General features: G+C 50.3%; 1 protein-coding gene, 1 long non-coding RNA gene and 1 pseudogene across 15 annotated transcripts; 2 read left to right on the top strand and 1 right to left on the bottom strand.

The window, feature by feature from the left end:
- The first annotated feature begins 43,981 nt into the window (after positions 1 to 43,981).
- Positions 43,982 to 93,247, top strand: LOC102453899 (uncharacterized; annotated as a pseudogene).
- LOC112545674 (uncharacterized) lies at positions 68,695 to 71,641 on the bottom strand. 3 transcript variants are annotated; one of them, XR_012898475.1, is made up of 4 exons: positions 71,547 to 71,641; positions 70,958 to 71,079; positions 70,547 to 70,679; positions 68,695 to 69,209 (listed from the first exon to the last, which is right to left on the bottom strand). It is a non-coding gene; the product is annotated as an uncharacterized LOC112545674 (long non-coding RNA). The 3 variants fall into 3 exon arrangements; XR_012898474.1 differs by lacking the exon at positions 71,547 to 71,641 and adding an exon at positions 71,324 to 71,530; XR_003089208.2 differs by lacking the exon at positions 71,547 to 71,641 and having other exon boundaries at positions 70,958 to 71,314.
- A 9,567-nt stretch (positions 93,248 to 102,814) lies between the features above and the next one.
- Positions 102,815 to 140,635, top strand: LOC112545673 (uncharacterized). 12 transcript variants are annotated; one of them, XR_012898462.1, is made up of 5 exons: positions 103,008 to 104,176; positions 122,641 to 122,792; positions 123,410 to 123,557; positions 125,065 to 127,551; positions 127,857 to 128,413. XR_012898462.1 is itself a non-coding variant. In XM_075913684.1 (3 exons), exons 2-3 carry the CDS (start codon positions 104,038 to 104,040, stop codon positions 116,585 to 116,587), a joined length of 1,269 nt encoding a protein of 422 aa, XP_075769799.1. In that variant the 5' UTR covers positions 102,815 to 102,989; positions 103,976 to 104,037; the 3' UTR covers positions 116,588 to 122,634. The 12 variants fall into 12 exon arrangements, 4 of the variants coding, with proteins under 4 accessions (XP_075769799.1, XP_075769801.1, XP_075769800.1 ...); XR_012898463.1 differs by lacking the exon at positions 122,641 to 122,792 and having other exon boundaries at positions 103,010 to 104,176; positions 125,065 to 125,124; positions 127,411 to 127,551; positions 127,857 to 128,663; XR_012898460.1 differs by lacking the exon at positions 122,641 to 122,792.
- The last annotated feature ends 2,200 nt before the right edge of the window (positions 140,636 to 142,835 follow it).

Below are 142,835 nucleotides of genomic sequence, written 5' to 3'. Positions count from 1 at the left end.
GCCCACTGCCCATGCCCTATGCCCCCTCCGCACCTAACAAGTCATTCCGCACCTGGACGTAACAACTGAGAGGGAACGTGGCCCCATAGAGCCGCCCCGAGACGGGGTTTCACCAATGGACCGATGGGCCAGCAACACAAACTCAGGAACGTGCCGTGATTAGAGCGTGCCATGTCCCCAGCGACTAGACAAACTCTCAGCTGTTACCCAGTTAGGCTGGCAAGTTGTCAGTCCGATGGGGGGCAGATGTCCCCGGCAGAGTGTCCCATCTGGAAATGGGTCATAGGACCTCTCTGAGGACTCCTCTGCCCACCCTCCACCAGTCATGGTGGCCCCTGCCCTTAGGACCATCGAGGGAGGGGACTGCACCAAATGGGGGAAGTGTCGTGTTGCGGGGTCCAGCCCACAAGGGGGTTCTGTGACCCCTCCCAGGAATCTCCCCACCATCCCCCTCAGGCCAGCTCACAAGGGAAACGTGCACCAGTCAGAGCAGGTGCAGCCCGAAGGGCCAGGCACTGAGTTCTGGGAACAAGACGGGCTCCTTCCCGCAGTGGTGCGCTGGGACGTCCAGGGCGATGGTGCCAGCCGGCTGCTCAGCTCCAGAGATGGGGTCTTCTGGCCTAGGCCTTCGGGCACTAGCTGCTCTGACTGGTGAATGTTTCCCTTCTCAGCTGGCCTTGGGGGGGGGGGGTGACCCTCCCTGGTTGGGAGAGGACGGAGGGGAAACTCCTTGGAGGGGTCCCAGGACCCTCTTGAGGGAAGATCCTCACACCACGGCACTTCCCCTATTTGGTGCGGCTCCCCCTGTCCTCATTGGTCCTGAGGGCAGGGGCCACCGTTACTGGTGGGGGGCGGGCAGAGGAGTCCTCAGAGGGGTCCCGTTACCCAATTCCACATGCGTCCTGGCCTGCAACTTTCTCCAATGGGTGAAATCCATTCCCGAGGCAGATCCATGGGGATAAAACCTGCAAGAGGGTCCCAGGATGCCTACAAGAAGTCCCCACACAGCCTCTGCCAATTGCCTCGGGTTTCAGCACCTTCGTCATCTAGAAGGGACACGGGCACCAATCCGAGGCGGCGCAGCCCAAAGGCCTCAGCCAGAGTTCCTGAAAAACACCTTATTGGAGCGAGACCACCTCTTCCTCGCAGCGTCGCTGTGGGATCGCCGGGATGATGCTGCCAGCCGGCCAGTTGTTCGGCTCCAGAGATCGAGGGTTTCTGGTCTATGGCTCCGGGCCTGGCCTGCTCTGATTGGTGCCCGTGTCTATTCTGAGATGGCCCGAAGGGGGAGTGAAACCCGGGCCTGCGGGCAGAGGGCTCTGTGGGGGTTTCTTGCAGGGGTCACAGGAGTCAGAACACCTGACCACAGCACTTCTAGTGCTTGGGCAAGTCCCCTCTCTCCAGGGCCACTACCCCGACTGGTAGAGCAGCGGGAGCCGTGGGCAGTGAGAGAACAGCTCACATGGGACGGCAAACCCCAGCCCCGCCCCTGCTTCCTGAGGCTCCACCCCCCCCATGCCCACCAGGCTGCTGGCCCTGCCCTGCCCTCTCCTCCCCAAACTATTGGCTGCCCAGCCCCAGATTTCTACCCTCCCACCCCAGCCCCCAGGCTGCCTGGGTCCCTGGCATCCCCACAAGCCCCAGAGCAGCCAGACAGCCTCAGCTTCCCCACCCCAGTCCCAGAGCGCTGGGCAGCCCCAGCCCCTCCCCCCACCGCGGACCCAACAGTGTACTCAACCCTTCCCCCTCCCCCCACCGCGGACCCCAGAGCGCGCGCAGTCCCAGTTCCCCCAAGAGCGTGGTCCCACACTGGTGTTTGTGGGAAGGCCGATGGGCAACGAGAAGAACCCACCCAGATGGGCAGAGGCCGGTGGGAAGGGCCCGGAGATGGGTGGGTCTTATGGTGACTCGTGAGCTGTGTCCTGGGGTGATGGGCCAGACAAACGTTGGAGACCAGATCAAAGTCCGTGACAGCTGCAGGGCTCAGAGCCAGGAGCAGCATCCTCTGTTTTTGTGGGACGCGCCTCAGGGCTGGGGAGGGGCTCGGCTTCCTCTGGCCTGGGGGCGGAACAGCTCCTGGCCCCATGCACGGCTGGTTCCCCGTCACGTGCAGCTCTGCCTCTTCCACATCCTCCTGGTGTCCCAGCTGCTTGGTCTTCTGGCCAGGTTAGGCTCGTGGTGGGCTCAGCCGGTGTCTGTCAGAGGAGAAAGGGCAGGAGTACAGATGAGAAGAGCACAATTGTCAAGGAGGAGACTCTGAAGCAGGGCAAGTTCCCCCCAACCCCCTCGCTCCCCTCGTGGCTAATGCTGTGGAGTGCACTTGGCCCCGTGCAGGGAAGGCCCCAGGCTCTATTAGGGCCTTGTCAAGCCGGCCACAGCAGGACCTGGTTTCCTCAGATGTGAGGGTGAATCTGTCGCCCAGCTCCGAGGGGCCGACTCCTCCCTGAACTGAAGCCTGAGGAAGCCCCACGCTGGGCTGAGTTGTCCTGAGTCAGGTTCCAGCCTATGCAGGAGGCAGGAGCTGGGCTGGTGAGTCTCAGAAAAGGCATCGGCACCTCCAAGGAGAACCAGCAACTCAGTCTGCTCAGTGTCGCTTCATGGCTTGGCCCTCTCCTCTGCCTGAGAGTGGTGCCAGGCCGCCCAGGCCTCAGCCTGCTCCAGCCCTGCTCCTGCTCCGGCCTCGTCCCTAGTACTAGCGCAGCCCGGCTCTCAGTCCAGCTAAGCTCCCAGCCCTGCTCCTAGACGGTTCCAGACCCGCACTTGACTCCTGGCTCTGGCTCCTGCTCTTAGCTCCTCTAGGCTCGACTGCCACCACTCCAACTACTAGGCCCCACTGCCACTACTCCAACAACTAAGCCTCCCCCCCCGCCCACCCACATCTCAGAGAGACAGGAATAATTCACATTTCTGCTTTCCATGTGTCTGACCCTGTTACCTGTATGTCGAACAGAATGAGGAAATGTCAAGGGTGTTTAAGGACATTTCCCAGAGAGATAATTTAATATCCCGACCAATCCGCTTGGGGATGGTATTTCAGGATGGGACCCTCTTTTCCGTATCTAATCACCGGTTAGAGTACATGTGGCACGTTGAAATAAAAACTTGAGTCTGGGTTTTAAACTGATAACCACAAGACTATATTATGCAAAGTTAAATTTACAAGCAATACCTCCATTTAACATCGGGGGCAGTCCCCGTTTACACTACAAATAGACCAGAAGGGGAAGTCCCTTAAGGTCCCTATACCTACGACAGAGTCTTTCGACGCAGGGCGATTGATGATTGGAGCTGGTGACCTACTAGCCTCTGGCTGATTTAGAGCCTTGGGCGAGGAACAGCCAGGTGATCCCTCATCGGCTGGTCCGGTGCTGGCGACCTACTAGCCTCTGGCTGGTTTAGAGCCTCAGGCGAGGAACAGCCAGGTGATCCCTCGAAGCAGGAGTTGGGTTCGACGACCGACGATTCACCTTGCGCTGAATCTCTGCTCGCAGGCTTCCCTTCTCGCGCTTCGGTGGCGACCGGAACAGACAATGGATGACTCTGTGCCCTACCTATCCTTAATCCTATCCTAAAAATAAAACCCTACACTAATCTCGACGCGCCCGACGGACACACTCGATGACGGCCGACATGCGTGGACCGACGCGACCTGCCGCACAGACACGATGACGAGATCTAACTATCTAATACTACTTAACTAACTAAATAACCTAAGTAGGAGAACTGACCTTCCGTCAGAGTCCCCGAAGGGAAAGGTAACTAGAGTACCATTAGAAACTATACACGACCTCTTTCACTCTCTTTCGCTCCAATCTAAGCCTACTCCTAAGACCCGACGGACAAGCGACGCCCTGATCCCGGGTTAAGCCCGATGACCAGAACGAACCATCGTTTGATCAGAACCTTTATAGCTTGATCTCATGCATATTCATCACCTTGATAGTTCAAACTGATTGGATATTACAAGGATGCACTTTACACATGGTTCAAAGTAATTGGCTGGTAGGAATGCTACTGAATATTAATGGATTATGCAAATGGCAACTGGCAGGTGAATGATGTTTTAAATCTCAACAGTCACCTGCGGACGTGACAGAACCTATGGCTAATATGGATGGTATCAGAAGCTTCTAAATCCAAGATGGAGTTTCAGACTCCATCTTGAAATATGGCAAATCTTGGCATATTCTAAACATACAGACATTTATGATAAAAGTTCACATTGACAAATATATTATACAGTCCTTTGCACTGTTTACATATTTTACAGGGTGACATATATCAGACCTTTACATTTACATTCAAATAGATCACATTTTGACATTTCTGCCTTACATTTCCCCTCCTTGATGGATGTCTGATGGGAAACGAAGATATTCATCACATTATTTAGGCAGCATTAAATGCAAATATTTCTTCCTTTGATCTTCTCCGCGGACAACAGATATAACAAGTTAATATGGTGTACATAGTTAGGATGGTGATATATATAACGACCAGGCTTAATGGGTTGGTAACAATAGACCTTAAACTAATGGAGGATATGTCTCCAAGCACATCTCCAAATATTCTGGTCCACAACGTTTCTTTTATGTGGATCTTTTTACCAAATTGTACAATTTTTGCTGCTGAGTGTTGGACAACCACATGTACCTTTTCGCTAATATTTTTGATGTCTGCAATGATCTGTTTCAGATTAGGATGGTTCATCATAGCTTTAATAGATTCTACATTTGGCCCTACTGACACCGATGTAATGGTATCAATAACGGCGTACCGTACTGTTATATCCTCGTAATCAGCATTGATCAATTTGACAGTAATGTCACACCCCTGTATTTCAAAAACTTTACACAGACACAGATTACTTAACTTGGGCATGACCACTTTGTAAAATTTATTCACTGTGAACGAGGGACATAAACTTCGTATGCAGATACAATGTTGGTTAATCTGCACGACTACAGACTGGTTATTACCGAAAGGGGTTAGATGTAACTCGTAATTACACTCGCCTTCTGCCTCATTTAAGCAGAGGTGACCTTGGGTCCACAGACTAGATGTGCATACATAGCCTAAATGATCTTGCGACATGCACACTTGCATGTTAACTATTTCGAAATTGCCTTCAGAGTTTTGATGTACCCAAGCTTGATTTATAATCGGCATCATCACTGAACCCTTTACGTTCAGTCCAAGCGTGGCTTTAGGGTACACTAGATCTTTTTGTGCACTTAAGACTGTTAATATTACAATGTGGAGCACATCATATCTTGGATCATATTCAGAGTATAATACGTTCCAAAGGTCTAGGTTTTCTCTTTCAAAAGGTGTTGACACTTTTTAAAGCAAGGTGGCAATTTCCACAGGAAGATGGCCTACTAATGCATCACGAATAATACTTCGTGATAAATCAAACAACATATTTTGTACTTGAATGCAAGCCAAAGCTAGCGCTGTGTCATTTATTATCACTTGCATACCAGTTAACATTTTCAAGTGATCGTCTTCCTGCGAGTTTGCCCATTTTGGCAATAGATCTGTCACTTTTAACTGCACCTTGTCTAACCCTAATAGGGATTCTTCTAAGGGGTGTACCAAATCTTCGGTACCTGATGTCAGTCTGGCTAAACTTTTTGATAGGCGTGCATTATCGATGGCTGAGGCAATGCCCATGCCAGCACCAACTCCACCCAAAACCTTAGCAACAATATCCCTTTTGGTACGTTGTGGCGAGTCAGAGATAGTAATCAACTGCAACCACTTATGCCAGCCTTGTACTAGCGGCTCTACAAAAGGTTCATATCGATTGTTTATGTCAGCCGTGTTTGATGAAAGCGGTACGTGTACCCATTTTACGTGATATTCAGGTTCGATCAATACCTGACGAGCCATGTTGGTTTTAACTACATATGGACCAATTTCGTATTTTTCGGGCTCTTCAGCCACTAGGATTTTAACCGGGAATTTTGCACCGAAAATTCCTAATACGTTCCAAGTGCCGGATTCAGTTATGTTATCAATAAATATGCCTGTGCAGACATATCTAGCGGGTTGCGGATCTGATTTGCAACTTGGCGAGGCTTTAAAGGAACTTACTCGCTGTGGTGATTTATTTTCCACACACGTCATAGGCACAGATTGTACTATCTTTTCAGGGGACACGACCGTTGCGGGTGCCGTTTCTGTGGCAAAATGATCATGATAGAATTTGATCACCCACATTATTTGTCCAGGTTTTACTATTGGACGGTATAACACATCCAAGTACACACAGGTAGATCCGGTCCACTCAGGGACTAGTACCTTACAATTAGTGAGGCACCGTCTCTCTCCTTCATAAGCTGGTTGTGCCATAGATGCATTGAGGCATAGGTGAGGATTATCGAATGTCCACCTGCATTCCTTACGAAGAGGGCTAGTGTACACAGTCATGTTTAACCACCCAGGGATATTAAAGGAGTTTTTCCTTGTGTCATCCTTACTCATTACGAAATATAATAAAATATTTCCTTCTAGTTCATTTCTTACAGTAAGGTGACAATACCCCTGATGCTGCTCTAAATGGATGGTAACCAACTGACTGCGAAACACTGGTAACTTAATTTCCCACCGCTGGCTGTTTGAAAGCAGTGGTTTATAAGTTTTTGCTGATATTATTTCCCTATGATACACCAGATCTTTAGATTGAAAGTGTGTCCAGGCAAATTGTTGTGGCACCATTGTTTAATAGGTGTTTAGCACCGGTCATGGAATACTCCATTCCCCTAAAGGGCGGTCACCAGCACGACATCTCCACAGTTCATTCTGCGTGAACGTTAACCCTCGGAGATACGCCCCTATGGTCGATCCATTCTTTTGTTTAAATACATGTCCGCCCATGTCTACCCATTCTAGAGCATGGTCACCTTCTACTAGCTTTTGTACAGTGCCATGTCTTAATTTCGTTGTTACAGGACTGGAAATATTTTCTATAACACAATCGGCAAGGATTAAACCTAATAAATAGAATAGTATCCTCATTGTGGTGTGGTACTCCTACTGGAGACAAAATAACAGATATTGATTAAGAATCATTTCTTTGGACTCTCTCTCTCTCAGATGTTTCTCGCCCTCCTAACTAACTATCCCCTGTCCAAGTCTTTTCTTTAGTTTCCTTTCCACTCTTTTAGTTGGCTTGAGTGGAACCACTTGATGATTTTTCGGTTCTTTTTCGTGGTTATCTCTATCTGATAAACAGTTGGGCCAGCTTTGTTAACAATGTAGCATGACTTTTCTCACTGAAGTGTCGGTATAAAACTTTATCACCGACGTCCCATTCATGGAACTTCAGCTCGTCAGCTAGTCTCTTGTCCATTTTCCGAATGTTGCTCCTTAGGTTGATGGCTACTGATTTTTGAATTTCGCTCATCGTTTTCGCTGATCCTCGTGGAATGAGGTGTACAGCTAGTTCGGATTAGGAAGGCTAATCCGAACTAGCTACTCTGTGCCGCGTGTAGCCGCGCGGCACGGGGTTCGAACTGCCGGCATTTAAAAATGGCGCCGGCTGGCTTCATGCAAATGAAGCCCGGGAAATTCAAATCCCGGGCTTCATTTGCAAGTGCGGTATGCCTACATTACTCTCCTAGTTCGAATTAGGAGGGTAGTGTAGACATACCCTAGGAGGGGCTGCCTCTGATGTCCCTGCCTGACGAGCGGGGTGGAGAACCCCCTGGGTGCTCGGGGTGTGAGGCTAGAAAGGTCTCCCTGAGCTCCCCACTCACTGCTCTGCGGGCCCAAAGAATACACCTACCAGGCACTTCCCGACGCACGGCAAGAGCTGCGAGGAGCCGTCCCAGGCCAGGCTGCAGAAGAGACTCTTCAGATTGGCCCAGCCGAGGAACACGGTGCAGCAGAAGAGGGTCACTTTGCAGCTCTGCAGCACAAGGGAAGAGCGAGGGGCCTGGCTGAGAGAGGGAGCGTCTGGGACACGTCCCCTCCTCCCTGCTCCTTGGGCTCCTGCTCTCCCTGCCAGGGGAGGTTCCTGCCCCTTGTTCTCAATGGCTGCACAGGGGAGGGGCAGAGAACTGGCTGGCGAGAGCCGGACAGGATCTCCACAGCTCAGCCCTTCTGCGCAGAGACGGCACGGCAGCGCCAGGCCGCTCTGAGATTCCAAAGGGGCTGAGCCCAGGGGCCCTCCCCTGTGGCCCCTGCACGTCACCAGCGGCCATGACTCTGGCGCTTTGCTCTCTGGAAATACCGAGCGTGGCACTTACCAGGATCACTCTCTGCTCCTCATCTGCCAGGTGGAGCAGCAATGGGAGCAGGCAGCTGGTGAATTCCTGCTGCACGGCCGGTTTGCCTGGGTCCTTCACCTCGCTCAGCATGGTGCCCAGCAGGGAAATGGCGGCTGAGCGGACACTACCCCTCTCCTGGCAAGGACACCCTCCCGGGGCCCTGGGGCCTGGCGCTCACACCTGCCCCCTTGGGGAGCAGCAGCAGGCGGGGGAGGATCTGGGGACAGGAGATTTGGGGGGAGGCTGCAGCAGGGCTGGGAGCTTGGTGCTCAGGTTGGCCCAGAATGGCTCTGCCAGGGAGGGGGCTGAGTCAGAGACTCCCCACCCATGGCAGGGACCCCCTTGGGTGCTGCGTGGCCGGCCTGAGGGGGGAGGGGGCTGGGCAGGGACATACCAGGGCAGCAGGGAGAGGAGGAAGGGGGAATGTGCTTCTCCGGGGTTCCCAGCCTTATGTCGTCAATGAGCGGGCGCAGGCTGACTGCCATGTCCTGGGAGATGGAGCCAAGCCCCTCCCCGGCGAGCAGGTAGATGACGTCTGCCGCCTCCTTCATGGCCTCCAGGACAGTCCTTGCGTCCGTGGTGCAGAACATGGCGATGGTCCCTGGCACCTGGGCCCGTAACAACTGCCCTTGTGGGAATGCAGAAGGCAGCTCACCACTGTCCTGGGACGCAGCCTGGGGTAGGGGCTGGACCCTCCCTACCCATCGGCCAGACCCCAGGGATGGCCCAGCCCCCCAGCAGGGGAGAAAGTCCTTCTCCTGCCGCTCCGCCAGGTGCTTTGCACCCTGGTCCTTGTGCAGAGCCTGCCCTGTCGCCTGCTGAGAGCCGCTCCAGGCCCCGCCCACCGAGCTCTGACCCTGCCCCCGTCTTCTCTGCCCTTGCCAAATTTGGGCTTTGTTGCCCGCCTCCCCTCCCCCCACTGCCCTGAGCGAGGACCTGAGTCTCCTTCCCCTCCCCACTGCCTCCACTGACCATGCTCTGCCAACGCGCGGGAGCAGGGACACCCCCTCTCGCCTGGTTTGCTCAGTAATGCACCCAAGGATCTGGGAGCACCACAGGCTTCCTCAGTCGCCTCTCAGTGGTGCCCCATGGTGCCCGATCTGACACCAGAGAAGTCAAAGGCAAACTCCTCAGAGACAGGGCGACTTACAGCCCACAACTGGGGCCCTCCCTCTGAGGCACCAAACCAGCCACACAGAGCACTGCTGTTCCCCACACTGGCTAGCCAGCAGTCACCCCAGCAAGCCGAGACGCGCCCTCTGAAGTACAAGTAGAGCGCCGATACCATCACTTCCGATACAAACCTCAGACCTGCCTGGCAGCTGTAGAAACAGCATCAGCCAATCCGAAACTTTGCACAGACATCTTACGTGGTCCACTTGCGCCAAGATTTGGTGCAAACATAAACCAGGGCTTGCAACAGTGATGTGTCGGTTATCTCCCAGCCGGGCAAGCCAGGCCCCTCACATTCCCTGGCCAGAAGAGAACACTGGCCAGGCCTCGCAGACAGAGCCTCCGTATTGCAGGGTTGTTGTCTCGGGTCCATTCCATCAGGTGTTCCTGGACGTCTGATTTGGTGACAGTGCTGAGGATGGAAGGACTCTGGAGAAACTGGAAAGAGAAAATCAATGTCAGGCTAAGGAGCAGAAATCTGCCTTTGGTCTGTGCCTGCCCCATCATCTTTGCCAACTGGCCACTTTCTGCGGCACAAAATCTCTGGAGTTAAGGAACCAGTGGCTGGTGTTTGAAATGATCCATTCCTAGAAGGGCAACTAATCCATAAGCCCCTAATGAACTCCTGGGAAAGAGGACTCTCTGGGGACCGATAAGCATTCTGGGCAGAGCGCTGTGGCAGAGGAAAAAGAAACCCAAAGGGAAGGCGAGGAGAGAGGTGCGGGCTTGGGGTGCTGGAGAAACATCTCCTCTTGTCACATGGTCCCAGGGAGGTGCATCCAGCCAGGAGCAATCTCACCCTGCCCCCCTCCACTCTGCCCAGTCCCGCTAGTATCTGCGTGGGCAGAGGAGCTGGATGGCTGTGAGATTGCTGAACCGCTGGCCATGGGCCCCAGCACTTATTGGCCCAGGAGGGGTCTGAGCTGCTCTGCACAAGCCCACGTGTGCCAGGCCGCTCCGGACTCTCACCTCGGTGCAGAAAGTCAGGGCGATTTCTCTCAGCACCTCCTCCTCCTCCCGACTCTGCACGATGGCGATAGCCTCTCTGAGAACCACAGGGACCTGTGGGTTCTGGTGCTCGACCATGGTTCTGGAAGAGTAAAGGGAAAGTCCCCGGGATTACCAAAGGGAGAGACAGTCCCTCCCCCATTGCGGGGCTGAGAGGGCCGGCTGGGGCAGAGGAGGATCTCCCGCCGAACTCCCATTGCCTAGACAGGCCTCAGGAAGAGGAAACTTGAGACTCCTACCTTGCGATCAAGCTCACCCCTCGGGAGAAGTGATGGCGGGAGGCGATCATTTCCCAGCCCTGCTGTAACTGGATACTGGCAAATTCCTTCCAGTATCTGGGCATGGAAAAGAGGGTCTTCACGGCCTCCAGGGACGTGCTAAACGCAAAAAAAAAAAAAAAAAAAAAATCCTGGTGTCAGAAATTTACTGCAGCCCCAGGCAGGGCAAACCAGCTCAAAGCCTGTGGCACAAGGCATGGTCAGCAGTAGCCGGCTTCCCCCAGGATGGACCCAGCACCCTGTTGGGGCTCACTGAGGTTTTGGCAGGTGGCGACACTGCAGCTTCTGCAGATGCTCAGTGCCCTCGCTCCTAATGGTCCAACACCTGACTCTTCACTGGGGCAGGTACCAGGTGACTGGGCACATGGGCCAGATCCTTAGTTGGTGAGAGGGAGCAAAACTCTGCCCGTTTGCAGCAGCTGAGGTGCCTTCGGGCTCCCCAGCTCTCCCCAGGGGAGTCCACACGGAATCAGCTTCATGGTCCCCCTTGCTCCTGCCTGCCAGTGACACGGCCCCCCTGCCGGGCCGGGCCCGAGTGCTGCCGGCCTTGCTGTCTCTGAGTGTGCTCTGGCGATGCTGCCCTGGGCTGGGGCATTGTGGGGCTGAGGCCCTAACACTTCGGCAGGTGGCACATGGGGAGGTACCGACGTGGTCCCTGCCCGTGCTGGGAAGGAGCCGGCCTGTGGTCGGGTCAGAGGAGCAAGCGTGACTCACAAGCACACAGGTGCCCAGCACCGCTCCCCCCAGACAGACCTGCCCAGAACTGCGCCTGGGCTCTGCAGGGGCCTTGTGTGACCTATGGGTGCAGCAGATCAAATCTGTTCTTCCCCTTCCTTTCTGCTGTTACCTCAAGGGGCTGAGGCGGCTGGATCCCTCAGGGCTGGATTTCTGGCTAGCCATCCAGGTCCCTGGCAGGCGCAGGTCCAGCACACGCTGCACCTGCCTGACGCAGAGGAGGAGCAAGTGGGGAAACATTTGCAAGATGGCTTCTCGGTATCCCCACAGGAAAAAGATCTCATAGAGCGTGTCCATAGCCTGGAGTCAGACGAGACAGAAAAGTCACTGAACTGTCCCCACCTCCCATCCGCTCCCATGGCATTTTGCTGTCATGCTGGTGCCGTTTCCCACATCCTTGTGGCTTATGAGGAAGGAGGGTTAGTTCCTCAGGGGGGAGGGGAGATGTGATGGCCCCCAACCCGTCTTCCATTGCTAGAATGGGCGCAGAAGGGAACCTCTTGGAAAGATCAGAAGAGTCTGGCTGACATTATTCCCCATTCTCTAACTCCAGTGCCACAAGCAGCAGGGAGCCAGTGTGATGCCGGGAGGTCGATGCAGTTTCAGTCCAGACCCCAAGTTGCTCCTGGCGACTGGCTTTCCAGCAGCTCCCGGTTTGCAGGTCCTTGTTTTCACTTCCCCATCGTGCAGGGCTGCTTGTGTGTTCTAGGCCCAAGGTAGCAACTTATCCTTGTGTCAAGGATCATCTTCCATGAACTTCCACAGCATTGTTTTGTGTCTCTCGTTGAATCTCTCTTCTCACCCACCTGTCTGTGGGGGGCAGACTGAGGTTCTAGGGGTGTGAATGTTCAAGAAGCAGCATAGCTCTGCCATGACTTTTCAGGTCACATTAGGCCCTTGGTCCATTAAACATCTCTCACAGCAGCCCGACCCTCGCAAGCACCTTCACAAGTTCATTGGCAATAGCAGCTCATGTGGAGGACTGCGTGGGGAACCGGGCAGCGTTGTTAGGATTGAAACACGCTTTTTATATTTCTTATTTTAGGTATAGTAATGTAGCAGTAATATAGCAATACAAGGCATATATATATATTAACATATATTTAATTTTAGGTATAGTAATGTAGCAGTAATATAGCAATACAAGGCATATATATATTAACATATATTTAATATTTGACAAATCAAGTCCTTTCAGTTGAAGGTCTGTTTTCTTTGTTCTGAAGTAGAAAAATAGTTCTGGGTATTTTGTCTGTGTTAGTAAGATTAGAGGAATTCTGTGAATGTTGAAGGCCAAGCCTTAATTGTTTAATTTACAATGCTTTTGCTTTGCCATGCAGATCTGTAACCCCGGAGACTTGTGTATGTGAGGAGTGTGAATGTGTTGAGATAAGATGCAAAGTTATATGGCTTTAGAACCAGATGGTCAAAGGAGAGGGTTGAGCGAGTGCGAGCGAAGTCCAGAGGATGAGACAACCTGACTGCAGAGGAGTCATCTATAACCATCAATGCATACCTCTACTCATGAGAAGATGGGATAATTGGCAGATTGACGAGCCTTAGAGCGGAGCAAGCCCCCCGAAAGGACGATTGACTACAGGATGAACCTTCCAGAGATGTTCTGGGAACACTCACATCAAAAGATAACATTCCGGTCAGAAGCTGACAGAGCGAGATCCATGGATTTTAACAAGAAGGAGGAATATATAAAGCAGGGTGCTTTGCTATGGAACTTTGGGTTCGTCTGCCACACTATCTGGAGAGGAGTATCGGATCGATCGACCGACAAGGCCCTGCTCCCCGCTGTGCTCAATCTACCTAGATGGACACAGACTCTTGACTGGTAACTATATCATCTGGCAGAACTGCGCATGCATGGTGTTTTGTGTGTGTTTGAAAAGCATATGCAACTGTTGTATTCTCAATCAATGCGGCGTACTGCCTTCCCCCCCATAAAAGATCTCGTTGCTTCGTTTAAGCATAACAGCGTAGCCCACTAGCAGACTAATGGCCCGTGCTGCTCTTCTAGAAGGGTCCCACCAGATCTAAGGTCCTTGCTGATCTCAAACTGGGATCCCAGGGGCCAGCACTGAGGTTGACCATCTCCCTGGCTTGTGTCTGCTCCTTGCTGCCAGGCCTTGGAGGGTTGGGTCACTCCTTTGCTCTTGAAGGAAATCCCCCCAAGATCCCAAACTACTTCACCAGGGTCAATGGGAACTTCTGCCAGGTCGGGTTCGAATCCTCCTGCCCCAGTTAGAGGGACCCCGACTGTGCTGCTTGTTTCACTCCCTCAGATGCCCCTGCTTGGGGTCTGGCTTCCCTGGCTCCTCTGAGGCCAAGTAGTCCTCAAGCAGGGAGACAGTTTCAGCGAGGGGCACCGGGCGGTGTCGCTGCGCCCATTCCTGCCTGCCCCCGGCAGGATCTGTGTCACGGGCACGATCACAGAAGACTCCTCGGGGGCGTTTCCCAGAGCGCTGGCAAAGCCGCTGACACTCGCTTCTTGGCACTCAAGAGCTTCTTGCTACACTGTCCTGCTGGGCCAGGTCTCCTGGTCTCCCCCTGCCGAGGCACAGAGCAGAGACCCTCCCCCGCCCCCAGAGCTATACAGACATTGAGTCTATTCTGGTCTGAGGTCACAACTGTTTACACAACGCTTGATAGTGTAACCCCCTTTTTCCTCCCTGGGTTACTGGGGAGCAGGTCACACTCACAGGTGTGCCTGGGCGCCTGGTGTTTTAACCCAAAAGAGATCCTGAGCACCCCAGGTGATGGTGTTTAGTTGGGGAAAGCCCTATCCACCCCCTTGCTGCAGTCCCTTGCTGGCAATGAATGTAAAATGGCGGGGCCTCCACCGGGCTGGCTTTGTACACATACTGGTGTGCCTTGAGAGCCTCCAGGAATATACTCATTCCTACATAAATCTGGATCTAATTCCAGAATAACTACAAATCATATACATCTAATAGAACACTTTAAAATAAACAATCTTTACTTAACTTAATAAGGGATTAACAGAATTAGAAGTGAATAGCATTTACAAAACACGTAATAATTGATACTTATATAGCTACACAACAGTGACCCCACCCCAGAGTGCACACACCCCTAGACTCAGTCCCAGACACTTGCTTGCGTTGGCGCACTTATGTTACAGCTGTGGTGAGGATTTGGTCCAGGCTAAACAGCAGCTCTGTCCCAGGCAGCACTTTTCCAACAAGGCCCAAACTTACTGCCTCATGCTGTGCCTATAGGAAGCAGCCTGCTAACTCCCAGTTCCAACAAGCATCTAGTAGCTGCACTTCAACAGCCCCTGCACTGGGTCAGTGTCCTTGGCAGCAGCCTGGCTCCCTCCTGGTTCCAAACTGCAAGGCAGAGTCCCAGACTGCTAGGCCTCTTTCTTCAAGCACATGGAGAGAGAGCCCTCTCCCCCACCAGAGTCCTTCCATCCTGTTTTTTCCCCAAGGGCTCATGGGAATTGTAGTCTGGATTGTAGCACACAGGATCTTTTCAGAATAAAACAGAGGCCCCTTTAGTAAGGGGACTACAATAATAAACAAAAATGATTTTATTAAGCACAAGCTGTGGGATTTATATGGGTGCAAGAGAGAAAGGGCAGAGCAAAGTGAATTACAAATGTCAGATAAGAAGAAACGCATCCGTAGTTTTAACACACACTTGAGCCTCTTACAAACTCACCGTCCAACTGTTCTTATTTGGGTTAAACCTCCCAGCAAGGGCAGGTCTTTTCCCTGGGGTCTCTGGCTCTCTCTCTGGGGAGTGCTATGCCTGGCACAGACACAGGGGCAGCTCACTTCTCCGGGGTTCATAAAAATCACTGTGGATGGAAACTTGGAACACTCTCCCCACCTTCTATAGAAAATTACCTGCTCAGATGCTACCCTTTGCACTTTGGGTATAGAAGTGAACTGAAGTAAGAAAAGATCATGAGTAAATAAAGGGGGAAAGGGAATCTAGTGGTCAGGTGGGTATTTTTCTTTATTTTTTGGCTGGTTTGAATTGCTCTGTGTGAATCTATGCTTCCCCTCCAACATGCACCATCTACACATTGTTCCCAGAGATTGTTTCTGTTTGAATTTGTTTTCCTTAGTTGCTCTGTCACAGCTAGCAGCCACGTATGTTTTATCAAATAGAGCTTTTGTTTTGTAATGAAAATCACTTTTTGAAGGTGATGATTCGATTCTTGTGCCCTGGAAGGTCAGCGGGTCTGTCTGCATCTGTCTGCAGGCCTCAGACTAAAAGGTCAGCTATGAGAGACTGCAGTTTATTTTTCTCTTCTCTTGTTTTCCAAGCGCTCTCGTGCTAAAAGAGCTTCGGGTACCCCCGGGGAGAATTCAAGTGCCCTCCCCTGTGTTTAGGGATAAATCATTTGATGGTGGAAGTTCCCCCCCGAAGTTAGTAAATCTGTGACCCTGGGGAGTGTTGTAAGCAGCGACTGTAAAGACCAGGCATTTTTTTTCTTGCAGATCCCCACGTTCTGTGCTCAGAGTGCAGATCAGCCCTGTGACGTGGTGTCCCATCCCTGCACTGGGTCTGCAGAGGTGAAGCCAGGCTGCCTGGCAGAGAAGGTCGCACCCCCACAGGCGTGCTGGGTGGGCTCCAGCTGGAGGTAGCTAGAAAGGCCGGTGGAGCAGCTCAGACAGGGCTGAGGCCTACAGGGCAGAGGTGCCGCTGGGGCTCCCGAGGAGAAGCGCATCTGCACCCAGATGCCATCACCAGTCAGCAGAGAACTGCAGCAGAAGCCTCGGTTTGGAGATGGAGCACAGGATGGGAGAGAAGCTGGCAGGAAGCAGCCCAGGGCGGGTAGTTGAACCCTGGGTGCTCGGCGTCTTTCGGCTGGATTCCCCAGCCAGCTAGTGGTGCCCCACTCCAGCGCTGACAGGGTGCACTGGGACCCGGTGGAGAGGGTGGCCTGGGTCTTCCTGCCCCTCCACACCAATCCCACCAGGAGTTCTAACACACCTCTGGCTGCTAGGCCTGTGTGAAGGGAGCTGCAGGGTTGATTTGGAGCATTGGGACGCACACGGGGTTGAGCTCCAACTGAGGGGCCTCCGTGTTCGATGGCGAGTTCACTACGTGACAGCTCCAGACTCACTTACGGCCAGAGACATGCTGCGGCTCCTCTCCTCCCGGTGGCTCTTCTGGAGCTTGTCCAGCAGCTGGTGCAGCACATGCCGGGAGAGCTGTGCTTCTTCCCCCAAGGCCTTCCACAGCTCCCTGGCACCTCTGCAAGGTCACAAACCGAAATCAGAGCGTCCCTGCTTGCCCCCCTTGTCTCCCCAGGGAGAGGCTGGGAAGGCCGGCGGGAAAGGGGGCCCTTAGAGGAGACGCCCGGGGGCTGGGAGGCTGAGGCAGGTGAGTCCCTTCCGCGAGCTCTTCATTTATTCCCTTCTCCAGAGGCCTCATTGCTCCTGCAGCCTGTGCCGCTGCTTCCAGTAACTGCCCTGGGGCTGTGCACAGCGTGACACCACCCAGCCCAGCCTGCACCAAAGGCTGCTCGGTGACACCAGGCTCAGAGGAATCTGCCTGACGCCAGTGGAGTCCCTCTGCCTGGATGGGCTGGGACTGAGACCCAGCTTGGGCCCAGTGTCTTGTAGCAGCTCAGTGCTGAGGCTCTGCTCCTCCTGCAGTGCGGGGAGCGGGTAAGACACCGAATGTGACCAAAGCGGGAGGTTCAGGAGCTTGGCCCTGGAGATAGCGCTGCCCAGGGTGGGGGAGGTGGAAGGTTTGACACCTGGTGAGGGCTCCGTTGGGTTCCCAGCCCCTGGCGTGTGAGGTTCGTGCTACAAACGCCTCAGCTGGACGGCTCTCCCCAGTGCTCAGTAATACCCAGCTGGACGCAGAGTTAACAGCTCAGTGAGATGACAAGAGGCGCTCGCTCTGCTCAGAGCTCCTATTGACGGCTGGCTGCAGACTCAGGCGGGCTGCACTGCATTTACACTGGAGTCATGGCCCAGGGATGCTCCCCATAGCCTGGTCCTGCCCCTCTGGTGGAGCTGGCGGGAAGGGGGGTGACCCACAGAAATCAGGAGCCTGTTGGAACTCTCCAGGGACCTGTCATGTCTGCACTCTGGGCAGGGAAGGGGGAGGGGCTGGTTTCCCAGGGGCTGGGCCTGGGCATCTCCTCTCAGGAGGCAGGGACAGCCCCGTGCCCAGCAGAGAGCTGGCTCCATCCCTGTGGCCTGCCAGGCCTTTCCCGCGCTCTGCCCTGGAGAAGGAGGAGGGGAGAGAAATCAGGGGCTGAGGTGATAACAGCCTCTCCCTACCTGTCCCATGGCAGCACGTGGGCCACACAGGCTGGAACCACGTCCCGGGGGTGGGCGCGAGCCAGCAGGGCGATGGTTCCCAGCGCGGCTCTTCTGGCTCTGGGGTCCTCGACGTCGTCCAGCCAGGTGAAAATCTCTCCCACGACATCTCCCACCTGGAGGCAGCCAGAAAGCTGAGGGGGGGGGGGGGATTGCTCAAGAGTGGCCTCCTGCCAGGTCACCCCTCCTGGCAGACGGCGCTTGGAAAAGGGCAGGAACGTCACCAAGTCAACGAGCCGCTCTTGGTCCCAGTTCCCCATGTGTCACGCGGGTAGAATTCCTGCCTCCCCACAGGGCGATGGAGCTCAATTGATCAGGGGAGTGACTGATGCTCACACCTCCTAGGAAAGTGATAGAAATGTAGCCGTGTTAGTCTGGGGTAGCTGAAGCAAAATGAGGACAATGTAGCACTTTAAAGACTAACAAGATGGTTTATTAGATGATGAGCTTTCGTGGGCCAGACCCACTTCCTCAGATCAAATAGTGGAAGAAAATAGTCACAACCATATATACCAAAGGATACAATTAAAAAAAATGAACACATATGAAAAGGACAAATCACATTTCAGAACAGGAGGGGGATGCAGGGGGGGGGGGGAAGGAAGGAAGGTAAGTGTCTGTGAATTGATGATATTAGAGGTGGGGAGAGTGGGATGTCTGTGAGCTAATGGTATTAGAGGTGATAATTGGGGAAGCTATCTTGGTAATGGGTAAGATAGTTTGAGTGTTTGTTCATTCCTTCCCGGAGAATGTCGAATTTTAACATGAATGACAGTTCAGAGGATTCCCTTTCAAGTGCAGATGTAAAAGGTCTTTGTAGCAGAATGCAGGTGGTTAAGTCATTGAGAGAGTGTCCTTTCTGGTTAAAATGGCAAGAAACTGTTTTTTCTTTGTGATCTTGTCTGATATCTGTTTTGTGGGCATTAATCCTTTGGCGAAGTGTCTGAGATGTTTGTCCAATGTACATAGCAGACGGACACTTTCGGCACATGATAGCATAAAATATATTTCTGGATGCGCAGGAATATGTGTTCTTGATCTTATAACTCACTTGGTTAGGTCCAATAATGGTATCAGCAGAATGAATATGTGGACAAAGCTGGCAACGGGGTTTGTTGCAAGGGAAGGTACCAGGGTTGGTATTAGTGTGGTATGTCCTGTGGTTGTTGGTAACCTCTCCAGCTACAAACTCAATCCAGCAGAAGAGTCTGTCTTGTCCCGGGGTCTCTCTTTCTGCCCCACGTCCCCCACAAACTAGATACAATTTTGTGGTGACCTTGAGGCTTTTTTTCGCCGCCTCCGCCTCCGAGAATATTTCCAAACCACCAATGAACATCAATCTGACCTACCAGATCCCCCCTATCAACACCAAAGGAAAAATAATTCTATATGGACTCCCCCTGACGGTCGGAATTACAATCTGGATTTCTATATACAAAGCTTCCGCAACAACGCACAGACTGACATTATTCGCAAACGACAACAAGCGACAGGGCTGTGGGCTGGGCTGAGGCAGGGGGCTCCCCAAGGGTCTGCAATGAACAGGGGCAGAGCCTGTAGGGACTGAACATTTCCACTGGGCAGCTGCCCTGGGACACTCACTCCCTGGGGGTTGGCAGGGCCTAGTGAGCATGGAGGAGCCTGCTGAGACCTTTGATTGAGCAGCCTCACCCGGTGCCAGGCAAGGGTTTGGAGTGCTCTTGCAGAGCCCTGCTTCCACCCTCGGCGTGGTGCTCCCACAAAGCCCCCATATTACAAGGCTTTGCTCCAGGGAGCTGGTCACACGTAGGAGTGTTTCCTTTTGGTCCCTGAGCCGGGGGGGAGGGGGAGGTGTTCTCCTCTGAGAGACACCGGCTCCGGCACATAGTCACGCACCCCGCAGGGGATGCTTCCCATTGGCTCAGTCACAAGCCTCATTACCATAGTCATGTGGGAGCTGCTCTGTGCTAATGGGATGGGCCGGCGGTCTGGCTCCTCCTCCTCTTTGCTCCTTTCTGCCCTATTGGACGTCTTCTGGGAGAGCTCGTTCTCCACCCCTGGAGCAGAGGAGACGCGCTGGTTTGAATGTGTTACCCCTGGGCGACAGCAGGACACTGGGCCCAGAGCCCTGACGTGACTTGCCCAGGGTCACACAGCAAGGTGCTTGCAGGGCCGAGCAGAGAGCGCCGCTCCCATGACTCCCAGCTGGGGGCTCTCCCCACTGGGCTTCCTCTCACCTAGGGACAGAGTCTCTCCCACGGTGCGTTCTCCTCTCCCCGGCCCTCGCCCCCTTCCTGCAGTGATGGGAACAGGCCTCATTTCCCGTGTGACACCCTAGGAAGTGATGACCCAGCCCAGCCCAGTTCCCAGTTGAGAGCTGCTGCGACCTTTGGACAGGGTGACCCCCGGTCCCTTTTTAACGGTTCTGTCCCTTATTTATGCCCTGTTGCTGGTGTCCACACTCAATACCCAGCACCCCCAGGATGAAGCCTCGATCCCCAGCACGGTCTGAAGCCCCAAGGCTGGGAAGCCCTCGGGGCTGAAAGCAGGAGCTGAGGGCGGAAGCCAAACTGAAGCTGGGATTGGCAGGGCTGAATCCCGGATCCCCAGCGCTCCCCGTGCAGCAGGAGCCGCCTGAGCCCATGGACAGAGCTGGGGGCACTGGGGATGTTACCCCCAAACGTATGTGGAAGTGCAGGGCAGTGGCAGGGACAGACCCGCCCTCCTTTCTCTTTGCCCCTGGCCACTTTGGAGGCAGGAAGTCAGAGCCGGGCAGGGCAGGGCAGCTGCTTCTCTGGCTGGTGCCATGGTGCAGGCAGCCGGGCTGTTCCCTCCTCTCCAGCAGCTGCTGTTGCCGCATTCAGTTCTGTTTATTCTCTGCATGCTCCTTTGTCCCTGCTCTCCCTAATTCGCACCTAATATATTTTCTTCCCACGGACTATTGAAAACACATATTTATACCGACGGGTTTGGGTTGTACTGGTGCTGCATGGCCACACACCACCGCGATATTGGTGTTGCACATGAGAAAATTCAGTCAGCCCAAGGATGGAAAATCTTAGCAGGAACACTGCTCCTACCCCCTTGTCTGACAGCCGGTGAGAGGGGACCTGGCTCCATGGCCACCAGAGCCCTCCGGGAACAGAGGCTGCAGGGGAGCCCTCCTGGCACAGCACGTAGTTACCCCCTGTTCACACACAGCCCCACGCTGCTCCTCTTTCTACACCCTGAGCTACCCCCTGCCTGCCCGAGTTCCTGTTTTCAAACTTTTGTAGCTGAGCAGCCCCCTCTCTTGTTTGAGTCAAAATTTTTATTGTGACTCCCCAGGCCATTTCTAGCAGAGGCTGGGTGGCCTGCTGGAGAGAATCGAAGGGGGGTGGGGACTGGCTTGAGCCTGCTGGGCCCGGCTCCCAAAACAGAGTATCCAGGCAGAGAAAGATGACTGGAGCTATAACACGGGGGCAGGGGAGGTATATAATCAGTAAGAAAGGAAACATTATTAATCAAAATCAAAATAATTAAGCACATTAAGTGCGTTAACTTTCTCCTGTTAATCACCAAACTTCATTTTAAATAAAGTAAAATATTTATTTATGTCCAAAACTAACGGTTTCAATGTTCTCTTTATTTATGGCAGGGGCGGGAAAACCTTTTGGGGGTGGGGAAACTTTTTGGAGCCGGAGGACATTGAGCTATAGAAAAATCAGTCAGGGACCAGAAAACAGTGAGAGGGAAAAAACCTCCAAACAACAGCCAACCCCCTACTCATGTGGCCCCTCACTGAGACACTTCACCCTTCAGCTGCTCTAGCCCCATTGGGAGTGGGGGGAGACAAGAGAGGGCCAGAGTTCAAGGATTCCTATGGGCCAGATTACCTCTTTTCCATACCTGCGACAGTAGATTTGTATGACCTGCCCTAGCTTTTGAGGTGAGGCCAAAATGAGGGGTTCGGTGTGCAGGAGGTGGCTGCCAGGGCATGGGATAAACATAGTGGCACAAGAGGGAGTAAGGGTGGAATGTGTGGGTGGGGGTAGGGTGCTGGACTGCCCTGGGACTTTGGGTGCTGGAGGTGGTGAGGTCTGAACAGGAGGGAGGTTGCAGGAACCGGCTGGGGTAGGGTATCTGGAAGGGAGGGAGGGTGCTGGACTAGGCTGGGGATGCCAGACCCCCAGAAAGCCGTGCCCTGCCATTGTCTGTTCTTCCCACTTCAGGGAGGGACCTGCCCCCCTGTACCAGAGCGTCTGGCGCTCGATGGATTCCAGCCTCTGAGGAGCCCATCGCTGTCCCATGAGAAGGCCCTAACGCTCAAGGCTTGTACACTGACTGGGGTCAGTGTCCCTCACACGCTCCCCTCTCACCGGGTGGGTTGTATCCTCACCTGTGAGATCCAGTTGCTCTTTGTCTGGGCTCTCCGGTGGCTTCTCCTCCTCTGGCTCCTCCTGCTTCTCCGCTGAGTTCTTCTTCCTCTTCTTCCTCTTCTTTAGGGAGAAGAGTGTCCACCGCGTGGGAGAGGAAGCTCTTCTCTCCTCCTCAGCCTCTGCCAAGGAGCTGCCACACTGGCTACAGGCACAGAGTCTTCTTATGCCTGACAGGATCTTCCAGGAGCCTCTGGTTCTCTTGGGCTCCTCTGGCAAGGCCTGCTCCTGCGGGCTGAGGCCGGCGCATGCCTCAGTTGCTGCAGGTTGGACCACCACCCGGAGCACTCGGCTGTGTCTGTGCTCCCTTGAGGTGAGTCTTTCAAAGAAGAAACGCAGCCTGGAATAAAAAGAAGGAGCCAATGGGTTTTTCTGTCCTGGAAAGGCAAGACATTAATCTGCCCAGGATTCAGATACAAGAGCGCTCTATTGAAACCATCCGCTTCTCTAAGAGCCAGAACTGTTCCACAGAACCCAGTCAAAGGTGAAGACACATGGGGCTGTGGGTGACACAGGAATTCTTGTGGGGAATTTCTAGGGCCTCTGTTGTGCAGGAGCTCAGACTCGGTGAGCAGGGCTGTGCCTTCTGGCCTTATAGCCTGGGACTCTAGGGGCTGATGACCTTCAAGTTATAGAAGTGGCTGAAGTTCATCCTCCATGTGCTTTTAAGAAATAGACAAGAACTGGTTGAAATTTGAAAATGGAAGGCAGATTGGGTGATAGTGCTCATGAAATCATAAAGTTCTTGATTCTAATGAATGGTAGAAGGGAAAACAGCAAGATAGAGACAATGGATTTCAGGAAGGCAGATTTTAGTAATCTCAGAGAGCTGGGAGGTAAGGTTCCCTGGGAAGCAAGTTTAAGAGGAAAAACAGCTGAAGACAACTGGTAATTTTTCAAAGGGACATTATTAAGGGCCCTAATGCAAACTATTCCACTGAGTAGGAAAGATGGAAAGTATAGCAAGGGACCATCTTGCTTAACCAGGAGATTTTACATGATCTAAAAATCAAAAAGGAGTCGTATCAAAAGTGGAAACTAGGTCAAATGACAAAGGAAGAATATAAGCAAACAACACAACTCTACAGGGGTAAGATGAGACAGGCAAAGGCACAAAACTAACTCAGTCTAGCTAGAGACAAAAAGGGTAACAAAAAGAGATTTTGCAAAGATGTGAGAAGCAAGAGGAAGACAAAGTACAGGGTAGGACCATTGCTCAGTGCAGAGGGAGAAACAATAACAGGAAACTTGCTAATGGCAGAGTTGCTTAATGACTGTTCTAGGACCAGTTTTGTTCAACGTTTTTATTAATGACCTGGATGAGGGGATGGATTAAACCCTCAGCAAGGTTGCAGGTGACACTAAACTAGGGGGAGAGGTAGATACATTGGAGGGCAGGGATAGGATCCAGAGTGACCTAGACAGATTAGAAGATTGGGCCAAAAGAAATCTGATGAGATTCAACAAGGACAATTGTAGAATCCTGCACTTGGGACAGAAGAATCCCAAGCATGTTACAGGCTGGGGACCGAATGGCTAAGTAGCAGTTCTGAAGAAGAGGACCTGGGGATTAAAGTGGATGAGAAGCTGGATATGAGTCAACAGTGTGCCCTTGTAGCCAAGAAGGCTAATGGCATATTAGAATGCATGAGGAGGAGCATTGCCAGTAGATCCAGAGAAGTGATTATTACACTTTGTTCGGCACTGGTGAGGCCACACCTGGAATATTGTGTCCAGTTCTGGGCCCCACACTAGAGAAAGGATGTGGATGCTTTGGAGAGGGTCCAGTGGAGGGCAAAATTATCCGGGGGCTGGAGCATGTGACCTATGAGGAGAGACTGAGGGATTTGGGTTTGTTTACTCTGCAGAAGCGAACAGTGAGGAGGGATTTGATAGCAGCCTTCAACTTCCTGAAGGAAAGTTCCAAAGAGGATGGAGAGTGACTATTCACAGTAGTGAGGGATGGCAGAACAAGGAGGGGGAAGTCTAGGTTGAATATTAGGAAAAACTATTTCACTAGGAGGCTGATGAAGCACTGCAATGGGTTACCTAGGGAGGTGATAGAATCTCCATCCTTAGAGGTTTTTAAGTCTCAACTTGACAAAGCCCTGGCTGGGCTGATTTGGTTGAGACTGGTCTTGTCTTGGGCAGGGGGCAGGACATGATGACCTCCTGAGGTCCCTTCCAGCTCTATGATTTCTTTGATTCTATGACTTCTTTGTTTTGGTTTCACTAAGATGTTTGATGGGAGGTGGAGGTGATGGGATGCCTAATGTAGTGAATGCTAGTGGAAATGGGGAAGGTTTAGAAGTTAAAATAAAAAAACAGAACAAAGAAAAAATTACTTAGAACAATGAAATGTCTTCAACTCACCAGGGCCTGATGAAACACATCCTAGAATATTCATGGAGCTGATAGAGGAGGTATCTGAGGCTTTAGTTATCATTTCTGAAAAGTCATGGAGGTCAGAAGAGATACCAGAAGACTAAAAAAGGGCAAATACAGTGCCCATCTATAAAAGGGGATATAGGAACAACCCAAGAAAGTAGAGACCATCAGCTTAACTTCTGTGCCAGGAAATATAATGGAACAAATTATCAAGGAATTAATCTGCAAACATCTACAGGATAATAAGGTGATAGGTAACAGCCAGCATGGATTTGTAGAGAACAAATCATATCACACCACTCTGATAGCTTTCTCTGATAGGATAACATGTCTTTTTAGATAAGGGAGAAGCCGTGTCTCTGGGGGTATGTCTACACTACAAAGTTAATTCGAACTAACGGACGTTAGTTCGAATTAACTTTGATAGGCGCTACACAAGAGCTCCGCTAGTTCGAACTTAATTCGAACTAGCGGAGCGCTTAGTTCGAACTAGGTAAACCTCATTCTACGAGGACTAAGCCTAGTTCGAACTTACTAGTTCGAATTAAGGGGTGTGTAGCCCCTTAATTCGAACTAGTGGGAGGCTAGCCCTCCCCAGATTTCCCTGGTGGCCACTCTGGCCAACACCAGGGAAACTCATATGCCCGCCTCCCGGCCCCGGGCCCCTTAAAGGGGCACGGGCTGGCTACGGTGCCCGTGCCAGGTGCAAGCCTGCCAGCACTCAGCCAGCAGACCCTGCACCTGGCATGGCTCGAGCCAGCCACCCGATGCCCCCCAGCCCTCCCCCTCTTCCCGGGACCAGGCTGGTGGCTCCCGGGAGCTTGCCCAGGACCGCAAGAGGCGGGCACCCACCTGGTCTAGTGCGGACATCGTGGACCTCGTCCACGACCTCCGCACTAGGCACAGGAAAGTGGCCGTCTAGGGCAGGAGAGCTGCCAGCCTGGCCACCCAGGAGCAGGTTTGCATGAAAATCAAGGTGGTCCACTGAGACCCCCGACCCTGATCCCTGAGCTTACAATGGCCATACTGGGTCAGACCAAAGGTCCATCTAGCCCAGTAGCCTGTCTGCTGACAGCAGCCAACCCTAGGGACCCTGGAGGGGATGGACCGAAGACAGTAACCAAGCCATTTGTCTTGTGCCATTCCTCTCCAGCCTGCCACAAACTTTGGGCAGGGACACCACTCCTACCCCCTGGCTAATACCACTCCATGGACCCAACCTCTATGACTTGATCTCACTTCTCTTTAAACTCTGTTCTAGTTCTAGCCTTCACAGCCTCCTGCAGCAAGGAGTTCCACAGGTTGACTCTTTGCTTTGTGAAGAACAACTTTCTGTTACTAGTTTGAAGCCTGCTACCCATTCCTTTCCTTTGGTGTCCTCTAGTCCTTCTATTATGGGAACTAATGGAGAACTTTTCTTGATGCACCCTCTCCACCCCACTCCTGCTTTTATAGACCTCTATCATATCCCCCCTCCATCTCCTCTTTTCTAAGCTGAAAAGTCCCAGTCTCTTTAGCCTCTCTTCATATGGGACCTGTTCCAAACCCCTCATCATTGTAGTTGCCCTCCCCTCTCCCACCCTCTCTCTTCCCCTCTCCCACCTCCTTTTCCCAGTCTCCCGCAGTTTTGTTCAATAAAGAGAGATTCTATTTTTGAACACAATTGTCCTTTATTTAGTACATCAGGAAGGGGGGCTAGGGAAGGGTAAGTGGAAGGAGGTGAGGGAGGAATGGGGTAAGAGCCCCCGATGGGGAGGACTGGGCTGGCTTTGCGGGCTTCTGGGGGTAGAAGCTCTCCTGCAGCCCCCCAATGGCCCCCTCTCACCAGATGGCAGCCTGCGGCAAGTGCAGCCGGTCTGATGGCCGAGTGCTGTGATGTGTCCAGTGTGGGTACTCCGGGCAATCCAAGCCAGGACTGCTTTGCAAGCGGGGCACCCCTGAGAACTGTCTGTCCGGGGTGGGGGTCGGGTCTCTTTAAGCACAGCCCTCGGCTAGCCTGAGGCAGCAGCTCCACGCTCTAAGTCCTCCTCTGATGCCCTGCCGGCACTGCTTCCGGCCATCCTTAACCCCGGTTCAGGGTCCACTTAATGTGGACATGCTAGTTTGAATTAGCAAAACGCTAATTCGAACTAGTTTTTTAGTCTGGATGTGTTAGTTCGAATTAGCTTAGTTCGAATTAACTAATACGAACTAAGTTAGTTCGAATTAGCGCTGTAGTGTAGACATACCCTGGTATACCTAGACTTTAGTAAACCATTTGATAAGGTATTGCATAACTTGTCTATCAAAAAACTAGGGAAATACAACCTAGATGGGGCTACTATAGAAAAGATGAAATACAACCCAGGTGGCTGCATAACTGGCTGGATAACTGTTCTCAGAGAGAAGTTATTAATGATTCACTAGTCATGCTGGAAGGGCATAACAAGTGGGATTCCACAGGGGTCTGTTTTGGGACCAGTTCCGTTCAATATTTTCAGCAGCAATTTAGATAATGGCATAAAGAGTACGCTTCTTAAGTTTGCAGGTGATACCAAGCTGGGAGGGGTTGCAAGTGCTTTGAAGGACAGTTTCAGCATTCAAAATGATCTGGACAAACTGGATAAATGGTCTGAGGATGAAGGTCAGTAGGATGAAGTTCAATAAGGAAAAAAGCAAAGTGCTCCACTTAGGAAAGAACAATCAGTTTCACACACAGAGAATGGGAAGCAACTGTCTAAGAAAGAGCACTGCAGAAACAGATCTAGGGGGCATACTGGACCACCAGTTGAACAGTGTGATACTGTTGCAAAAAAAAAAAAAGATTCTGGGATAAATTAACAGGAGTGTTGTGAGCAAGACACGATAAGTCATTCTTCTACTCTATGCTGCACTGATTAGGCCTCAGCTGGAGTATTGTGCCCAGTTCTGGGCACCACATTTCAAGAAAGATGCGGAGAAATTGAAGAAGGTCCAGAGAAGAACAACAGAAATGACTGAAGTCTAGAAAACTTGACCCATGAGGGAAGACTGAAAGAACTAGGCTCTTTTAGTTGAGAAAAGGGTAGACTGAGGGGACATGATGGCAGTTTTCAGGTATCTAAAAGGGTGTTACCTGGAGAAGGAGGGAGAAAGATTATTCTCCTGGGCCTCTGATGATAGGAGAAGAAGCAATGGACTTAAATTGCAGCAAAGGAGATTTAGGTTGGACATTAGGGAAACCTTCCTAACCATCTGGGTGGTTAAACACTGGAATAAATTGTTGAGGGAGGCTATGAACTCGCTATCACTGGGGATATTGGAGAGCAGGTTGGATAGACATCTATCCGGGATGATCTAGATAGTGCTTGGTCCTGCCGTGAGCGCAGGGGATGGGACTTGATGATCTCCTGAGGTCACTTCCAGTTCTAATATTCTATGATTCTTATTATTTCCTGTAACAGAGTTAGTTATTACAGCACAATTCTATCAGGCAGACTCCTTTTTAACACAAGCTGTATATATCTCATGGGCTCCATTATTTTTTATTAAGAGCAGGTTACATAAGATTGCATAACCCCCAGCCCTTCTGCACCTTTTAACAGTCATGTGTAAATGAAGGCAAAGAGCATCAACCTACACAGGAGCAAATCCTAAGAAGAAATGCTGCCCCACAGTCAAAGGAGAATGGCTGAATGAAAGAGTTGAAGCAAAATCTCAACAATCTGAAGGCAAGATTTATGTACAAACAAGGGACATATTCCAGTACAGTGCTCATGTGGGCTTGACCTGCTAAATTTTTACTCAGGCTAGACTATCCAGTGACTTCTGTGCAGGCCACAAATGGGAAGGGGGATGGCCATTGGACTACATGAAGAGGATTTATCAAGCAAAAGTAGTAGATTGTGCTGTACATATTCTTAGGAGCAGAAATTCTCATCCCCTGGGATTTGACCTGTGAAGTATGCTCTTAGAAACCATGAATGAGAAACAGAAGAGACTGGAACTGAAGGAAAGAAAACATTTAAAATCAGAAGAAATAAAAATTCTCATAGATAACTTTCTGCTTCCAGTACAAATGAACAGCTCCATAATATAAATGTGAAAAATATAAATGACCACAGGGGAAAACACCAGCATGTACAAGCTGGCATAGAAAAAACTCTGCTTTTGAGGTTTTGGAGTAAATCAACAGCATTGTCCATTCAGAAATCATGTCAGCTATTTACCTGTCTTCCTACCATACGCTTATTACTGACTGAAAGCACAGCTATTTCTGTCACCAACTTGCTTGTCATTTACGTTAAGTTCAGAGGTGTAGCATGGGCAGGGCAGAAGACTGTGTTTGGTGGAATTATTCAATGATCTGCTTGTAATGCACAAGCTGTTACAGCTGCTCTCAAAGCGTTTGACACTGAATAAGCAGGATCTGATGAAAACGGTGATATTTACTTTAGACGGTGCTTCAGTTGTGCTAGGGAAAAACAATGGTGTTGCCACACAACTCAAGCAGTGCATCTCACATTTAACAGCACAACCCTGCATGGCCCATTGAGAAGACCTGGGTTTAGCGGATGCGTGGAACCAAGTGCCAATGCTGAAGACCAGAGAGACCCTTTTCAAGACCGTTTATAGAGTGTTTTGCAGATCCTCAGTCTGAAGAGGACAATTTGGGAAATAGCAAATGTCACAGAAAATGAGACTGTATCATTGAAACCTGTAACGGAAGTAAGGTGGCCATATTGCTGCAAGTGCTTTGCTGTGTAATTATGTAAATATTTGGAACAGGAAATCTCAGAAAATAATGACCCAATAGCAAAGTGCTGCCTGATTAAGCTCTCTGACACTAATTGCCATGTCACTGCAGCTGGATTAAATAAGATCTCACATGAATTAGCAGAACTGACCAAATGCTCGCAGAATGGCTCTTTAACAACTAGTGAAGCTGTGCAGTTAGCAAGGGCCCAGAGCCACAGGATGAGAGGGACAATCTCTTGGAGCAACAGTGTGAAAAATGGAATCAAATCAAGCATAACTGATGACCAATTCATCAGGGAACCTATTCTATGTTTCATCTCCCTGCTATGTGAGCCTCTGAATAAAAGGTTTCCAGAGAATGAATTAAATGATTGGGCAGCTTTTAATTTTGCCTAACTTCCCTCACGTGAACTCAGGGATGAATTTGGCACTGAAAACATTAGCAAGCTAGTTGACAAATACAGAAACATTTCAGACTGTAGTCAAGTGAAGTCATCAGCCTAAAGACCATGGAGGAGAAGGAGTTTGTTACGAACCAGTACAAGGGCTACAAATACATAATTGCAGAGAAACATGAAGGAAAGGTGATGACCAATTTGCAGGAAAGGTGACTTTCACATGAAAGAATGCAGGACAATGCAGTGTAGTGGCACAACTGGTGTATGCATGTGCAACATTTCAAGCTTCCAGTGCTGACTGTGTGCCTGGCTTTAGTCTTATGGGGTATGTCTACACTACCACCCTAGTTCGAACTAGGGTGGTTAATGTAGTCACACAAACTTGCAAATGAAGCCCAGGATTTGAATTTCCCGGGCTTCATTTGCATGTTGCTGGGCGCCACCATTTTTAAATGCCGGCTAGTTCGGACTCCGTGCCCGCGGCTACACGCGGCACGGACTAGGTAGTTCGGATTAGGCTTCCTATTCCGAACTACCTGTACGCCTCGTGGGAAACACTGGGAAAATTATAAAGGCAGAAAGGAAAAGGTTCATCATGCTGACCAGCAGTGAGTAGCTGCCCATCATCTAGCCTGGCAGTGTCAGCTAGTGGCGATGGGTTTCATTCCAGTAACAGTGATTAGTGGTCTTCTAAATACTGCAAATAAAGTATGCAATTTCTTGTGTCAAAGCCAAGTGTTTAATTTTATGTTTCACAAGTCACACCAACAGAGACTCTCTATAATATACTTTTACCCATAGAAAGGTGCTAAAGTTTTTTTCATGTGTGTCAAGCCAAGAGACATAATCTTTAATTTCAAGCATAAACTGTAAAAGCTTTTTTCATTTCACTTCATGTGTCAAATCTAATGACAACAGATTTTGTTTACTATGTCAAGAAAATGGTTAATTTTGTGTTATGCCTCAAAGGAACAGGACACCTGTAAGATACCAAATGGCTACTGAAAAATTTGCAGTATTAATTCTCTTTGTATTTGATTTCATATTAAACAAACTTTTAAAGTCACCATTTATTTTCTATGAGTCTCACCTGGGCCTGCTCTTAAACCCCACAGCTTTGTGCTCAGAATATTAGGACTCTGAACTCAGATAGGGGCCAAGCTGAAACTGAGTAACGCTCTATTCCCATGGAACCAGTAAAAGACTGTTAAGTAGCAATAAAAGAAATAAAAGATTATTAAGTAGCAGGTTTGAAGCACTGGAAGGACAGATTATCAGCTGCAAATATGTTTAATTCCTGTCAATATTTTAAAAATCTGGAACTTATTAGCATTGGGGAAAGAACCAGTGAACATTCAATGAAGAGTTTTACACACTATTTAGAATATCTGAGACTCATGACAAAATGAGGTAGCAGTTTATTTCAACCCGTTACCTGGAATGAAATGTCAGAGGGTATTTACACAAATATTTATAGTCTGGAGGGGGACAGAGAAGAATTTCTATGGAGTTTTGAATTTCTGAGAGAACCACCCACATGAAAGCCTGGGACTGGCAGTGAAGCTGTATCATTTTCACTATAATAAGATTTGTTTCTGGCACTATGTTATTTCAGTTCTGTAAATTCGGAGCTGGATATTGTCCGAACACACGGGTATTAGAAAATCATTACGTGAGATAAAACATTTCTCTACCCATCCTGAAGGCAGGGGATGCCTTAGGGGCACCTCCAAAATGAATAAGCTCCATGGAGACATAAACCCAAAAGTTTTGTTACATTCCTTCAGGTAACAAACATGAAAATTTGCCCCCACTAGTCAGCAGCAAGAGAAAATCATCCCCATCTGCCTCAGGAGCATGGGAAAGGCTGAAGCAGAAGGAGAAGGGAAGATGCCCCGAGTCAAATCAAAACGGAGTGTTGGGAACTGACTGTTGCAGCCTCTGCCCCCACCCGTCCTAGGCCGAGGAGGCTCCAATCTCCAAGGTGGGCTCTAGGGGGCAGGGAAAGACTCCGGGAATTACCTTCTATACAGACTCATCTTCTCTCACGCCCGCAGGGACAGCGGCTTCCTGAGGTTCTTGACAGAGGCTCAGTTCACGTCTCTCAGATCCTTGGGCACCAGCCGTTGCCAACCAGTTGGACTGGAGGCAGGACAAGAATGCTGCAGCCACATTCTTTGTTGTTGTCACACATGACATCACAATACACTCAGGCCTCCATACAGAGACACCCCCCCGCCCAGGTAACTCATCCCATCGCACGGCCAGGCAGGGGGAAGTGCTAACACCCACAGCCCTTCTGCTGCAGATGTCCCACAACTTGTTGGAATCTGTTCTTGCTCAGCTCCTCCTCCTGCTACCTGCTTGCCCTACACTGGCTGCAGCTCCACCAGCAGCCACAGGGTGCATCTACACAGCAGCGCTTAACTCGAAATAAGCTACACAAATTGAGCAACTCAATTACATAGCTTATTTCGAAATAGAGAGGATCAACACAGCACTGATTTCAAAATAGAGCACTCTTCCCCCGAGTTCCCTTACTCCTCGTGCAGGCAGGGTTACAGGAGCAGGAGTAAGAAGTCCTCTAGCTTGACAGTATTTCCACATTATTTCAAAGTAACTGCCTGCTGAGTGGATGTACCCACAGTGGGTTTTCACCATCCATGACATCACCCCAAGCAGGCTGATCAATGCCATGGGATTGGTGGAGCCTGAAACTGGGGGAAGGCTCAGAACATTCCCTGCACAGGAATGGAAGTTTGCTGACAACGTCACCCAGGTGTATCAGGATCTGAGGGGGGCAGTGCAGGGGCAGGAGCATGTCATGGGGGAACAACATCCGAGAGTGCAGCGGTAGATCCATGCCATGAAGGAGCCTCATCTTTGAAGGGGCGATGGCAGGGGATATGTCTACACTACAAAGTTAATTCGAACTAACAAACATTAGTTCGAATTAACTTTGATAGGCGCTACACATACAAACCGCTAGTTTGAAATTAATTCGAACTAGCGGAGCACTTAATTTGAACTAGGTAAACCTCATTCTACGAGGACTAACGCCTAGTTTGAATTAACTAGTTCGAATTAAGGGCTTTGTAGCCACTTAATTCGAACTAGTGGGAGGCTAGCCTTTCCCAGGTTCCCCCTGGTGGCCACTCTGGGCCAAACCAGGAAAACTCCTCTCCTCTCCCCCAGCCCCGGGCCCTTAAAGGGGTAGACTCTGGCCGGACGGCACTTGCCATAGCCAGCCCTGCCAGCAGTCTCTGCCCCCAACCAGTGGCCCCACGATAAGCCAGGGAGCCAGTGCCAGCGAGCCGTCCCCTGCCCAGTCCTCCAGCAGCCAGGGGCCATCCAGTGGCCGTAGATGGCGTGCACCCTCCTGGTCTAGTGAGGAGGTCATAGACCTCATTGAGGTTTGGGGGCAGGCCCCCAACCTCCATGATCTCTGTACTAGGAGGAGGAACGTGGCCGTCTACGGCCGCATAGCGGCTGCCATGGCCCGAAAGGGACACAGGCGCACCCAGGAGCAGGTGCGCCTGAAAGTAAAACAGCTGCGGCAGGCGTACACCAGGGCCACCAGGGGCGGTGCCGCAGCAGGGGCTGCCACCTGCCCCTACTTCCCTGCCCTCGACCGACTCTTGGGGGGCGGGGCGGTCCGTGCCAGCCCGGGAGGCAGCGAGCCGGGACCGGAGGGCCCTGACCCGGGCACACCGGAGGGGCCACCACAAGATGTTCCAGCACTGGAGTCGGCAGGGTCGTCCAGGCAGACTGTACTGGGTAAGTAGTTCTAATTAAGTAGTTTTGGGGTGGGGAGGCGGGATGGAGACCAGGGACCGCGCGCGTGGGCCATGCCTACCATGGATCACGAAGACTCCTGTGCACGTGCGAGCACATGTCATGCCAACCTTGGGCAGGTGGTTCCAGCTGCGTGACACCCAGGGGCCGTGGCCCAATAGGCACATGCATGTGTGAAGAGACCTGACATGCTCCCAATCCTGGGGTGGGACCCAGCAGGATGCTTTCCCTTCACATGTCCCCTCTACACGGAGGCAGGGGACATCTCCCCCCCCCGCCCGCCACCCCAGCCACACTATACACGGCACAGGGACATGGGTGCGGTCGTGGGGCAGCTCCCAGTCCCGGGGAGAGCCAGACATCCTGACCATGGCCTCTGTACAAGCACAACGGCTCTGATGGTGCAGGGCACGGTCACCCTCACGTCGTGGGGGGGGAGGGGGCTGGGCATCATCTACTGTGTCCCCAGGGAGAACTGACCACTTCTCTTCTTTCTCTACAGCTGCACCAGCTGCTCGTGCAGGACGCACCACCCAGCCCGGGACATGCTCCCGCACCCGTGGCCTGCTCCGGGCCACCACCACAGAGCAGGAGTACTGGGACCAGCACCTGGGGTCCTTGCGAGCCCTGCACCGCACAGTGGAGGCCTGGATGCGGGCAGACCTGCAGCTCTGCCAGGAGCAGCTGGCTGAGGACCGAGCGCTGAACTCAAACCGGCAGGCCCTGCTGCAGAGCATGGTGCCCCGTGCCGGTCCTGCGCCTGCTGCCCCCCCAACTACTGTCCCTCCTCCCACTCCTGTCCCCCTCCCACCTCTTCCTCCTCAACCCCCACACCCTCTTCCTCAATGTCCACACCCCCCACCTCCGCACCCTCCACCCCATCCCCCCAGGGACGCCGAGGCCCCCTCCCTCGCCGTGCTCGGAGGCGGTTGGCCTGGCAAGACCCCCACCCCAATCCCTGAGTTTCCTCTCCCCCTCCTTCCCCTTGCTTCCCCCTTCCAGCTCCCTCCTCTCAGTTTTCCCCCTCCCCTCTCCCACACTCTCTCCTGCCCTTTCCCGCCTCCTTTCCCCCGTCTCCCTACAGTTTTATTTCTCCCCCCCCCCCCAGTTTTGTTAAATAAAGAGAGTTTCTATTTTTGAACACACGTGTCCTTTATTTTGTACATCAGGAAGGGGGGCTAGGGAGGGGTAAGTGGAAGGAGGTGAGGGAGGAATGGGGCACAAGCCCCCAATGGGGAGGACTGGGGTGGCTCTGCGGGTTTCTCAGGGTGGAAGCTCTCCTGCAGGGCCTCCTGGATCCTGACAGTCCCCCGATTGACCCCCCCGGAATGCAGCCTGCGGCAAGTGCAGCCGGGCTGATGGCCGAGTGCTGTGATGTGCCGAGTGTGGGCACTCAGGGCACTCCAAGCCAGGACTGCTTTGCTGTCCCTCATCGAGGTAGACAAGCAAGCGGGGAACCCTGAGAACTGTCTGTCTGGGGTGGGGGTCGGGTCCCTTTAAGCACAGCCCTCGGCTAGCCTGAGGCAGAAGCTCCACGCTCTAAGTCCTAACCTGATGCCCTGCCGGCACTGCTTCCGGCCATCCTTAACCTCGGTTCAGGGTCCACTCAATTTGAATATGCTAGTTCAAATTAGCAAAATGCTAATTCGAACTAGTTTTTAGGTCTAGATGCACTAGTTCGAATTAGCTTAGTTCGAATTAACTAATTCAAATTAAGTTAGTTCGAATTAGTGCTGTAGTCTAGACATACCCATAGGGTCTAGTGTAGTCTAAGTGGCTTAATGGACAAGTCTTTAGCCTCCTAAACCACAAATTATGAGTTCTACTCCTAGCTTGGGTAAAGATTTTCTCTTCTATTTGTGGTGAATGGTGTTATTGTGCAGTTTATCTGACACTCATCTCTGGATAGTATCAGCTCTCAAGATGGTTGAACAGTGGCTCTGCCTGGCTTGGTGGAGGCTGGCCAAATGCCCAGCAAAGGAACATGCTTTTGGGTTAAATGGGGTGTCTCCTGCTGGTTGCCTTAGGAAATGGCTTGTTCAGCTGGAGCAGCCTCTCCTGGGGGTGCTGGTCTATCAGCCAACCCAGCAAAGAAAAGCAGTTTTCTTTGTAACAGAGAGTCACAATCTGAGTGCCCCTTCTGAGGGAAGGGAGAAAGTATCCCAGAACCACCTTCGCCTAGGCAGGGCCTGCTTGATTGTGAACACAGTCTCTCAGGGAATCCACTCCTGGTTTATCTGATTCCACTGAGCGGCCCCGTTCTGCTTGGAGAAAGAGCATTGAATCCAGTGACTCTGGGGAAATACCGATCAACACAGACAGGTCAGTCATGGGCTGGAGGCTCCTCGTCCCTGCTTCCAGAGGTGACTGGCCCAACTCTTCTGGCTAACGCAGGATCCCGCCAAGGGGCTTCTGTCAACCTCTGTGGTGCCAGGGCCAAGCAGCGAATCCCTGACATAGGCCAGTGATAGAGTGATGACATCAGCCCAGAGAGGCCTGGGGCTCAGGCTGATCCTCCAGCCCCAGGACAAAAGCCTTAGTCCAGCCACTGCAGGTCCCTTCTGTCTCCCAGGAGAAGGAAGGGGAGAGGGGAAGAGCCACTGTAGCCCCTCACCCACTTCCCAGGGCCGGCCCACAACATTTTGTCTCCTGAGGCAGGGAGCTCAAATGACACCCCCATGCCCCCTTGCTTGGGCCAAAACTTCTACATTCTGGGTCCTAGTGGCGTTCCCCCCCCCCCTACATTCTGCCTCAGTTCGCCTCATGGTAAGGCCAGCCCTGCCACTTCCCCACTGGCTGCGCCCAGCTCTGGGCCCATCCTACACCCTCCCCAGGCAGGGTGACCCCCGGCAGGAATGCAGCAGGAAGCGAGTCAAGCTGAGGGAAGCAGGCAAAACTCATCTTGCCTCACAGGGCCTCTTGAAACAGCTTCCTCCTTGTGTGCTACGGCGGAGACTCTCCCCGGTCATCTGTGGTGGTGACCAAAGCACCTGGGCAGCTGCTGCTGAGGTAGCTCATTGGGTGCATTTTAGACTGAAGGTCCCTGCTTTAATCCCAGGGCCTGGCCACACCTAGAGTAACACTGGTCACCCTTGAAAGTGCCCTAGGAACATAAATTCTCTCCCCCAAGTGCAGCCAGCTCACATTTGCTTGAAATTCTAGTGCCCTGTCCCCTGCACCTCACAGCCCCTCTTGACTGGACAGGCCGCTGACAGAGCTGAGCCCCACCCTTTCCCCACATGTGTAGAGAAAGCCCCATCCTAGAGTCACACCTCCTCCCTTCAGCACCTCCAGGCCTCTGGCTCTGGGTGGCATGAGGACAATTTGGGGCAAATCCAGAGCTGGGCGGGTGCTAAGGGCAGCCTGCAAGAGTGACCAGGCTGGGCACACCCAGGGTGAGGCTCATGGGTCTGGGTGGGTGGTGGGGGTCAGAGCTCCAGCTGAAAGCTGCGCAGCCACAGGATACCCCGTATACAAAGCAGACAGAGAGTGAAACCTTTACTGGCCTGGGGGAGCTCCAAACTGTTGCAGTGACACACACAGCATGTCCTGGGCACAAAGGCTCCTCAGCTGCGATACACTTTGCACGCGTCTCTACCAGGCTGAGGCGCAGCCCTACAATGGGCCCTTGGGAAGCTGTGGGCAACTCTTTCACCTTTCCTGTGCCCTATGATGGGCCCTCTCCTGCGTCTGTGATTTGTTCTTGAAGGAGTCACCCCAGAGCGCCCCATGAAATCACCCCTCCCAGCTGTATGGCCATACCCTGTTCTTGGAGCTGCCTGGCTGCGTGGGAGGTTTTGCTGGGCTATTCCTGCTCCACTGCTTAAATCCTCCCCAGAACCTTTGCACGTCTTCAGCCTCCAGCTTCCCCTCAGCCTCAGCGCCAGTCTTAAGGCCCTGCTCTACTCTAGGGCTTTATTTCAAAATCCCCTCCCCCACGAGGTTGAATTAGTAAGTGGAGCATCCACACTATCAAGCCGATTACTTTGAAATAATGGGCTGCTTATTGCAAAATCTGTCCTCCTGCTTTCCTCAGGGAATAGCACTAATTTCCAAATAGTTATTTCCAAATAGTGGTAGTAGGGCTCTTTAACAACAAGTGAAGCTGTGCAGTTAGCAAGGGCTGCAGGATGCAAGGGAAGGATCTCAGAGAAATAGTCTCTTGGAGCAACAGTGTGAAAAATTGAACCAAATCAAGCACAACTGATGACCCGTTCCGCAGTTAACCTATTCTATGTTTCATCGCCCTGCTGTGTGAGCCTCTGAATAAGAGGTTTCCAGAGAATTAACCAAATGAATAGGAAGCTTTAGACTTTGCCTCACTTCCCTCACATAAACTCAGGGATGAATTTGGCACTGAAAACATTAGCAAGCTAGTTTACAAATACAGAAAAATTTGGGACTGTAGTCAAGTGAAGTCATCAGCCAAAAGACCATGGAGGAGGAGAAGGAGTTCATTGCGAACCAGTACAAGGGCTACAAATAAATAATTGCAGAGAAACATGAAGTAAAGGTCATGACAAATTTTCAGGCAATGGGGACTTTAATGTGACAGAATGTAGGACAATGCAATGTAGTGTTACAACTAGTCGATACACGTGCAACATTTCAAGCTCCCAGTGCTGTCTGTGAGCCTGACTTTAGTCTTGTGGAGAATATCAAAACTAATATATATATATATATGTGACCCTTCCACCAGGTAGGGCCGGCAGCAACTAGGGCCAGGTTCAATATCTAGGGGTCCATCTCACACAGAACCGGCTTGAGCCCCCACCCAGTGGCCTGGGAAATTCACACTCTCCTGGGCGCCTCTGAGATGCAATGCTTCCCCACTCACAAGCACAGAGTCTGAGTGTAGAAAATAAACTTTTCATGAAAGAGGGAGAAAGAAGTGACATGGCATTAACTTGGGAAAATACAATGAACAGAGTTCATAACTCCCCTCAAGTAACTGTCCCAGCTCAAATGGACTGAGCAATGTCTTTTGCCTCTCAGGCTCACTAGTCCGACGAGGTAAGGGTTCCATTCACTTACCCAAACTTTCCCCTTACCCCACTTCAAACGCCCCACTTACAGCTCTGTCCAGTCAGTGCAGACCCAGACAAATCACACTGATGACTTCCATCATAGAGCCTGATGTAATGCCACCCGTGTGATGCCCCTGCTGCCTGCCGGTCGTTCCTGCCAACCACTCCACTGGCCGCCTGCCGCTGCTCTTACTGGCCGCCTGCCAGTCATTCCTGCCAGCCGCTCCACCGGCTGCCCTCCAGTCATTCCCTCCAGCCACTCTGCCGGCTGCCTGCCGCCACTCCAGTCGGCCGCCCGCCACTTGTTCCCACCAGCTGCAATGGGTCTGGTTCCAGGCCAAACCAGTGACTTCAGCTCTTAGTGATTTCAACTCTTCAGCCATCACCTAGGCTGGCAAAAGATTCCAGTTTCCACTGGAATAGAAAAAAGGACTCCTGATGGAATCTGCTTTAGGTCTTTTCTTAAAGCAAGGGGGAAAGAGGCAGATTGACCCAGTCTTACAGCTCACACTTAGCAGCCATAACACAGGCTGGCACAAGCCCTTCCCTTCAAGCTCAGTACACCCAACTCTGTAGGGGGATGCTTGTTCATCTGAGACCTCTTACAATGATGGTGTCTCTCCTGCAAGCACTGGTGTCATATTTTACAGTTCCCACATTTAGGGGTTGCATGATTTGTGATCCCCACAACAGCCCAAATTAGTTACAATACGTCACATTCCATTCCAACACTGATCCTCCATCAATGCTGGCTGAATTGGATTTACATAACCACACCTTAGATTCCTTCCCCATCCTGGCATAAGCTGTATTTACATATCAACAGTTAACAGGTCAGTATCTTGCAGAGCTAAACAATTTGAGTGAGCACACCCACCTCCAGGGCAGCTCTCTCTTTTTAGCTGGCTGATAGCAAGCAGTAGTTTAGCTTCTGCTTATATATATATATATATATTTATATATACACACACATACACAGGGCTCAGCAAATCAGTGTATCTACTCGCCCATGGGGAGTAAATTTCAGCCGGTCACCCCGTTCATTGGCGGCACGACCATGTGCAATGCAGGTCTGGTGCATGCGTGGTGCAGGGCTGGCGAGTGGATTTTGCCGCCAATCCCCTGTATATATATATCTGTGTGTGTGTGTGTGGCTAAAATGGCCATCAGAGCTCTCTTGCACAAGAGACCATCCACGCTGCCATAGACGCTCTTGCGCAAAAGCACATGCCAGAGTAGACGTACTCTTGTGGAAGACTTTTTGTGCAAGAACTCTTCTGCAAAATAGTTCTTGCACAAGAAGCTGCCAGTGTAGACGTAGCCTGATAGTCTAATTACGAAACAGATTGAAAGAAGATGACCTGGATATTCTAATGAGGATCAATTTTCACACTGCAAGTGAGGGAGACATAAACCGTGACACTGTGTATGAACAATGGAAGAATTGCAAAGGAAGAAAGGAAAAGGTTCATCATGATGACCAGCAGCAAGTAACTGCCCCATCATCTAGCCTGGCAGTGTTAGCTAGTGGCTGCGATTAGTGGTTTTCTAAATACAGAAATAAATGAAGTAATTTTTTAGTTAAAATTTCATATTTTGTTTTATACTTCATAAGTCACAACAACAGCAGAAACTCTCTACACACTTTTGCCCATAGAAAGTTTTTTTCATGTGTGTCAAGCCAAGAGGCATAATCTTTAATTTCAAGCATAAACGGTAACAAATTTTTCATTTCATATGTCAATACAAATGTCAAGAAAATGGTTAATTTTGTGTTATGCCTCAAAGGATCAGGACAACTGTAAGACACCAAATGGCTACTGAAAACAACGTATTTGATTTCATAGTAAACAAACATTTAAAGTCAGGCACCTTGCCAACGATCCCTTGTCGTAATATTCTTTCTTCCATAACATTTTAAATATATCTAAGAGAAGAGACTAAGCTGAGTACTGGGAGTTCAGGGGCCTGTGAACCCCTACCCCAAGGGGTCTGGGGCTCCCTGCCCCCTTACTCCGATGCCCCCATTGAACCCGGGTTGTGCTGTATCTTGGAGAAGCAATAAACCCTCTCTATTCTACTGGCTGGCGGAGTCTCATCTTGCTGTAGATGCGGTGCAGGATCGGGGATACCCAACGTGCCACCACAGAAGTATAAACAAATGAGCAGAAAATACAACATTTGTATATGCAGCACATAAAGTAATAGAAGAGTAAGGTGCATACTTCAGTGTTGGTGGGATGGGGAATTACTTACAGAAAGAAGGGTTTTTAATAAGTTTTCAATTACAAATGGATTTTCTAAAGTACTTTCACATTTACAAATCTGGTCTATAATGAGTATTTGAGAACCAAGATCTACCCAAGTGGTGACTTGTGACAAAGCACTAAGGTGCTGGGTAGAGAATCAAAACAGCTGACAAAGGCTGCCCCCATTGGAGGATAAAAGGAAACTGAAGGAGTTTTGACACAGTCCCAGGAAATCTGTCAGCCTGGATATCACATGGACCCAAAGAACAAAAATCTGAAGCTGCAGTACAGACAAAAAGTGCTAGATTAGAAACACTGGACTAGGGGACTGCGGAAACTGCCAGCTACAGAGTGTTTCTAATGATTTCTTGATAGTAACAATACACACAAGGATGCCTAACAACAGCTCTGTGCACGCTGTTACTGTAAATCAATGTTGTGGTGCTCGAAGTAATAAAAAGAATAGTTTTTAAAGTAAATGGCTTAAAGGAGCAAAACACCACTGAAGAGCAAGGCCAGGCAGTCTGGGCAATGACAACAGCAGGTAGGACACATTTGCAAACTCCTTTGAAACTTTGTGCATACACAGAAGCGGATCAGGGGTTCTTTTTAGACCCTAAAACCAAGGTCTGGCCATGGCACTGTGCGGCAGGGGCTGTATCTAAACCATTTTCCCGGCATCCAGCCCCTTTAGCAGGCGACTCCACTTTACCCGGCAGGGAAGCGCTGCCTTGGCCAGTCCCACGGGCACGTTGTGCCAGTCAGATCCCAGCTCTGGGAAGCGGCCCTCAGATGCCCCATCCTGGAAATAGGAAACACCCCACACCTGTCCCTCTGGCCGGTTTTGCAAACACCGCAGATGCCTCCTTCCCTTCATCCCCCGTCACGTCTCTCCCCGAACGCGGAACCCGGTGTCTGGTACCAGCTGCACCCAGCGTTCCAGCCCCGCCTGCCTGCGCCTGCGCGCAGAGTGAGGGCATCAGCCTCAGCCGCGGCTACTGCGCAAACTCCGCTCGGGGACGCCTGCGCAGCGCGCCCTAAGAAGCGAACTCTGAGACCAGCTGTTCGTGTCGCTGGAGCCCGGTGTGTGCGGGGCGGGGGCCGTTGTTCAGGGGCTAAAGTGACCGCGCGGGTGTGGAGGGGTGACACGGAGCGGAGGGAGGATGGAAGTGACGCCGGGGGGTGGGGAGGGAAGGAGGCATCTGCAGTGTTTGCAAAACCGGCCCGTGGGGCAGGTGTGGGGTGTTTCCTATTTCCAGGATGGGGCATCTGAGGCCGCTTCCCAGAGCTGGGATCTGACTGGCACAATGTGCCCCAGGGACTAGCCAAGGCAGCGGTTCCCTGCCGGGTCAGGAGCCACGGCCAGACGTGGTTTTAGAGTCTAAAGAATCCTGGATCCGCTTCTGTGTCTGCTTAAAGCTGACTGGCTCACACTACTATAAAGCAGGAGTGAGGACCCGCAGGCCTGAGGGCTGAATGTGGCCCCTGTCTTACCTTGATCCAGCCCCCGAAGGCTCAGGGACACACACACGCGCGCGCCTGCACTGGCTTTCTGGTCCCCCTGCCACTGCCCAGGGGCTAGGACATACAAAAATCTACTAGGCTGAGCCCCCCCCCCCCCAGGCTCTGGTGTGTGGAGAAAGTGAGGAGTGTCTTTCTGCTCAGTCAGGGGCCTGTCACTGTCAATGAGGGTTTTTGTTTGTTTGCTTGTTATTTCTCACTTGTGTGTGGTCCCCGGCTAACTTTTCTGTGGGTCAGTGGCCACCAACTCAAAAAAGGATCCCCACACCTAAGTTTGTTCATGTTGGCAAATTGATTCATGAAAAAGCAGGGGGAGGAGGGCAAAGTCTGTGCAGGGGCCAAACTGGCCACATGGGTGGGCGGATCACACAGCTGGCTACAGGGCCAGGAGAGGGGCCAAAGGGCAAAATTGGGGCAGGCAGCAGGGTTAAGAACAGAATCTGGGCACTGTCAAAAAATACCTCAGTGGGGGGAGCATTTGCAGTGTTCATAAAAATACAGGACAGGGGGACAGAGGGTTTTCCCCACTTCCAGTATGGGGTATTGCAGCACCCACTTCCCAGGGCTATGAGGCACCTGTCTGCTAGCTGAGAGCCGCTGCCCAGGGGGGTGAGATTCAGTGTCTGGGGGCTGCCTGTGTGAGCTGCTGTTTTGCCTCTTGCCCAGCACTTAGTTAGGGTGTGCAGACATCCTGGATTAAAAGGACAGGGCTGAATTTAAGCCCTGCTGCAGGTGTCCTGACTTTTCCTTACAAACGGGCAAATTATCCCGTATTTTTTGTCACCCTCCCTACCAGTGCTGGTGGGTCCTGTTGCCAGATCCTTGCTCACCAGCTGCCTGCCCATCAGCATGAAGTGGGGGGTCCAGTAGCTGCTTCCCCAGCTGGTCCAGCAGTGCAGCCTGTGCTGTGTGTCAGCATCAGCCAGCAGGGCTCCCCCCCCCCCCCATCCCATTTCCCTCTGGCACTGACTGGGCTGCCAGGAGCAATGACTGGTCAGTGTGAGCTAGGGATGGTAAAATGAGATTAATTGGGTAATCAAATAATTGATGCAATTTGTATCAACTATTTGATTAGTCAACAAAGGCGCCTTTGACTTTTAAGTGTAGCTACATTTCAAAGGCAAAAGTGCTGCAGGGAGCACAGGGCCAGAGGGGGACTCAAGCAGTCCCCAGCTGGCTCTGGGCTCCCTGTGGCATTTCAAAGTTGCAGTGCTGCATGGAGCCCAGGGTCTGGCCCCAAGCTCCACAAGGCACTGCCTCTTTGAAGCACCCCCTTCTCTCCTCCTCCTCCTCCCTCCCCACTCGTGCTGCCTCTGTGTGATAGAGGCAGCAAAAGAGGGGAAAGCGGATAGTCAACTCATTGACTTGTTCACATCTCTAGTGTGAGCAGGTGGCAGCTGGTGACTTGTTCCCTCTGCTGCCCCCCATCAGTCCTTTCCATCCTCCCCCTCTTGCTGTCCTCTCCCTGCTCTGCCTCTTCATGCCCCATAGCCCCCTGCTCCTCCATATCCCCCTGCAGAGTGTTGCCCTGCCCATGCACTGTCTCAGGGAGATGTGATTCCAGGTACCAAGAGAGGGCAGTGTGTCCTCCCTCCTTGCCAGACTGGGTTCAGAGGAGAGCACCAGGGCCAGGTCGATCAGACACCCCAGTCATGTGAGACAGGTGTGTGGGGGTGTCCCCCTCTCCCTTTTGAAACCTAAAGCCTTAAAGATAAGAAGGCTCCAACTTCTCAGTAATTATGTTTAACAGGGATTTGATGTTAATTTGAACCCTTGTACTGCTCAGTTCTGATTAAGGATGTTAAATATCGGTTAATTTAATAGTCGAGTAGTCAATGGAATTTCCATCGACTACTTGACTAGTAGGTAGGCACTTCCCCATTCCTCCTTTGAAAGTCCTGCTTTGATTCCAGGCTGCATGTGGGCGTGCCAGCTTTGAAATGTGCAAGAGTCCCCAGCAGGGGCTCTTGTGCATTTCAAAGTGGAAGCACCCTCATGCAGCCCTGGGTCAGCGGAGGACTCAGATTCCCCTGCTGGCCCCTGGCTCCATGCTGCGCTGCTGCTTTGAAATGCCACGCAGAGCCTGAGTTCAGCTGGGGACTCCCCAGCTGATCCTGGACTCCATGTGGCATTTCCTCAGAACCTGGGATCAGCCTGGGAGTCTCCAGCTGACTGCGGGTTCCGTGAAGAATTTCCCCAAAATCCAGGGTCCCCGTTCAAAGGGCCAGTGTTGCACAGCTGATCCCTGGCTCAGCTGTATGGTGCTTCCCCTTTGAATGCTGCCTCAGCGTTTCAAAGCAGCAGCGCTGCACGGAGCCCCCATACAGGCTCCCTGCAGCGCTGCTGCTTTGAAGTACCCGCTCTTCCACTTCTTTTGCTACTCTGTCTGATAAAGGCAGCAAGTGGGAGGGGGACTGACTAGTTGACTGGACTATCTGATAAGCATTTGCATATCGGATAGTCAACTAGTCCTTAACATCCTTAGTTCTGATGGATTGCCATTGAGCTCACTTGAATATGAATATTTTTACCAGGTGTCTGGTATTCAACTTAGAGAAATACGATCACCCTAGCCTTAATGCTTTTTCACATCACCGGCAACTTGGGTAGATTTTGCTTCCTGAATGTTCACTACAGGCCAGATGATTAAATGTGAAAGCAACGAGATACTTTTGAAAATAATTTTGTACTTGAAACACAGGAGCTTACACATAAGACACCTTCATCCATATTCAGACAGCAGAATAAGTGGCTTGTTTAATGGACACACTGGACACACTAAGAACCGAATCCCATTGATGCAGGTGCAATAATGTTGAAACTCAAGCCAGGTATTGAGCAAAGTGAATATGGATTTAGGATTTAACTTGTATGTGTTGTTTATTGACTACATGAATGAAAACTAATGGTTTTAACTGAAGGAGCCTACATTTATACACTTACCTCTGTGTTCAGACAGGTGAATATGCAGCTTGTTTATCAGAAAAACTGGGTGCTCAGAACCAAATTCTGTTGTTGCAGATGCAGGAATATAGAAAACTCAGGCCAGGTATTGAGAGAAATTAATATGGATTTGGGATCTAACTGGTGTGCGCTGTTTATGGACTATCCAGACTCAGCATTTGCCCAGAACAACAGAGCCTAGGCCCTTGGAAGTGTGTGAACAGGGTCAGAGTCTGGGGAGAATGGGGGTGTGGAAAGGATTAAAGCCCTTTCTGAAATGTCTCCAATTGCCCTTCTCCCCCGACAGGCTGCAGAACACCCGTGTCTGTCTCTAGCTCAGCCCCTGGCCTGCAGAGCCAGGGACAGGAAATGGCTATGGTGGAGCCAGTGTCCTTCGAGGAGGTGGCTGTGTATTTCTCTGAGGAGGAATGGGCTCTGCTGGACCTGGGTCAGAGAGCCCTCTACTGGGCTGTGATGCAGGAGAATTATGAGGCTGTGAGCTGGCTGGGTAAGGATTCCTGTCCCTGCGGGTATAAGAAGCTGGGAGGGATCTGGAGCAGCTGGGTTGTGTTTGGTTCAGGGTCCCTCATTGCTCCCACCCCCAATGTCAGGAGTATCTGCCCCAATAATCCTGGTTCCTGTGTGAGAGACTGGCCCCTCCATGGCCCCTCCCAGGGGAAGCAGGTTTAGGGACATAACAATGGTGCTGCTCTTCCCACAGTCAAGGTCTCAGTTTGCTTCCCCACCATCTTGCCCCTGTTCTGCCTTGGCCGGAGGTGTGAGTGAAGGGCCCAGGCAGGAACAGCAGTTACCAGAGTTGTGGGTCTGGGTCTTGCTGCTCTTAGTGCCTGCAGGGTACCCCTTGGCAGGGTCTGAGGAAGCCAGCCAAGGATTCATTTAGCTGCTCAGGAAACTCCCTCCTGGTTCTGGTAGATCATCTGAGCCAAAGAGCAGGGCGAGCTGAGGCCCCCCTCCCCCCCCCCAACCAGGAGCTTTGTGGGCAGAGCCCTTGGGGCTCTAGAGCTCTGCTGGGTCCTTTCCCTCCAAGTCCTAGTGACCTGCCATGTGGCAGCTGCCATCTGAGCCCTACCTGGCTCCCCTTCTGAGCAGTGTGTTCCTGTCCTGCCCTGGGATGGGGAGATGGAACAGGCCCTGAGGGAGACTTAGCTGAATGCTAGAGAGTGCAGCAGAGCACTTAGCTCCCCTGGGAAATAAGCTGGGCCATTCCCAAGGCAGGTGAGTGTGTCCTGGGATCTTGTACCAGAGCCCAGTCTCTGCAAGGTGGGGATGGAGCTTCTCTGGGTGGGTGACTCTGATCCTGGCTCGGGAAGCAGTAATGGCCCAGACCTTAATGACTTGATCAGCACTTGATTAATTGCTCCCTGAGCAGGATTTCCAGTTTCTACAGCTCATGTGATCTCCTGGGTGGAGCGAGGGGAGGAGCTGCGGGTCCCAGTTCTCCAGGGCTGTGAAGAAGGGAAGATCATCAGCAACACCCACACAGGTGAGCAATCTGCTTAACCAACTCAGAAACCAATTTCTGTCGTCTCATAGCAGGTGTCACTTGTGCATTTTCATCAAGTCACCCTGACCCTTCAGCCTGTCTTCAACTCCAGTCGGGGGTGTGTGTGTGTGGGGGGGGTGTTATTTGGGGTTCCTTTAATCCAAAAATCTCAGTAGCTTTACTCTGTGTGTCAGAAATAAATCCAGGGAGACGTGGCCATCTGACCGATAGCTGGCTGGCACAAACAGGACCACACAAGAGCTTTCATCTACACCAGCGGTTTTCAAACTTTTTGGGCTCCAGAGCCCTTTACATGCGTAAAAATATATGCGGCGCCCCAGCGGTCCACTGATTGTATGTGCTGTACCTATCAATGTTTCCAGTTTGTCAACCTCACGGAGCCCCTGGAGATGTATCATGGAGCCCTGGGGCTCCGCAGAGCACAGTTTGAGAATTACTGATCTAAACCTACATGTTACTTAATCTCCAGCACTTACACTCGTCTATAACAGGTTAGTAAAATGCCCCCAAACTTCAATAATTCCCGAAGCCGGGTAAGGTTTTTGAGCTGGGGTAATCCGGCCCACCAAGCTATTTGACCCGGCTCAAGACCAGTTTTCTTGAGACCCCGAAGCTGTTCAAAATGGCTGGCGACTCCCCACTGTCAGGGGTGCGCGGTGCTTAGAGGGAGCTGCCAGCCTTTTTCAACAACGAACACGCCCTGCTGCCTGCCATAAGCCAAGTCTCCTTTTCCCCCTCACCAGGGGCGAGTGGGGTGTAGAGGGAGCCTTCGGCTGTTTATAATGGTTGCTGGTTCCCTTTAGGTGCCGTATGACCCTGGCAGGGGATGAGAGAGTTTGTGTCTTCCCTCGTCCCGAGACCCCGCTCCCAGCTGCGATGATTAGCCTGTGACAGAGGAGTGTGCAAAGTCTCTTCCCTCCGCCCCTCCCAGGGCTGCACGAGGGAACCTCCTTGAGCAGTTTGGGGCTGCTACAGGAGGGAGCCTGCCTTGGGGACTCTGTTGGGCTGCTGGCTAGGAGCAGACTAAGTTAAGTGACTCCTGGTCAGAGCCTGCCTCCAGCACCCCAGTCCCTCCCATTTCCAAACTCTCTGCCCCAGGCCAACACGCAAATGCTCTGCACTCACATCCCGCCTCAGGTCACAATTCCCTCCCAGACTCTGCAGCCCTCTCCACCAGATCAGAATTCACTCCTGCACCACTACTCCCTCCAGGACCCTGCACCCTAATCCCTGGCCCCAGGTCACAACCCCTCCTTCACCCACACTGCCTTTCTGACCCCATGCCCTGTCCTGCACCCCAGTTCCCTCCCCCGAGCTCGCTTGTGCACCCCACACTCCTTATATAGATATATGTGGCCCTTGACCACTTTCTAAAATCTTAGAGTGCCTCCCCATCAAAAATGATTGCCCACCTCTGCTCTTGAGTGGCCCAGCGGTAGTTTTCAACGAGACAATCTTCCTCCTGCTGGTGGAGACCACAAGATATATCCAGGGGGTAGACCCTGGCAAGCCCCTCCTGAAGAGTCCAACCATCCCTAACTTGTCATCCCTGTTTATTTGTTAGTATTACAATAATACGTCATTTCGGGGAAACTTCCTAAGCAAGCAACAATAAAGGTTAGGCAGGAGGTTACCTTCCAACCATCTGCCAGCCAGACACGATTTTTCAGAGTCTGCCAGCCTAATAGACACACCCTGAGGGCACATAGATGAGCTTCTCAGCAATTGCTGCAGAGGTCTCTGCAGGAAGGATGTGGGTTTTTTTCTGTGGCAACCAGCTCCTTGCCCCCCTCCCCATCTTGGTTGGATGCTAAAGCCCATTTGTGGCCTGCTAGCAGCAATAAGCAGAAGGCTTCACACACGTCACTGCTTTGCCAATGTTTCCCCGCAGAGAAGGATGGATTCTCTCCTCTGGGGAAGGTTTTGTGAGGAAGGAGGGTGAAATCAGTTAATGATGTTTCTGTGATGGGTTAGATCCCAGAAATCCATTTGGGGTTGTCCCCGGTGGGGTGATCAAGCCATCGACACCCCCCTTCCTGCCTTCAGGGGCGCCACACCACCCTGTCCTTCTGAGCCAGAAGCTTTGGTCTGCCCCAGCCAACTAGAGAATTGGGGTACCGCCCCCAGCGGAGCAACATACACATTGAACCAGTTCAGCTCCAGTGGGGCTCAGCTATAAGGCTTCAGCACCCAGGAAACCAACCCACAAAAGTAACCAAACCCCCAAATTAATCAGTCACACCCTGTGTAAAAGTGTTACACAGAGAAAGCTCATAAGTTCACCCCTTTTCAATGAAAGCAATAAGAACATAACATTCGAACAAAAGAACAACCATAGTGGGTCAGACAAAAGGTCCATCTAACCCAGTATCCTGTCTGCCAATACTGTCTAATGCCAGATGCCCCAGAGGGAGTGAACAGAACAGGTAATCATTAAGTGATCCCTCTCTTGTCATCCAGCATCCATTCCCTGACAAACAGAGGTTAGGAACACCATCCCTACCCATCCTGGCTAATAGCCATTGATGGGCCTAACCTCCATGAATTTATCTAGCTCTTTTCTGAACCCTGTTAAGTCCTGGTCTTCACAACATCCTCTGGCAAGAAGTTCCACAGGCTGACTCTGTATTGTGTAGAATAAATACTTCCTTTTGTTTGTTTTAAACCTGTTACCTATTAATTTCATTTGGTGACCCCTAGTTCTTATATTACTAGCCAATTAGCCCGTCATAAAACGGGATTTTCAGGTCTCTCTTCCACGTCGGTCTTCTCTCCTGAGCCTCCGGTCTCTCTCTCTCTCTCTCTCTCTCTCTCTCCTCCTACTACCTCCCTCCCCCTTCCCCAGCTCTCCTCCGCCTCCTGCCTCTCTCTCTGTCTCTCTCTTTCTCTTCTCCTCCCCCTCCCCCTTCTGCCTCTCACTCAGGAGACCATGGAGCCCAAACGGCCCGTGCTGCATGAGGAGCGTGGAGCCCAAACGGTCGCTTGAGCCGCTTGCTCCCACACGGAGGCCTGGCTCAGCGGCGCAGAAGTCAGCCGAGCTCCATGGCGGGAGGGGAAGGGGGCGGGGTGGTGATGTTCACAGCTAGTGGGTGGGGCCTGGAGCCGCTGTCACGCTGCACGTCACCGCCCCGCCCCCCTTCGCTTCCCATTGTGGCACTCGGCTGACTTCTGTGCTACTCAGCCGGGCTGCCGCGGGGGAGCAAGCGGTGGAAGCGGCCGTTTGGGCCCTGCACTCTGCATGCAGCACAGGCCGCCCAGAGGGAACAGCCAGCATTTTGGCGTTACAGACTTACAGACACTGGGCTAATATATATATGATGGGATCAAGTAAATAGCTTTTCCTTATTCATTTTCTCCATATCTGTCATGATTTTATAGACCTCTATCACATCCCCCCTTAGTCTCTTCTTTTCTAAACCTAAAAGTCCCAAGTCTGTTTAATCTCTCTTCATATGGGATCCCTTCCAAGCCCCTGATCATTTTTGATTCCCATTTGTGAACTTTTTCCGATTCCAATGTATTTTTTTTAGATGAGACAACCACATCTGTATGAAGTATATTCAAGATGTGGGCATACCATGGATTTATATAGAGGCAATAAGATATTGTCTGTCTTTTTCTCTATCCCTTTTTTAATTATTCCAAACATTCTGTTTGCTTTTTTGACTGCTGCTGCACATTGGGTGGATGTTTTCAGAGAACTATCCATAATGACTCCAAGATCCCTCTCTGGAGTGGATATAGCTAAATTAGACCCCATCATTTTGTATGTGTAATTGGGATTATTTCTTCCAATGTGCATTACTTTGCATTTATCAACATTAACATTCTTTTTGCCATTTTGATGTCCAATTACATAGTTTGTAAGATCCTTTTGAAGTTCTTCACAGTCTGCTTTGGTCTTAACTATCTTGAGCAGTTTAGTATCATCTGCGAATTTTGCCATCTCACTGTTTACCACTTTCTCCAGATCATTTATAACCTGTTGACTAGGATTGGTCCCAGTACAGACCCCTTAGGGATACCGCTAGTTACCTCTCTCCATTCTGAAAACTGACCATTTATTTCTAACCTTTGTTTCCTGTTTTTTAACCAGCTATTAGTCCATGAGAGGACCTTCCCTCTTATCCCATGACAACTTACTTTACTTAAGTGCTTTTGGTAAGGGACCTTGTCATAGGCTTTTTGAACATTTAAATACACTGTAGCTACTAGATCTTCCGTGCCCACATGTTTGTTGACCTCCTCAAAGATCTCTAGTAGATTTCCCTTTACCGAAACCATGTTGACTTTTCCCCAACAAATTATGTTAATCTATGTGTCTGACAATTCTATTCTTAACTAATTTCCCCATCACTGACTGTAGATATGCGTAGTGGTTGCTCCCTAGATATCAAGCCCAGTGTAAATAATTGTTAATAAACAAAAGTGGTTTCATTAAGTATAAAAATAGGATTTAAGTGATTGCACATGAAAACAGTCAGGTCAAAGTAAATTACTAATTTTAAACAATATACACTAGCTAATTCCAGTACCAGGTGGCATAGTCATGAAACTGTCTAGGATCAACCACTGTTTGGGATCACAGGAAAAATGGAAACATTATTAGTGGTTGGTTTGAGACTGTGTCATTCAGAATATGTCTACACAGCAGGGCTAAAGTCAAATTAAGTTACGCAACTCATCTACATCAATTGTGTAGCTTACACTGAAATAGCTTTAATTCAGTTTTCAGCACTGTCTACGCAGCAGGAAGTCAAAGGAAAAACACTCTTCCTTTGACTTCCTTTACTCCTCATGAAATAAGGGTTACCAGGAGTCAGAGTAAGAAGTCCTCCAGCTCGACATTATTTCAAAATAAAGACTTGTTTTGTAGATGCACATGATGTCATTTCGGCATAACATCAGTTATTCTGGAATAATGCTGCTGTGTAGATGTACCCTAAGTTCCTAACATATCACTAATGTCCCTCATTACCACATTTACCTCATTACCACATAAACAAGTCTACACTTCATATGTCTAATTTCACATACAAGAATGATACATGCACAAAAATAGCACATACAGATTCAGCAGATTATAGCCTTAAAAATTGTATGTTACATATCCTGTAACATAGAAAATTGAATACCAATTTTCATAAAGCATCTTTGAGATAGGCTCATCTCAAAGATGCTTTATGAAAATTGGTATTAATAAGCCAATTTTCCTGAAGCTGTGACAGCAGTTGTTTGGGTGTTATCTCCCCATTTTCCTGTTGCCCTTTCAGCTCAGCACAGAGAATGACTCTTGTCTGGTTTCTGTCTCTGTCCCAGCAGGTGATGGAATGGTGAGTGAGAACAATGAGGAGAGTCTTCATGAGGAAAGTCCGGAACAAGTGGCTCCACATGGGATGTTACTGGGAAGATCTAAAGGGCATGTTTCTCAGAGTCCTGAGCAGGGAGAGACCTGTGAGAGTCAGCCTACTCCAGAAAGGCAGCAGGGAAACCATGTGGTGGAGGGACAGGATAAATCCAGGGACAGGAGCAGAGGGGTAAAAAGGAACAAAGAAACTGTTCTACAGAAAATCCCCCATCGAGAAGGACCCTACACTTGCAGTGATTGTAGGAACAGTTTCCAATGTAGACAGGTCCTCATTTTACATCAGAGAATCCACACAAGTGGGAACCCTTTCAACTTGTCTGACTGTAAGAATAATTTCAGTCAGAATTCAAAGCTTATTTCCCATGAGGGAATGCATCCAGCTGAGAAAATCTGTGACTGCACTGCCTGTGGGAAAAGCTTACATTCCCAATCAAGTGTTACTGAACACCAGAGAAACGACAGAGTAGAGAAACCCTTCATTTGCTCTGACTGTGGGAAAAGCTTCAGTCGGCGCTCAAGTCTTGTTAGACATAAGAGAATACACACAGGAGAGAAACCCTTTAACTGCTCTGCCTGTGGGAAAAGCTTCACGCAGAGCTCAAGTCTGAACATTCATCAGAGAAGCCACACAGGAGAGAGACCCTTTCAGTGCTCTACCTGTGGGAAAAGATTCAGTCGGCGCTCATTCCTTATTCAACATCAGGTAATACATACCAGTGAGATGCCCTATAACTGTTCTGACTGTGGGAAAAGCTTCCAGCAGCGCTCAAGTCTTATTAGTCATCAGAGAACCCACACAGGCGAGAAGCCCTTCAGCTGCTCTGACTGTGGGAAAACCTTCAGTGAGAACACAAACCTCATTCAGCATCAGAGAATCCACACAGGGGAGAAACCCTTTAGCTGCTCTGACTGTGGGAAAAGCTTCAGTCGGCGCTCAAGTCTTCTTCATCATCAGAGAACCCACACAGGTGAGAAACCCTTCAACTGCTCTGAGTGTGGGAAAACCTTCAGTCAGAACACAAACCTCATTCAACATCAGAGAATCCACACAGGGGAGAAACCCTTTAGCTGCTCTGACTGTGGAAAAAGCTTCAGTCGGCGCCCATGTCTTCCTCATCAGAGAATCCACACAGGGGAGAAACCCTACAACTGCTCTGACTGTGGAAAAAGTTTCAGTCAGCACTCAAATCTTATTAATCATCAGAGAACCCACACAGGGGAGAAACCCTACAACTGCTGTGACTGTGGGGAAAGCTTCAGTCAGGTCTCAAGCCTTATTATTCATCAGAGAACCCACACAGGAGAAAAGCCCTTCAGGTGTTCTGATTGTGGGAAAAACTTCAGTCAGAGGTCACACCTTGTTAGACATAGGAAAACCCACACAGGAGAGAAATCTTATAACTGCTCTGACTGAGGAAAAAGGTTCAATCTGAGCTGATAGGCTTTTGAACATCAGAGAACCCACATGGGTGAGAAGCCTTTTAATGGTGCTGTCCTTAGGAAAATGGGCTTAATTTGCTGCAAGGATGCTTTAGGTTGGATATTAGGAAAAACCTCCTAACTGTCAGGGTGGTTACGCACTGGAATAAATTGCCTAAGGCGGTTGTGGAATCTCTATAATTGGAGATATTTAAGAGCTGGTTAGAGAAATATCTCTGTGATGATTTAGATGGTGTTTGGTCCTGCTGTGAGGGCAGGAGGCTGGACTTAATGACCTTTCGAGGTCCCTTCCACTTCTAGTGTTCTGTGATGCAATGAAAAAGACATTTATTTCAAATGGTATAAAAGGAAAGTGCTAGAAATGGGAAAAGTAGTCCAGCTTTCCAATTGCCACAGGTTGGGGAAAATTCTTCTAAACACAAACTGGAATGGGTGACAGAGTTTGCACATGACCCCATTGTAATGAAAACTGACTTGGTGTTGATTTCAACTGCCTGCTTCCTCAGCCTGGGGAAGCACCCAAGCCCCTGGGCTCAAAGCTGGGAAGGAATCATCTCCCTCCACCCTCTCCCAGGCTGTTTTGTGTAGTGGGAAGCACCCTCTGGTTGAGCCTGCCAGATTGGGCCCTTGCCTGCCTTCCCCTGACTTGTGAATTGCACTGGGGGCTAGGGGATAGCCAAGAGCCTGGGTGCCTACAGTGAACTTCTGACTGTGATATGGAGCCTGTCCTTTACGTTTCTGTAACAGCTGACTCGAGGATGGCTAATGTGATGCCAATTTTTTTGAAAAAGGATCCAGAGGCAATCTCAATCATTCCTTGTGGGGAAGTCTGCCTTCAGTACCAAGGATATTGGTTGAAGTAATAGTAAAGAACAGCAATGCTTTCTGTAAAGAGAAATCATGCCTCACTGATCTATTAGAATTCTTTGAGGGGAGTCAATCAATATGTATGCTCCAGTGGATACAGTGTACTTAGACTTTCAGAAAGCATTTGACAAGGTCCCTCACTAAAGGCTGTTAAGCAATGGAAGCTGTCATGGTTGTGTGGGAGAATTAAACCTGACAGCACTGCAGTGAGCTATTTTGTATGTCCAGCCATTGGTAGCTGAAAACCAGATATTACATAGCTAGGACTAATATTTAGGATTTTGAGAGTCAAGGCCAAATACCTGTATGTTTCCAGTTTTGCTAATCACAATGGGACAAAAAGTTAATGTATTGTAACAGGAACGTTTCAGCAGCTCACCTTGGTTTTAAGTGTCTCTAATGTAAGTATTGTTATAGCTAAAATGCTTTATTAATAAAAATAACGTACACAAATCCATGGGCCCGGATTTAATGTATCGACGGGTACTGAGGGAGTTACCAAGTGTCATTGCAGAGCCTTGAGCTATTATCTTTGAAAACTCATGGAGATCGGGAGAGATCCCGGAAGATTGGAAAAAAGCAAATGTAGTGCCCATCTTTAAAAAAGGAAAGAATGACAATCCAGGGAACTACAGACCTGACAGCCTTACCTCAGTCCCTGGAATAATCATGGAGGGGGGACACTCAAGGAATCCATTTTGAAGCACAAGGAAGAGGGGAAAGTGATCAGGAATAGTCGTCATGGATTCACCAACGGCAAGTCGTGCCTGACTAATCTGATTAGCTTCTATGATGAGGCTCTGAAGATTTGGGAAAGTCAGTGGGTGTAATATACCTTGACTTTAGCAAAGCTTTTGATACAGTCTTCCACAATATTCTTGCCAGCAAGTTAAGAGAATATGGGCTGGATAAATGGACTGTAAGATCGATAGAAAGCTGGCTAGACTGTCAGGCCCAATGGATAGTGATCAATGGCTCAGTGTCAGGTTGGCAGTCAGTTTCTAGCATAGTATCCGAAGGATCGGTTCTAGGGCTGGTTTTGTTCAAATTTTTATTAATGACCTGGATGAGAGGATGGACTGCACCCTAAGCAAGTTTGCAGATGACACTAAGCTAGGGGGAGAGGTAGATACACTGGAGGGCAAGGATAGGGTCCGGAGTGACCTAGACAGATTAGAGGATTGGGCCAAAAGAAATCCGAGGAGGTCCAACAAGGACCTATGAGGAGAGACTGAGGGATTTGGGTTTGTTTAGTCTGCAGAGGAGAAGAGTGAGGGGGGATTTGATAGCAGCCTTCAACTTCCTGAAGGGTGGTTCCAAAGAGGATGGAGAGAGGCTGTTCACAGTAGTGACGGATGGCAGAACAAGGAGCAATGGTCTCAAGTTACAGTGGGGAAGGTCTAGGTTGGATATTAGGAAAAACTATTTCCCTAGGAGGGTGGTGAAGCACTGGAATGGGTTACCGGGAGGTGGTGGAATCTTCATCACTAGAGGTTTTTAAGTCTCGGCTTGACAAAGCCCTGGCTGGGTTGATTTAGTTGGGATTGGTCCTTCCTTGGGCAGGGGGCTGGACTTGATGACCTTCTGAGGTCTCTTCCAGCTCTATGATTCTGTGATTCACCTGGGCTGGGAGGAGCAGATTGCATAGTGATAGGTGGAGAAGGGGAAGTGGGTGGGTGCAAGGGATCTGTGCAGTGAGGTGGAGGCAGGGAGCAGTTTGTTTGGAGAGTCTGATTCACTTGCTGCAGTCTTCTCTGTGGCAGGATTGGAGGAGGTGGGAGAGCAGGCTGTATAGGGTGTATATATGCCAGGACATTTGCATGATTACGTTTCAAACAAAGTTTACATAGGTTTTAGAGGCTTAAGGTAAGAAAGAAAAAGATTCTTTTAACATATTTTTGGAGGGTTGCAGATATCTAAAACTGTGACCTTAATGATTTTTTTAAAAATCCTGTGTTACTAATTAATACATGGTATATTGTGTTGCATTAAAGCCAGATTTTAGCTAAGAGGTAGACTTGTGGCTCTTATGAGTCAGAAGTAACAAGTACTAGGTGCTATGCTCGTTATTTTGTAGGATGAAACTTTATTTGCAAGCTCTTTGAAACATGCATCTGTCTACAGCACCTGAAGCCATGTGTTAATTTGTCCTGGGGCTTCTATTCTTTGAGTTTTGTTTTCTGTGTGTGTGTGTGTGTGTGTGTGTGTGTGTGTGTGTGTTTTGTTTGTACTGGTGGTGCACATCCACACTCAATATTGGTGTTGTACATAAGAAAGTTTAATCCACCCAAACAGAAATTCAACCCACCTGAGACTACAACATGTTAGAGGGAACACTGCCCCTAAGCTCAGTTGTTGCAGGTGGCAGACAGCCGGGAGTGAACTAAAGCAGCACAGGGCTGCATGTAGCCATGTGTCTGTGCAGAAAGAGGAGCCACAAAGAACGAGAGAGCTCATTTCTGTCTCAATCGGGGGCCCTTTTGTGTGAAGCACATGTGATAACCCACTCTGCTGGTGGGTTCTTCTGCCCCTCCCCAGGGATGCCACCCATTTGGATGGCACTTGCCCTGATACTTACGGACAGGCCCACCTGCATAAAGCAACAGTCCATAGAGACCCTTCAGTACTTCAGCTGACAGAGCAGAGGATTGTAGTAGGTGCTTAGCAAGTGACCCTTAGGTGGTTGGTTTGACTCTGGCTCCGAGGAGAGCTTCTTTCCCTCCCCTGGCGGAGGCAGGGCATGCTGGCTCCTTGATGGAGCAGCAGGGAAGACAAGGCTCTTCCAAGAAGCACAACTGGGCTCCACACAGATGCCAAACAAGGGCTCAGCCTCAAGGACAAAGGCTTCTGCCAAAGCCCAGGATTGAACGAGGCATCTTTCGATCTTCAGTCTAATGCTTTCCCAACTTAGCTACTTCTGCACTTGCTCACCTGGCTTTGGGGCCCCCACTTCTCTCTCGGGGATGTTTTTCTCAGCTGCAGTGCACAAGAAAAACTATTGCAAGTGGCCCTGCAAGGCAAGATGAGTTTTGCCTGCCTCTCACAGCTTGACTCACTACTTTGCCCCATTCCTGCCTCCCTTCCCGGGCTGACACTGTGGGTGAGAGGGACTATGGCTTCCAGTGGTAGGGAAGATGGGTGGTGAGACACTGATGGCAAGAGGGTCCAGCTGCCTCTTTAACACTCGGGCTGCATCTAGACTGGCAAGATTTTGTGCAAAATCTTGCCGCTTGTCTACATTGGCCGCAAGTATTTGCTCAAGAACACTGACTTTGTACTGTACAAAATCAGTGGTTCTTGCGCAATTACTCTGATGCTCCTGCTCAGGGATAAGCCCTCTTGTGCAAGTGTTCTTACTCAAGAGGGCAGTGTAGATAGGGACAGGAATTTCTTGCGCAAGAAAGCCCCGATGGTGAAAATGGCCACCAGAGCTTTCTTGTGCAAGAGAGCATCTACACGGACACGGGATGCTTTTGTGCAAAGGCACATGCCAGTGTAGATGCTCTCTTGTGCAAATACTTTAACGCAAGAACTCTTGCATTAAAAGTATTTGCACAAGAGAGCGCCAGTCTAGACGCAGCCAGTCTGTTTCCCTTTCCTCTTTTGACCTCCCTGCCTAAAGCAGTCAGATAAAGGAAGACTTGCTGCTACTGAAGAAGCTTGAGTGGCCAATGTCAGCTTGAACCCCCCCATCTTGGGGTTATCACGCTAACCAGCTGAGCTAGACAGCCCCCAGTGGGCCCTTTCAGAAAAAGGCTGCAGGTGGCTACAGGAACATTGTGGGCTCTGGAACAAGATGGGTGAGTCAGGGCAGTTGCTCACAGCCTCAGAAATAGCAAAACACAGATTTCCTGTGAAAGGTAAAACCTCTCTGCAGTGTCAGGCCCTGTCACATGCTAGGTGCCATCCAGGTGGGCGGAGCTCAGGTGCCAGCTCTCGCCAACTAACTGCCAGAGTCACAATTTCTACTGTGCTGCTCAGGAGAAGAGGAAAAGCCTCTTGGGGAAATAGCTCCTGCCCCACCTCCCATGGAGCCTCTTGTGTAGCAATGGTCAGAGGCCTCACTGGGGGATTAGCCCTGATTGCCTGGCACCTTGTGATGTTGGCCACAGAGCACGTGCTGGTCTGGGAGTGGGCTGAGTGGACATTTGGGGGTGGAGAGCAGACTGGCTGTGATCTTTGTGGAAGACCTCAGGCAACACTTAGGCATGGTCCTCCCCTCCTCTTGCCCTGCCTCAGTTGCTCTGTGACTTTTGAGCCTTCCCATAGAACTGCCATTGCTCCATGTGCCTGAAGGAGGAAAGGTGGGTTGGGGGCCAGTCTCTGATTTTGCCTTGACTATTCAGCCTGGCCCTGCTGCTCCTTCCCTGAAATAACCTGGGAGCAAGAGGAAGAGCCTGGCAGTTACAGGGACCAAACATGTGGGCATCAGGTGAAGCAGTGCAAGATACAACCTCAATCCTTCTCAGTTTCTAGCTGGACTGTTGAATTCTAGAGCCCCAACATGCTGCAGCCACCCCATTGAAGCAGTCAGGTCAAAGACCTAACTCTAGAGGGTATAAGTCACCCAGCAGGAAGGAAAAGACTCACTCTGGGGCATTTAAGCACAAGGAAGCCAAAGGTTTGGCTTTCCAAGGATTTGCAGCAAACCAGCATTTCACCAGTAAGTCCCACTGAGGGTATGTCTACACTACAAAGTTAATTCAAACTAACGGATGTTAGTTCGAATTAACTTTGATAGGCACTACACAAGCGCTCCGCTAGTTTGAACTTCTACGAGGACTAAGCCTAGTTCAAACTTACTAGTTCGAATTAAGGGGTGTGTAGCCCCTTAATTCGAACTAGTGGGAGGCTAGCCCTCCCCAGCTTGCCCTGGGGCCACTCTGGCCAACACCAGGGAAACTCTATTGCCCCCCTCCCGGACTCCTTAAAGGGGCACAGGCTGGCTATGGTGCCCGTGCCAGATGCAAGCCTGCCAGCACCCAGCCAGCAGACCCTGCACCTGGCACGGCTTGAGCCAGCCACCCGATGCCCCCCAGCCCTCCCCCTCTTCCCGGGACCAGGCTGGTGGCTCCCGGGAGATTGCCCGGGACCACAAGAGGTGGGCACCCGCCTGGTCTAGTGCGGACATCGTGGACCTCGTCCACGACCTCCACACTAGGCACAGGAAAGTGGCCGTCTAGGGCAGGAGAGCTGCCAGCCTGGCCACCCAGGAGCAGGTGTGCATGAAAATCAAGGTGGTCCAACCCTAGGGACCCTTGAGGGGATGGACCGAAGACAGTGACCAAGCCATTTGTCTCGTGCCATCCCTCTCCAGCCTGCCACAAACTTTGGGCAGGGACACCACTCCTACCCCCTGGCTAATATCACTCCATGGACCCAACCTCCATGACGTGATCTCACTTCTCTTTAAACTCTGTTCTAGTTGTAGCCTTCACAGCCTCCTGCAGCAAGGAGTTCCACAGGTTGACTCTTTGCTTTGTGAAGAACACCTTTCTGTTACTATTTTGAAGCCTGCTACCCATTCCTTTCCTTTGGTGTCCTCTAGTCCTTCTATTATGGGAACTAATGAAGAACTTTTCTTTATGCACCCTCTCCACCCCACTCCTGCTTTTATAGATCTCTATCATATCCCCCCTCCATCTCCTCTTTTCTAAGCTGAAAAATCCCAGTCTCTTTAGCCTCTCTTCATATGGGACCTGTTCCAAACCCCTCATCATTGTAGTTGCCCTCCCCTCTCCCACCCTCTCTCTTCCCCTCTCCCACCTCCTTTTCCCAGTCTCCCCCAGTTTTGTTCAATAAAGAGAGATTCTATTTTTGAACACAATTGTCCTTTATTTAGTACATCAAGAAGGGGGGCTAGAGAGGGGTAAGTGGAAGGAGGTGAGGGAGGAATGGGGTACGAGCCCTCGATGGGGAGGACTGGGCTGGCTCTGCGGGCTTCTGGGGGTGGAAGCTCTCCTGCAGCCCCCCAATTGACCCCTCTCCCCAGATGGCAGCCTGCGGCAAGTGCAGCCGGTCTGATGGCCGAGTGCTGTGATGTGCCCAGTGTGGGTACTCCGGGCAATCCAAGCCAGGACTGCTTTGCAAACAGGGCACCCCTGAGAACTGTCTGTCTGGGGTGGGGGTCAGGTCCCTTTAAGCACAGCCCTCGGCTAGCCTGAGGCAGCAGCTCCACGCTCTAAGTCCTCCTCTGATGCCCTGCCGGCACTGCTTCCGGCCATCCTTAACCCCGGTTCAGGGTCCACTTAATGTGGACATGCTAGTTCGAATTAGCAAAACGCTAATTCGAACTAGTTTTTTAGTCTGGATGCATTAGTTCGAATTACTGTAGTTCGAATTAACTAATTGCCATTTTCGCGATCGGGGCTTTTTTGCAGAAAACAAATCTTAGCAGTCTACACTGGCCCTTTTGCGCAAAAGCTTTGCGCAAAAGGGACTTTTGCCTGAACAGGAGCAGCATAGTATTTCCGCAAGAAGCACTAATTTCTTACAGTAGGAAGTCAGTGCTTTTGTGGAAATTCAAGTGGCCAGTGTAGACAGCTGGCAAGTTTTTCCAGAAAAGAGGCTGATTTTCCGGAAAAACTGGCCAGTCTAGACACAGCCTAGATGTTAAAAGCTTCAATTTCCCTGCCTGGTTTTTAGCCAGGGACTTTTTGCACACTCTGCAAACATGCTACCCACTGCACTACAGAAACCAGCCTGCTGCTTTTTGGATTCTTTTTTAAAGTTTTCTCAGGAAATAGCCAGGATGCTGGGCTAGATGGGCCTTCGGTCTGACCCAGTCTGGCCGCTCTCATGTTATGTGACTTTCTGTTTTTATTCTGTCTGGGGAAGGGAGAATGAACCAACTCCCTGAATTGCACGAAAATTTGGCAAATTAGGAAAATTGCCTGAGAAAGCTCAGCATTGCTGAGAAAAAAAGCCCAGACCCTCACCTCCCTGGTGGTCTAGAGGCTTCGATTCAGGGCTCTCACTGCTGGGCTGAGCTTTGATCCCTAGTCAGGGATCACAATCTCACCTTGCTGAGAAAAGCTGCAAGGACATTGCAACCTCAGTGAAAGATGCAGGGGACCTTTGATGTGACAGAACACTACAGGGACATTTTGCACCTTCTCCCTCAACAAGGCAAAACAGGGCATAAAACCTGCTGTCTGCAGAGCTGGGTGATTCCAGCTGCCCTTGTCCTTTCACTAGTGGGTAGAACTGAAGGGCTCTCTGGCACACGCAGCAATACTGCAGCACACGTGTCATTCCATAAAGACACCGAAGCGCTGTTCTCTCGTGAATACCTGGCATTTGCTCACACAACCATCGCTGCAGAGGGTCAGCGATTGGCTTTTACTGGAACAAAGGCACTGCATGTCTGCTGGGAATTAAACTTTTTTTTCTGTTCTTTGTGCTGTGAGTCTCACTCCTCTTTCTCAGGTGCAATTACTGCAAAGGCCAAGGTGGGTGAGCTTCTATTGCCCCCCACTTCGCCTGGGGAGAGAGACAACCAACAGGGGGCAGGCAATGGATAGTTGTTCCCCCTCAGAATCCTTCAGCAGTAAGACCTTAGGAATGGAAGCAGCTAATTACCCTTCTCTTCTGATGTTGAATTTCAAAGACTTGCCTCTAGAGGTGGGTGAAAGGGGTTTTTGGCTGAGTATTTTGATAAATGAACTACTTCGATTGATAAAAATGAAATGAAATGAAAATGCAAAAATGCAAAAAAAAAGGGTAGGGGACACAGAATGAAATTAATAGACAACAGATTTCAAACAAACAAAAGGAAGTATTCTTTTTCACACAATGCACAGTTAAACTATGGAACTCTGTGCCACTAGATGTTGCGAACATCACAATTACAAGAGCAGTCAATAAAAGCACTAACTAGTTCAAGCAGGATCAGTCTGACCCTTCTGGTCTTGTGAAGATTAGGCCCAAGAATGCTTAGAACCTGATCTATGAACTGTGATGTCTCTGTATGTAGCTGAGGGCAGTATCATTGAACAACTCTCTGCTTGTGCTTGCTTCTCTCCTGATAAGAAGCCTTCACTCAGTGACTCTATAGCATTTGCTGGTAGTCTGAGTACTTTGGAGTCCTCTTCTGCTGCAGGATTTCTGAGCAGTGCAAGGAAGCCAAAGCACTTCAAGTGTGAGGGCTTTATAGCCAACCAGCACATTCCACTGAACTATTCAGAGTCCTGAGTGTTACCCATTACACCATGGGACCTACAGCTAGTGCTTTTGGTGGGCACCTGTGACTCTCAGCTCTCTGGCTGGCCCTCCAGCTGCTCACTCTATCTACCTTTGACTTGTATGCACATTCATTTTCACTTAGTATGTGTGTTACTCATAGTTTATAGAGCAATTCATTGTTAAAATCAGTGCTGATAACAATGTTCCAGGAAAGGTGAATTCCTCTCCTGCCCAGAGTAACAAAGAGTACAGGCAGTCCCCGGGTTACGTACAAAATAGGGACTGTAGGTTTGTTCTTAAGTTGAATCTGTATGTAAGTCGGAACTGGCCTCCAGATTCAGCCGCTGCTGAAACTGACCGCCAGTTCTGACTTACATACAGATTCAACTTAAGAACCCCAAGCGCCCCCAAGTCAGCTGCTGCTGAAACTGATCAGCAGCTGATTCCAGGAAGCCCGGGGCAGAGCAACTCTGCCTCGGGCTTCCTGTAGTCAGCGCTGGTCAGTTTCAGCAGCAGCTGACTTGGGGATGCCTGAGGCAGAGCAGCCGGGGTGCTGCTGTGTTGCTCCAGTAGCGCCGCTCCTCGGCACTACTGGATCAACCCAGCAGCACCCCAGCTGCTCTGCCCCAGGCGTCCTGATTCAGCTGCTGCTGAAACTGACCAGCAGCGGCTGAATCAGGACGCCTGGGGCAGAGCAGCTGGGGTGCTGCCGGGTTGGTCCAGTAGTGCCCAGAGCGGCGCTGCAGGACCAACCGGCAGCGCCCCAGCTGCTCTGCCACAGGGTCCACAACAAAAGCCTGGTCTGCTGGGGGGGGGCGCACTAGCTGCGCCCCCCCCCCCCCAGCAGACCAGGGACACGGGGAGCAAAACCTCAGAGGCACGGCACCCCGCCACTGCTGCGGCTTTGCTCCCGGTGCCCCTGGTCTGCTGGGGACCGTCTCCAGCAGACCAGGGACACCGGGAGCAAAGCCGCAGCCACGGCAGGGTCTCGCGCCTCTGAGGCTTTGCCAGAGCAAAGCCTCAGAGGTGTGAAACCCCTCCGCCTCCCCGGCTTTGCTCCCGGTATCCCTGGTCTGCTGGAGACGGTCCCCAGCAGACCAGGGGCACCCGGAGCAGCTTTTCTCGCCCCGGAGGTCGAGGTGGCGGGACCGCTGCGCTCTGGGCGGTCCCGCTGCCTGCAAGCTCCAGGGCGAGAAAGCCCCATTCGTAAGTGCGGATCCAACATAAGTCGGATCCGCGTAACTCGGGGACTGCCTGTAACTCTTACTGTACAGGAAAAAAAGGCTCTGAGGCTGTTTCTGCAGTACAGTAGTTATGTTTGCTTAACACGTAAAAGGTCCTTGGTTCAAAAACGGTGTCTTCTCTTATTGCAACTCCCCTTGGTGTCAGGATAAGCACAGCTCCTGCTGCCTGCCCTGTGCCTGGGATAAGCTCAACACCCATCTGACAGGAGGTGGTGACATCAGCTGAGAATGCACCTTGGTGTCAGCCTGGGGAAGGGAGATGAGTCAGGCCAGGCACCTGTGGGAGGCTTGTGGCTTGGCTTTCGCTGCCTTTGGAGGCTGGCGTATGGGGCCGGCTCGTCCTGCTGCCTCCGTTGTGAGACTTGCCCAAGGAAGAAGCAAGGCAGAAATGGGGCAAGGAGGAAAGTCAAGCTGAGGAGGCAAGGCAGAAACTCAGCACCTCAATGTCACTAAGCAGGGTAAGCCAGGGATGGCTCCTTGGAGCCCAGGAGAAGAGGGGGGTTCTGGGTGAAAGGAAAACAAGCCAAGCTACGTCCAAGTGGGAATGAGACAGGGCTCCATTGTGACCCAGCTAAGCGAGTGGTGGTGTGGTCAACAGACTCCCCAGCTGTAGGACCCAGGGTGAATAGGGCAGCACTCAGGGCTCTGACTCCTGCAAGATGAGTTCAAATCTCAGTGGGAGCTGCTGGGGCTGGGCTGGTTGCTGCAAAGGCCTCATGCGTCACATGCTTTGGCTTGTCCTCAGGCTCACCAGAGAATTTTTTGTCTCCTGCCTTGTCTGACACCCAATGGAGCTCGGTGTCTTGTCTGGCTGCCTCGCAAAATCTGCAGCAACTCAACCCCCAGGCCTTCTTCCAAACCATTCTGGGGTATGTGGAGGAGCAGCTGCAGCTCCTGGACACCAGCGTGCCCCACTGCATCTGGCATCTGGACACCAGAACCGACTGGTGGGACCACATCATCCTGGAGTGCTGGGGAGACCAACAATGGACCCAGAACTTTAGGATGAAGGACTTCTTCCTGGAGCTCTGTGAGTGACTCACCCTGCTCTGTAGTGATGGGACATGCACATGAGGCCCACCATTTCCCTCCAGAAGCGTGTGGCCATCACCCTATGGAAGCTCTCCATGCCGGATAGCTACCGATCTGTGGTGAACCAGTTTGGCATGGGGAGATCCACCATCGTAGCAGTGCTCATGCAGGTATGGCAATCTCCGGCCACTGTGCCAGGAAGGGGAGGGGAGTGCAAGGAGGGAATGGGCTGCCCTAGGGAAAGGGAGGGGAGGTGGTGAAAGTCCCCTCACCAGGGGGATTTGTTCTGTCTCCCCTGCACTAGGGACTGCCTGTGGTGGCCAGGATTGCAGGGGGGTTTGCTCCTGGGTGGTGGGGGCATGGGGCAGTGGCGGGGAAGGAGCACTCAGCCACCCTGTCACTTCAGTGACTCTCGGTTTTGTGTCCCCCTCTGCAGATGGTCAAGGCCATCAACAAGAGTGCTGCTCTGCAGAGTCATCCACCTTGCCGATGTCAACGCGGTCATCGAGGAGTTTGGTGCCCTGGGTTTCCCCAGCTGCGGGGGGGCTATCAACGGGACATACATCCCAGGCCTCCCTCTACATCCATGGTCACCAACAGGTTGATCGCGAGGCCTTGACGAGTTGATCGTGAGGCGTCCGGCCCTATCCCCTATTTTCCACCCACCTCCGAGAAGCCACACTACCTCCCTCCAGCAAAAATGGAAGTCCCGCAGCTTAGCGCCATTTCCGGGGGTTCCAGAAGTGCGCTGGCTGCTCTGCCGGGCACGCTGCGGGAGGGGGCATCGGCCCCAGAAGTGCACGGCGACCTCCCTGAACCAGCACAGGAGGGGCACAAACAGTCTCTATGATGTGCCCCCTGGGGGCTTGAGCCTCATCCCTCCCACATGTCCTTCCACTGACTCCTCCCTCACTCCCTTTCCAGATGTACAATACAAGACACGTGTTCAAGAAAACAAACTCTCTTTATTGAACAAAAATGGGGTAGCAGGGGGAAAGAAACTCAGCTGAGACTGGGGAAAGAAGGCAGGAGAGGAGAGAGGAGGGGTAAACCTGGGAGGAGGGAGCTGGAAGGGGGAGGAGAAGCTCAGGGTTGGGGTCTCACCGGCCCAACTGTCTCCCAGCACTGCAGGTGCGGGGGCCTTGGTGTTCCTGGGGGGGGGGGAGAGGGGGTGGAAGGTGTGGAGGAAGAAGTGGGAGGAGGAGCGGTAGCTGGGGAGTCAGCAGGGGCTGGAGCGGCAGGAGGCAGCAATCTCTGCACCAGGGTCTGCAGGTGTTCACAGATGGCACGGCCCTGGGCAAGCTGCTCCTGCCAGCTCTCCCACCTGAGCTGCAGGTCTCTGTGCACCCAGTAGTCCAGGGTGCAGTACAGGGCTCGCAGCGCCCCCAAGTGCTGCCGCTGGTAGTCCTCTTTGTTACAGGTCAGGTGCAGAGTGCCCAGGTGTGGGAAGATGTCCCACATGGGGTGGTGCACCCTACACTCATAGCTGGTGCGGCTGTGAAGAAACAAGAGGAGTGGCCAGTTATCCCTAGGGACGCAGTGAGTGAAGCCCAGCCCCGCTCTGCAAGGCGAGGACGACAGTTCTCCGTACCATCAGAGCCGATGTGCTTTGCACGCAGGCCATGTTCGGGATGTCCTTCTATCCCTGGAAGTGGGAGCTGGCCCGGGACTGCACCCATGCCCCTGTGCTGTATATAGTGTAGTTGTGTGGGGGGGGGGGGGGGAAGATGTCCCCTGCCTCAGTGTAGAGGGGGCTTGTGGAGGGAGGGCATCCTGCTGTGTCCCATCCCAGGGTCAGGCGCATGTCATATGTCTTCACCCACGCGTGTGGGTAACACGCCAAGGCCCCTGTGTGGTAGCCAGCTGGGGTCACGTGACCCTGCCCAGGTTGTGCCCAGTCCCAAAGACCAGTCACTTACCCCAGGTTATTTGTGTGGTGCTGCATGAAACACGGGAGATATGTTAGGATCTTGTTAACTTCAATACTATAAAATTGCCAGGAATCAAACCAGATAGGTCAGGCCTCCTCTCCGCGGCTCAGTTATTCAATTAAGCAGTTTCTGGCCAGAAACCAGCCAATGGGAGCTGCTTCTTTGAGTAACAGGCAGCCACGAAGAACCACACCCCCTCTCCTCGGCTCAGTTATTAAATGAAGTAGATGGCCAGGCAGGCTGGCTGGCTAGGAAACATTTTAAGCTCTGCAAGTCTTAGCTCTGCAGGCAGGCAGGCTGGTTTGGCTGCTGGCTGGTAAGTCTCCTGGTCACAGCCTGCCTCTGGCACCCCACTCCTGCCTGCCATAAACTTCTGCCCCCCCACTCAACATACCCAAACCCTCTGTCCCCCTCTTGCATATACCTCCTCCCAGATCTGGGATCCCAATCTCCTCTCTCAGATCACAATCCCTTTCTATCTTAGGTCACACCCCAAACCTCTAAACTCCATTCCCCTGCTCTAGGTCACAACCACCTCCTTCACCCAAACTCCCTCCCAGACTCCAGTCTCCCTCCTGCACCCCAATCCCTTACGCAAAGCTCCTCTCTGCACCCAACTTCCATCCCAGACCCTGCATCTCCTCCATTAATATCCTCCCTTAACCAAAATCTTGGAGTGGTCCCCCTAACACCCTCAGACAGATCTACATGAGCACTGCCTCCTCCACATGGTCCTCCCGTTCAAGTCCACTGCTCTACCAGCTGAGCTATTGGGGAATCTGCAGCAGCTGTTAATGAGGCAGACAGCTCAGGTTTAAGCCTCAGCGCAAAACCTTCAGCCAGGCCCGTGTTGCTTACCTCTGCACAGATTCAAAGGGACGAGGAAGTCCTGTTGCCTCAGGAGGAGACAAGAGGCCTCATCTCTCACAATTTTGCCCTCTACTTCCACATTCTATCAGTGTGGACACTCTTATTTCAAAATAATAAAGCGCTATTTTCATGCGCTTTTTATGTGTAGATGTACTGTTTTGAAATACGCTATTCTGGAAGATATCTTCCAGCATAGCTTATTCTTAAATAAGTTTGCAGTGTAGATAGTTTGTGTTTGGTCCTGCCATGCAGGTGGGGGACTAGACTTTGATCTCTTGAGATCCCTTCCAGTTCTAATGTTCTATGATACTACGATAAACCAACATTTTCATGGAGCCCTAAGTCTACTGTAAAAAATGTCCTCTCCCAGGTTTAAAGGTTATACAAACCTTCAAGTCAGGATATATCTGTTTGGTTTTGTCTCTCTATACGTTACAAAAAAATTCCTTTGGGACAACAGAGTAATGTCATCATGTCACTCAGCATTGCTTCACCCTTAGCCACCAACCTTCTCGCTCCCTCTTTCCTTCTCTCTCCCTGTTGCTCTAGTGGGGCAGGAGCCTGCACGGCCTCCCCCTCCTCAGGCCATGGTGCTCTGCAGGGGGTGAGAGATACACATTCCCCCTCCTTCCATGTTGCTCTAGGGGGCAGGAGCCACACGGTCTCCTCGCTTCCTGGTGCTCCAGAAGAGCAGGAGACATGTTCTCCCCCCTCCAATCCCCTTCACACATTCCCTTGGCCGAGACTCCACACTCCCAGCCTGCTCACTCATAGCACCTCCAGCTGAGACCCTGTGCCCCCAGCCCGCTCACTCACCATCCTACCCAGACTGCACCCCCAGCCTCTTCACACACACCCTTCATTGAGACCCTGCACCCCCAGACTGCTCCTGCCCCCTGGCCAGATACCTACCCCCAGCCTGCTTTTGCCCCCTTCCCCGAGCCAAACACCCTTCCCCCAGAGAGAGGGAGGTTGCCGAGTTTAGCAAGCAGCAGGCACAGCCCCCTAGTATTATTAAAATGTAGTTTAATTTTAGTGTAAAATAACAGTTTAACAGATGTGACATTTTGGACTTTCTTCTGCTCTCACTGAAGTCGATGACAAAATTTACGACGACTTTTGGCAGGATCAAGCTTTTGGCTCTTCTGGTAATCAAAATGTGAATTCTATTCTATTCAAGGAGTATTTGACACTTTTGTAGCTCATTCATGGTGATGGGTGCCATGCCTTCAGAGAGAATAATGCAACTATGCAGTTTCAGTATTTTGGAAATCAATAGAGTATCTATTACTACAATGGGTCTGATAATTACTGATTTGGGGACGTGCAGACATGAGTTCATTAGCATCTGGAGCAGAGATTTCCCACAAGGTATTGCTTTCCTGCTTTCAGTATCCCATAGTTCAGTGTGGTTCATGCTTTGGAAGTGCTGTTCTCCATTCTGTATTCTAATGGAGATATCTGTCTGTCCTATCTTCAGTGCAGATGAGGCTGGGGGTAGTTCCTCAATTCTATCACCCTTGTCTGAGAGAGAGAGAGAGAGAGAGAGAGAGAGAAAGAACAATAAGTATCCTCCTTCTCTCCCCCCCTCCCTGAGTCCCTATTATGGTATTGGGGAATTTTATTTGGGTCGGGGCAACATGCAGGTGAGAAGCAAAAAAAACAAAAAAACAAAAAAAACCACCCCTCAATGACACCTGCCCCCCAGGGAGGAACCCCCCCCATACACACACACACAGATGTGGCCCCCTCTTCAGAAGCAAGAAAAAAGAGAGGACAACACTCATTTCACTACCTGCTACACAAGTGGGAGGGGGCCAAGGCTCAGGGCTTCCCACCAGTGCCAGGGGCTTGGAGCATGGGGCTTATAGCTTTTGTAGGAAAGCGGATGAGGGAGGGGACTAAGGGTGCATATTCTGGGCAGGAGGAGGGGGCAAGGGATGGGGGCAATTACCTAGCACAGATCGGGGAGGGGAGGGCTCCACATAGCCATGTGCTTGCAGGCAACTGTTCCCCACACCACCTCATGCTCCCACTGGCTGCAATTCCTAGCCAGTGGAAGTGACTGAGGTGTAGCCTAAACATGAATATAGATCTAGCATAGAGTTAGACCTTCCGTGCACTGCTGTTCAAAAAGCCGCGTCCTCCACCTCCCAGGCAGCACCCATGGGCTGAATGCAACCTGTGACTAACATGGATCCAGCCCATGAGGCTTAGACGTGCTCCTCCATGTCCCCACCACCCCCGCACAGCAGGGCAAACTGGTGCCACAAGGGGAACTGGCTCACCCCCTTGAAGGGAGGGAGCCCCAAGCATCACAGCCTGCAGACCCTTGTACTGCTATTAGGCAGCTTCACTATTTTGGATACCAATAGAGGACTTTGTACTGGAATTGTGATAATTACTTCTTGGTGTGCATGTAGGTGAGGATTCAGTATCATCTGCAGCAGGGATTTCCCATCTGGTAATGCTTCCCTGCTTTTTGGATCCCCAAAAAGTGGTTCTTGCCTTGGACTTTCTAGTCTCCATTCTATATACTAATGGAGTGTTGCACATGAGGCTAGGGGAGCTTACAGAGAGGTCTAGGCATATCCTTTCCTGACTGTTCATTTTTTGTCTTGTGATCAGCTTTGATTCAGCTAGATTTTAAAAAGCAGCAGTAGACGGGACCTGAGCTATAGCACTGGGAGCAGCATTAAAGCACGTAAGTGGCCTCCCCCACTCCCCAAGCCTAGACCCTGCACTCCCACCCCACTCATTCAAACCCCCAGACTAGGGGGGTTTGGTTGGGAGCAGGAGTGGCTCAAGGTGAGCTGCCGGCAGCTAGCGCCCTAGGCAGAATGCGTAATCGGCGCCCCCACCTCCATAGTCCTCAATGGCATGATGTCATCATTGGGCGCCCCGTTGAATGCAGCACCCTAGGCAACTGCTGAGGTTGCCTGCATCCACGGCCCGCCCCCAGTTGGGAGCATAGCAAGCAGGGAGTGCAGCCCCCTAAAATGAGTAAAAGAAATAACATTTGTAAAAGAGCATTAAAATGGGTTAGAAAGATGGGTGTGCAATTCAGGGGCTCACTGCAAGAGATCAGACAAATATTTGAACTGTGATGAGACTTCATGTATTAACTGATTAAAGACTTTGTGTGTGTTATATGCAGGGCTTCACAAACTGCAGCGAAATCTACTCGCCAGCCCCGCACTGCGCATGCACCAGACCCGCGTTGCGCATGTGCGGCCGCTGGTGAATGGGGCGACCGGCTGAAATCTACTCGCCACGGGCAAGTAGATTCACTGATTTGTCGAGCCCGGTTATATGCTCCCTCACAGCTGCATGTAGGGTGCTTACAGCATTTTGCCCCAGTGCTGTGGCACTGCAGAGGGAAGGACTGCAGGAGCTGGCAGGGAGAGACAAGACATTAGGCAGCTGTATCTTTAAGAGTAAACAGGAAGGGGCCCTGTGCCCAGGCACGTATCTCCCTGAGAGGGGAAATAAACCCCTCCCTGCTCCCCCTTGTACCCTCCAACCCGATTTGCACCCGTGGCAAGGGGCTCGCACCCTTTGCCCCTTCCTGTGTGGGGGCAAAACCCCCACACAGGGGTTGGCACCGTCTCCCCCCAGCTCCAATCACACCCCCCCACCTGATTTTTCTCTTCCAGCCCCCGCTCTGCCGCGCCATAAAGTTAATTGACCCTCCCCCCCCACAGGTAAATTCCTGCTCACACCCTGCCCCTCCCCCCGCTGCGCTTTGCCCCCTGAGTCCCTTGTTAATTATTGTAAAGATTCGGGAGCAGCTCTTCCTGAGCCGGCTTAGCTCCAGCGCGCATGCTCAGTACACCCTAGGTACGGCATTGTGAGAGGCACCTGTTTGTGACGCTACAATCTAGCGTTCCAGACCCTGCCCGCCGGCGCGCAGAGTGAGGGCAGCGGCCTCAGCCGCGGCTACTGCGCACGCTCCGCTCTGGGGCGCCTGCGCAGCGCGCCCTAAGGAGCGAACTGTGAGACCAGCTGCTGGTGCCGGTACAGCCGGGTGTGTGCGGGGCGGGGGCTGGAGCGGGGCAGAGACGGGGGTGGGGTTGTTCAGGGACCAAACTGACCGTAGGGGTGCGGGGGGGATGGAAGTGGGGAGGAGGGAGGAGCCAACTGCAGTGTTTGCGAAACCGGCCGGTGGGGCAGATGCGGGTGTTTCCCATTTCCAGGCTGGGGGGCTTCAGGGCCTTTCCCAGGGCTGGGATCTGACTGGCACAATGTTCCCCAGGGACTGGCCAAGGCAGCGCTTCCCTGCCCGGTAAGGTGGAGTCGCCTGCGAAAGGGGCTGGATTCAGGGAAATGTTTTAGATACAGCCCCTGCCGCGCACTGCCACTGCCAGACCTGGTTTTAGGAGCTAAAGAATCGCTGATCCGCTTCTGTGTCTGCTTACAGCGGACTGGCTCACACTATAAAGCAGGGGTTGGAAATCTACAGCATGGGGGTCAAATGTGGCCCCTGGCTTGCCAGGGTCCCCCCCCCCCCCAACACTCAGGGACCCTCCTCAGCATTGTGGACCCTGCACTGGCTTTCTAGCCCCTTTGCCACTTGACTTGGGGATAGAGCACACAAAACGTATTAGGCTGGGCCCCCTTGGTTCTGGTGTACAAGGGGAATGTGGGGAGCATCTTTCTGCTTCTCAGTCAGGAGCCATGTCAGTGAGGGTTTTTTTTTTTCTCACTTGTGTGCAGCCCCAGACATTTTTCTGTGGGTCCCAATGCAAAAAATGGTTCCTTACCCCTGCTGTAAAGTTTGTTCATGGAGGGAAATTGATGCGTGAAACTGGGGGGGGGGGAGACAAAGTGGCTACATCTAGACTGGCATGATTTTCCGGAAATGCTTTTAACGGAAAAGTTTTCCATTAAAAGCATTTTTGGAAAAGCACGTCTAGATTGGCAGGACGCTTTTCCGCAAAAGCACTTTTTGCGGAAAAGTGTCCGTGGCCAATCTAGATGCGCTTTTCCACAAAAAAAGCCCCGATCGCCAGTTTCGTGATCGGGGCTTTTTTGCGGAAAACAAATCTCTGCTGTCTACCCTGGCCCTTTTGTGCAAAACTTTTTCGGAAAAAGACTTTTGTCCGAATGGGAGCAGCATAGTATTTCTGTAAAAGCACTGACAATCTTACATGAGATCGTCAGTGCTTTTCCAGAAATTCAAGCGGCCAGTGTAGACAGCTGGCAAGTTTTTCTGGAAAAGCGGCCAGTCTAGACACAGCCAGTCTGTGTAGGGGTCAAATTGACTGCATGGGTGGGGAGATCACGCAGCTGGCTGCAGGGCCAGGAGAGGGGCCAAAGGGCAAAATCAGGACTGGTAGCTGGGTTAGGAGCCAGATCCAGGCCCTGCCAGAAAAAGAATACCCCAGTGAGGAGAGGACTTACAGTGGGGGTGGGAGTGGACTGAGGGTTTCCCCACTGCCAGGATTCAGGGGGCTGCTCCCACTTGCCAGGGCTGTGTGGGTGGCCAGTGCCTGGAGAAGGTGCGTCTTCCCTACCTGAGAGGCTGCAAAAGGGGATGAGATTCAGGGGTTGGGGGCTGCCTGTGGGACCTGCAGTTTTGCCTGCTGATCATCACCCTAGTCAGGGCGAGCAGATGCCCTGGATTTAAGCCCTGCTGCAGACTCCTGACTTTTTCTTAAAAACTGGCAAATTGTTCTGTGTTTTCTGTCTCCCCCCATCAGTGCTGGCAGGTCCTGCTGCTGCCAGATCCCCACTAACCAGCCGCCTGCCCACCAGCACGGAGTGGGGGGAGCCAGTGGCTGCTCCCCCCGCTGATCTGTTAGCGTAGCCTGTGCTATGTGTCAGCGACAGCCAGCAGGCCTCTTCCCCCGATCCCATTTCCGTCCGACACCAACTGCGCTGCCAGCAGCAATGGCTGGTCCATGTGAACAGGTACCAGGCAGCAGCCGGTGACTTGTTACCCCTGCTGCCCTCCATCTGCCCTCTCCATCTTCCCCGTCTTGCTGTCCCTCCCTGCTCTGCCCCTTTATGCCCTGTAGCCCGCCTGCTCCTCCATCTCCCCCTGTAGGATGTGGCCCTGTTCAAGTGCTGCCTCAGGGAGATGTGATTCCAGGTACCAGGAGAAGGGAGTTTGTCTTTGGGGCCCAGTCTGGCAAGGAGGGAGGAGAGCACCAGCCAGGGAGGGCCAGGTCATTTGGTCACCCCAGCCTGTGAGAGAGGTGTATGGGGAAGAGGAGGTGTCTCCCTCTGCCGTGTGAACCCTAAAGCCTTAAAGATAAGAAGGCTCCAGATACACAGTAATTATATTTAACCAGAATTTGATGTTAATTTGAACCTTTGTACTGCTCAGTCTTGATTCATTTCTTTGGAGCTCACTTGAATACGAGTAATTTTAACAGGTGTCTGGTATTCAACATAGGGAAATACGGTCACCCTAGCCCTAGTGTTTTTTTCATATAATCGGCCACTTAGGTAGATTTTGCTTCCTGAATATTTACTACAGGACAGATTAAATGTGAAAGGGCCAAGATACTTTTGAAAATAATTTTGCACTGGAAAACTTATTTCAAATCCGTATTTCTATAAGTAAATCCCCATCTTACGAACACTTGAAGTACTCACTTTATTTTTCTATTGCATTATTTATTGCATATATACATATTTGGAATTTTACTCAGATATTTGTACTTTTAATCACATATTCTAGTGTCATAGATTCTCTGTATACTACATCTATTGTTCTCTGTATACTACATCTATATCAACATCTACATTCCAATGGTGCTGTTTTCTCTGACAATCCTGCTGTTCTGTGTTGCCAAAATCCAGGGATTTTAAAATAAATTATCTCTTTTTGCAAGGATCCAGAGCACAGTGCTGACCTCAGGAAAGATGGTATCCTCCTGCGTTTCTGCAGGGAAACAGCTAATGCATGTTCATCCAAAACACGTTTGCTTTGCAGAGACCTAGGTTATGCCACTTCTTGCTGCTCCCTTTGGCTGCAAGTAGCAAACCCCAGCCAATGGGAGCTGTGAGGCTCCATGGCTGCGGAGCTGGTAAATAAACAAACTGGAGCAGCCCATTAAAATCCTAGAATCCTAGAACTGGAAGGGACCTTGAGAGGTCATCGAGTCCAGTCCCCTGCCCTCTTGGCAGGACCAGACACTATGACTGCATCTAGACTGGCAAGATTTTGCGCAAATACTTTCAACGGAAAAGTTTTTCCGTTAAAAGTATTTGCGCAAGAGAGAGTCTACACTGGCATGTAGACATCTTTTGTGCAAAAGCATCCGTGCCAGTGTAGACACTCTCTTGCGCAAGAAAGCTCCAATTGCCATTTTAGCCATTGGGCTTTCTTGCGCAAGAAATTAACTTGGCTGTCTACACTGGCCCTCTTGTGCAAGAATACTTGCGCAAGAGGGCTTATCCCTGAGTGGGAGCGTTATAGTATTTGCGCAAGAACCACTGATTTAGTACAGTACAAAGTCAGTGTTCTTGCGCAAATACTCGCGGCCATTGTAGACAGGCGGCAAGATTTTGCATAAAAGTAGGTGCTTTTGCGCAAAATCTTGCCAGTCTAGACGCAGCCTATCTAAATCAGGGGTCAGCAACCTTTCAGAGGTGGAGTGCTGAGATTTGACTTGTTCACCTCTATGTCCAGGTCTGAGCGCCAGTGTGACAGACCAGGCTAGGTCTGGGCACCGCAGAGGGCATCTGCTCAGGGTGAATTGCTCAAAACCAGGGCTGCTTAGAGCCCCAGACTGGAGACCTTTCCCAAACAGATTACAAACCAGTCACACCGAGTGCTTCAGCTGCCAATCCAGCCAGCAGGAAGCCTCATGAGCAAAATCCCTCAGACACCCCAGATCTCCCTGTGCCACAATTAGCTCTGGGCCTTACACACAGGTGAGGGGTTACAGAACCCAATCTCACCTACCCCGATCAGGGTCTCCCGATCCCAAAGAACCAGCCACAAATTCCCTGTCAATTTACACTTTAGAAGATCTTACCCACAAGATCATGCTGGGACAACACTTTAGAATCTAAAATGTAAAGGTTTATTAATAAAAGAAAGAAGAGGTTGGGAGTAAGATTGTTAAGGAGAATATATTACATGCACCAGTCACCAAGTTCTTGATGCAGGCTCTCAGCAGAGGTGTTACAAACTGCTATCTTAAAAATCTCTGGTGTACATCCTATGTCCGGATGAGTCAACAATCCTTCCTGGCTTTCTGTTCCTCGCAAGGCTGCATCTAGGATCAGCTGCAGAATTGAAGACAAAATGAAGTCTGCCTCATGGCACTTTATATCCATTCCTGGTATCTTTCAATCTGGAGCGGGTCACAGGGTCAATTGACCTAACCCTGTGACCCCTGCTAGCAGTCATTAGATCTGACTGGTTTGCAGGTTTCCAGACACATTCCTCAGGTGTGTATTGACCACCTTGAGAGCCATGGTCTTTGGGGCTGTGCTGATTGGCATAGTCACTGACTGAACAATCCTAAATACCACTAAATACCGCCGTCTGTTGTTTGTTCGTGTTTTCTGCCATTTCTCCTCTGCGCCTCGCCACTGAAGTTTCAGACAAAGACAAACCTTTTATTCTGGAGATGACTGTTTCTTTATTAGGCAAGCCATTGAACAAAACGTCCAAACATTATATAAAAGAGGCTTTTCTTGGTTATGGCAAATGAAATTTAATGTGGATAAATGTAAAGTAATGCACATCGGGAAAAATAACCCCAACTATACGTACAGTATGATGGGGGCAAATTTGGCTACAACAAATCAGGAAAGAGATCTTGGAGTTATCGTGGACAGTTCTCTGAAAACTTCCACACTGTGTGCAGCGGCGGTCAAAAAGGCAAATAGGATGCTAGGAATTATTAAGAAAGGGATAGAAAATAAGACCCAGAATATCTTACTGCCCCTGTATAAAACTATGGTATGCCCACATCTTGAATACTGTGTACAGATGTGGTCTCCTCACCTCAAAAAAGATATTTTGGCCTTGGAAAGGGTTCAGGAAAGGGCAACTAAAATGATTAGGGGTTTGGAACAGGTCCCATATGAGAAGAGATTAAAGTGACTGGGACTTTTCAGTTTAGAAAAGAGGAGACTGAGGGGGGATATGATAGAGGTCTATAAAATCATGAGTGGTGTGGAGAGGGCTGATAAAGAAAAGTTATGTATTAGTTCCCTAAATAGAAGAACTAGAGGACACCAAATGAAATTAATGGGTAGCAGGTTTAAAACTAATAAAAGAAAGTTCTTCACACAGCGTGTAGTCAACCTGTGGAACTCCTTGCCAGAGGAGGCTGTGAAGGCTAGGACTGTAACAGAGTTTAAAGAGAAGCTAGTTAATTTCATGGAGGTTAGGTCCATAAAAGGCTATTTGCCAGGGGATAAAATGGTGTCCTTGGCCTCTGTCTGTCAGAGGCTGGAGAGGGATGACAGGAGACAAATCGCTTGATCATTGTCTTCGGTCCACCCTCTCTGGGGCACCTTGTTCTGGCCATTGTTGGCAGACAGGATACTGGGCTAGATGGAACTTTGATCTGACCTAGTACGGCCGTTCTTATGTTCTTATCTGTCTGTAAATGGCTTTCCATTTTTTGCAACACAATGTACAAAACTTCCCTCTGTGGCTTGATTTTTAATGACAGAGAAGTTAGCGAAGACACTGCTTTGCTTTTTGTTCCTCACGATGGCCCATTTGATTCAGCCTTGTCTGCGTCATCCTGGAAGTGTTTCTCCTGCTCTGTCTGAAAATGTCATTGGACACTTGATGTGCGGCAAATGGTGCTGTCACAACACAGAGCACAAACAGCATGATTTTATGTTGAACAAATCCATATTCATCTGTCCCAAGAAGGCTGAAATGAGTGAACATTTAACTTTGCTTTCTTAGGAACTGCCACTGGTTGTTGAGAATCAATTCTTCCTGCTGTCAGGATCTCTGTAATTTTTTTTAAATTTACTATTTTGATGGCTTTGCTTCTTCCCTCCCTCCAGCTTTGGCTGCCTCAGAATAACATGAGGCTAGTGCATGCAGGGAAAGCAGGAGAATGTCAAAGATCAATCGTTTTTCCAGTCAGCACTATGCATATGCAAAGAGCAATAGTTTTTTCAAGATATGCAATACATAGCCAATCCCCAGGTTCAATCCCTGATGGCAGCAACTTGCTTGCCCATGGCTGTAACACCCCCCTCCAGTCCCCAAGCTGCCCATGGCTGTAATACCCCTCCCCTCTGGTCCCCCAAGCTGCTTGCAGCTTTGACACCCCCACCCCAGTCTCCAGGCTGCCCGGGGCTTCAACACCCTCCCTCTGGTCCTCAACTCACCTGCTCCCCTTCCCCCACCCCACGCATCCCTGTCAGTGGGAACAGCCACAACACTCACCTTTTAGGAGCAGGAGGAAAGTGAGTGCTGCTGTGGAGTTGGGCGAGTTTAGATTTTTTGTACATCGCCATGTAGGCGCGCACACGTTAAAGGAACAGTGGCTCCAGCTCCTGGCCTTGCGTGCCACTTGTGGCTGTGCATGCCAGGGGTTGCCAAACCCTGGTCTAGATCATCCCTGACAGGTGTCTATCAAACCTTCTCTTAAATATCTCCAGTGGTGGAGATTTTACAACCTCCCTAGGCAATTTATTACAGCAATTTTTAACCACCCTGACAGTTAGGAAGTTTTTCCTAATGTCCAACCTTAAACCTCCCTTGCTGCAGTTTAAGCCCATTGCTTCTTGTCCGATCCTGAGAGGCCAAGAAGAATTTTTCTCACTCCTCCTTGTAACACACTTTTAGACACATGAAAACTGCTATCATGTCCCTTCTCAGTCTTCTCTTTTCTGAACTAAACTTGCCCAAATCTTCCCCCATGTTTTCTTGGAACATGAAAGCTCATGTTTTCTAGACATTTAATCATTTTTGTTGCTCTTCTCTGGGCTTTCTTCAATTTCTCCACATCTTTCTTGAAATGTGGTGCCCAGAACTGGATACAACACTCCAATTGAGTCTTAATCATCACAGAGTAGAGTGGAAGACTGACTTCTCATGTCTTGCTCACAACACTCCTGTTAATGCATCCCAGAATCATGTTTGCTTTTTTTGCAACAGTGTCATGCTGTTGATTTGTGTTTAAATTGTGGTGCACCATGACCCCTAAATCCCTAAGGGTATGTCTACACTACAAAATTAATTCGAACTAACATCTGTTAGTTCGAATTAACTTTGATAGGTGCTACACAAGCACTCCGCTAGTTCGAACTTAATTCGAACTAGCGGAGCACTTAGTTCAAACTAGGTAAACCTCATTCTACGAGGACTAAGCCTAGTTCAAACTTACTGGTTAGAATTAAGGGCTGTGTAGCCCCTTAATTTGAACTAGTGGGAGGCTAACCCTCCCTAGATTTCCCTGGTGGCCATTCTGGCCAACACCAGGGAAACTCTACTGCCCCCCTCCTGGCCCAGGAGCCCTTAAAGGGGCACGGGCTGGCTACGGTGACCATGCCAGGTGCAAGCCGGCCAGCACCCAGCCAGCAGACCCTGCACCTGGCACAGCTCGAGCCAGCCACCCGATGCCCCCCAGCCCTCCGCCTCTTCCCGGGACCAGGCTGGCGGCTCCCGGGAGCTTGCCCGGGACCACAAGAGGCGGGCACCCGCCTGGTCTAGTGCGGACATCGTGGACCTCGTCCACGACCTCCGCACTAGGCACAGTAAAGTGGCCGTCTAGGGCAGGAGAGCTGCCAGCCTGGCCACCCAGGAGCAGGTGTGCATGAAAATCAAGGTGGTCCACTGAGACCCCCAACCCTGAGCCCTGAGCTTACAATGGCCGTACTGGGTCAGACCAAAGGTCCATCTAGCCCAGTAGCCTGTCTGCTGACAGCGGCCAACCCTAGGGACCCTGGAGGGGATGGACCGAAGACAGTGACCAAGCCATTTGTCTCGTGCCATCCCTCTCCAGCCTTCCACAAACTTTGGGCAGGGACACCACTCCTACCCCCTGGTTACTAGCACTCCATGGACCCAACCTCCATGACTTGATCTCACTTCTCTTTAAACTCTGTTCTAGTTCTAGCCTTCACTGCCTCCTGCAGCAAGGAGTTCCACAGGTTGACTCTTTGCTTTGTGAAGAAGAACTTTCTGTTACTAGTTTGAAGCCTGCTACCCATTCCTTTCCTTTGGTGTCCTCTAGTCCTTCTATTATGGGAACTAATGGAGAACTTTTCTGTATTCACCCTCTCCACCCCACTCATGCTTTTATAGACCTCTATCCTGTCCCCCCTCCATCTCCTCTTTTCTAAGCTGAAAAGTCCCAGTCTCTCTAGCCTCTCTTCATATGGGACCTATTCCAAACTCCTTATCATTGTAGTTGCCCTCTCCTCTCCCACCCTCTCTCTTCCCCTCTCCCATCTCCTTTTCCCAGTCTCCCCCAGTTTTGTTCAGTAAAGAGATACTATTTTTCAACACAATTGTCCTTTATTTTGTAAATCAGGAAGGGGGGCTAGGGAGGGGTAAGTGGAAGGAGGTGAGGGAGGAATGGGGTACAAGCTCCCAATGGGGAGGACTGGGCTGGCTCTGCGTGCTTCTGGGGGTGGAACCTCTCCTGCAGCCCCCCAATTGACCCCTCTCCCCAGATGGCAGCCTGTGGCAAGTGCAGCCGGTCTGATGGCCAAGTGCTGTGATGTGCCCAGTGTGGGCACTCCGGGCAATCCAAGCCAGGACTGCTTTGCAAGCGGGGCACCCCTGAGAACTGTCTGTCTGGGGTGGGGGTCGGGTCCCTTTAAGCGCAGCCCTCGGCTAGCCTGAGACAGCAGCTCCACGCTCTAAGTCCTCATCTGATGCCCTGCTGGCACTGCTTCCGGCCATCCTTAACGCCGGTTCAGGGTCCACTCTGTGTGGACAAGCTAGTTTGAATTAGCAAAACGCTAATTCGAACTAGTTTTTTAGTCTGGATGCATTAGTTCGAATTAGCGCTGTAGTGTAGACATACCCTAACTTCCTTCGTAGACAGTTGCTTCCCATTCTGCATGTGTGAAACTGATTATTCTTTCCTAAGTAGAGTACTTTGCATTTGTCCTTATTAAACTTCATCTTGTTTACCTCAGACCAATTCTCTAGTTCAGTGGTCCCCAACCTTTTGGGGCTGCCGGGCATCCGGAGGCGGGGCTGTGCATACACTGCGCTTCCGGGGCCGGCACTGCATATATGCTGCACGCCCGAGGCGGGGGCTGTGCATGCGCCACACGGCCAGGGCTCAGGGTGCAAGAATGGCTTGGGCTGGCCCTGATCACTCGGCGGGCGCACATAAATGCCCCGGTGGGCACCATGGCACCCGCAAGCACCATGTTGGGGACCACAGCAGTTTGTCAAGATCATTTTGAATTTTTACCCTATCCTCCAAAGCATTTGCAACCCTTCTCATCTTTGTATCATCTGCAAACTTAATAATCGTGCCTTCTATGCCATCATCTAAATTGTTGATGAAGATATTAAACAGAACCAGTCCCAAAACAGACCTATGAGGGACCCCACTTGTTATGCTCTGCCAGCATGATTGTGGACCATTAGTACCTACTCTCTGAGAATGTACAAGCCAGTTATGCTTATAATAGCCCCATATAGGTTGTATTTCTCTAGTTTGTTGTTAAGAAGGTCATGCGAGACTGTGTCAAATACCTTACTAAAGTCTAGGTATAGCATGTCCACAGCTTCTCTCTATTTAACAAGACTTGTTATCTTACCGGATTGGTTTGACATGATTTGTTGTTTACCACTCTGTGCTGGCTGTTACCTATCACCTTATTATCTTCCAGATGTTTGCAGATAGATTCCTTAATTACTTGCTCTATTATCTTTCCTGGCACAGAAGTTAAACTGACTGGTCTTTAGTTTTCTGGGTTGTTCTTATTTCCCTTTTTATAGATGGGCCCTAGATTTGCTCTTTTCCAGTCTCCTGGAATCTCTCCCTACTTCCATGATTTTTCAAAGATGATAGCTAATGACTCAGATACCTCCTCTATCAGCTCCTTGTGTATTCTAGGATGCATTTCATCAGGCCCCGGTGACTTGCAGACATCTAACTTTTCTAAGTAATTTTAACTTGTTCTTTTTTTTTATTTTAACTTCTAAACCTACTCCATTTCCACCAACATTCACTATATTAGGCATCCCATCACTATCAGTTGGGGGACTGCACATGAGTGAGAAGAAAAAAATGCACTGATGTGGTCCCTGACTGAGAAGCAGAAAGTCATTCCCCACATTCCTCTTCTAAGCTAGAGCCATGGGGGAGGGGGAGGCAGCCTAGTAGATGTTATCTGCTCTAGCCCTGCAGACTAGAGGAGAGGGGCTGGAGCACCAGCATGGGATCCCCAATATTAGGGGGACCCTAATCCTCAGAGGCTGGATGCAGGCAACCATGCTGTAAACATTCAGCAGGTGTGTTTAATTAAAATGTCTGAATGGTCCCCTTGACTTCACTTAATCTCTTTGGTGGAGAGGGTTTATAAAGTGCCTTCGTTTAGACATGATGAGAGGGCCTAGGTCTGTGCTACAAAAAAATGGAGGGAGACGAGGGGCTTTAAATATAGGAGCCTAAATTTAGACACCTACATCCATGTTCAGGCAGGTGAACATGCAGCTTCCTTATCGGAAACATTGGTGCTCAGAACTGAATCCCATTGTTACAGACACAGGAATGTTGAAACTCAAGCCAGGCACTGAGAGAAATGAATATGGATTTGTGTCTGTTGTTTATGTAATATCTCAGGCGTTTGCACAAAATGTCCAATTCTACCATGTTTGTGAACAGGGACGGAGTCTGGGCCCAATGGGGATGTGGAAAGGATTAAAGCCCCTTCTGAAATATCTCCAATTGCCCTTCTCCCTGACAGGCTGCAGAGCACCCATGTCTTTCTTCAGATCAGTCCATGGCTTGCAGAGCCAGGGACAGGAAATGGCTGTGGTGGAGCCGGTGAGCTTCGAGGAGGTGGCTGTGTATTTCTCTGAGGAGGAATGGGCTCTGCTGGTCCCAGGTCAGAGAGCCCTCTACTGGGATGTGATGCAGGAGAATTATGAGGCTGTGAGCTGGCTGGGTAAGGATTCCTGTCCCTGTGGGTGTCAGAAACTGGGAGGGCTCTGGAGCAGCTGGGTTGGGTTTGGTTCAGGGTCCCTCATTGCACCTTGCCCCCCAGTATCAGGAGTGTCAGGCCCAATAATCCTGGTTCCTGTGTGAGAGACTGTCCTCTCCACGCCCCCTCCCAAGGGAAGCAGGTTGAGGGAATAACAATGGTGCTGCTTTTCCCACAGCTAGGGTCTCCGTGTGCTTCCCCACCATCTTGCCCATGTTCTGCCTTGGCCGGAGGTGTCAGTGGAAGGACCCAGGCAGGAAGGGCAAGTAACAGAGTTGTGGGGTGGATTCTGGCTGTTATTAGTAACTGCAGGGTCCTCCCTTTTGCCAGCGTGCTGAGTCCCTGGATGGAGAGCACTGTTCCTGGAGTCCTTTCCTGCCTGTGGCCGATCTGTAACATGCTGCTTCCTGCCAGTGAGAGGGACTGGGTGCTAGGGCTGAGGGAGGGTGGATGTGGCAGCTCATGCTCTGCAACTGGTCTGTGGGGGGCAGCTCTGTAGTAGATAAATGTGAAGTGAGTTCTTCTTGCATTTCAGGCACTGCACTTGGTGTTAGGAAATGTGTTGAATTTCATGCCTCCCCCCATCAAGTTGTTTTCAGTTACCCAATATTGCTTTGGCAGGGTTGAGTGTTAGTTACTGGACACTGAGCAGGATAGTTTGGAATAACGTCTTCCTCAAGATGCAACCTTACTGACCCATGTCCCAGAACACACCCCCTGCCATGCCCTTGCCACTCAGAGATACGTTGCCTTCATTACCAGAGTGATGAAGAGACCTGAATATGTGTGGGGCCATATGTAGGCAGTGAGTCAATACAAAGCAAGGGGCTCTGGAGGAGACAGAAAAGGGGCTGTAACCCTGGCACACTCCAGATACAGACAGGCCTGGGCCCTGGGTCTCCCTCTGGCCCAGAAAAACAAGTGCCAGGGAAGGCTGAAAACTGAGTCAGCAACATGCCTGTGCTCCATGACAGAGCCCAGCCAACTCTAATTCCTGCTGGGCCGTGAAATAGAGGTGGAGCACAGGCTGGCTCCTCCAGAGCACCTCATCCTGAGGAGGAGGCAGCATGTCCAGCCAGTATGTGTGTGGGCAGGACACGAGTTCTAGGGGATGACTAGGGGCAATGTGAGTGTGCAGAGCTTCTCTGGGGATGGGATGGAGACTCTCAATATGAGTGAGTTGAAATGGAACATTCAGAGTGATGGGTGGGAGCTGATATGTCAGGGGCCTGACATCAATCTCCAGCGAGCCAGGTGATAGAGGAAGGTGGGGGAACACCTTGACTGAGAACAGCCAAAGAGGCAGGGGTAGGGGAGCCTTTACCTCCTGGAGCACACCATGGAGGACATGGCAGCACTATATACTGGGCAAGCATAGTGGGGCCTACCCAGTCCTGCCAACCATTGTCCAGAAGGTCATTGACTTTAGTGACACCAGCCAAGAGCAGCCTGAGGAACCTGAGGAACCTGCACCCCCTGTGCCACAAGACGGGGGTTGAGCAAGAGGAGTTCAGGCAGGAGGTCTCTACTCTTGGGCAATGGGGCAGATCTGATTGCAGACCAGTTTTCAGAGATTTCAGAGGAGACGTCTCAGAGGGAGGACAGCAAACTACTGGAGGTATCAGAAATATGGGAGGCAGACGTACCATAGAATCCTAGAGCTGGAAGAGACTTCAGGAGGTCATCAAGTCCAGCCCCCTGCCCAAGGCAGGACCAAGCCCAACTAAATCAACCCAGCTAGGGCTTTGTCAAGCCGAGACTTAAAAACACAGACGTAAGAGCACAAGACTATGAAAGTGACCCTGGGGGATTCCTCTACTTGCCCCCTCTCCATTGGGCCACTGCCCATTTATTCTGCATCTTTTCCCCCCTTTCCTTAGAAATCCTTCTGCCCACCAGTGGAATTTTGAGCTTTCCCAGGGCTCTAGACAAACCACCTCCAGGAGGGGAGCAGCTTACAGCACTGGGGGCGTGTTTACACTGGTGCTTCTCAGCGCTGTGACTGGCTGCGCCCATAGAGGCCATGCTGAGTAGTGATGCTGAGCACCAATTCCTCAGGGCATGGAGGTCCCATTTCTCCACCAGCAGGGTGCACACAGCTACCTCCATGACAGGAGGAGCCACACGCTGCCCAGGGGCTCTGCCAGGACATCTCAGAACATGCAATAGAGCTGCATGATCAGTGGCTGGTGCCTGGAAATTGGTTAATGGGCACCACACAGAGCCCTTCTGAGAGCTTGGCCAGAGTGGGAGGAAGCTCTAGCCAGTCTCAGGCACCCATGGTGACCACCAGGCCTGCATCCCATGGAGCCACTCAGAGATTGGTAGATCTGGAGGGAAAAGGCTGGGTAGAAAACTCTCACCCTTTATCTCTCATCTGCTCTAGAGCCATAAGAGTGGCTCAGTCCTCTTCTAGGAGACAGGTGACTTTTTTTCTCTTCCTCTTCTCCAAAGCTCACAAGAAGCAGGAGCCACAACATATCCCCTCAAGTGGTTCCTTCATCACTAGACAAAAGCAAAATGGGCTCAGGGGTTTGTCCAGGACCCCAAGCGCTTCCCATTTCTCCCAGCACTCACTGCAGAGGCAGAGACAATCAGGAGTTGGAGCCACATATCTTTCAACCTCCATGACTTGATTAGGCAATGAAGTAGCCAGGCCATGGCCACATGCACTCAGCTACTGTTGCTGCTGGGCTTAAAAACTTCAGCTTCCTCAGCCAGCCAGGCAGGCAGGTCACAGTCAACCTGCCCCACTCATTAGGGGGCAGGAGTACTGGGCAGGTGCAGCTGCAGGGCCCTGTTGCTGATTCTGGTCCCTTCGGTAGTCTCACCAGCACAGCATGACACATGCCTTCCCTGCTCCTCCCCTCTATGCCTCTATCAGGAAAGATATGCCTCTATGCTGGCCAGGCCAGCCTGCCTCCCAGAAGGACTCCACAAATCCATCATCCTCCTACATGACATTTTTACAACGCCAGCAAGCTGGCCTGAGCTGCTCAGCTAGGAGGGAGTGTCACTGTGCCTCAGTGAGTCACATCTGGGAATACCAAATTAAGGACAGAGGGATGCACCTTTAGGGTGTGTCTAGACTACAGGGTTTTGTCGACAAAGGTGGACTTTTGTCGACAAAACTATACTTGTGTCTACACTGCCGCTGAGTTCTGGCGACATAACATCGGCAGAACTCAGCAGTTTTGTTGACGGCTGTAAACCTCATTCTGCGAGGAATAACGCCTTTGTCGACAGAGTTCTGTGGACAGAAGGCGTTATTGCATCTACAATGTCCTTTGCATCTACATTGTCATGTTGACAAAATGGCTTGCTTTGTCGACAGCTGGCTGTAGTCCAGACACTCTTTGTTGACAGAAGCTTTGTCGACAGTATCTGTTGACAAAACTTCTGTCGACAAAAGCCTGTCAACTTCTGTCAACAAAAGTCTAGACAGACCCTTACTGTAGGTGAGCGTGTCCTGGGATCTTGTACCATCCAGAGCCCAATCTCAGCAAGGTGAGGAAGAAGCCTTTCTGGGTGGGTGATTCAGATCCTGGCTCTGGAAGTCGTAATGGCACAGACCTTAATGAACACAATTAGCACTTGGTTAATTGCTGCCCCACACAGGATTTCCAGTCTTCAAAGCTCATGTGATCTCCTGGATGGAGCAAGGGGAGGAGCTGTGGATCCCAGATCTCCAGGGCTCTCAGGAAGGGGAGATCATCTGCAACACACACACAGGTGAGCAATCAGTTAATTTGACACAAACCAATTTCTGTGTCCTCCTAGCAGGTGTCACTTATGCAGGAGCAGCCCTAAACAAGCTGCCGGCAACTGATGCCCTAGGCAAAACGCGCGATTGGCGCCCCCGTCTCCAAAGCCCTCAATGGCCATTTATCTTGGCGCCTTAAGCGACCACCTAGTTTGCCTGTATTGACGGGCCGCCAGTGCACTTGTGCATTTTCATCAAGCCCCTTCAACCTGTCTTCAACTCCAGTGAGAGGGTGGTGGGGAAGGTTGGATTCTTTCCTTTGGGAAAGTGTTATGAGGAAGGAGGATGAACTCAGCTCATGGTTATTCAACCTTTCCAGCCATTTTGTGGGTGTGGGCCCTGTTTTCTGTTCCCCTTCTAAAGTTTTCCTTTCAGCGCAGCACAGGAAATAACTCCTGCCTGGATTCTCTCTCCATCCCAGCAGGTGATGGGACGCTGAGTGAGAACAATGTGGAGAGTCTTCCGGAGGAAGAACCAGAGCAAAAGGCTCCATGTGGGATGTTATTTGGAAGATCTGAAGGGCATGTTTCTCACAAACATGAGCAAGAAGAGACCCATGGGAGTCAGCGTAGCCCAGAAAGGCAGCAGGGAAACTATCCAGAGAAGAAACAGGGTAAATCCTGTCATAGGAGCAGAGGGGTAAAAAGAAATACAGAAACTATTCAACAGAAAATCCCCCATCAACAAATACCATCCACTTACAATGACTGTGCAACTCCTATTGAACATCGAAGAAACCACACAGGAAAGAAGCCCTTCAACTGCTCCGACTGTGGGAAAAGCTTCAGTAGGAGCTCACATCTTGTTAGACATCAAAGAACTCACACAGGAGAGCAACGTTTCAACTGCTCTGACTGTGGGAAAAGCCTCAGTGACAGGTCAGACCTTGATAGACATACAAGAATACACACAGGAGAGAAACCCTTCAACTGCTCTGACTGTGGGAAAAGCTTCAGTAAAAGGTCAGACTTTGATAGACATACAAGAATACACACAGGAGAGAAACCCTTCAACTGCTCTGACTGTGGGAAAAGCTTCAGTGACAGGTCATACCTTGTTACCCATAGGAGAATTCACACAGGAGAGAAACCCTTTAGCTGTTTGGACTGTGGGAAAAACTTCAGTAGGCGTTCAAGTCTTATTAGTCATGAGAGAATCCACACAGGAGAGAAACCTTTCAACTGCTCTGACTGTGGGAAAAGCTTCAGGGAGAAGTCAGACCTTGTTAAACATAAGAGAATCCACACAGGGGAGAAACCTTTTTACTGCTCTGACTGTGGGAAAAGCTTCAGTAGGAGCTCAAATCTTGTTACACATAGGAGAATCCACACAGGGGAGAAATCCTTTGATTGATCTGACTGTGGGAAAAGCTTGAGTTGGGGCTCAAGTCTTAACAATCATCATGCAATCCACACAGGAGAATCACAGAATCATAAAATCAAATCATAGAGCTCACTAGAACTGGAAGGGGCCATGAGAGGCCATCAAGTTCAGTCCAAGCACCATCTGTCATCCACCATTTCTGTCTTCCCGTGAAGGTCATGTCTTCTAGACCTTTAATGATTTTTGTTGCTGTTCTCTGGACCCTCTCTAATTCATCCACATCTCTTTTTTTTTTTTTTTTTTTTTAAATCTGGTGCCCAGAACTGGACACGTTAATCCAGTTGAGGTCTAATCAGCACAGAGTTGAACGGAAGAATTACTTCTCATGTCTTGCTCACAAAATTCCTGTTAATGCCACCCTAGATCTTCTCTGATTTGCAGGAAAAGGTTCATTCAAGGCTTAGACCTTGTTAGACACAGGAGAATCTACACAGGAGATAATCACTATATCCTACGTTCCCTTTAAGCTGTATGGCCATGCAGCAGGCTATTAAGTGCCATGCAAGCCCTTAGGGCTCTGGTGGGGAGGGATGCCTCTGGCCACTGATCTCAACACCAGCCCAGACCTGCAGTGGTCAATAGACAGCTATCCCAAGGCTCCAAGCCCCAGAGCTGCCATGGCAGGGCAAGGTGCTGCTTCACACCCACACCCACCTTCCTCACAGCAGCATCTGAGCCCTTCAGTGACCTGACTCTCAAGCCCCTCCAGCCTTTGCCCACACCAAATATCACACCCCTAGCTGGAGTCCTCACCCTATCACAGCTCAAACCTCTGTCTCAGCTCTGAGCCAGCACTCATGCCCTGCTTCCCAACTCTTTGCCTGAGCCTTGAGCCCCCTTTCCACAATCCAAAACCTGGCACCTCAGTCCTATCACATAACTTTGTTCTGTGCACCAATATGGAGATAATGTGTCACATATCTCCTCCATATTGGTGCCCCTAACAAAACACGTTCTGCACATGTGTAATTAAAAAAATAGATTTAACACTGTGTATAACTGCTCTATGGGAAAAGCTTCAGTCAGACTCAGACCTTGTTAGATACTACAGAATCCACATAAGAGAGAAACTCCAGCCGCACTGACCATGGGAAAAGTTTCAGTAGCGCTCATACCCTCTTGTATATCAGAAGTTCACACAACTGCTCAGACTGTGGGCAAAGGTTCAATCGGAGCTGATACTGAACATCTGTCAGAAGATAAAAGTGACAGCCCGTAGTTCATTCAGAGAAAGCATTAGTCCTGGGGTGGCCAACCTATTAGAGATGAAGAGCCAGAATAGCAGTGGATAGAGTATGAAGAGCCATGTATTATATATTTATTTTTTATCTCTCTCTCTCTATAGATAGATAGCTATAGTACACAAAATGCAGTGATCAAAATAACATTACAGGACATTTTGGACAAAAACTAATACAGTCTAATTGCCTCAGCCTGGCAACAAATAGCCTTTGAATTTTCTTTAAAGAAACACAGTGTAAACCAGGTACATGCTGATTCCCTCCCCCCACCCCTTCTGGAATTTAAATATGACATCTGTGTTGGCTGCCTTATTCTGCATCCATGAAGACTTTGAGTTTAAGGGGTTGCAAAAGGCCTTTGTGATGTCACTGCCACACCTACCCCTGCCCTGCAGGTCTAATGTCCTGCCCCTGGCTGCCGCTTTACACAGTGGAGCTGCTCCCAGCAGTGAAAGTAAGACATTTCTTACAGGTACTGTCATATTGGACAGCTCACTTGGGTAGGGACAGGCTTAAAGCAGGAGATGAGGGGAGGGGGTATGATATAACAGTTCCTGTGAGAAATTAAAATGAGGTGTGGAAGGCTCAGTGCTGAGGAGAGAAACACCCGAGCCAGTGATACAGATTGACCTGGCTGCAGGTGAACAAGGGGTGTTTAATAAAGCTACTGTAGTAAGCTGAGGGTCAGTAACATGGAGTCAGCAGGCCTGAATAGAGGCCTGTAACATGAAAGCAGCAACAGGCCTAGAATCTAGCGAGCAAGACTTTGGTTCAGGAACACAGGAGCCAAGAAAGAGGCCCTACTGATAACTGTGTAATTGTGTAAGTTAGGTGGAGCATGGAAGGACACAGGGAGGCACTGGGTACGGACTGTAAGCCAAAGGGGAGTAGCGAAACATCTTAATAAGAAATGTCTTGGTACAAAGACTTCCCAAAAAGTAATGCACATACCGACATAGGTTCAGGACCAAATCAGAACTGACAGGATGACAAATAGAAGGTAAGCCCTTCTTGCATAAAGTGAGGGGTGGTTTCTAGGCAACAAGAGGGTGGCAACCTGGTATGTAAAGAAATGATGTAAGTTGTTTGTACCTTTTTATAAAAGGACACCGCAAAGGGTGCTCTCCAGCCAACCGGGGGGGGGGGGGGGGGAGGGGCAGCGCACTAGGCTCCTGAATGGCAGGTGTCATTGCCTAAACGTACAGAGTGCACAGTAGCTTAACTTTGACTAACTGCTGTTAATATCTGTTACACGGCAATAGGCCTGCCCGGTGTTGGTACCTTGTCAACGCGGGCCATAGTGCCCAGTGGTGTAACATTGTACTGATCTGTTACCAACTGGTAGAGCTTCACATTTGACAATAAACCTGATCGATTGATTTCAAACCTTGCCTGCATCTGGCGTTTCCGGGGCCTCTCAAAGATCTCCTGTGTTGACCCAAGCGCACTGGGTCTAACATTCTAGATAAAGGGAGTACCTATTGTTACGCACGTAGCCGAAAGTTTATCATCACCGACAGAGTAGAGGTCCTGTCAGGAGCGCGCCAGGACAACCCTGACCAGACGATGCTGACACTGACAGTTCAGACCACCTGAGGTACTGAGGTACGACACTGGTGACCCTGACCGCTGATCTGGTAAGAAGGCAAACAGTTCTGTTTATCTGTTTGCAATCTAACATCTAAAATGGCAGAAAATCATGAGTTAGGTAACCCCCATCTACATTCCCTTAAAATCCCGGAAGGTTTTGAAATATGGGCCTGTTGGAAAAATGAGTCAGAGGAATTTTAAAAAGAATATGGAGAAACTGGTATATGTGAAACCATGGCAGAAACTGAAGCACTGAAAAAGATTAGTAGTACTAAAAAGCCTAGCATTTTGCAACTTATGTCTCTGGCAGTGAGATGGCTTAAACAGCCTGCTACAGTACTACCCTCCCTGGTAATGGAACAGATAGGGGAAGTAAAAGAAGCAACCTTGCAAAAGAGAAAAGTGCCATCCCTTGCAAAGTAACAGCCTTTGGTAACTTTCACAGTACCTGAAACCATGGGACAGAAATTATCAGTGGTGGGCCTGGCAAATTTGAAAGATGAAATGGGGTCCACTGCATTGCAACTACAATTATATAATAAAAGCCAGGTTCCAGTTGAACTTAAACTGAAATCTAGACTGGTGCCTGTCAGAATGGGAAAAGTAAGTGCACAGGAGGAAGAAGTAGCAAACAATACTTTCACTGAATTGGTAAATAAAATGAAGGAAAAAAATGGAACAATTCACAGAGCACACTAGGAGACAGGAGCTGCAACATGATTGCAGGAATGTAAGGAAAAAAGTATTTCATATTGAAAAAGCAAGACTAAGCAGGCTAACAATAATCAATGCATTAACTCATGGAGTTGCCCCGAAACAGTTAAGTACAGCATGTATGGGCACTCCCACAAATCATCTAGCATGCAAACAAGAACAGACACTGGGGGAACAAATTCAGTTTTTACAAGTGCAGGTAACTACCCCCACTCTAAAAGTCAGGATAAAAATCCAGGGTGCAGGTTTCCAAATACTCTAACCCATGGAAACATACTGCGCTCCGCTTAAATTCATTCTTCTTTTGAGATATTTTTACATACCGGTATATTTTCCTTTATAGCCGTCTCTCTGTTTGCTTAATTTGTTGCTGCCTGTACTTTAAAAGAAATTTAAGCGTTAAACTCTCTTAACTTGAGTCTCTTTACCTTCTTCTCCCAACTCTCCCCCTTTAACTCTCTCTCTCTCTGTTAAAAGTTAGTTTTATACAAATCTTTAAAATATAAAGAGGTTAAGAATAGAATAGGAAACAAAGAAAAATAAAGTAAATTTTTACTTTAAATAATTCCCATAAATTAATTATTTTTATCCTTCAGGAATGCAACAGCTGATATAACTCCCAAATTTCCTGAAGATAAGGTTGCTAAGCAACAGACATGCAGACACTGTTTCTAATCCTAACTATTAACTATTATTTGAAACATGGGCTTTTTTTATTTCAATACACCTGTATAGCACAGTTTTAAAATAAAACTTAATAATGGGCAATGCCATAAGTTACTAAATTAATACAACATATCTGGCAAAAATTAATAAAAAATTATATAATTTTTATTAATAGTTTTAAATAAGGTAATAACTTGCTGATTTAAATGTTTAACCCTTTTTTTCCTTATTTTTTATAGTTATAAATGTAATGTTGGCGCCATTTGTTTTTAATTGTAAGTTGTCCTATATGTCATGTATATTGTATGTCATGTGACTTTTTTTAGATTATTTTTATTTTGTTGCAACAAAAGTCAATTTTTATACTTTTTTTAAAAAATGTGGTACCACACTATTTTATTATCATATTTAGAGTATAATCATTTTATGAATACTATTTTTTTTAAAGTTCAAAAAGGTTTCATTTACAACATATGTACATATATTTTATGACTCAACAAAAAATGTAATTGCAAACAATTTTTTTCTTTTATTAATCAAAGTTTTTTTTTAATTCAAAGACAATGTAAGGGATACCAAACCCTTAACATTAAAGGTCCAGGATTAAGGTTTAGGTAACATTAATAAATTGTCAATTTTTATAACCTTGTTTTGACTTTTAAATGCGGTTATAAGAATGGTATAGCAATAATGCATAAAGCTAACCAAACTTTTTCAACAGGTTTCCACCTTGAACTCCTAACACAACAAACCATTATGAAAGTTTAATATTTTCAAAGTATTTACATACACCTGTTTTAAAAATTCATTTTGATATAAATTCTGTTTTCTTTTATAGCATGTTAACGGAAAATAGTAGTTAACTTTTGTGCTTTTAAACAGCTAACAAAAGTGAAATTGGTATCACAAGCACATTAACTCTATAAACTTGGTAAAATTGCTAAACACTGACGGAAAAGCAATACAGGCAGTCCTCGAGTTACGCGGATCCGACTTATGTCGGATCCGCAGTTACGAACGGGGCCCTCCCTCTCCCTGGTCTCCAGCAGACCAGGGAGAGGAAGCAAAGCGGCGGAACACACGGGCAGCGGACAGCCCAGATGCTCTGCTCTGCTCCCCGTCCCCCTGGTCTGCAGAGCAAAGCAGCGGAACATGTGGTCTGCAGACTAGGAACGGGGAGCAGAGCAGAGCAGAGCAAAGCGGCGGAACACGCGGCCAGCTGACAGCCCAGTCTGGGCTGACAGCTGGCCGCGTGTTCCGCCGCTTTGCTCTGCTCTGCTCTGCTCTGCTCCCCATCCCCCTGGTCTGTAGACCACGTGTTCCGCCGCTTTGCTCTGCTCTGCTCTGCTCCCCGTCCCCCTTGTCTGCAGACCAGGGGGACGGGGAGCAGAGCAGAGCAAAGCCGCGGAGCACGCGGCCAGCTGACAGCCCAGACACGTCTGGGCTGTCCGCTGCCCGTGTGTTCCGCCGCTTTGCTCCCCATCCCCCTGGTCTGCAGACCAGGGGGACGGGGAGCAAAGCAGAGCAAAGCCATGGAGCCCAAGGGCAGCAGGATAGCCATGGTGCGTCTGGGTTGTCCCGCTGCCCCTGTGCTCTGTGGCTTTGCTCCGGACGCCTGTGGTACAGCAGCTGGGGCGCTGCCGGTTGGTCCCATAGCCCCGCTCTGGGCGCCACTGGACCAACCCAGCAGCACCCCAGCTGCTCTGCCCCAGGTGTCCCCAAGTTAACCGCTGCTGAAACTGACCAGTGGCTGACTACAGGAAGCCCCTGCCCCGGGCTTCCTGGAATCAGCTGCTGATCAGTTTCAGCAGCAGCTGACTTGGGGATGCCTGGGGTTCTTAAGTTGAATCTGTATGTAAGTCAGAACTGGCCTCCAGATTCAGCCGCTGTTGAAACTGATCAGTTTCAGCAGCGGCTGAATCTGGACACCAGTTCCGACTTACATACAGATTCAACTTAAGAACAAACCTACAGTCCCTATCTTGTACGTAACCCGGGGACTGCCTGTACACCATCTCATGGAACACTGTGAGTATCTATTTTAGCAGTTAAGCATTATGTTTGGAAAACAAAATTGGTAATAAACCTCAAGTGAAAATATCTATACAACAATTGCAAAAGTTAGGTTGTATTATAAAAGACTTGTTCCCTATTATAAACAAACTCAAGTAACCTGTTTATTACATTTGGGTTACTAAAAAGAAAATAAAAGCAAAGCAAAAACTTTTATTATGTCAACTAACTGAAGTTTTTTAAGGTTTTATCCTACAGATCAAAAACACCAGATAATATCACAGCACAAAAACACTAGAAAATACCAGGACAGAGTGAAAAAATGCCTAAAGCATAAAACAAACAAACAAAAAACAATCATAAAGTGCTTTATGAACAAAAGACTGTTCACTTCAGTGTCCCATATATGAACAATTAAGTTGGCAATCAGCTAGAAATCAGTTAGTTAATTTAAATTTGGCAGTTATGTAAAACCAGTTGTTGTTTGTTGTACCACTATTGTTGCTGTATAACTGTATTATTGTTGTATTTTTCTAAAAAGTCACCTAGTGCTGATTTGAAGACAGCAAGAGATGGAGAATCCACCACTTCCTTTGGCCATTAGTTTCAGCTGCTCATCATCTTCTCTATCAACAGGGCCGGCTTTAAGAAGCGCGGGGCCTGATTCCGGGGGCAGGACTGTGCATGTGTCATGCATCCGGGAGCGGGGCCCTCTTAAGCATAGGGACCCATTCCGGGGAATCGGCCTATCAAACACTTGTGACTCCTTTCAGCCTGCAATTATCTGGCTTTAGCTTTCAGTTACTGGTTCACACTGAACCGTATCCACTAAATCAGTGGTCTCCAACCTTTTTACACCCAAGATCACCTTTTAAATGACAGAACAAGCCAAGATATACCACCCTGCCCCTTCCTTGAAGCCCCACCCCTTCCTCTCTATTCTCCTCCTCTCCATCACTTGCTATCCCCAACCCTTATACTATTGCTTTTTTCCCTCAATTCTTCTGTAGGAAGAGGTTTTTCCAACATTTGGCCTGTCTAGACTGGACCAAATGTCAGAAAAACCCCTTCTTTTGGAAGCCCCCTTATTCCTCGTGGAAAGAGGAATATAGGGGTTACCGAAAGAGAACGTTTGATCTTCCACTAAATAAAGCTGAAGAACAAATGCATCCCTGGATGCAGAAGAGTTTTTCTGGGATATCTCTGGAATCCAGAAAAACTCCTGGGATATGTCTACACTGGCAGCTTCTTGTGCAAGAAATCCTGCGCAAGGATTCTTGTGCAAGAAGTCTTGCGCAAGAAAATGTCCACACTACCATGTGCGAGATGTGCTTTTGCGCAAGAGCGCCCATGGCAGTGTGGACGCTCTCTTGCGCAAGAAAGCTCTGATGGCCATTTTAGCCATAGGGCTTTCTTGTGCAAGAAATCCCTGCCGAGCATCCACACTGCCCTCTTGCACAAGAGCTCCTGCATAAGAGGGCTTACACCTGTTAAAAAAGAGCATAGTTCTTGTACAAGAAGCCCTTTCTTCCCACTGTAAATGTCCTTGCACAAGAGCGGGCGGGCAGTGTGGACGCTCTGCGGATTCTTGCACAAGAATAGCCATACTTGCACAAGAAGCCGCGAGTGTAGACATAGCCCTGCAGTCTAGCCTTACCCTTGCTGGGTTGAGGCAGGATGTGTAGGCTCTGGGGTGGGAATGAGGGATTTGGGTGTGGGAAGGGGTGAAAGGTACAAGCTCTGGGAGGAAATCTGGATGCAGGAGAAGGTGGAGAAGGGGACGCTGGCTCGGGGAGGGGGCTCCAGGCTGGGCAGTGTTGAGGTCAGATGTAGGGTTGGGGTACTAAGCAAGCCACAGGCTTGTGGATATGAGGATGCAGGAATTTAGGTTGGGGATGTGAGGGGCTCAGGGCAGGGGGCTCCAGTGTATGATAGGTTCCGATCTAAGGTCTGGGGGAAGGGGGAGTGCAGGAGTGTTATGATGCTGTGGGCAGATGGGGGCTTGGCCCCAACTGGGGGTTTGCTGGCCAGGCTTCATTTTTAAATAAAATACTATATCAAACACAAAAAGTTTCTGCGTTGTCTTTATTTATGAGAAGAGCAGGGAACCTGTTTTGAATCAGGCAGTCACTGACACACAGAAAAGTCAGCTGGGGCCATACAAGTGAGATGCAAAATAAAAACTCCTCCAAAACCCCCACAAGCCTCACTAATGTGGCCCCAACTGTGCTGGTGAGAGCAGAGGACATGGTATTGGGGAAGGGTGCCAGGGGTACCGGGGTAGGGTGCTTGTGGGTGCCGGGGCAGGAGACTGGGTGCTAGGGCAGGGTGCCAATGGGTGTTGGGGCAAGGGACAGCATGCCAGGGCAAGGGCCTGGGGCAGAGGACAGGGTGCCAGTGGGTGGTGGGGCAGGGTACTTGTGGGGGTCTGGGCAGGTGGAGAGGACAGGGACCATTACCTGGGGATCCTGCAGCTGCAGGCCAAGGCCCAGGAAGAGCATGGGCTGCTCCCCCAAGACCTAAACAGTAGCCCAGTACCTGAGATACTGGTTCGTTGTGTGCCTGATGCCTTTCTGCGGGCTGGGAATGGGGGGAGGGGGAGTCCCGGACCACGCCAACCGCAACCGCTCGAGAAGCTTGCACCTTACTCTTCCCCTCCCCTGAGCAGCCAGAGCTGGTGCAGACCTGGACACCCAACCCCTTTCCCACGCGCAGGAACGCAGCAGGGGAACCAAGTCCCCAACGCACGATGGACTGGCATTTTAGGTACTGCACCGGCTGTTCAAGGGGGAGGAAGAGCAGCCTGCACACTTCTGGTACCAGACGCATGGCTGCAGAACTCTCCCCACCCCGCTGGAAGCCTGCACTACCTCCATTGTTCCCGGAGGTAGCATCACCATGGCATTCATCTTGGGGGTGGGGGCAGTGAGGAGGGCCCCCCAAAGCCTTGCGATCGACTGGTCGGGCCCCCAGGATCGACCAGTAGATCGCGATCGACGGGTTGGTGACCACAGCACTAGGGGATCCTGTGGGGATCCTGCAGTTTCTCACCATGAATAGACTGATATGTCAGCTCTCAGACAGCTCTCAGCCTTTCAGCCTATTTATTGATTTAAACCAATCCTATATTGAAACTGACTGAACAGTGAAACCACCAAGATTGAAGGTGCTATACATTGTGTGCTTTAACTTCATACCTTTAGCATCATATCCCATAGACCAGTGTTTCTGAAAGTGGTCCCATACACCAGTGGTCACCAACCAGTACATTGGGATTTACTGGTAGATCTTGGAGTCTTTGACAGGTGATCCTGACAGGTTTGGCTGGGATGCTGTCAAGTGCTGGCTCCACATCTGCCCCTCAGCACTACCATGCTGTTCCTGCCCTCTGTCTTGGAGTTACCCCCCATGCTCCAGAAGCCTCCTGCTTGCTGTGCAGGGCACAAGAAGAAGGGTGTGTTTGCTGATGTCAGGGTTCCTCTCACCCCACCCTGTACCCCATCTTCCCAGAGCAGGGAACACAGGGATGGAGAGAGTTTGCTGGCAGCTTTTGGGAGTGGTGCAGTCCAGGGTAGGGGTGAGTCTGCCTTGGCCGCCTGCACTACCACCCAGAAGCCACCTGTGGTAAGCAGTACGCAGCTGGAGCCCAGCCTCAGCCCTGACCCCCTCTTGCACCCCAAACTCCTGCCAAAGCCCTGAGTCCCCCTGCACCTAAACTCCCTCCCAGAGCCTTCACCCTGAACCCTCTCCTGCACCTCAACTCCATGCCCTGGGCTCAGCTCAGAACCACTCCCACACTCCCAAATCCTTTAAGCCCAAGACCAGAATCTGCATCCCCCTCCTCTGTCCCCATCCTGATAAAAGTGAGTAAGGATGAGGGAGGGTGGATGGAGCAGGGGTGGGGTCTCAGAGAAGTGACAGGGAGGCAGCAGCAAAATGGGGAGGATAGAAAGGACTGATGAGTGGGCAGGAGTAGGAATAAGTCACTGGCTGTCACCTGGCTCCTGCTCACACTGACCAGCCATTGCTGCTGGCAGTGCCGGATGGAAACGGGATGGGGGTGGGGCCCTTCTGGCTGATGCTGACAGATCAGCTCAGGAAGCACCCCCTCCTCCACTGCCTGCTGGCGGGTGGGCAGCTGGCGAGTGGGGATCTGGCAGCAGCAGGACCCACCAGCACTGATGGGGAAGGAGACAGAAAATACGGGACAATTTGCCCGTTTGTAAGGACAAGTCAGGACACCTGCAGCAGGGCTTAAATCCAGACCTATCCCTTTCACCCGGGGCATCTGCTCGCCCTCACTGGGGTGCTGGGCAGAAGGCAAAATAGCAGCTCACACAGGCAGCCCACAGCCACTGAATCTCACCCACTTGTGCAGCACCCCACCTCTCACATAGGAAAGAGGGGCCTGCTCCAGGCTCCAGCCACCCACACAGCCTTGGGAAGTGGGTGTTGCTACCTCCTCAACCTGGCAGGGGAAAAAACCCTCTGACCCCTCTCCTGTATTTTTAAACATGCTGCAAATGCTTTCCCCGTAGAGTTATTTTTTTTGTCAATACCCAGATCTGTTCTTAACCCCACTGCCTGTCCTGAATTTGCCCTTTGGCCCCTCTGTAGCCAGAACCCCCCCTCCCCCATCTCAAACAATCTTGCTTGTCCTCTGAGATGTCTGTATACAGGGCAGAGAAAGAGCAGTAAAATCAGCATAGTCTATGCTGGCTCATCTGATCCTGAGAAGCTGAAAAAAACAGGTATGTGGAGAGAGAGTGATTAAGTCAGTAAGCTGGCCTTGAGGCTGCAAGAACTGCCCCCGGCTGGCACCCATGTTGATTCAAACACACACACAGTCCCTGGGAGAGGAATTTCCCACTGAGAAAAGAATGCCCAGTACTTCCAATTTAGTTATCTCTCTTACAAGTGTAAATTAAGTTCACAACTCCCTTGTAAGAACTGGTCTCACAAAAGACAGACCAGCCCCATTTGGCATGACAGACAAGAAAGAGAAATATGTGACCCCATGAGTATAAAGATGGGTCCAGCACACACTCACTTTGAGTGTCATTCTACCCTCTACCTGCTGGTCGGGTTAGGTGTTTGACCTCCCGAGGTTCTATGGGGATGCCCACCTCGTATTTTCGTCTTTCCTAGGAATTGAGGGACCGGCCCTGGCCTGACATGCTGGAGTCGAGAGGCACAGAAGGGGGTAAAAATTGTACCTGGATGTGGTCCTCTGTCTTAAGTGTACACATAGAAAGAGTAAGCTGTTACTTGGTACCATTATTTCTATTTTTCTATCTTTATCTTCTTTGTAACCATTTTTAAGATCTATATTTTGCTAGTAGTTAAGAAATAGAGCAATAGCCATTGCAACCATATGATTTATAAGCTTCCTCAATAAACCTGTAACTGTTTAAGTTTTAACCTGACTCCTTCAGTTACTGTAACAGAACCAAGCACAATTTAAAAGAACTTCAGCCGGTCATAAAGGGACAGTTATAGGAAGAGCTTGGGCGTTTGGATCTGTGTCACTCCCAGGTGACAGGGTCCATTAGGGACAGATATAGGGAGCCCTGACCGTCGGCTGACACCCTCCCATGGTCCTGCAGCCAGCTGTGTGATCTTCCCACCCATACAGTCAGTTTGGCCCTTGCACAGACTTTGCTCCCCTGTGATTTCATACATCAATTTCCCTCCATGAACAAATTTAAGAGTGGGAAACCTTTTTTAGGTCACGGGCCACTGACCCACAGAAAAATCCGTCAGGGCCACACACAACTGAGAAACAAACAAACAACTAAATAAATAAAATTCCTCATTGACATGGCGCCTGACTGAGAAAGAGAAAGACACTTCCCACATTCTCCACACACCATAGCCTAGCGGGGCCCAGCCTAGTAGGTTGTGTGTGCTCCAGCACCACAAGGAGTGGCAAGAAACTAGAAAGCTGGCGGTGGAAGGGGTCCCTGAACCTTGGGACCTAGGCAAGCCAGGGGCCACATCAGGCCCCTGAACTTTAGATTCCCCACTCTTGGGTTATAGTATGAACCAATCAGCTTTAAGCAGACACAGAAGTGGATCAGGGATTCTTTAGACCCTAAAACAAGGTCTGGCCATGGTAGTGTTTGTATCTAAAACATTTCCCTGCATCCAGCCCCTTTAGCAGGCAAATCCACTTTAACCAGCAGGGAAGAGCTGCCTTGGCCATTCTGATCACAGCCTTGGGAAGAGCCCTGAGATGCCCCATCCTAGAAATGGGAAACACACCACATCTGCCCCACTGGCCGGTTTTGCAAATATTGCAGATGTCGCCTCCTCTTCATCCCTTCCCCCGCCCCCCCGTCACTTCCGTCCCCTCTGCCCCTGAACAGCTCTGCTCTGCTTCCACTCCAGCCCCTGCCCCACACGCACCAGGATGTAGTGACACGAGCAGCTGGTCTCAGAGTTTGCTCCTCAAGGCACACTGCGCAGGCGCCCTGAGCAGAGCATGAGTAGTAGCCATGGCTGAGGCTGCTGCCCTCACTATGCTCGCAGGTGCAGGCAGGGGCTGGTACACACACAGAGCTCCGCATGCTTCTTGCTTTGGGCACTGTCCAGCTGTGACTGGGCCCCAGCGCCCCACGTTGATGGCAGTAGCGTGTTACCGGGCAGGCACACCCTGGGGTGCAGGTGGGAGAGACAGAGCTTATAATCTCATTTGTCCTGCAGCAGCTCCCGGCACAGGAAGTTGATGGCTTTTGCATCATCCCCCTGGGTTGCCCCAGGCACCGCAGCCTGTGCTGGGTTCCACATCCCTGGGCATGCAGCTCCCAGGAGCTAAGAGCTTAACACTCCACCCTTCCACCAGCTGCAGGCTCTGTCCCCTGTTTTGGGAGGGAGTGGGGCCGGGGCTGCTGCTCTGCTGGGGTGTGCACTGAGGGGCTCAGGAATGTGGGAACATCAGGGAGCTGAAGGAGGATGCAGGGAGGATGGAGCCCTGGTAGATCAGGTTGGGGGGGGGATTATGGGACTGAAGGGAGCGAGGCTAGAAGCCAGATCTGGGTGCTGTGTAGAAAGCTGCTCCCTTGTAAGCAATGTGCTTTGGGTAGCACATTCTGATTAGTGGAGCATAAGAAACTAGTCCTATAAGAAACTGCTACCCGAAGTAGCACAATCCTACAGAGAGCAGTTCCATACAGTTCTTTATATAGAACTGCTCCCTGCCTATTATCAGACATTGCTACCAAATGTAGCACAGTCCTATAGGGAGCAGTGTAGTCTAAAGCAGTGTTTCTCAACCTTTTTTTTATAAAGTACCCCTTTAAACAAATACAATTATAAGTACCCCCAGAATCTACAGTTTTCAGACACACAAATTTCAGTTTTCTCCAAATTTCAGTTGTGTTGACGTATCCCCCAGACTTCAAGTATCCCTAAGGGTACTCGTATCACTGATTGGGAAACACTGGTCTAAAGTGTCAGAAACTGCTAATGTAAAACACTCTAGCAAATTCCAGTGGACCCAGTGATTGTTGTCATGTTTCAGGCTTCCTTGCCAATACTTCAGTTGAGGATTAATCAGCATGGAGTACAGCATAAAAATTGCTTCTTGGGTGCGTCTAGACTGGCAAGATTTTGCGCAAAAGCAGGTGTTTTTGCCCAAAAACTTGCCAGCTGTCTACACTGGCCACTTGAATTTGCACAAGAGCACTGACTTTGTAATGTACAAAATCAGTGCTTCTTGCGCAAATACTTTCACGCTCCCGCTCAGGGATAAGCCCTCTTGTGCAAGAATACTTGCACAAGAGGGCCAGTGTCAAGAGGCACCTTAATTTTTTGTGCAAGAAAGCCCGATGGCTAAAATAGCCATCGGAGCTTTCTTGCACAAAAGCGCATCTAGATTGGCACGGATGCTTTTGCGCAAAAGCACTTTTTGCGCAAAAGCATCCGTGCCAACCTAGACGCTCTTTTGCGGAAACACTTTTAACTTCCGTTAAGAGTATTTCCGCAATATTATGCCAGTCTAGACACAGCTCTTGTGTCTTACCTACAACAATGAGGTTTGCTGCTTTTTCTTTTTTCGGCAGGTGTTCTCTACTGTGTTTAGCGTGTGGTCCAAAGCACTTGCAACTCCCTCCCAATGGGTTATCAGTTACAACCTTTAAAAGTGCACTTGCCAAGCAGAGGTGACTAGTGAGGGGCGACACGGGCCTGCTGTCCCTCTGCCCTGACGCCTGCGCCAGAGTTTTGGCAACTTACTGTTCAAGAGGTGACTTTCACTCCCTGCAGCCCAGTGGGTGGCAAATGCGCAGGGAAGGGTTTAAACCAGGGATTTTAAATTTAACTAGTCGAAGGGTTTCCCATCAAGGCATTTGAATGGATTTTCCCTGGATTAGCCCATAAGCAGGGGACCCGCAGTGGGGTAACCCCGCTCCCCTTAGCGCCCCATCTGAGACGTCACCTGCTCCCCCCACCCACACGCCCCTTGCCCCTCCCCGCCTCACGTCGACTCCTCCCATTCCTTCTGCCCCCGCCCCGCCCCTCCCGTCACCACGGCGCTGCCCGGAAGCGGAAACAGCAGCGCGGCGAGTACTACACAAACGATTCCCTCAGAACTCGCGCCACATGGCGCGAGGCGCATGCGCAGTAACTGGCGGAGCCGGGGGGGGGGAACGCACTGAAAACTCGGCCGGGGCCGTACGGAATGGCGCGGGGATCAGGCCGCTCGTGCGCAGCGGCCAGGGACTCCAGTCCCGGGTCAGCGCCAGGGCATAGCTCAGACCGGGAGCTGCCTGGCCACGCCCCAGCCCAGCTGGGTTGGGCTTCCCGGGCGAGAGCATGCAGGTTGCAAGTGCAGGGCGCGCGCCGGGAAAAGGCCGGGCGGGTGGGCGGCAGCGCCCCACGCGCCAGGGGGTGGGGTCGGCGCGCGCTGCTGTTCGGCTCGTGCCCAGGCCCCGCGAAGGGCTCCTGCTGCGAACACTCGAGCCGGGCGCTGGACACGGGCGGGGCGGGGCTGTCGGGCCCGGCCGCTGCTGCCAGTCAGTGGCGGCCGCGCGGGGGCTTTGCCATGCGCTGTCGCTGCGCCGGCCCCGCCGCCAGGCCGGGGAGCACGCGCCCAGCACCCACTCCCCTCGCTGCTGGCGCGGGGATGCCGAACCTCAGGCCGGGTGCAGAGAGACGGGAACATGGATTTGGGGTGCAGCTTGTGGGCACGGTGCATGGACTAGCGGGACCCAAGCATTTGCCCGAAGTTGAGGGGTGTCAACAAGGACAGAGGTGGGGGGGGGGTGGAAGGGTTAGGGCTGTAAGCGACTAGTCAGCTAGCCCTTAAGCAAGGAACTTGAGGGATCCTTCCCCCTCCACTGCCCCTGTCAGAGAGAGGCAGGACGGGGGGGCAGCACAAGCCTGTGCTGGGGAAGCTGGCTTATAAGGTGGTTTCCTCTAGTACCATCTCTGCAGGGGGCAGAGGAGGCGGCAGGAATGGGGTGAGCTGCTCTTATACATTGCAAAGGAACAGACACAGAAGGGGAACCCACTGACCTGAGTTCCTACTACCTTTCACCCTTTGAAATATACAAGAGCCTTGGGCAGCTCCTCTGCATTTCAGAGGGAGAGAGTGGGGTGGAGGGAAGCCCCTGGGACTCTCCTTTTGAAATGTACAGGAGCTGGAGCTTGTTCTTGCACATCTCAAAGGGGAGAGACCCAGTGGGGGTAGCAGGTGACCCTCCCTTATCGACAAATCTATAAGTTTTGATTAATCAGCTCAATGACCCTATGAAGGATTAAAGCCCCTTCTGAAATGTCTCCCATTACCCTTCTCCCCCTGACAGGCTGCAGAACACCTGTGCCTTGCACCAGCTCAGCCCCCGGCCTGCAGAGCAAGGGACAGGAGATGGCTGTGGCAGAGCCAGTGACCTTCGAGGAGGTGGCTGTGTATTTCTCTAAGGAGGAATGGGCCCTGCTGGACCTGGGGCAGAGAGCACTCTACTGGGATGTGATGCAGGAGAATTATGAGGCTGTGAGCTGGTTGGGTAAGGATTCCTATCCCCACTGGTGTCGGAGACTGGGTGGGCTCTGGAGCAGTTGGGTTTGGTTCAGAGTCCCTCATTGCCCCCTGCCCCCCAATGTCAGGAGTATCAGCCCCAGTAATCCTGGTTTCTGTGTGAAAGACTGTTCCCTCCATGGCCCCTCCCAGGGGAAGCAGGTTCAGGCACATAACAGTGGGGCTGCTCTTCCCACAGCCATGGTCTCAATGTGCTTCCCCACCATCTTGCCCTTGTGAGTTGGCCAGAGGTGTCACTCTGCAGTTTGGGCTGCAGGGTAGCTCATAGTAGGCTCTGAGGCAGCCAGCCAAAGATTCATTTGGCTGCTCAGAGAACTTCCTCTGCCTCCTTCTGGCCCAAGTAGAGCATCTGAACCAAAGAGCAGGGTGAGCTGAGCCCCCCAGCCAGGAGCTTTGTGGGCAGGGCCCTTGGGGAATTAGAGCTCTGCTGGGCTCTTTCTCTCCAAGTCCTAGTGACTTGCCATGTGGCAGCTGCAGTCTGAGCCCTGCCTGTGGTCCTCGGTGTCAGACCTGACAGCCCTCACTAGAGCTCCCCTTTGAGCAGTGTGTTCCTGTCCTGCCCTGAGAGAGGGGGATGGAACAGGCACTAAGGGAGGCTGTGTTGTACTTTAGAAAATGGAGCAGAGCACTTGGCTCCCACAGAGAATAAGCTGGGCCATTCCCAAGACAGAGGGGATACACCTTTACTGCAGGTGAGCGTGTCCTGGGATCTTGTACCAGCCAGAGCCCAGTCTCTACAAAGTGGGGAAGGAACCTCTCTGGGTGGGCAACTCAGATCCTGGCTCTGGAAGCAGCAATGGCGCAGACCTTAATGAATAAGATCAGCACTTGATTAATTGCTCCCCCACACAGGATTTCCAGTCTCCACAGCTAATGTGATCTGGGTGGAGCGAGGGGAGGAGCTGTGGATCCCAGCTCTCCAGGGTTGTGAGGAAGGGAAGATCATTGGCAACACCCACAGGCTACATCTAGACTGGCATGATTTTCCACACATGCTTTTAACGGAAACGTTTTTCGTTAAAAGCATTTGCGGAAAAGAGTGTCTAGATTGGCACGGACGCTTTTCCGCAAAAGCACTTTTTTGTGGAAAAGTGTCCGTGCCAATCTAGATGCGCTTTTGCGCAAAAAGGCCCCGATCGCCATTTTCGTGATCCGGGCTTTTTTGTGCGAAACCATTCTGAGCTGTCTACACTGGCCCTTTTGCGCAAAAGCATTTGCTCGAACGGGAGCAGCATAGTATTTCTGCAAAAAGCTCTGATTTCAGACAGTAAGAAGTCAGTGTTCTTGTGGAAATTCAAGTGGCCAGTGTAGACAGCAAGTTTTTCCGCAAAAGCTGGCTGGCACAAACAGGACCATGTTACAAGCATTTATACTTGTCTGCAACTGGTTAGTAAAACACTCCCAAACATCAGTAATTCCCGAAGTTGAGTGTGATTCTTGAGCAGGGGAGGGCTAGAAGCGGCCAATGGCAGAACAAGGAGCACTGAGGAAGGTCTAGTTTAGGAAAAACTATTTCACTGGGAGGGTGGTAAAGCACTGGAATGGGTTCCCTGGGGAGGTGGTGGAATCTCCATCTTTAGAGGTTTTTAAGTCCTGACTTGACACAATCCTGGCTGAGATGATTTTGTTGGGGTTGGTTCTTCTTTGGGTAGAGCAGGGGTCTCCAGCCTTTTTAAGCATGAGATCACTTTTTGAATTTAAGTGCAATCCAAGATCTACCTCAAACCCAAATACCCTTGTCCCGCCTATGTTGTGCCCCTTTCCCGAGGCCCTCCTCTGCTCACTCCATCCTCCCTCACGTTCCCCAGGCTAGGGCAGAGGGTGGGGGGTGCAGGCTCTGGTCTTGGATTAAGGGATTTGGAGTGAGAGGGGCTGATCTTGGTGCAGGCAATTGGAGTGCTAGATGAGGTTCTAGGTGCAGGCTCTGGATTGGTGTTTGGATGCAGGGGTGCTCAGGGCTAGGGTAGGGGCTTGGAGTGCAGGAGGGGTCATAACTGGCATAGGATTTCAGGATGTGGGCTCCAGCTGGGCATTACTTACCTCAGGTGGCTCCTGGATGGTGGTGCAGGGGGGCTAAGGCAGGCTCACCCCTGCCCTGGCCCTCCAAAAGCAGCCAGCAAACTCCATCCCAAGTCCTGCTGTGCCTCTTCTCTGCAGAGATAAGATACAGGGTGGGAGAGTGGGCACCTTGACATCAACACCCCTCCTCCCTCCCTTGCTCTGCACAGAAAGCAGGAGGCTCATGAGGGGACAGCTTCAAGGCAAAGGGCAGGAGATGCACAGCATTGGGGGGGGGGGGGCAGCTAAAGTGCTGGCATTTGATAACCAAATCAGTTAGGATCACCTGTCAGAGGCTCCAAGATCCACCAGTAGATCCCAATCTATTGGTTGGTGACCAGTGGGGTAAAGGGTAGGACTAGTTGACCACCTGAGGTCTTTTCTAGCCCTATGATTTTATGTATCCAGAGGGAAAGTCCCTGACAAGCTCCTCCTGAAGAATCCATCTACCTCTAATCTTCCATCCCTCTTTATTTGTTAGTACTAGACTAACACATCATTCAAGGAATACTTGCTAGGTGAGCAACCCTGAAGGTGAGGCAGGAGCCAGCCATCAGCCAACCAGGTAACTTTTTTTTTTTTTGTTTAGAGTTTGCCTGCCTTGGCGCCTTGACAGACACACCCCTGAGGGCACATAGACAAGCTTCTCAGCAATTTCAACAGAGATCTTAGCAGGAAGGACATGGGGGCCTTTCTGTCACCCAAACCCCCCCCCCCCACACACACACACACACTTGTTTGTTGCATGACTGTTGCCAAAGCCCATTTGGAGCCTGCTAGCCTGGCTTCTTTTAGCAATAAGCAGAAGGGGTTCACATACTACACTGGTTTGTCAATATTTCCCAGCAGAGAAGGATGGACTCTCTCCTCTGGGGAAGGGTTTTGAAGGTGGAAGGTGAAATTAGGTCATGATATTTCTGTGATGGATTGGATCACAGAAATCCACTTGGGGTTGTCCCCTGGTGTGCTGCTGATCAAGCTACCAACGCCCGTCTTCCTACCCTTGGAAGCTCCCTACCACTCTGTCCTGCTGGGCCAGAAGCTCTGCTCTCCCCCAGCCAAAGCACAGAATTGAGGTTACTGCCCCCAGCTCAGCAACACAGAAGCTGAACCAGTTCAGCTCCAGGAAGGCTTAGCTATAAGGCTTCAGCACTCAGGAAACCAACCCCCAAAGTGACAAAAACCCCAAGGCTGTGTCTAGACTGCATCCCTTTTCCGTAAAAGGGATGCAACTTAGACACATCGCAATTGCAAATGAAGCGGGGATTTAAATCCCCCCCTGCTTCATTTTCATAAACATGGCTGCCGCTTTTTTCTGGCTCGGAGCTTTGCCAGGAAAAAGCGCCAGTCTAGATGCAGATCTTTTGGAAAATAAAGCCTTTTCCGAAAAATCCCTTATTCCTTATTTTAAGAGGAATAAGGGATCTTTCGGAAAAGGCTTTATTTTCTGAAAGATCCCAGTCTAAACTGGCGCTTTTTTCCTGCAAAGCTCCTAGCTGGAAAAAAGTGGCAGCCATGTTTATGCAAATGAAGCGGGGGGAATTTAAATCCCCGCTTCATTTGCAATTGCGATGTGTCTAAGTTGCATCCCTTTTACGGAAAAGGGATGCAGTCTAGACACAGCCCAAATGAATTTGTATTACTGAGAGTAAAAGTTTTACACAAAGAAAGGTCATAAGTTCACCCCCTTTTCAATGAAAGAGAGATGGACAGCGGTCATTCTCCCAGCTAAGAATGATTTGCACTGATGTTAATAAACAGAAGTGTTTTCATTAGTATAAAAATAGGCTCCAGCTAATTTTAATACACTAAAACTCATTGCATGTAAATTCTTATCCTAAATTGTTCTTATCTCAAGTAAAATAAAGTAAAATACTTAGTCACAGAGCTGCTCTGTATTCTTTCCTGGGGATCTACAGATTTTCCAATGTTCTTTAGAGCTTTTTGTTTTCAGGTTTCTTCATGTGCGTCACCTTATGGTGGGTGTCAGGGCTGTTCCTTACTCTGGCACCCTGAGTGCAGAAGGTGAGGGTCCCCAAGAGAGCTTAAAAACCTTGCCTCTACAGGTACTGGTTACCAAAACTTCCCAGTCACAGATTCCCTGCCTCTGAGAAATAAACAAACAAGCTGCCACCATCAGGTGATTTTCTTTCATTCCTAAAACAAGGGGTGAACACTTGAATCTACCTGTAGGGGTACCTCAAGCTCTTTTGCCTCAAAAGAGCTTGAAAAGAGAAAAACAAGCTGCAGTCTTGATCACACATCCACACACACGATAGGACACACGAATCAAATAATCACCTTACAGTGATTTTTATTACAAAAAGATGAAATTGATAAAGCATTCTTGGTTATTCGATGTTATAGTGCAACTAAGGAAAGCAAATTAAAACACAGAAAAGTCTCTAGAAACAAAACTTAGATGGTAAGAGGAGAAGAGAGATATAGATTCACACAGAGCAGTTGAAACTAAACCACAAAATAAAGAAAAAAAATACCCTGATTGCGACTAGACCCACTTTTCTTTTACATACTTCCAATCTTTTCTTTATTCAGCTCACGTCCATGCTCTGTATTCCTTGGAGGCATGGTAGTCCTGCCTGGGTTTAAATCATTCTGTTTCTCAACTCCAGTTTTTTCTCCCACACAAAGAAATCGTGGGTCTGGCCCACGAAAGCTCATCATCTAATAAACCATCTTGTTAGTCTTTAAAGTGCTACATTGTCCTGCATTTTGCTTCAGCTACCCCAGACTAACACGGCTACATTTCTATCACAAAGAAATCAGGCATGGAATCTTTGCTAGCTACCTGAATTTACCCTGGGGTGGGCAAAAGCTTCTCAGGGGGCTGGATCATAGAATCATAGGACTGGAAGGGACCTCGAGAGGTCATCGAGTCCAGCCCCCCACCCTCAAGGCAGGACCAAGCTCCGTCTACACCATCCTTGACAGATGTCTATCTTACCTGTTCTTAAATATCTCCAGAGAGGGAGATTCCACCACCTCCCTTGGCAATTTATTCCAATATTTGACCACCTTGACAGTTAGGAATTTTTTCCTAATGTCCAATCTAAACCTCCCTTGCTGCACTTTAAGCCCATTACTCCTTGTCCTGTCCTCAGAAACCAAGAGGAACAAATTTTCTCCTTCCTCCTTGTGACACCCTTTTAGATATTTGAAAACCGCTATCATGTCCCCCCTTAATCTTCTTTTTTCCAAACTAAACAAGCCCAGTTCATGAAGCCTGGCTTCATAGGTCATATTCTCTAGACCTTTAATCATTCTTGTCGCTCTTCTCTGTACCCTTTCCAATTTCTCCACATCTTTCTTGAAATGTGGCGCCCAGAACTGGACACAGTACTCCAGCTGAAGCCTAACTAGTGCAGAGTAGAGCGGCAGAATGACTTCACGAGTTTTGCTTACAACACACCTGTTGATACAACCTAGAATCATATTTGCTTTTTTTGCAACAGCATCACACTGACTCATATTCAACTTGTGGTTCACTATGACCCCTAGATCCCTTTCCGCCATGCTCCTTCCTAGACAGTCACTTCCCATCTTGTATGTATGGAACTGATTGTTCCTTCCTAAGTGGAGCACTTTGCATTTCTCTTTATTAAACTTCATCCTGTTTACCTTTGACCATTTCTCTAACTTGCTAAGGTCATTTTGAATTATGTCCCTATCTTCCAAAGAAGTTGCAACCCCACCCAGTTTGGTATCATCTGCAAACTTAATAAGCGTACTCTCTATCCCAATATCTACATCATTGATGAAGATATTGAACAGTATGGGTCTCAAAACAGACCCTTGTGGAACTCCACTTGTTATCCCTTTCCAGCAGGATTTAGCACCGTTAACAACTCCTCTCTGACTACGGTTATCCAGCCAATTATGTATCCACCTTATCGTGGCCCTATCTAAGTTATATTTGCCTAGTTTATCAATAAGAATATCATGCGAGACCGTATCAAATGCCTTACTAAAGTCTAGGTATATGACATCCACCGATTCTCCCTTATCCACAAGGCTCGTTATCCTATCAAAGAAAGCTATCAGATTAGTTTGGCATGACTTGTTCTTCACAAACCCATGCTGGCTATTCCCTATTACTTTATTACCTTCCAAGTGTTTGCATATGATTTCCTTAATTACCTGCTCCATTATCTTCCCTGGGACAGACGTTAAACTGACCGGTCTGTAGTTTCCTGGGTTGTTCTTATTCCCCTTTTTATAGATGGGCACAATATTTGCCTTTTTCCAGTCTTCTGGAATCTCCCCCGTCTTCCATGATTTTTCAAAGATCATAGCTAAAGGCTCAGATACCTCCTCTATCAGCTCCTTGAGTATCCTGGGATGCATTTCATCAGGACCTGGTGACTTGCTGACATCTAACTTTCCTAAGTGATTTTAACTTGTTCTTTTTGTATCCTATCGTCTAAACTTACTCTCTCTCTGCTTATATTCACTATGTTAGGCACACCTCCAGACTTCTCGGTGAAGACCGAAACAAAGAAGTCATTGAGCATCTCCGCCATTTCCAAGTTTCCTGTTACTGCTTCTCCCTCCTCACTGAGCAGTGGGCCTACCCTGTCCTTGGTCTTCCTCTTGCTTCTAATGTATTTATAAAAGGTCTTCTTGTTTCCCTTTATGCCTGTAGCTAGTTTGATCTCATTTTGTGTCTTTGCCTTTCTAATCTTGCCCCTGCATTCCGGTGTTGCTTGCCTATATTCATCCTTTGTTGTTTGTCCTAGTTTCCATTTTTTATAGGACTCTTTTTTTTATTTTGAGATCATGCAAGATCTCCTTGTTAAGCCAAGCTGGTCTTTTGCCATATTTTCTATCTTTCCTACATAGCGGAATTGTTTGCTTTTGGGCCCTTAACGTCCCTTTGAAATACTTCCAACTCTCCTCAGTTGTTTTTCCCTCCAGTCTTGCTTCCCGTGGGACCTTACCTACAAGTTCTCTGAGCTTATCAAAATCTGCCTTCCTGAAATGCATTACCTCAATTGTGCTGGTCTCCCTTCTACATTTCCTTAAGATCATGAACTCTGTTATTTCATGATCACTGTCCCCCATACTGTCTTCCACTTTCAAGTTCTCAAATAGTTCCTCCCTATTTGTTAAAACCAAATCCAGAACAGCTTCTCCTCTGGTAGCTTTTTCAACCTTCTGAAACAGAAAGTTGTCTCCAATGCAGTCCAGAAACTTATTGGATAGCCTGTGCCCCGCTGTGTTAGTTTCCCAACATGTCTGGATAGTTGAAGTCCCCCATCACCACCAAATCTTGGGCTTTGGATAGTTTTGTTAATTGTTTAAAAAAGGCCTCATCCACCTCTTCCACCTGGCTAGGTGGCCTGTAGTAGACTCCTAGCATGACATCACCCTCATTTTTTACCCCTTTTAGCTTAGCTGTGTAGAGTCTCTCTGGGTTATCTCCTACGTTCATCTCCACATTTTTAATATACAAGGCAACCCCTCCTCCCTTTTTTCCCTGTCTGTCCTTCCTGGGCAAGCCGTACCCTTCCATACCAACATTCCAATCGTGCGTCCCATCCCACCAGGTTTCTGTAATACCAATGATATCATAGTTGTATTTGTTAGCAATTCCAGTTCTTCCTGCTTATTACCCATACTTCTCGCATTTGTATATAGGCATCTAAGATACTGATTTGATCTTGCCTCCCTGTTGTGCCCTGACCCTCCTTTCTCCTTGCCATTATAGGCCATAGTCTCCCCCCATTTCCAACCCATCTCCCAGTCCCGCACATTCAGCACTTACCTGTCCCCGTCAAACCTAGTTTAAAGCCCTCCTCACAAGGTTAGCCAGTCTGTGTCCAAACAAGGCCTTCCTACTCCTGGAAAGGTGAACTCCATCTCTGCCAAGCAGTCCTTCCTGGAAGAGCACCCCGTGGTCAAGGAAGCCGCAGCCAGGCATTCACCTCCAGGATGCACCTCTCTCTGCCCGGGCCACTACCTTTGACAGGAAGGATCGAAGAGAATACCACCTGCACCCAAACTCCCTCACCTGTACTCCCAAAGCCCTGTAGTCACGCTTGATCCGTTCAGTGTCACACCTGGCAGTATCATTTGTGCTCACATGGATGAGACGCATGAGGTAGTAGTCAGAGGGCCGGATAATCCTCGACAATGCTTCCATAACATCTCGGATACGGGCCCCTGGCAGACAGCATACCTCTCGAGATGAACTGTCAGGGCGACAGATAGGCGCCTCCGTTCCCCTCAGAAGAGAGTCTCCAACCACCACTACCCTACATTTCTTCCTCGCAGTGGTGGCAGGAGACTGCTCAACCTTGGTGGTGCAAGGCCTGATCTCCTCCAATGTGGGGGGTGATGCCTTGTCTCCTGCAGAAAGTATAGTGTAACAACACAGTGGGAGGGTTAGGAGCAGGGGTGGAACACTGCCTGCTGCCAGAAGTAACCAGCTGCCAGTGCTCACCCTGCACCACCTCTTCCTCCATAAGTGGCGGGTCAGCAGTCCCACATCCTAGGACAGTGACCTCAGTGGACTCCACAGGAATACTGTCCAGAAATTCCTTATGGCCTCAAATTATGACTTCGAGGCAGTTCTAGGATTTTCAGCCCCATTCCTCCTCCCCAACACAGCTGCTGGAGGGTGATTCCCCTCCCTGCAGCAAGTTAAGCTGTGGACGGAGGAAGCAGTGCCGGAGTTGAGGCTACTCAGTGGTGCCTTGACAGGGACTGGATGTGCCCTGGCCACACAGTCCGCGGTCGGCCCTGGAGGCGCCGCTGCTGCAGGCACGTGGTCTGGGGCTCTCCCCAGAGTCTGTAGGCACTGCCGCCATGGCCACGCAGTCCGGGGCAACGTGGCCACGGCAGCAGTGCCTACAGCCTCTGGGGCTGGTCCCAGAGTATGTGGCTGCACAGCAGCGGCATGTCTGGGGCTAACCCTAGACCATGTGGCAGCAGGGCCTTCCTCCAGGGCTGGCCCCGGACTGTGTGGCCACCATTGTGACAGCGGGGCCTCCCTCTGGGGTGGCTGGGACTGCGTGGCTGCAGCCACTATTACAAGGGGGCATGAAGCCAAGTAAGGTCCCCCCTCATGCTCAGATCCCTCACCCCAATCCTGTCACTTCCCCTCCCCATCAACATCTGGGTTGCTCCGACACTTGTTCCTGCACCTTTTCTCCTGGCCAGACACCGCACCCTGCTTCTTCATCTATGTTGCTCCTACACCCTTTCTCCTGGCCATGCACTGCACCCTCTCTTGATCCTGCTCCCTCCTCCTGGCAAGACACCCTACTCCCAGCCTGCTTCTGCACCTCACCTCCTTCCCAGATCCTGCACCCCATCACTATCCTATTTGCTGGCAGCCCTATCCTGCACTCTGAACCCCTTATTTTTGTCCCTACCCCAGAGCCTAAGGAGGACCATAAAATCCACTAACTCTGGAACCCCAGAAAAGTAAATCTGGTTTATGGTATGTCCTGAACCTCAGGCCTCCGTTTCCCCTCACCCGGTGAGGCTGAGGCATCAGAGGAGTGATGTGTATCAGTTGGGGCCACATCAGTGAGCGCTGGGTGTTTTTGAAGGAGTTTTTTTGCTTCTCACTTGTGTGGTCCCCAACTGATTTTTCTGTGGGTCAGTGACCCCTGACCCCAAAAGGTTCCCCACTCCTGCCATAAATAAAACATTGAAACCTTTTGTGTGTGACATATTTTACTTTATTTAAAATGAAGTTTGATAAACTAACATGAGAAAATTAAAATGCTTAATCTGTTTCATAATTTAAATTAAACCATTCTCACTAGCTGCAGCTGGTTCAGAAAATAAGGTCACTGTACACAGCCTGCCCCTGCCTCTCCTTCCCTCGGCACACAGATCCGTGAATAAGTTAAATCTCAGTACGCTACTTCTGAAATGTTGCCAACCCTTGCACTAAAGATCTGCGTCTTAATTTATTGATTAATGAAGCTGCTGTAAGTAGGACTATTTTTTGACTTTAAAAAGTATCACCAGCACTCTGCCCTGTACATAGAGGCGAATAAGTCAAATTTCTGCACTCCACCTCTAAAAGGTTGCTGACTCCTGCCCCTAGCGCGTTGCCTGGGAGCCAGAGAGGCATGAGCCTTTTCAACTGCTTCTATTTAAAGGGCTCGCACTTGCTGGGCAGTTGCGTTGCCTGGCAGCCACCTGGCAGGTAAAAGCCCTTTAAACAGAAGCAATTGAAAGGGCTCACAGCTCTCAGTCCCACTGTCCGGGAGGCACGAGCCCTTTCAACTGCTTCTGTTCAAAGGGCTTGTGCCTGCCAGCAGCTGACAAGCAACAGGTTAGTAGCGGGGCCAAGAGCTCCCATTGGTGTTATGTGAACTCTTAAGCCTCCACACTAGACAACTCTGGAGGAGGCTGGCCCCCAGCACCCTGCCATCTGCTCCAAGTTCCTTCCATTGGCAGAGACCCCAAGCCAAGCAAAGCTCCCAACAGTGTAGTTCTTAACCCTGCCCCTTCTGGATTGGCCCATGGCCACTTCTGAAATTTGTGAAGTGGCCCCCCTTCCAAAATGGGTTTAACCACCTGGTTACCAGGTGCTAGTCAGTACTCCTCCTATCTATTGCAGTAGATGAGGCAATTTCTAAGACCAGCTGAAGACAAAGCCCTGATTGCTTTCCTTTCCTAACTTAGGCTTTCCCCCAATGTGAGAACATGTGTTCACACTCTCCATACTCATGGAAAAGTATTGGAATCCATCTTGAATCTAGTACCAGGTGGCACAGTCATGTGACTTTCTAGGATCAACCACAATTTGGACTTACAGGAGAAATGTAATCATCATTGGTGGTTGGTTTGAGTACTGAGTCGCTACGTTCCTAACATATCAATAATGGTCCTCATTAGTACATTTAGACTTAAAACCAGATGCACACTTCATAAGACTAACTTCGCAACACAAGAATGATACAGGCACAGAAATAGCACATACAGATTCAGCAGACTGTAACAGTAAAAATGGTATGTTACATGATGAGTTATGCCTGTCTAGAAGAAGCTTTATGAAAATCCATATTTTCATGAAGGATGAGGGAGGGCCGTGGCAATTTCAACCTGCACAGCATTTGTTTGGATGTTTTCTCTCCCTTTTCCTGTTCCCCTTTCAGCACAGCACAGCACAGCGAATGACTCCTGTCTGGTTTCTGTCTCTATCCCAGCAGGTGATGGGATGCTGAGGAAGAACTATGAGGAAAGTCTTCAGCAAGAAAGTCTGGAGCAAGTGGCTCCACATGGGATGTTACTGTCAATATATGAAGGGCACCTTTTTCAGACTCCTAAGCAGGGAGAGACCTATGCAAGTCAGCATAGCCCAGAAAAACAGCAGGGAAACCATGCAGTGGAGGGACAGGGTAAATCCTATCACAGGAACAGACACATAAAAAAGAACAGAGAAACTGTTCAACAAAAAATCCCCCATCGAGAGGAAACCTACCCTTGCAGTGACTATGGGAAAAGTTTCCAGTGTAGACAGGTCCTCATTTTACACCAGAGAATCCACACAGGCGAGAAACCCTTCAACTTGTCTGACTGTAGGAATAACTGCAATCAGCACTCAAAGCTTATTACCCATCAGGGAATGCATCCAACTGAGAAAATCTGTGACTGCCCTGACTGTGGGAAAAGCTTACATTGCCAATCAGGTGTTATTAAACACCAGAAAAACCACAGAATAGAGAAGTCCTTCATCTGCTCTGACTGTGGGAAAAGCTTTAGTCAGTGCTCACACCTTGTTAGACATAGGCAAATCCACACAGGGGAGAAACCCTTCAACTGCTCTGTGTGTGGAAAAAGCTTCAGTCAGAATGCAAACCTGATTAAACATCAGAGAATCCACACAGGGGAGAAACCCTTCAGCTGCTCTGACTGTGGGAAAAGCTTCAGTCAGAGTTCAAACCTTATTAGACATAGGAGAATCCACACAGGGGAGAAACCCTTCAACTGCTCTGATTGTGGAAAAAGCTTCAGTGAGAAGCCAGACCTTGTTAAACACAGGAGAATCCACACAGGAGAGAAACCGTTCAGCTGCTCCGAGTGTGGGAAAAGCTTCAGTCATAGGTCAGACCTTGTTAGACATAGGAGAATCCACACAGGGGAGAAGCCCTTCAATTGCTCTGAGTGTGGGAAAAGCTTCAGTCAGAATTCAAACCTGATTAAACATCATAGAATCCACACAGGGGAGAAACCGTTCAGCTGCTCTGAGTGTGGGAAAAGCTTCAATCAGAGATCAGATCTTGTTAGACATAAGAGAACACACATAGGAGAGAAACCTTATAACTGCTCTGACTAATTACAAAGGTTCAATTGTAGCTGAAATGTTTTTGAACATCAAAGAACCCTTTTAATAGCTCTGACTGTGGGGAAAATGGGCTTAAATTGCAACAAGGAGCTTTCGATTTTACATTACAAAAAACTTCCTGTGAGGGTAGTGGAGCACTGGAATAAATTGCCTAGGGAAGTTGTGGAATCTCCATCACTGGAGTAATTTAAGAACAAGTTAGGGATCATCTAGATGGTGTTTGGTCCAGCCATGAGGGCAGGGGATTGGATTAGATGCCCTCTAGAGGTTCCTTCCAGCTGTAGTGTTCTATGATTCTGTGAAAAATATCTTTATTCCAAATAGCATGAAAGAAAAGTGTTAGAAATAGGGAAAATAGTACAGCTTTCTAACTGCTGCAGGTTGTGGAAAATTCTTCTAAACATAAAGTGGAATGTGTGACAGGGTTTGCATGTGATTCCACTACCGTGCAAGAAATGACTTGGTGCTGATTTGAACTGCTTGCTTCCCTATCCTGAGTAAGCACCTGAGCCTCTGGGTTCAAAGCTGGGAGGGAACCATCTCCTTCCACCCTTTCCCAGGCTATTTTGTGTAGAGAGAAGCAGCCTTGGTCAGACCTGCCAGATTGGGCCCCGCCTGCCTTCCCCTGGCTTCTGAACTGCACTGTAGCTTGGGGGGCAGCCAACAGCCTGGGTGCCTACAGTGCACTGCTGAGTATAGTATGGAACCTGTTCCTTAAGTTTCTGCAACATCTGACTGAAGGATGGCTAACATGATGCTAATTTTTTTAAAGGATTCAGAGGCAATCCCAGGCATTCCATGTGGGGAAGCCTACCTTCGGTGCCAGGGACATAGGTTGAAGTACAGAGTTATCCCACATAGAGATGCACATGATCCTTTTGGAGAGAAATCAACAGTGCTTTCTGTAAAGAGAAATCATACCTCACCATTGTATTAGAATTCTTTGAGGGGTCAGTAAACATGTGAACAAACATGATCCAGGGGATATAGTGTACTTTGTCTTTCAGGAAGCTTTTGAGAAGGTCCCTCACTAAAGGCTGTTAAACAGTGGAAGCTGTCATGGTTTTGTGGGAGAATTGAACCTAACATTAGCTATTTTGTATGTCCAGCCATTGGTAGCTGAAAACCAAATATTGCACAGCTAGGACTAATATTTAGGACTTCGAGAGTCAAAGCCAAATAACTGCATATTTCCAGTTTTGCTTATCACAGTGGGACAAAAAGTTAATGTACCATACAAGGAATGTTTAAAGAGCTCACCTTGGTTTTAAGTGTCTGTAATGTATAAGTGTTATAACTAAAATGCGTTGATAACCATTATTTGCTAAAACTCGATGAATTAGTGACCCACAGTGGGTTCCTATGGTGATCCACTAGGCATCAGGATGTGTTATGTGCTTTAAGGTAGCTATAAAAAAATCAGTCTACTTTGGAGAAATCCAAGGGAGTTTTTCTTCAGGCAAGAACTTGGTACCTAAACTCCCCAGCAACTGGATGGAAGGAAGCTCACCGAAACCCAGCTATTAATTACTCAAACTGTCTCAGTCTTTGGGTAATTATAATGTTTGGAATGCTTTGCATTACGGGTCTATTTAGTGCACGTGTGTGTGTTTGCTTAAAACCTAATTTTAAAAAAGCTCTCTGGTTGTATCAGTTATTTGTTATTCAGAGGACCTGGGGCCTCATTGTTTTATTCCTGATGTCACCTAGCAGTATTTCATTGACCACTGCTTTGGGTTCTGAAACCTTTGGGTAGCAAATGTGGTGAGCTAGTCATGAGCGATGGAGAGGAGGGAAGGATTGTGGAAGAGGAGAGGACAGCAGGACAGGCGCTCTCTATGATATCCCCTGTGGCCCTGGCTGTGATTTGATTCACAGCTACATTCCAGTACTGAGTCTCATGGCTCAGGCTGGTAGTCTAGAGGAGTGGAAAATGTCATAGGGAATGGGACTAGTTGAGAAGAAAGGGAGAAGGCGAGAGAGATCAGTTAACAGTGGCTTTGGGGAAAAGGTTACTGATTTTGTAGAGGAAGCTGGTAATGGTCTTTGGAAACCTGGGGCCTCCCAGTAGCTCTCTCAGCAAAGAGCAGCAATAATAAAAACATAATTCAAAGGAACAACACAAATAAATATAATGAAAAGGAAGAAAGGCTAAGGGCAGAGCCAACTCCCCTGGGCAGTAACCCTGCCTCGCCCAGCAAAGGCAGTGGCCCGGCAGAGACGGGTGTGACAGGAGACAGAGCGACAGGCTGAAGCAGGAGGTGAATGAAAACAGCAGCCCATGGAGCTTGAAGGGAATTGTTAGGGCTTCATTTCAGGGTTCCCAGAACAAGCCCCAGCCCATCCTAGGGAATACAGGAAACTCAATGATGCTCAGAGCCCAGTGGGAAGAGCAGAAGGGAACTGGGACTGCAATTTGTAATCTGGGGCAAGGGAGGGAAGTTAAAGGGGGACCCAACTTGCATCCTTCTTAACACAAGCATGAGAGGGATGAGCCAGATGAGCTTTCCCTACACAGGAAACCCTATGCTAAGGCAGATTGGTCCCCAAGGAGGGGAAGTGAGAGAGGTCATGGCCCTTCTCCTGCCCAGGTCAGAGCCATAGAGAAATTGGGGGGGGGGGCCTCTCAAACGAGCACAGCCTGGGGATGGGTGGCACGGGTATCTCATACCTCCGGCCTCCCTCTGGTTAGGGAATGCCTGATCCCAGAGGATTTTGGAGGGTTCCCTTATGCTGCCCAAGTGGGTATCCAGCCTGGAAATGAAGGCAGCGCAATTAGTTTGCAAGATGAAGTGGCAACCTCCACTATCTTCCTCGAGCTGGGCCAGAGCGTCCAGATGTTTTGTCTGCCTGTGAAGCCCCCCTTCTTTTTAGCAGGTTAAATTTGTTATTGCTGCCTGTATTTTGTTTTTTGCCTTCTCTTTCCCTTCCTAACTCATTGTTTATTGTTTATTTCCCTTCCTAACACACACACACACACACAACTTCTGCTTTTTCTTTCCCAACTCCTCTTTCTTTTCACTTCTTTCTCCCTCATCACACACACCCCACCTCTTTTTTGTGTGCATGTTTTTTGTTGTTTCAGCGGTGAAGGGTTGAAGAGACAGTTAAAAATATTTATAGCTGTATAGAAATAGAAGAATGTGAGACGCACCAGGGCCAAAATTTGCATTTCATTTTCATGGCCTCAATAACGAGACTCCTAATCACAAAACCATGGGGGTCTCTGGGATTGACCCTGCCCTGCAGCCTGTCCCACCTGGCCCTTGTCGTGGGCTCTCTGTGAGGTCACCACCTCACAACCTCCTTTAGCCAATAAGCTGAGGTGCTGCAAAAGGCCCTTGTGATGTCACTGCCCATTGTCAGCAAAACCATTTCTGCTGCAGAGAGACCAGAAGCCCAGAGAGCACACAGCCATGGCCACAGCAACTCCTGTACGGGAAATCCAAGAGGAAGCCAAATGTCCCATCTGCCTGGAATGTCTCAGACCCAGTGACCCTACACTGTGGGTACAACTTCCACCGATGCTGCATCATGCAGCACTGTGGGACATGGGCAGAGCTGGGCTCTGACCTCTTGTACTACCCCAGCTGTAGAGCCCAAACCCAGAAAGGGGCTCTGAGGAATAACTACCCACCAGCAAATATCGTGGAAAAACTCAAACAAGTGGATTTGAAACCAGGCAATGGGAATGTGAGAGAGAGACATGGCAAAGCCCTGGATCTGTTCTTTGAGGAGGATGGGGAAGCCATGTGTGTGGTTTGCTGGAGATCCCCGAAGCACAGATCTCACTGGGTGCTGCTCCTGGATGAGGCTGCCCAGACACACAGGGTAGGACACACACTGGATGTGGGTTAATTCCAACCTTCCCTGTTCACACGCATTTTCTCTGAGCCCCAGAATCTCCCCGTTTCCTAGATTTTCTCCCCTGATCTGTGGCTCCATCTAAATCTCTGCCCTGCAGGTGCCTTCCTCTGGGCAGGTGCAGGGAGCCCTGGCACTCATGCTGCACCAGCCTGTCCTTAGGGAGACGTGGGCACCACAACTCTGTGAACGGCATTTTTCTGGCACATAGAGTTGAAGCAAAGTGTGTCTGTGCTGCTGGCAGGCCAGGAAAGGAGGGAATGAGCTGCTTTCACCACACCCCTGACAGCTCATGCATGGCCCCCAGTAAAGACAAACTATGCAACAGAGAAACCTCAGGTCAGATAGGCAGCTGGTGACAGACAGAAACAGCGTCCGGAGGCAGCAAAGGAAACTGGATGAGTCAGGGTGTGTAGGGAACAGCAGGAAGATCTGAAACTGTTCTGTGAAGATGATCAGACTTCTTCTACCTGTCTGGTTTTCCACCCACCCCTATGCTCACAGAGCTCAGACAGTGGTTCCCATACAGGAAGCTGTCCAGGAACACAAGGTATTGAGTTGCTGTTCTGTCTTATGGGCAATAACTTTGCATTTTAATAACTGGTTACTGGCACCACAAGGTGCATCCCTCACAGTACGCAAACAGCTGAGCAAAGCAGTGGCACTCCAGCCTGGCAAGAAAGGAACCAGAAGGGAAGATTTTGGATTTGTCTGATGTGGGAAAGTTTTCTCTGAGCATCTGAATCCTTTTCAAACCCAGTGCCCAGCAAGGACATGTGGGAATTTTCAACAGACCAGGAGCTGTGAAATGATCCATGAGTTCCTCTTAGAGTGGTCCCAGTGGGTGCTTCACTCATGGCTTGTCCCGCACCACAGCTCAGATGCTTTGTATAGCTGTTTCCAGCTGGGTGCGCGTGCGCAGGATACAGTTCATGCCGTTTGCGCTCTTTGATCTTTGCGCGTACCCAGCTTCCCTGTCAGGTCAGGACTACCCCCTCGATAGCGACACAGTGTGAGGCTGATCCCAAGGCTGTGTGAGGCTGATCAAAGGCAATCAAGGGAACAAAAGATTAAACACTCCCAGTCACACAGTTCCAACCGCCACAGTAACTGAAATCACCTGCAACAGAACAGAAACAAAATGCAAACAAACAGTCCAGCAAACTCACTCACTCACGCCAAAGCTAGTCCACTCTTCTGGCAGCCTGTTCAGTGGCGGGATCTCTTGTGCGCCCTCTCAAACTCTCCTGTCTGCAGCCTCCTGTCCGCTTCACATGGAGGTGGGAAGGTTTTTTATTGGTAGATTTCTCTATGACTTTGAGGAACATGGGCTTGTGTGTGTTTCTCCATTGTCCTGAAATAGTCTCTTGTGTGTGTACTTGTGTATATGTGGGAAAAACTGAAGCATGAAAGATGCATTTAAAGTAACTACAAGACTTGCTTGGCATTGCCCTGGTCCTTCAGGGCAGGGGGCTGGTGATGGGTGTAGGTAGGGCGAGGCAAAAGTGAGGGTTGGGCGCTGAGTAGGCACTCAGGGCCAGAGGGGACTTTCTCTCCTTTCCCTGTCTGCAGGGCCTTTTCTCACCCCCTCCGCCTCTCCCCCTACCCCCAGTTTCCAATGGCCAGCAGGGCCCTTCTCTCTCCCTCACACCTCCTGCGGCCTTCTGTCTCCTCCCAGCTCCCTGACCTCCTTCTGGTGCTGTGGCAAGGGCTAGGGGAGGAGAAAGGTTTGGGATGGGGGGGGGAGCTACTTACCTGGTCTGGTGACAGACAAGATGGCAGAGCCCCAGCTCTGCTGGTCACTCTTTTGGTGGTATGACTGTCGTCCCCCCCCAAGTGGCCACTCTGCATATAGCTTTCCCCTGCAGGCTCAGCACCCCCATTGGCTACTCTCAGTTTTGCATCCCTCTTCTCTGTGCCCCTCCCTTCAATGTTACAGAAAACAGTCCCTTTCCCAGCACAGCCCATTGTCCTGGCACAGCCAAACCCTGGCTTTGCTTTACGTTAGGATAGGAAGAAGCTGTAAACCAAAATTGGTGGTCCTAGCTCTTCCCATTTAGGAGTACTTGAGCAAAGAGACTCACAGACGGACATTTCTAAAATATACATATGTATGAGTTAATTCCTATTCATGGTGATGTTCACAAAACTTCTCCCAAACTGCACATATTATTTTCCAGGAGGCCCGGAGACATCCCTTTAAGGCATATTGGGGCCAAAACTGTAAAACAAAGACACTGTCAGGAAACTCTCCGCACAGATTTCCCATCTCAGCAAGGTGATCAGTGAGCTGGAGGGGAAGTGTCAGAAGCCAGCGAGTGAATTCCTGCGGGTGAGACTGAGGGAGAAGCACAGGCACCACTTCTGTGGGTGCTGCAGGGCTGGACCACCCATGGAAAAAATTAGTTGGTGCTTAGCAGCCAGCTTCTCCTTTTTCCCCAGCACCTCCTGCCTGCTGCAGTCAGCTGTTCCACCGTGTAAAGGCAATGCTGGGAGGGAGAAGAAGGATTGGGCATAGGGTGTGCTCAGGAGAAAGGTGGGGAAGAGGCAAGGCAGTATGGGGTGTGGCATTGGGGAAGGACAGGAGTGTGGATGAGGCCTGAGGTTGAGGGCCCTGGGACAACTGGACACTAGCGCCAGTGGTTGGAAACAACCCAGCTCCCCATACAGGGAAGGGATGCTCCAGGTGTCCGATCTCAGTGTAACTCCGTGTGCATTGCTGGCATGTGAGTGACTGTTGTGCTTTGCAGAGTCACAGGCACAAAGATAGTAGAGATGGCAAAGCCCCATTCGCTCAGGGAATCCATGGCCCTGGGGCCAGGGCAGGGCCTCTCTTCCCCATGTTTGCAAAATCCCTTCCCTTGGGTGAGGTCCCCTTTCTATGTCTAGTGGGTGTTCCCAATGTCTCATATGGAACTGAGATGCGTCTCTCTCTCTCTCTCTTTCTAGGATGTCAGGTACATGGCGTTGTCTCTCTCCAGGTGTGAGACGAGGCCGTTCCAGCCGCCAGAGGAGATTTCTCCTGAACTGGATTTGGGAATCTGTCATTTCGCCCAGAAAACTGTTGCTCTAGTGAAGACTCTGAGGAAGTTCAAAGGTGCTGAGAAGGGATCTTGACGGGGAAATTGGGATGAGCCTCTGATACAGCAGGAGAAGGGAGATGGGAGGTGCTCTGGCAAGCTGGGTCATAATTAGATGATGGATCATTTGAGTGAAAGATGGAAAATAGAGAAACTGAGTGGGAGTAACAGGTGCCCTGGTGCCAGCACACCTCGTATTAATTCATGATTCACTAAAAGTCACAACACTGAGCCCCAAATTTAGCAAAAATGCCTAATTTTTCATCCCTCCCAACTTGGAAAGCCCATGGGGCCAGAGAAACAGGGATGCTGCTTTGGCTGGATCTTGAGACTCCCCTAGCCTATGCCAAGATCTGCACAGAGCTCTGCATCCATGGACTAGGAGAGTCACAAACTGCCCCCTGCAGTCCTCGGCCAGTTCAGGGTGAATCTGGCCCATTGATCCAACCCTGTCCCAGCTCCAGTTTTCACCTTGTATAATGACTGCATTACAGTGTGTGCCAGTCTGTGGAGGCCAAGGGCCCCATTGTGCTGAGCTCCGTAGAGATGCTGAGTTAACAGAGGGGCTTACAATGGTGAGACCTGACCCTGCAAACTGTTACCATCCCATTCCTGTCAAAGGCACCTGTCAGGGCTGGTCCCCACTCTGGTACTCTGAGTAAAGAAGATGGAGACCCACAAGAGACCTTCCCTCTATAGGCTCTACATACAAGAATTCATCAGAGTCGCAGATTCACTGACTTTTTTAGGGAGTAGCTGCCACCACCAAGTGAAATAAAAGAAAAAAACCCTTTCTTCTTGATCCCAGGCAGAAAGCACTTGGACTGCTTCCAAAGGGAAGCTCTTTACCACCAAAGAGCTTGAAAACAAAGAGAAAACAACGGCAGTCTCTGGCAGCTGACCTCTCAGTCTGAGGCATGCAGACACACACACACAGACCCAGACCAACGACCTGTGTCTTTCCAGGACACAAGAATCAAATTATCACCTTACAAAAAGGTGATTTTATTAACAAAACAAAAAAGGTATATGCAAGTCAAATTTCAGCACTGTATCCCATTAGTGCTTCTGCCCCCTGTCAACAGCCTTGTGAGCTACCTGAGTTTAATCCTTTAGTCACCGAGTGCTGGCCATCACAGCGCCAAAGTGGGTAAAATTACTTTTATGCTAAAGTCTTTGCAGGATCTGGGTCTAGGGTCTGACAAAAGCCAACAGGTGGATGAGAGAAAGCAGCTGGTGTCTGGAGGGGGGGAAGGAAGGATGAGAGGAAAATAAATCTCTTACAATTGCATCTCCCCTAGGTTGGGTATGAGACCTAAAGGCTTTTGGCTGCATTGCTGGGAGATTCCTGAATGAGAGAGAAAAAGGAAGGTTTCAGATCAGTTTATGTTTATATTGAAAACCTGTGTGCGCCCTTGTGCCCCTCTGTCAAAATTCAAACCAGGCTAGGTCAGGTCAAACTGGGGATACTCTTATAAATCCGAAAGCATGAAATCTCGTCTCTTTCTCCTTTTCCCCCACCAGACACTCTGCCCTCTGTACTGGAGACACAAAGAGGGGAGTCCCTAGTAGTGCACAGACAAGGTAAGATTGCACATGGTCACAACTTAAAGTGACGAGAAAAATCCTTTGAAACCATCTTCACGAGATTATGGATAAATTTAAAAATTAAAGCAATAAAAACAGCCCCACAAATAACAAAAAAACAGGACTATGTAGCACTTTAAAGACTAACAAGATGGTTTATTAGGTGATGAGCTTTCGTGGGCCAGACCCACTTCCTCAGGGGCTGGGGGCACAAGGATAGAGGGAGTCAGGGGGCTGGGCTGGACTTCAGTGACCTAGGCCTGGGATGTGAGTGGGCCATCCCTCTCCATCCCTCTGTATTGCCTCTGCCAGGACCCCACTGTCTTGAGATCTCTAGGGAGTCTTTCAGTCTCTGCAGGGGAGAACACATCCTACGTGGGCCCTGAGCAAGGTGTGTGTGGGGAGTCTGGCTCCAAGCTCCTGGAAGGGGCCAGGCCTTGGGCAGAAGAGGTAGAGCTAGTGGAAGCCAGGTCTCAGACCACACTCCCCCCAGTCCTCAGAGCTGCCTGTAGCATGTCACAGGGTGCTTTGATGGCAACCGGGAACTCCAGGCCCTTTTGAATCCAATGGCCTGGGAGGATGCAGTGGCAGCATTACTGGGCCACAGATCTGGCAGGCAGATGCCTGACTCCCACAGACTGTCACAGCCCTCGCAGCTGGCTGATGGTGTGGGATGATGTAAGTTGTTACGAGTTAGAGCACAGAGGGAGCTGGAGAAGCAAAGCCCATTGGGGAGTGGGGAGAGGCTGAAAAATGATGCAACACAAGGGTGTTTATTTTCCTTCTGCACCAGGGCATTCACTGCCCAGTTCAAGGTGACAGGCCTAGGTCACCAGGGTGAGCATTGAGCACACAGGGAAATGGCACTGTTGAGCCTTCTGCTCAACTCTGCACCTCTCTCCATGGAAAAGTTCCAGGATGAGATGACACGTGTTGTGGAGGACATGGTCTTCAAAAGGAAAAGCGGCGAGGAGTCCTGTGGTACCTTATAGACTAACCGAAGTCCTATAAGGTGCTACAGGACTCCTCTCCGCTTTTGCAGGTTCAGACTAACATGGCTACCCCTCTGATACTCTCAAAAGGAAGTGTAGCCTTGAGGGTACAAGACATCAGAAGGACAATATTGGTGCCTTTTCAAATATAAGAACAGCCATATTGGTCCATCTAGCCCAGTATCCTGTCTGCTGACAGTGGCCAGTGCCAGATACCTCAAAGACTATGTCTAGACTACAAAGATAATTCAGAAAAAGAAACACAATTTGCAGTATGCAAATTGCATATCTTTTTCCGATTTACTTCTAAAACAGGCTTTTCTGAAATTTGGCTCGTCTGCAAATTTTCAAAAAAAAGTGTCTTTTGGAACATCCTTTCTTCCTCGTAAATTGAGGTGTACAGAGATGACGACAAAACATGTCCACTTTTCTGATAATTTCTTCGTAAAAGCAGACATGTTCCTTGGACACGGCAGAGCTTTTCCGGGATCCTGCAGGTATCCAAGAAAAGACCTAAAGTCTGGACGTACCCAGAGGGAGTGAACATAGTTGATAACTGTTGGCCTCCTTCTCTAAGCAGAACCCAGGGGCACAAAAGTCTCCCCTGAGAACAGTGATGAGAAGCCTGCAGCCCACGGACATGTGCAGCCCATCAGAGCAATATGAGTGCAGCTGCCAGGCCTCGTGCTGGTGTTGTTCAACCACAGGCCCCACGCCTGCAGCTTCCAGTGGCTAAGGTTCCCTGTTCCCGGCCAATGGGAGCTGAGGGAAGTGGCAGCAGGCACAGCCCCTTTGCTTTCTGTAGTTACATCGATCTATGCCCGTAAAGCTTTGTAAGTGACAGTATTGACTGCCAGTAAATCATTATTTATTGCTTCTCATTGGCTGACAGCCCCCCCCCCACCACACACACACACACACACACACACACACACTAATTCCTTACAACTGTGAACATCTGAATAGAGACAATTTTTAAATGAAAGCTTCAAACCCACCACTTGAGGGAATTGTTTAAATCCATCAACATTTACAAAATGCTTCCCAACAAACATCTCTCCAGCCTGTGAGTCTCTGGGAGAGATTTCTGCCAAGCCTGATCCCACCTCACTGGCCAGAGCTCCCCTGACAGAGGAGACCCTTGTTCACAGTCGCGTTCCCACCTGAGACAGGAAGGGAGCGCCTGGTGCTGGGACAATGGGGCAACCAGCAATGGGTGCAGAACTTTAGGATGCACAGGGGGACCTTTCATGAGCTCTGCACCTGGCTCACCCCTGCACTCCGGAAGCAGGACACCCACCTGAGCCCCACCATTCCCGTTGAGAAGAGGGTTGTGATTGCCCTGTGGAAACTGGCCATCCCAGACAGCTACCTCTCCATGGCAAACCAGTTTGGGGTGGGCAGGTCCATCATCAGCACAGTCGTCTGGCAGGTAAGGCCCTCCGTGGATCATGGGCTCGTCCTGGGAGAGGGAAGGGGCCAGACTGGGTGGGGGGAGGCTGTAGAGGCAGGGGGAAGCCCCGCACCCAGGGGGTCATGCTGTCCCTTCTGCACACAGCCCCGCTGGTGGTGGTGGGGAAATCCCGGGGGGCAGAGGGTCCTGTCCTGCGTGGGGGAAGGGGCCAGGAAAGAAAAGTTGAGCACACCCCAGGGGCCCATGTATGCTCTGTGTCTCATTTCATGCTCCCATGTGCTTCTCTGCATGTCGTCCATGCCATCAATGACGTACTGCTCCAGAGGGTCATCTGCCCCCGTGAAGTGAACACCACCATTGTCGGCTTCGCCAGCCTTGAGTTCCCAAATTGTGGGGGAGCCATAGACAGGACCTCCATCCCCATCTGGGCGCCAGAGCACTGAATGGCCCGGTTCATAAACCGGAAGGGCTACAGCTCCGTGGTGCTCCAGGCGCTCGTGGACTACTAGGGCTGGTTCCAGGACATATACGTGGGGTGGTCCGGCCGGGCCCATGACGCTCGTATCCTCAGGCACTCAGGCCTGTGCTACAGGCTAGAGATGGACACCTACTTCCCCCAGGGGGAATTCACCATTGGGGATGTCAGGATGCCAGTCTGCATCTTGGGGGATGTGACCTACCCCGATTGCCTGGCTGATGCGGCCATACACTGGCTAACTAGACCACAGCCAGGCCACCTTCAACGCCTACCTGGACCGGGCCCGCAACCCCGTGGAGTGCGCCTTTGGGTGTCTGAAGGCATGGTTCAGGTGCCTCCTGACCCGCCTGTAGATGTGCGTGCAGCACATCCCGAAGGTCATCTTGGCATATTATTGAGGGGAAGGGGGAGGCCTTCCTCCTGGGATGGATGGCAAGTGAGGGCCAGGCCTACCAGCAGCCCCAAACGGCCGCCACCCGGCAGACCAACCACCACGGGGTGCGGGTCCGGGAAGCCCTCTGGGTGATGCTGGACCAGGCCCCACAATAGGCTGCCCGTACACCTCTGACCGCATGCACCCGTGCCCCCACTTCCCACTCCCATCACCACCCCTTCCTACCACCCTTCCCTCACCTCCCAATAAATAAAATGCACTTGCTTTATATAAGGCATTTTTATTTACATGGGGAAGGGGGTGCACTGTGGGGAGGGAGGAGGAGGGGGCCCTGAACTGGGAGGAGGGGGCCCTGAACTGGGAAGGCCTCATGGGTGTGAGGGGAGGCCTCTCCCACCCCCACGGGTGCAGGGTCGCCTCTGCCCCTCATGCCGGGTCGAGACAGACTGCACCAGGAGGTGCTGATGTTGGGGGGCTGCAGGACGGGGCATGGGCATGTCGGGGGCCTCAGGACAGGGCACAGGCACATCAGGGGGCAAAGTGGGGGGAAGACTGGGCACGTCAGGAGGGAAGAAGGGGGGCGGACTGGGCAAGGCAGAGGGGACAACAGGAGGGGGTCTGGCCATGGTGTGCTGCAGTGCAGGGTCCATGCGCTCCGCAATGGTGCTCAGGAGGGTTTATGTGCGGTCACAGTGCTCAATGTACCCACTCCCGCCACTCCTCGTTGGCACATATTTTGTTTGTGAGCGAGCCCTCCATGCGCTCAATGGCATAGACGTGGCAGCAGAGAAGGTGGTAGCGGTCTCGGGAGCGCTGCAATGGGCCCTGGCTCCTTGGTGCCAGCAGGATAGGGCTGGAAGGCCCTTCGCTGGCAGGAGGTCCCACTGCAGATGAAGCAGATGAGCGCAAGATGGTCAGTGACCCCTGCCCCATGGTGTTCCAGGCGCCCTGTGCTCTCCTCATGCCACCGCACATGCCACAATGCCTGGGGACAGGTAAGACTGGTGGGGGGGGGATTCCCCTAGGGGCAGCGGGAGGGCCTGAGGTGGGCCAGGGGATCCTGAGAGGGCCACATGTGGTGGTGGGGGGCCTGTTGTGCCTTCCCCTGGGGCAGCTACTGTGTCCCATAGGTGGCCATGGATTAGTGCTGTGTGTAGTCCCCTTGGGCTGCATGGTGTCTGTCCTGCACCCTTGCAGCTGGGCTGCTCCCAGCTGGACGTTCCCTGCTCCTCCAGGCTGGGTGTGCATGGCCCCTGGGGTCCCAGGCATGTGCTGGGGCTGGCAGCCGTGTTCGTGTGCCACTTGGTCCGGCTGCACAAGGTTGTACATGCTGTGTGCCACTGTGCAGCATCCGGCCAGGCTGTGCAATGTGCTGCACCCTCTCCCCCATCCCATGGCCCCCTACCTCCTGCACACTTGTGAGTGGCAGCTGCGACACTCACCAGATGATCCCTCACCAATCTCCGAGGAGGCCTGGGACACATGGTGGCTGCTGTGCTGGGCTGGTGGGCTCTGGCTGCCGTCCTCCTCCTCCTGCTCCTCGGTGGACCGGTTGCCCTCCTCATCTTCCTCCGCGTCTGTTGGCTGGACCACTGGGGTGGCCAGGGCTGAGTCCACCATGGCCTCCAGGGTCTCAGCCCACTTGTTGGCCAGGATACTGCGCAGGCGGTGGTAGTGGGGGCAAGCAGTGGCTCCGCCACCCCCACTTTCGCTGGCCCGCACGTAGCTGAGCTGCAGGTCTTTCACCTTGACCCAGACCTGTTCCAGGGACCGGGCTGGGTGTCCCTGTGTGGCCAGCACCTGGGCCATGCAGGCAAATATGTCCGCAATTTGCCTCTTGGATTTGGGATTACAGAGGGCCTCCTCCTCATTCCAGAGGTCTAGGAGGGCCTGGACCTTGGCATTGCCCCAGCATGTAGCCCACTGCTTGGTGAGCCTGTGGGCCTGCTGGGTGCTCTGGGGTGGCTCCTGGGTGGGGCCTGAGGGACCTGGCTGTTGCTCAGCAGCGGCCATTGCTCCTTTTGGCAGCTCCAAGGTCTGCACGTGGCACACGGCTCCGCTGGCTGCCTGTGCCTTTAAGGGGAGGCTGGCTACAGGGAACCAGCAAATGGTGACTGGGTATATGGAAGGTCGGAGAGGACACCTGTGTATTTTTCCTGGAGGCCAGTTCTTACACAAGAAACCCCTGCCACGCGTCCACACCGCCCTCTTGCGCAAGAGAGCTTACACCTGATAGCAAACAGCGTAGCTCTTACGCAAGGAGCTGTCTCTTATCACGCCGTACTATAAATTTCCTTACGCAAGAGCTGGTGGGCAGTGTAGACATTCTGCGGATTCTTGCACAAGAATGGCCATACTTGCGCAATAGCCCGCCAGTGTAAACATAGTCCAGGAGTGGGAGAAACTAAAACTCTGCTTTATTTGCAAAGAAGGAACAAAAAGAGACTCCTGTCTCCACCCAGCTCAGCCTGGCACTTTGTACCCCCAACCCAAACACCCCCCAGAGAGCAGCATTCAAACTTGGGTGGCTGAAAACTAGAGAGAATCCCCGAGACAATGGTTCCTAAACTTTTTTATACTGTGGACTGGCAAATCCATTCACAAGCTTTTGGCAGACCAAAAACATTTGCATATTCATTGTGCAAATAATGAATATGCAAATATGGGAATAAAATGTAGCTTGTCTGCCAAACCACTCACCGGCTGACCCCATCTTGTCACTGCACATCCTTCTACCTCCAACCCCAGAACCCTCTGACCTCGTCTAGCCAACTCTGGTACTCTGTGTATCTGTATTATTAAACCTGCCAAACCCATCATCTGATACCCCCTATATCCCACTATCTCACAAGTCTGTCTTGCCAAGATGGTCACCCCAGTGCCATCTCCTCCTTCCTAACACCCCTTGCTGCCAAATTCCTTTTGTCAACCTCCTCTGTCTTGTTTGGCGCCTGTACTGCATCCGCTGTCACCACCAATCCTGGCACGCTGCGTCCCCATCAACCCGACTTAAAATTGACAACCTCCCATTTCCCCAGATCCTGCCCACCACTCCCAGTGCTCCCTGATCCTGCCCCACTGCCCCTTGCTCCACAAACTCCATGACTGCCTGTTGTGCCAAACCCTGATCCTGCCTCACTGACCCTGCAACTGCCTGTTCCACAAGCTCTGAGGCCCCCTGCCCTGCTCAGACACTCTGAGATCTGCTGCCCCCAAGCTGTGCCACACCTAGCTCCATACAGACCCACTGCAACCCACCCCCTTGCCCTTTGACTTCTAACCACTACCCTCCCTCAGCCTAAGTCCTCCCCATTTAACCCTTAGCTCCAACCCAGCCCCTTGCTTCCCAGTGCCTAACACCCTTTGACCCCTCCAACCCTATGCCTTGTGCCCTTTGACCCTTTAAACCCTACCACCTATGCCAACCCCCTGTTGCCCTATGACTTCACCATACCCTCACCCAACACTCCTTAGCCCCGCCCCCACCCCCATACTCCCCAGAGCGAGGTTGTCCTCTCTAGGGAGCATTGCCATTACTGTCACGCGAGTACAGGAAGCAGCCATTGGCTGTGTGCCCCCTTCCTCCCCAAGTGTGTCTTGCACTCCCATGGGTAGACATGGGTGAGAGCACAGAGCCTCAACTGGGCTGCCATCTTACCTGGATAGGAGGGGGCGGGAGGGAGGGAGGTGCCTTCTGCTCCACGTCCTCCTGCTGCCACCTCAGCCCCTGCACCGTTGCCAGACAAAATCAGCCATCATGGCCGTTGGAACTGAAGCCGGCTGATTTTTAGCAACTAAGGTGGGGGGAGGGGAGTGACACCCCCCCCCCAGAACTGCAGTAAATAGCCAGCTTCAGGTCTGGCAGCTGCCACAGCTTGGCAGCCAGCGGTTTGTTGCCTGGCACGGGTTCATGGACCAGCAGCTGGGAACTGCTGCTTTACACATTAACTCGGTGGCTCTTAACCTCTTTAGCACTGTTATACCTTAAAACTTAACCAATAAACTACCCCTTCTTCCTTTTTAAATAGCAATAAACAAAAAGAAAATTACGATTAATCATTTTTATTGTATTTTGTAATCTCATACATGTTGAACAAAATTTAACAGCTACTGTATTTTAAACGTATTACCACCTGAAATATGAGAAATTATACCTTGAGGGATAATTACCCCCCAGATTAAGAACCACTGCACAACCTAATGAAATCTGAGAGGTTTCTGCCCAGGGGATTTGCTGATGAAGCTGTGTTGATTCTCTGATGTCTAGTGAGGTGCTTCCAAAGCTTTTCCCACAGTCAAGGCATTTATATGGCCTCTCTTGTGTGGGTTCTCTCCTGGGCAGTGAGGGCTGATCACTGAGTGAAATCTTTCCCTTACTATGGTGTCTCTCCCTTGTGTGCACTCGCTGATGTCTAATAAGTTTTGAGGTCAAGTATCAGAGGGGTAGCCGTGTTAGTCTGAATCTGCAAAAGCGACAAGGAGTCCTGTGGCACCTTAAGATTTGAGGGTTGCCTGAAGCTTTTCCCACAGTCAAGGCATCTATATGGTCTTTCTCCTGTGTGCAGCCTCTGATGGATAATAAGTGTGAACTCTGACTGAAGCTTTTCCCACAGTCAAAGCAATTATATGGTTTCTCTCCTGTGTGAATTCTCTCATGGGCAGTAAGACCTGATCGTATAATGAAACCTTTCCCACACTCATGGCATTTATATGGTCTTTCTCCTGTGTGGGTTCTCTCATGGACAGTAAAGGCGGATCGTATAATGAAACCTTTCCCACACTCATGGCATTTATAGGATTTCTTTCCCACGTGGATAATCTCAATATGGGATGACAGTTCACACAAATTTTTTCTACACTTGGAGAGTCTTTCTCCTGTATGCCCTCTTTGGGGCAGAATAAGGCATGATTTCTCATTCAATCTTTTCCCAGGGTCTGAGCATTCATGGGGTTTCTTTCCATTGCAATTTGTCTGCTGGGCTGGAGTTTCCTTGAGATCCTTGGATCCTCCCCCACATTCAATGGATTCCTCCTCTTTCCCGCTTGGATTGTTCTCCAGCTGCCTCGCTGCCCTGTGTTGATTTCTCTGTTCTACACACTGGGAAAAATCCCCTTCAGCTTTTTCCAGAAATATTCCCTGTGATTCTACAGTTCCAGGACCATCCTGCTGTTGATTCTCCTCATTATTCTCCCTAACCGTCTTATCACCTGCTGGAAGAGAAAGAATCCAGGTAGGAGTGTCTGTGCTAGAGAAAAAAAATGACCGGGGAATGGCAAACAGAAAGCACAACTCAATAAAAGATCAGGAGACTGAGACATTTGATTCTGCCTCCACATCCCACCCAAACACTCCCAGGGAAAAAGAAGTTACCCTGTGAAGTAACGATTGTTCTTCGAGATGTGCCCCGTGGGTGCTCCACTCTAGGTGTCGGGTCTCGTCCCGGCACCGCGGCTCGGAGACTTTTCATAGCCGTGCTCCGCCGGCTCGCGCATGTGTGGTTCACCAGGATAGTGTTCGCGCCTTTGATCACCCGCGCGCAAGCCGGCAACCGTCAGTTCCTCTCATCCGCTCATCTGAAAGAAACATTAAGAAGAAATTTCCGGAGCGGGGAGGAAGGGCGGGTCGTGGAGCACCCATGGGGCACATCTCGAAGAACAATCGTTACTTCACAGGGTGAGTAACTTCTTTTTCTTCTTTGAGTGGCCCCGTGGATGCTCCACTCTAGGTGACTCTGGAGCAGTACACAGAGCAGAATTAAAGCGCTCCGGAATCAAGACTATCAGCACGATTCAGTACTGCTGTAGCCACAGAAAAATCTGAAGTAAACTGTTTGACTATAGCGTAGTGCTTCATAAAAGTCGCATACGAAGACCATGTTGCCGCTCTGCAAATGTCACAAAAGGACACTCCACTGAGAGAGGCTGTAGTAGCAGCAACTGCCCTAGTTGAATGAGCTTTGGGGCGAGAGGGGAGAGGCTTCCCTCGCAGCGAATGACACATGGATATACATAAAACTATGAGCTTAGAAATACGCTGAGAAGTTAAAGGCTGTCCTTTTGAGTGACTCGCCACTGACACCAACAAACGGTCTGTTTTCCTAAAACCCCGTGTTCTGTCAATGTAAAACACCAACGCTCTTCTCACATCCAAGGTATGTAGGTGTGCTGCTTGCGTTGAGGTATGGGGTTTTGGGAAGAAGCATGGTAAAATCACCGGTTCGTTTATGTGGAATTCAGAAGACACCTCCGGGATGAACGCTGGATGGGTCCTCAACGTTACCGATTCTTTCGAAAAGACTGTATAGGGCGGCAAGGCCATCAAAGCTGCTATCTCACTCACTCTGCAAGCTGAAGTGAGGGCTAGAAGAAAAACCAGCTTGACCGTAAGTAAGTGTAATGTTATTGTTGTAAAGGGCTCGAAAGGGGGACGAGTCAAAGTTTGTAGGAACAGATCCAAGTTCCATGATGGAGGGGGAGGCCTCTGTGGGGGATGGAGATTCGAGAGCCCCTTCAGAAATCTTTTTGTAGTGGGGTGAGCAAACAAGAAAATATTGTCATCTCCATGATGGAATGCATTAATTGCTGCCAAGTGCACCCGTAGCGATGCAATTGCCAAGCCATTGTCATGTAGTTGCAAGAGGTAATCCAATATACAAGGTAAGGGTGCAAAACGTGAGTCCATGTTATTGTCCGCACACCATGCTTGGAACTTTGCCCACTTAGCTGTGTAAGCAGTTCGAGTAGATTGTTTCCGACTATGCATCAACACTTGTTTGACTCGCTGAGAGCAGGATTGCTCGGAGTCGGTAAACCAGCCAGGATCCACGCAGTGAGGTGTAGGTCCTCTGGACGCGGATGACTGAGGGATCCGTTGTCCTGGGTCAACAGATTCGGAAGAGAAGGCGGAGGATATGGCGCTTTCACTGACATCTGGTGGAGTATTGAGAACCAAGGCTGACGAGCCCATGCCGGCGCTAGAAGGATTACTTGGGCTTTGTCTACATTGATCTTTTCGAGAACTCTGGGAATTAATACTACCGGTGGTAAAGCGTACAGTAATGACGTCCCCCAATGGAGAAGGAAGGCGTCCCCCAGCGAATGGCGTCCTATCCCAGCTCTCGAACAATAATTGGGACATTTCAAATTGAGTTCTGTCGCAAACAGATCTATCGTCGGAAATCCCCATCGAGCGAAGATACTATTCAGTACGTCCGTGCGAATCTCCCACTCGTGGTTGTGTGGAAAACGTCTGCTGAGAGAGTCCGCTATTAAGTTGTTGGCACCCGGCAGGTAGGAAGCTGTTAGAACAGTGTTGTTGGTAATACACCAATTCCATAAACGGATACTCTCTGTGCAAAGAGAACGGGATCGGGCACCTCCTTGCTTGTTTATATAAAACATAGTCGCCATGTTGTCCGTTAAAATCCTGGTCGTTGTATTTTGAATGCGTGACTGAAAATGCTTGCACGCATGCCGCACCGCTCTCAACTTGAGCACATTGATGTGCAATAGCATTTATCTTACCGACCAACGTCCCTGGACCATGAGATTGCCCATGTGAGCTCCCCAACCTATGGGGGAGGCATCTGTAGTTATTTGTGTAGTAGGTTGAGGACGATGAAATGGAACACCTGTGAGAAGATTGGTTGGGTTGGTCCACCACTGCAGGGATTCCCGGACATACTGCGGCACCACTAGCGGCCTGTGAACACTGTGCTTTGACGGGATGTAAACCGTGGCTAACCAGTGCTGGAGGCAACGAAAACGTAACCTTGTGTTGCACACTACGATGGTGGCAGCAGCCATATGCCCCAACAGCTGTAGACAGACACATGTGGGAATTGTTGGAGCATGGACCACCGTGTGTACCAATTCCTTGATTAATATAAAACGTTCCATCGGTAAATACACGCGTGCCATAGTTGAATCGAGGCGCGCACCTATGAACATGAGATTTTGGGATGGAACTAGTGTTGACTTTTTCAAGTTTATGAGAAGGCCCAGGGTAGCAAATTCGTCGGATACTGTCCGAACCATATGACATGTTTCCATATAGGTCGTACCCCTGAGAAGACAAGTAGGGGAATATTGTTACCCCTAGTCTGAGTAGGTGGGCCGCGACCACTGCTAACATCTTGGTGAAAACCTGGGAGCACATGCCAGGCCGAATGATAGAACCCTGTACTGGTAATGCTTGCTCCCCAATTGGAAACGAAGGAAACGTCTGTGTGCCACGTGAATTTCTACGTGGAAATAAGCGTCCTGCAAGTCGAGGACTGCAAACCAATCCTTTTTGTTCAATGATGGAAGAATGGTTGATAAAGTTACCATCTTGAAACGCTGCTTTCGAAGGTGCCGGTTTAGTCTTCGAAAGTCCAGGATGGGTCTCCATCCTCCCGACTTCTTTGGTGTGAGGAAATATCGGGAGTAAAAACCTTTTCCCCAAAACTGCTTGGGAACTCTCTCTATCGCCCCGATGGTGAGCAAACGTTGAACTTCTTGCTCCAACAGTTTCTCGTGAGAGAGGTCCCTGAAGAGGGACGGGGAGGGAGGAGTGGTAGGAGGAATAGAGAGAAAAGGGATGGAGAGACCGGATTGAACTACCTCTAGCACCCATCTGTCTGTGGTGATCGTAGACCAGTAGTGGTAAAAAGAGCGTAGACGATGGTGAAAAAGATGATGAGTTTCCGTATTGACTATGGGCAATTGGTTTGCATCCTCGACAAGCAAGTCAAATCTATTGCTTAGTCGACTGCTGATTACCCGAACGGTTCTGCTGTGGTCGCTTGCATTGGGGGCGTTGTCTAGGATGCTGGTTGTCAAAAGGACGTGATTGCTGTCTAGGAAAATTGAAGTCATATCTCCGTTGGTAAGGGAAATAACATCTACGTTTGAAGGAAGGTGTGTACATCCCCAGTGTACGTAAAGTGGTGCGTGAGTCTTTTCCCGAGTGGAGGATCTCATCAGTGTTTGCTGCAAAAAGTTTAAGTTTGTCAAAGGGCAGATCCTCAACCTTGCTTTGCAACTCTTTCGGCGCCCCTGCTGACAAAAGCCAAGATGATCTCCTCATGGTGATACCAGTAGCAGCGGCCCGAGCTGCTGTGTCAGCCACATCCATAGCAATCTGAAGTGCAGCGCTACATGACGCGTACCCCTCCTGTACTATTGCTTTCAGGAGTGGTTTCTTAGTGTCTGGGAGATGGTGCAACAAATCTGCTAGTTTGGAGTAATTATCGAAATTATGGTTCGACAGATGGGCTGAGTAATTTGCAATGCGAAGTAAAAGTGTAGCTGAGTAATAGACTTTCCTCCCAAAAATATCCGATTTTTTATTGTCCTTGTCCGAAAGGGTATTTCTGTACTGTGTCGCCTTACCCCTACGTTGCGCTGCATCTACTACCAGTGAATTAGGTTGGGGGTGATTGAATAAAAAGTCCAACCCCTTTGCTGGAACAAAATATTTTCTATCAGCTTTTTTACTTGTAGGTGCAACCGATGTTGGGGTTTGCCATATCTCGTCCGCCACTTCCATAATCGCCTCATCGATTGACAATGCGACTTTCGCACATTGTTGTGGGCGGAGGTTCTTCAAAAGGCGATGTCTCTTAACAGGCACATTTGCTAGCTGTATGTCCTGTGTGTCTGCCACTCGTTTGAAGAGATCCTGAAAATGTTTCAGATCATCCGGTGGGGAGATTTCAACTGGGCAAATCGCTTCATCCGGGGAAGACAATGGGCTGTCCGCTGGGGAAGTTTCCGTCTTAGGGTCCTCCGTTTCCGATAACTGACTCTCCTCTGGTTCGGATTGGTCTAACCGGATTGTTGGGCTCTTAGTTGGAGAAGGTGAGTGTAGTGGTTGTGATCGATGAGGTAAGTATTCCGCTAATGGTGATTGGCAGATGTAAGAAGATCCCCTATGCGATGGTGGTGAATGGTGACGCTGGGGACGATCGTCATAACGTTCAGAGCGTGACAGAGAGGGGTATCGAGAAGAACGTGCGCTACCACGCGGGATATAATAGACGCAGCACGGAGAGCACCTCACTGATCCGTACCTCGAGAGACGGGAGGGCGACCGGGATCGTGAATGGGACCGATGTGCATCTAAATACACCGCATCCCTATAATCGTACCGGCTGTACATAATCCGTGAGGGGGAAAAGTAGCCGTGATAGCGACTTCGCCTTCTTGGTGAAGCAGATGGGGAAAGAGACCTGTCCCTATGATGGGTCTTTGACAATGACTTCCTATATGTTGAAGTCTCATCCCTACCCCGAAGCACAGGGGAACCAGGCACCGAGTGAAGGTGAGATGGTGCCGGAGAGGTCAGCTGCTGCTGATCTGGTGTTGGTGCCGGCAGGGCACCCGGTGCCAGGGTTAGCAATGGTGCCGAGTCTGAGGCATTGGCGAGTCCCGCCTCAGGTCTCAGTGCTGGAGGAGACGGTGCCGACGTCACCGCTGGGGCAGGCGAAACAGGCGCCGGTCCGCTGGGTGCTGCTGAAGCCGGTGCCGGGAGGCTGGTCAATTGCGGCACCGGCGCGTTCATCAATTTCAAGGAGCGCGCAGCTGAAGCCAGTGCTGGCTTGCTGGTCAGCTGTGGCGCCGCTCCTGATATTGGCGCTGAAGCCGCTCTGCCTCTGGATGGTGGGGGCTCCCTTATGCCAGCCCCAGCAAGGTGTCTGGACCCCCTGGGGGTCACTTTAGAAGCCACTGCCGGGGTTGAGACTGCCGCAGGGAGGGAGCGTGTCGGGGACGGCTTTGACGTTTTGGAGCCAGCAGGTCCCGGAGAAGCCGCTCTCCTCTTGTGCTGGGAGATTTTTGTGGCTGCTGGAGGGGTAGGGTCAGGCTGCAACGCCTTGCCAAACATAAGCAGCCTTATCTTCATCTCCCGCTCCCTCCGGGCTCTTGAAGTTAACTTACAGCAATGGGTGCACTTGTCAGGAACATGAGTCTCCCCCAGGCACCTAATATAAGTGTCATGGCCGTCAGCCGTTGGCATGGCTTCACAGCACACTGAACATTTCTTAAAACCAGTTGATCCTGGCATTGTCAGCAGAGTTACAGAAAAAAACTGATCCCTGTGCAACCCCGCTGTGGGTAGTCAATTTCACAATTTAGTGCTTCGCTGCAGCGCTTCTGAGTGAAAAACGGCTTTAAAGGAAATCTTTTCCTTTTTCTCCTTTTTTTTTTTAAACAAGAGAACACCTAACAAGTAACAGGAACACAGCTAACACGAAAACTTTAACTATTTACAGGTAGACAACTATCTAAAACCATGACTGAAGAAGAGATCAGGAAGCTCCGACCGCGACCTGAGGCGGTTGAGAGGAACTGACGGTTGCTGGCTCGCGCGTGGCTGATCAAAGGCGCAAACGCTATCCTGGTGAACCACGCATACGCGAGCTGGCAGAGCACGGCTATGAAAAGTCTCCAAGCCGCGGCGCCAGGACGGGACCTGACACCTAGAGTGGAGCACCCACGGGGCCACTCGAAGAAGAAGGAGACGTAGAGAGGAAATTCCTGACATCTAACAGGATGTATGGGGAGTTGTGAAAGGTATTTGCTAGGATGATACCTGCAGCCCTACCTGGGAGACATGGGGCAGAATTGAGGGCTCTCGCTCAAAGCTCATTTTTGGTAGTCCCAGCTTTACTCTGCACTCCCCAGAAGGTGTCTCTGTCAGTATCTTTATCACCTGTGCCGATACCTCTCAGAATCTCCATTTCTTTGGAGGTCAGGAGATCCGGGACCCACGGCTCTTCCCCTTGGTCCAACCGGGTGATCAGGTCAGGTTTGGGAATGGGGCACCCTGCAAAGGGGTGAAATCAGGCAAGCTGAAGGTACACGAAGTCTGAACTGAGTATGTGTCACAAGGAACATTCCCTGAGCACAATCTGATTCTATATGGGACTGTGGTAATTTAGACATCTTAAGAGCAGCAGATTCCTGGGGCAGATCAGGGTGGGGGATTTGACTAAGTTGGGATTGTATTTGCTGTTCACTTTAAGTGATATGTACTGGATTGCAGTAAAAGACAGTTACCTGTTTTCAACGTCCATTCCAATTCAGATATATGCATGTCATATGCATGAACATCAGAAACTTTTCCCTTAGCAGTTCCCGTGGGGTTGGCTGTGGAGATACCCCTAGAATGGCACCACTATATTGGTGCATATATACCACAATCGATCCTACCGGCCCTACGTTCCTGCTTGCCAGCTACTCCAACAGTGGGAAGGAAGGTGGGTATTGCAATGGACAAGAACAACACATCTCGACGAACACCAGTTATGAGAATAGGTAACTGTCTTTTCTTCTTTGAGTAATAGTTCAAATCAATTCCAATTCAGGTGACTACCAAGCTGCTACCCCATGGAGAGAGAGTCAGAGTTCAGAATCACAGACCAAAGTACTGCTCTACCAACTGCTGCATCCTCCCTGGAGGATTTATCAATTGACTGATGGGTTGTGAATGTACAAATCAAAGACCACGTGGCTGCTTTGCAGATTTTCTGCAAGGGGACCTGTGCCACAAAGGCTGCAGATGAAGCCTGGGCTCTGGTCAAGTGGGAGGAACCCCAGCTAGGTCATAGCAGATGCGTATGCACTGCACTATCCAGGTAGAGATGCACTGTGCATATGCTCTGCAACTACCAGGACAGTTGTGTGGATTTCCTAAATGACCTAGTGTGTTATATGTAGAAGGTAAAAGCCCTCCTTACCTACCTATCCACCCAATAGAACTGGAAGGGACTTTGAGAAGTCAATCAAGTCTGGTCCCCTGCACTCATGGCAGGACCAAGTACCATCCTGGACAGATTTGCCCCAGATCCCTAAATGGCCCCTTCAAGGATTGAACTCCCAATCCTGAGTTTAGCAGGCCAATGCTCAAACCCCTGAGCTATCCCCCCCAAATGTATATAATACCCTTTGTCTGTCACTAGTGAGCCTTAGGGGGGCGGGGGGAACAGAAGGAAGACCTCTTTTGACAGGTGGAATTGGGAGACCACTTTTGGTAGGAAGGCTAGGTGTAGACTAAGCTGCACTTAGTCCTTGTGGAAGACTTGTACAGTGGTTCTGAGGATAGGGCCATCAACTCAGACACTCGCCTCACTTACATGCCAGTTACCAGGAAAGCTATCTTCATAGACAGAGGCAGCAAAGAACACCGAGCCATCACATCAAAGAGTGGACCCAAAAGTTTACTGAATAGCAGGTTCATGTCCCAAGTGGGTACAGGTGGATGACAATATGGTTACAACCTCTCCAACCCCTTTCTTAACTGTGTCCCCATAGGGTGGCCCGATAGGGAATGCTGAGAGCAACCTCGATGAAAGGAGGATAACACTGCTAAGTGAACTTTGACTGAGGAGGGTGCAGCCCTGCAACTACAGATGCAACAAGTACCCCACCACTACCAGGATACACATTTGCCCTGGGACAAAACTCAATTCTTGCACCAGCTAGAAAACCTCTACCATTGGCCAAATATGCTGCTCTGGTAGAGAGCTTTCTACTACCCAAAAGGACCTCTTGTACGTGGGCCGAACATTGACGCTCTAACCAATCAAACCATCCAGCCTCCATGCTGCCAGATGGAGCGAGTGCAGATCCAGGTGCTTGAGGCATCCCTGATGCTGCAACAGAAGGTCCCAGTATAGGGGAAGGTCTACTGGGGTTTTCACTGACAAGCTGAGTAAGGTATAGAATCAATGTTGATGCATCCATGCTAGTGCCAACATGATTAGATGGGCCCCATCCCTCCAGGCTTTCATTAGGAACGGATGAACCAGGGGAATTGGGGGAAATGAATATGGAGTGGTGCCTCTCCCCAGTGGAGCAAAAAAGCATCTCCTATGGAACCCTGATAGTAATTCTAGAATGAACAAAAGGTGAGGCGTTTTCTGGGGTAGCAAACAGGTCTAGACAGGGAGTCCCACACACAGAAGATTGATTTTTATTATGTCTTTGCTACAGACCACTCGTGGACCATAAAGGTCCTGCTGAGGGCATCTGTCAACATGTTTTGTAGCCCTGGGAGATACTGGGGCATTGAGGTGAATTCTGTGTCACACACAGTAGTGCCATAGACTCTGCATCTCGTTGCATAGATGAGATGTATATAAAATATCATGGCTGTACTGTCTGTACACACTGGTATGCAACAGCCCTGCATCTGGGCCCAAAACACCGAGCATGCCAATCTGACTGCTCTCAGTTCCTCCACATTGATATGAAGACTCATGTCTGTAGGTGACGAGAATCCTTGCATCCTGAGGTCACGCAGGTAGGCTCCCCACTCCATATCCAATGCATCAGCTACCAAAGTCAGAGTGGGGGTCAGAGGGGCAAACTGTACTCCCTCTGATAGGGTACACTGTTCACCACCTGAGGGACTATCACCTTCTGGGAAATGGATACTACCATATC

Source organism: Pelodiscus sinensis, chromosome 32 (assembly GCF_049634645.1).
Source record: "Pelodiscus sinensis isolate JC-2024 chromosome 32, ASM4963464v1, whole genome shotgun sequence".
NCBI classification, from domain to species: domain Eukaryota; kingdom Metazoa; phylum Chordata; order Testudines; family Trionychidae; genus Pelodiscus; species Pelodiscus sinensis.
The sequence above is the reverse complement of the archived record's forward strand: the minus strand, read 5'-3'. Positions and strand labels throughout refer to the sequence as shown.

Coding starts and splice junctions, on each gene's coding strand:
- LOC112545673 (XM_075913683.1), top strand. CDS start 103,945: ATGTCTCCCATTACCCTTCTCCCCCTGACAGGCTGCAGAACACCTGTG. Junction 104,177..115,457: donor TGAGGCTGTGAGCTGGTTGG/GTAAGGATTCCT, acceptor TCTCTATCCCAG/CAGGTGATGGGATGCTGAGG.